The sequence below is a fragment of the Anarhichas minor genome, unplaced genomic scaffold (assembly GCF_050575085.1).
Source record: "Anarhichas minor isolate MPS153535 unplaced genomic scaffold, ASM5057508v1 ptg000033l, whole genome shotgun sequence".
NCBI lineage: Eukaryota > Metazoa > Chordata > Actinopteri > Perciformes > Anarhichadidae > Anarhichas > Anarhichas minor.
Window position 1 is genome coordinate 2,464,056 of NW_027466479.1, and position 113,185 is coordinate 2,577,240.

At 41.8% G+C, this 113,185-nt stretch overlaps 7 protein-coding genes, 1 long non-coding RNA gene and 4 other non-coding genes across 17 annotated transcripts; 9 read left to right on the top strand and 3 right to left on the bottom strand.

Annotated features, from left to right (window-relative positions):
• Positions 1–11,919: 11,919 nt before the first annotated feature.
• On the top strand, positions 11,920–23,622 carry ilf2 (interleukin enhancer binding factor 2). Its single transcript, XM_076106058.1, has 15 exons — positions 11,920–12,079; positions 12,598–12,657; positions 14,252–14,294; positions 17,361–17,465; positions 17,560–17,637; positions 18,002–18,104; positions 18,767–18,832; positions 19,122–19,238; positions 20,003–20,081; positions 20,197–20,284; positions 20,459–20,520; positions 20,614–20,728; positions 20,826–20,916; positions 21,528–21,688; positions 23,400–23,622. Exons 1-14 carry the CDS (start codon positions 12,075–12,077, stop codon positions 21,677–21,679), a joined length of 1,164 nt encoding a protein of 387 aa, XP_075962173.1. The 5' UTR covers positions 11,920–12,074; the 3' UTR covers positions 21,680–21,688; positions 23,400–23,622.
• pex11b (peroxisomal biogenesis factor 11 beta) lies at positions 22,592–28,557 on the bottom strand. Its single transcript, XM_076106059.1, has 4 exons — positions 28,215–28,557; positions 27,469–27,584; positions 27,187–27,388; positions 22,592–26,807 (listed from the first exon to the last, which is right to left on the bottom strand). The coding sequence occupies exons 1-4, from the start codon at positions 28,268–28,270 to the stop codon at positions 26,420–26,422; spliced, it is 762 nt and encodes a 253-aa protein (XP_075962174.1). The 5' UTR covers positions 28,271–28,557; the 3' UTR covers positions 22,592–26,419.
• A 2,983-nt stretch (positions 28,558–31,540) lies between these two features.
• smad10a (SMAD family member 10a) lies at positions 31,541–64,670 on the bottom strand. 4 transcript variants are annotated; one of them, XM_076106053.1, is made up of 14 exons: positions 64,249–64,670; positions 59,963–60,038; positions 59,162–59,212; positions 56,367–56,607; positions 49,992–50,166; positions 49,803–49,826; positions 47,210–47,419; positions 46,057–46,314; positions 45,052–45,135; positions 44,595–44,648; positions 44,058–44,241; positions 41,735–41,903; positions 41,371–41,509; positions 31,541–39,442 (listed from the first exon to the last, which is right to left on the bottom strand). In XM_076106053.1, the coding sequence occupies exons 1-14, from the start codon at positions 64,250–64,252 to the stop codon at positions 39,231–39,233; spliced, it is 1,881 nt and encodes a 626-aa protein (XP_075962168.1). In that variant the 5' UTR covers positions 64,253–64,670; the 3' UTR covers positions 31,541–39,230. The 4 variants fall into 4 exon arrangements, with proteins under 4 accessions (XP_075962168.1, XP_075962167.1, XP_075962172.1 ...); XM_076106052.1 differs by having other exon boundaries at positions 47,210–47,422; positions 64,249–64,669; XM_076106057.1 differs by lacking the exon at positions 59,162–59,212 and having other exon boundaries at positions 47,210–47,422; positions 64,249–64,669.
• A 3,932-nt stretch (positions 64,671–68,602) lies between these two features.
• On the bottom strand, positions 68,603–71,769 carry snapin (SNAP associated protein). Of its 2 annotated transcripts, XM_076105481.1 has the most exons (5): positions 71,610–71,769; positions 71,148–71,194; positions 70,910–71,028; positions 69,996–70,080; positions 68,603–69,641 (listed from the first exon to the last, which is right to left on the bottom strand). In XM_076105481.1, the coding sequence occupies exons 1-4, from the start codon at positions 71,723–71,725 to the stop codon at positions 70,045–70,047; spliced, it is 318 nt and encodes a 105-aa protein (XP_075961596.1). In that variant the 5' UTR covers positions 71,726–71,769; the 3' UTR covers positions 68,603–69,641; positions 69,996–70,044. The 2 variants fall into 2 exon arrangements, with proteins under 2 accessions (XP_075961596.1, XP_075961595.1); XM_076105480.1 differs by lacking the exon at positions 69,996–70,080 and having other exon boundaries at positions 71,610–71,768.
• Positions 71,770–71,797: 28 nt separating this feature from the next.
• chtopa (chromatin target of PRMT1a) lies at positions 71,798–78,042 on the top strand. Its single transcript, XM_076105479.1, has 6 exons — positions 71,798–72,086; positions 72,870–72,959; positions 74,026–74,176; positions 76,509–76,683; positions 76,765–76,926; positions 77,051–78,042. The coding sequence occupies exons 2-6, from the start codon at positions 72,895–72,897 to the stop codon at positions 77,260–77,262; spliced, it is 765 nt and encodes a 254-aa protein (XP_075961594.1). The 5' UTR covers positions 71,798–72,086; positions 72,870–72,894; the 3' UTR covers positions 77,263–78,042.
• A 2,281-nt stretch (positions 78,043–80,323) lies between these two features.
• Positions 80,324–85,891, top strand: LOC142965481 (uncharacterized). Its single transcript, XR_012957678.1, has 9 exons — positions 80,324–80,426; positions 81,576–81,649; positions 82,123–82,147; positions 82,321–82,359; positions 83,180–83,242; positions 84,358–84,395; positions 84,943–84,997; positions 85,425–85,478; positions 85,757–85,891. It is a non-coding gene; the product is annotated as an uncharacterized LOC142965481 (long non-coding RNA).
• On the top strand, positions 82,530–82,669 carry LOC142965540 (small nucleolar RNA SNORA8). The gene has a single exon (XR_012957692.1). It is a non-coding gene; the product is annotated as a small nucleolar RNA SNORA8 (small nucleolar RNA).
• On the top strand, positions 83,289–83,422 carry LOC142965545 (small nucleolar RNA SNORA18). Its single transcript, XR_012957697.1, has one exon. It is a non-coding gene; the product is annotated as a small nucleolar RNA SNORA18 (small nucleolar RNA).
• On the top strand, positions 84,460–84,597 carry LOC142965539 (small nucleolar RNA SNORA8). The gene has a single exon (XR_012957691.1). It is a non-coding gene; the product is annotated as a small nucleolar RNA SNORA8 (small nucleolar RNA).
• On the top strand, positions 85,046–85,179 carry LOC142965544 (small nucleolar RNA SNORA18). Its single transcript, XR_012957696.1, has one exon. It is a non-coding gene; the product is annotated as a small nucleolar RNA SNORA18 (small nucleolar RNA).
• Positions 85,892–91,377: 5,486 nt separating the features above from the next.
• On the top strand, positions 91,378–94,348 carry txnipa (thioredoxin interacting protein a). Its single transcript, XM_076106426.1, has 6 exons — positions 91,378–91,733; positions 92,018–92,093; positions 92,203–92,350; positions 92,431–92,790; positions 92,897–93,199; positions 93,310–94,348. The coding sequence occupies exons 1-6, from the start codon at positions 91,478–91,480 to the stop codon at positions 93,355–93,357; spliced, it is 1,191 nt and encodes a 396-aa protein (XP_075962541.1). The 5' UTR covers positions 91,378–91,477; the 3' UTR covers positions 93,358–94,348.
• Positions 94,349–94,402: 54 nt separating this feature from the next.
• LOC142965480 (uncharacterized) lies at positions 94,403–107,638 on the top strand. 2 transcript variants are annotated; one of them, XM_076106427.1, is made up of 3 exons: positions 94,403–94,534; positions 101,611–104,506; positions 106,842–107,638. In XM_076106427.1, the coding sequence occupies exons 2-3, from the start codon at positions 103,474–103,476 to the stop codon at positions 106,958–106,960; spliced, it is 1,152 nt and encodes a 383-aa protein (XP_075962542.1). In that variant the 5' UTR covers positions 94,403–94,534; positions 101,611–103,473; the 3' UTR covers positions 106,961–107,638. The 2 variants fall into 2 exon arrangements, with proteins under 2 accessions (XP_075962542.1, XP_075962543.1); XM_076106428.1 differs by having other exon boundaries at positions 107,135–107,638.
• The last annotated feature ends 5,547 nt before the right edge of the window (positions 107,639–113,185 follow it).

Consider the following 113,185-nt stretch of genomic DNA (forward strand, 5'->3'; position numbering starts at 1 on the left):
TTGCGCACACAGCTGTTATTATTTATATACAGTGGGTACGGAAAGTATTCAGACCCAGAAATTTTTGCAAATTTATTAAAAAAGAAAAACTGAAATATCACATGGTCATAAGTATTCAGACCCTTTGCTGTGACACTCATATTTAACTCACATGCTGTCCATTTCTTCTGATCCTCCTTGAGATGGTTCTACTCCTTCATTGGAGTCCAGCTGTGTTTAATTAAACTGATTGGACTTGATTAGGAAAGGCACACACCTGTCTATATAAGACCTTACAGCTCACAGTGCATGTCAGCGCAAATGAGAATCATGAGGTCGAAGGAACTGCCCAAGGAGCTCAGAGACAGAATTGTGGCAAGGCACAGATCTGGCCATGGTTACAAAAGAATTTCTGCAGCACTCAAGGTTCCTAAGAGCACAGTGGCCTCCATAATCCTTAAATGGAAGAAGTTTGGGACGACCAAAACTCTTCCTAGACCTGGCCATCCAGCCAAACTGAGCAATCGTGGAAGAAGAGCCTTGGTGAGAGAGGTAAAGAAGAACCCAAAGATCACTGTGGCTGAGCTCCAGAGATGCAGTAGGGAGATGGGAGAAAGTTCCACAAAGTCAACTATCACTGCAGCCCTCCACCAGTCGGGGCTTTATGGCAGAGTGGCCCGACGGAAGCCTCTCCTCAGTGCAAGACATATGAAAGCCCGCATAGAGTTTGCCAAAAAACACATGAAGGACTCCCAGACTATGAGAAATAAGATTCTCTGGTCTGATGAGACCAAGATTGAACTTTTTGGCGTTAATTCTAAGCGGTATGTGTGGAGAAAACCAGGCACTGCTCATCACCTGCCCAATACAATCCCAACAGTGAAACATGGTGGTGGCAGCATCATGCTATGGGGGTGTTTTTCAGCTGCAGGGACAGGACGACTGGTTGCAATTGAAGGAAAGATGAATGCGGCCAAGTACAGAGATATCCTGGAAGAAAACCTCTTCCAGAGTGCTCTGGACCTCAGACTGGGCCGAAGGTTCACCTTCCAACAAGACAATGACCCTAAGCACACAGCTAAAATAACAAAGGAGTGGCTTCGGAACAACTCTGTGACCATTCTTGACTGGCCCAGCCAGAGCCCTGACCTAAACCCAATTGAGCATCTCTGGAGAGACCTGAAAATGGCTGTCCACCAACGTTCACCATCCAACCTGACGGAACTGGAGAGGATCTGCAAGGAAGAATGGCAGAGGATCCCCGAATCCAGGTGTGAAAAACTTGTTGCATCATTCCCAAGAAGACTCATGGCTGTACTAGCTCAAAAGGGTGATTCTACTCAATACTGAGCAAAGGGTCTGAATACTTATGACCATGTGATATTTCAGTTTTTCTTTTTTAATAAATTTGCAAATATTTCTACATTGCTGTTTTTTCTGTCAAGATGGGGTGCTGAGTGTACATTAATAAGAAATAAAATGAACTTTTTTGATTTTAGCAAATGGCTGCAATGAAACAGAGTGAAAAATTTAAAGGGGTCTGAATACTTTCCGTACCCACTGTATATACCTGTGTCTTGCTCTGTTTGTAAATGCATGTCTGCTACTATTACTTACCACAAAAATATTAGTCAAGACACTAAACATAGAAAAGATATGTTTAATTAATACCTAATGAAGTTGACAATAAAATGAAAGTTATTATTTTTCTTAATAAGACAAGCATACTGTATGTACTATGTAGAGCAGGGTCGTCCTTCAATCAGAGGATCGGCGGTTCGATCCCCGGCTCCATGTGTCCTTGGGCAAGACACTTAACCCCTGCTCCGAGCTGTGCCTGTGGTGTATGGATGTTTTATCAATGTTAGATAGTTCTGATGGGCAGCTGTCATCAGGGTGTGAATGGGTGAATGATGACATGTAGTGTTAAAGCTTTGAGTGGTCGGAAGACTAGAAAGGAACTATAAAGTACATCCGATTACTACTAAAATCACTCTGGTGCTACTAACTACACGTGTCAAGGTGCTGAACAGCAAAATACAAGTTAAATATAACTTTGCATGTCTTTGTCTTTGTACTCCTCTTTTGTCTGTAGTACTGTTGTTGATCATTTAAAATCCCCCCAAAAATAATCAAATAATCAACTCAAATCAAATAAAAATGCATTCAGTGTGTTAGAACAGTGGCGATTTTGAGTGCTAAAGCACAAGCCTTTAGTTATTAAAATATTAGTAACTTTATGTCGTAAATATATATATATATGTATACATATTAAAGAAGACCTATTATACTTTGATTGGTAAGCACTTCCATGTGAGCCTGTAATTCGATCCCTCTCGGAGCAGCTCTATAGGGGCAGTACATTCAACACCGAGCATGAGGAGCACTTTTACCGTGAATAATACCCTCATTCAAAGTTTAACGATCAACAACTAAACACAATACACGGTCCAGCAAAAATCTGAATTGGAGAGGAATGAACAACATCTGCAACCAAGATGGCAGCTTTCCTTGTCACTTTTGCTCTGGTAAATAATGCTGTCTCTCTCAGTCACCGTATCTTAGTATTAATGTTATGCATAAACTCAGCGAACCATAAACATATCTCTGTTTGTCTTTACAGGTACATTTGTGAGAAATGATAGATAGAGCCCAGAGAAGAAGAAAGCTTCCGATGCATTGTAAATAGAATGACTATCAGTGTGCAGGTGAAAAATAAATGTGTCTTGATTATTTCTGGTAAAAACACACTTGAGCATTTGGAAAAAAAAGTTACATTTCTTTGATAATAAATTTACAAAAAACATAAATTAGATGTTGGTTGTTCTGCCTGCAATTTTTCCCTCAACCTTACCTTACAGACCACCAACAGTCTGTTTCAAGAGAGAGGAGGGATGTCCTCCCCCTCCATTGTCTCTCATCAAGAGATTTGTGCTGAAATGTTGAGTTTATTCTTATCCATTCATTTATTATGCATATAAGTACACATATACTGTATATCTACCTATCTCTGTGTCATAACGAGGTATATCTATGTTTTGTAATTGTTGAGTTCATTTGAATTCAACTGATCAGATTTGTTCATTTTTTGACATCAGACTGTTTGGTACCGTTCTGATTAAGCTGAGATAGCCCAGCTTTCAAATATGGAAGAATTAATTAGACTTTGTGAATTAATTAGTATTAGTTCAGGAAAAAAAGGTTAAATGAAAGAATTATGTTTTTTTTAGATGGGAGTGTTTTGCTGTTTGCGCCAACTAAACACTGCGACCCCTTTCTCAGAAGATAATAGCAAGATGTAGTCACAAGAAAGCTTATTTGACTGATTTATTGGTGTATTTAACAAATACTACATTACTGTACACCTTGACAATAACTCTGTAGCAACCCTAAGATTAAGAGTAAATTGATAAATATTACATTTTAGAGTATTTCCTCTTTTTCCAAAATTGTTTGGAAAATCTAAAAGGAACAAGCCATGCCTTGGGCCAGATACTGTCTGTAAAATGAGAGAAGTGACTGTACATTCTTGATACAATTCCAATACAGGACTTTCAATGATACCCCAAAAATGTACATAGAATGAATCAGAAGCCCATCAGAGCCTGAAGGTTTCGCTGTTTTCATTGAGTGAATTGCTTCTGATATTTCAAGTTTTGTGATGGATTGTTCACAGTAAAATCTTTCACAATCACGGACCTGAGTATTTGACTTATATAACTATAAAATGAACCAACATATTTTGAAAGAGGTTGGAAATAATGTTATCGTTTATCATTATTAAGGGTCGTAATATTATTCTTTTTTTCGTTTTCTTTTCTCCAAGGAAAAAAAGCAGCTGAAGTCATAATGATCCAATGATCGTGTGCACTTCCTTGTAGTTATTTTTAAGTGCTTCTACCTTAATACAAAGTTGTGTAAACATAATATTTACCTTAGTTGTGTTATTATGGCAAAACAAATTACAAACTATAAAAAAAGCATTATCCAATTTGAAATCCATCCTCCCTCATCTGAAGTGAACAACTCAACATCGTCTCATTGAAACTTATTAAGCAGGACGGCGACCCCTCCTGATTGTTGAGAGGTATGACATGAATAGCATTGGTCACCCAATTGCATCTTCTAAAACTCTAAAAATCTCTTATCAGCCGGTTCAGTCTCTTGTAAAAATATCAAGTCTGCATTTTTTGTCTAGAGAACATTAAAATTAAAGTTCTAGAGAGCATTCCTCAGACCACTTCCGCTCTCGTTTTTCAGTACCTGAATTCAGACCTGTGAGTGAGATGCGTGCATGTGGTCTCTGTTCTCGAGAACATTACTATTGATAGTTAATTCAGATTGTAAGTGAACTTTGTGTAGTACATTAAATATTGTTATAATTTTGAACCAGACCCAGCCCATTTTTCTGCTGCGCTTGCGCAGTAAGAAGTTCGCAGCAGAAAAGTACCTGCGGCCTGCAGCCTCTCATCCTTTGTTTTTAAACCTCAACACACCCCCCTCATTGGACTCATCTCTGGTGGGGATGAGTCCGCTTACAGGTGGGAGATTGACCATCTGGTGACCTGGTGTGGACTTAACAACTTGGTGCTCAACGCTCTAAAGACAGTGGAGATGGTTGTGGATTTCAGGAAGAACGTATCCCCACCTGCCCCTATCACCCTGTGTGACTCCCCCGTCGACGCTGTGGAGTCCTTCCGTTTCCTGGGCTCCATCATATCCCAGGACCTCAAGTGGGAGCTGAACATCAGCTCCATCACTGATAAGGCTCAGCAGAGGCTGTACTTCCTGAGGCAGCTGAAGAAATTCAACCTGCCAAAGACAATGATGGTGCACTTCTACAGAGCCATCATTGAGTCCATCCTCTGCTCCTTCATCAGCATCTGGTACACTGCAGCCACTGCCAAGGACAAGGGCAGACTGCAGCGCATCATTCGCTCTGCCGAGAGGGTGATTGGCTGCAATTTGCCGTCCCTCCAGGACTTGTTCGCTTCAAAGACCCTGAGGCGAGCAAGAAAGATTGTAGCCGACCCCTCTCACCCTGGACATGAACTGTTCGAGTCCTTTCCCTCTGCGGCTGCGGTCCATCAGGACCAAGACCTCACGCCACATGAACAGTCGGGCTCATTAACAAAGCCCGGGACCCCCACTGACTCCGACTCTTACACCCCCAGGACAATATCCTACCGTTACACTCCCTTGTACATCCTTTCTATGTTTCTATCTTTAAATACAATTGCCACTTTTACAATATACTTGTTTTAAAGTACTGTTATCTGTTTGTTTGTGTACCATATTTTATTGTATATTTTAATGTTTCTATTTTTAAATTATGTCCTGATTATTGCACTGTGTTCATTGTTTATTGTTATGCACCATTCACCAATTCAAATTCCTTGTATGTGTAACGTACTTGGCAATAAACGGTTCTGATTCTGATTCAATGCCTTGAAATGTCCAGAGTTGGGGGAAGAGCAGGAGAGTACAGAATATCATTAGCAGGATGAGATTAGGTCATAGATTCAATTCTTCATTGCAACTCGTCGGGAAACTCAAACTGGGAAATGCGATGTCTGTTTCAAACCAGAGACGATAGACAATGTATTTTGTTTTTGTCCGGTATATGCAAGAGAGCATATTAAAGAATGTATTGGAACAAAAAGGCATTGTGGATTTAATATCAAATTTCCTTAAGAAGCACTGGGAATGACGTTTTAAACACATTATCCCTTGTCTAAAAGATACTGGACTGATGGGAAGAATATAAATTAAGGACTCCTAATGCAACAGTATCGAGGAAAATCTAATCTGCAAAATGTGCGACATTTAAATCGGGAAAGAGCAACTTCTTTGGAGACAGTTGAGCACGACTGCTCTGTGAATGGATCAGACATAGGCAGTTGGGCAGAAATGGATTGTTGTCATGGGAGTGAAGAAGAGAATGAGAATGAGTTAAGGGGGCGAAAAAATGAAAATCGAGGCAATCGTGTGAATACTAATAAACGAACAAGAACTGACAATAATGAGAGTTCGGAAAGTGAGAGAGAAGGATATGAGCAAGGGTAGAGACAAAGACCTGATAAATGTACTGTCATATAGTAAGGTTCCATGAAAAGGCTCAAGAGAACATGAAGAAAATCAGTCCGTTTGTGCTAACAACAGCTCTGGCAAGTAAGATAGGGTAGATCATCTATGCAAAGGTCCTAAATGATGGCAACCTACTGGTGAGGTGTGCAAATGAAGAACAACTTGAGAAAGCACTCAATCTAAAGGAAATAGGAAAAATTAAGGTGTTGAACACAAGGAGGGGGGGAGCACAAAATGGTGGATGTAAAGGAGTTATCACAGGGGTGCCAGTGAGTGTTGGTATGGAGGAACTAAAGAGGAATTTCAAAGGAGGAACATTAGTGAATGCTCAAAGACTAAAAATAACAAGAGAAGGAGTAAAAAAAGACAGTGAATCAGTGCTGATTGAGTTTGAAGAAAAGAATGTGCCAAAGAAGGCGTTCCTGGGTTATCTGCATTACCCAGTGAGCGTGTATGTGCCAAAGCCACTGAGGTGCTTTAATTGCCAGAGGTTTGGGCACACAGCCAAAAACTGTAAAGAGAAGAGGAGATGTGCTAGATGTAGTGGCGACCACGAGTATGGAAAGTGTGGAACAGGGACACAACCAAAATGTAACTGTGGAGGAGCCCATAAAAAAGTAAGAGTGGAAAGAAGGATCACTTAAGCAGAAGCTGTAAGAGAAACAAAAGTAAGGAACAATGTTACCAGGATTCAAGCAACAATGGGGGATCAAGAGCTACAAAAGACAAATGACAGGATATACGGGATTAGTGGGACTGACATTGGAAGAAGTGAGGGAGAACCTCACTAATCAGTCAAGCCACGAAGCACCATGGGTTTGTTAACACTAATAATGGTAATACTTTTACAATGGAATGCCAGAAGCCTACTGGACAATGGCCAGGAATTCAATCATTTCATTAAAGAAATGGATGTAAAACCAGATGTACCAGATGTATGTATGGGGATCTGCAAACAGATTCAAATGGAAGGGTAATTGAAGGTTTGATGGATGATAGGGATTTTATCTGTATGAATGATGGTAGAGGAACAAGGATAAACATAACTACAGGTACATAGTCAGCATTAGATATCACATTAGTGTCTAATGCATTGGCTGGAGTAAGTAAATGGGATGATTGGACAGCTACAACAGTAGGCAGTGATCATTACCCAGTATCATGTTTGATAGGAGAACGAGTGGATGTCAGACCAGGAGGTGGAATCCCAACGTGGATCTTTCACAAAACAAACTGGGATGAGTTCCAAAAGTTAAGTGAGAGAACAATGACAAAGATCACCTTCGCTGGAGATATAGATGACATAAACAAGCAGGTAACTTCAGCTATTATTATGGCAGCCAATGGATCTATACACAGGAGTAAAAATAGGATAAATAAGAAACGTGTTCCATGGTGGACAGAGGAGTGCTGCCAGGCTGTTAAAAACAGGAACAAAGCATTCAGACAAGTCAGAAGAACCCATAACATGCAGCATTTGATTCAATATAAAAAGGCACAAGCAGTGGTGAGAAGAACAGTACGATAAGCTAAGAGAGCTAGTTGGAGACATTTTTGCAATAAAATAGGAAGAACTACTCCTGTGGGAGAGGTATAGGGAATGATAAAGAGGATGGGAGGAGATAGAAGATAATGGGATTGCGTTTTGACATCTGACGAGGAAACAGCGGTCTCCAATAGGGAAAAGGCAGAGATAATGGCCAAGGCATTTGTGAAGATTCATGGTTCAGATAAGTTGTCGGAAGAAGAAAGAAGGAGAAGGGAAAGAAGAATGAATCAGCATCCAAATGTGTTAGACAGGAGGGAGAAAACACATGATAAAATTGATGAACCTTTTACTTTGGCAGAGATGGTGAGAGCAATAAATGGATCAAGACCCACAGCACCCGGGGACAATCAGGTATGCTACGTCATGCTAACAAGACCCACATCACCCGGGGACAATCAGGTATGCTACGTCATGCTAACAAGACCCACATCACCAGGGGACGATCAGGTATGCTACGTCATGCTAAGGCATTTGGGAAAGGGAGCACTCTTGAAGCTGCTGTGCCTTTATAACAGAGTGTTGGAGGAAGGAAAGTTACCGAGCGCATGGAAAGAGGCAGTAGTGATTCCGATCAGAAAACCTGGCAAAGATCCATCTAAACCCACCAGCTACAGACCAATAACATTAACATCTAGTATGTGTAAGATAATGGAAAGGATGATAACAGAAAGATTTTCATATGAGCTTGAGAAGAGAGGAATGCTGGCAAGTTTTCAGAGTGGTTTTAGGAAGGGAAGGAACACCATGGACTGTGATAAGGCCAGAGACTGAAATAAGAAAGGCCCAGGCAAATAAAGAGTCAGTCATTGCAGTGTTTTTGACATAGAAAAGGCCTATGACATGATGTGGAAGGAAGGTTTGCTAATTAAGCTGCTCAAATGGGAATTGGTGGGAGAGTTTATAACTGGGTAAAGGATTTTCTGTTTGGAAGAAAAATTTAAGTACGGATTGGGTCAGACATTTTCAAATCAATACATAGTTGATAATGGTACGCCTCAAGGTAGTGTGATTAGCCCACTACTCTTCATCATTATGATTAATGACATATTCTCAAAGGTACCAGTAGATATAGGTAGGTCTCTGTTTGCTGATGATGGGGAATTGTGGAAGAAAGGAAGGAACATGGAACATGCAGTCAGAAAAGTACAAGAAGCAATAGATGAGGTGGTGGACTGGGGGTTGGGGGTTCAGATCTCAGTTGAAAAAACACAAACAGTCTTTTTCACCAGGAAAAGAATCAAGGATGGGATGAAGCTAAGGATGAATGGGAAATACTTAGAAAGGGATGGAACATTTACATTTCTGGGAGTTCTTTTTGATTCACGGTTAACATGGACAGACCAGGAAAATAGAGGAAAAATGCAAAAAAATAATAAATGTGATGAGATGTGTGACTGGTAGGGAATGTGGAGCTAGTTGTTCATCATTAAAAACCATATATGTGGCCTTGATAAGATCTGTGATGGATTACGGCAGGATAGTATACGGATCAGCAGCCAAATCTCTAATTGGTAAATTAGATGTGGTTCAGGCACAGGCATTAAGAGTATGCAGTGGAGCATTTAAAACATCGCCAATACCTGCCCTGCAGGTAGAAATGGGAGAAATGCCGCTGGATTTAAGGAGAAAGCAACTAATGGCAAACTGGGCTAATTTACAGGGACACGATGATTCTCACCCTGCAAAAGGAGTGTTGCAAGTGGTCTGGGAGAATGGGAGGAGTCAGAGAGATCACTTTGGTCAGGTAGGACAATGACAAAGTGTTGGAATGTTTGATCTGAGGATAAGCCCCTCTGTGGGTGATGGCTCCATGGACACTCGTGTGGCCTGATATAGACGGTTGGTATTTGTTAGATGTCAAAAGAAAAGAAAAAGGTATAGTTGATTTGGTAAGTGCATTTGAATATCATGTAATGAAAGAATACAGTGATTATACACCGATTTATACGGAGGGTGCTAAGAAACCTGAGACAGGAGTGACAGGATTTGGGGTGGCAACACCAGCTAAAGGAATTAGAATCAATTGAAGAACAACTGATGATCTAGGGCAGGGGTCGGCAACCATTTCTATCCAAAGAGCCATTTTGCCCTATTTTCCACCAAATAAAATTTGTCTGGAGCAGCAAAAGCTATTTGATATCACAGCTTATAAAGTTGTATATATAGTTATATTATATATACAACAACTATAGTTTGTTGTATTTATGAAAATATAGAACAAGAATAAAGACAATTCTTGACATTTTTTTGCAATTTTACCTGATATAACAATATCAAACTCTTATGAAGAGGAGAGTTTGCTGCTGCAGTTGAGAAATCATCTCCAGCGCGACACTTTGCAGCATATGCTGTGTGCTTGTTCTGGAAGTGACTTTCAACATTACATTTTTTGCTCTTTGCAAATTTCTCGCCACATATCAAGCATACAGGTAAGCCAGCATCGTTGGCAGTGAAAGCAAATGAAGACGTCCACGCAGAGTTAAACTCTCTATTTTCCTCCGTGACTTTTCTTTTTTTGGATTTATCCATTGATAGATAACAGAGGGCGGGGGTCTGAAAATCATGATTAGCCACCTGCAGGGAAAAGCGCTTGACAGGGGTAGAGGATTTAACTGCCTGTGGGAATAATTAACATATAAGATTCTGTTCATTCTTGCTTATAAATTATATTCTCTCTGAACACGTTTCTCTTTTTGGAGAGAGTCATGTGAGATAACTTCTTCGATTAGCGCAATTTCCCTGCTCTTCTTTCTATTTCCTCGTCTCAGCCCCGTGTGTCACGGTGTGTGTAAACCTCGCTGGAATCAGGAAACTTGTCAGAATACCCATATTTGATTGGCTGAGCTGCATCACGTGATGTGATTTGCAATGCATTGGTCGGTGTGTTTCCTGCACCGCCGAACAACTGCCGTAACGGCTGAATAAGTGGCACCGGTTAAAGTTTAAACTCGATGCCCAATATGTATAATTCCGAATTATCTATCGGATTTTAGTTCCTGGGTCCGGATCCGGTGCGCCAGTTGGGGACCTCAGGGAGCCGCAACAGAGAGGCTAAAGAGCCGCAGGTTGCCGACCCCTGATCTAGGGGTTTACACAGTGGAGATGGTGGCAGTGCTGGTTGCACCACGATGGGTGGAAAAAGCGAGACAGGAAAAGGTGTTGATATGCTCCGACTCATCTTCAGTCCTAGCAAGCTTTAGATATTTTCATTCGAACAGCCGTCAAGACATACTGTATGAAGTCCTTCAGTCAGCCACAAGGATAAATAAACAGGGAGGTCCGGTTAAATTCCTGTGGGTTCCAGCACATGTAGGGTGAGTGGGAATGAGAGGGCGGATGAGTTGGCAAAGAGGGCTTTAAAGAAAGGAAACATAGAAATGAAGAACTCAGCTCTTCAAGAAGGCCTACCCTTAGCCTTCCACTTAGCACTTATATAGCATCTATTGTATTCATATTAGTTTGTGGCACTTATTGTATTTGTTTGTTTCTGCACTGTACGTTGGCTCTGGTTTATGCTCTTAGATGCTTGTTTGAAGAAAGGAGATGCACTTATGACTCCTGGTGACTAGTTGTTCTCTCGAAAACCGATGTTGAATACACTTATTGTAAGTCGCTTTGGATAAAAGCGTCTGCTAAATGACTGTAATGTAATGTAATGTAAGATTAGTATCAGTAAGGCAGAGGTCAAATGTATTATCTGGGAAAATATCAAACAAATAAGAGAGATAAGAAATAAGATAGAGAGGAGAAAGGGAGACATTTAATCAAAAGAGTGTCAAAGTTACCAGGGTAGGAAGTTGGAATAGGAGAGAAGAAACGGTGTTGACAAGGTTAAGGTTGGGCCATAGTGCACTAAACAAAACACTGAAAATGAGAGGAAACACCAGACAGGGTTGTGTGAAGAATGTGGAGAAGAGGAGTCATTTGAGCACGTAGTGGTGAGTTGTAGGGAGTATGAGATGCAGAGAGAGATGATGAGGAATAATGTGAGGGAATTAAGGGTGCATGAATGCATACTGAAAGGAGTACTGAGCATGGGTGAGAGAGCACAGGTTAGGGTACTGTTAGCTTTCCTAAAGAACACAGGGTTTTTATAGGGTATGATTGAAATGCAGGGATAAGGTATGGTTAGAGTGCTTATTTGTTTGTTTTGTTTGTTGTTGTTGTTTTTTTATTTCATTATTTGTTTTGTTTGATTTGTTTTATATTGGGGTAAATAGTGTAAGTTTATTGTCTGATCCACACTCCGGAGCAAAGGGTGGCGGTAATGCTCCATCTGGTTGTAATTCGCTATTGACACCGAAGAAGAAGAAGAAGAAGAAGAAGAAGAAGAAGAAGCTGCAGCAGCAGCAGCAGCAGCAGCAGAATCAGTTGTAGCCTCCGCAGCAGTAGCATCACAGAGAGCCGGTCCATAGTTCTCCTAGGATTTCCGCATTATATTATCAAAACGTCGTACGCAATGAGGTAATTATATTTCCATTTTTAACATTAAATTCCGTTTAGTTTTATTCTTTTACAACCAAAGTGTTGACCGTAGTCGTCAGCTAATCCTTACCCATGCTAACTTGAAGCTAGCGGCGTGCATTGTTTGCACGCTGGTACTAATACTAGCTAACGTGTTGAAGAGGTGAGTTAGCCAAGTTATTAGCGTTATTTATTACTATGTGCCATCACCGTGAAGCGTATATATGGTTTCATTCCTTTATTGTGACAGAGGTTAACATAACTTCAGTGACTTCACAGTAGGCTGACGTTAGCTAAAATTGCGTAGCGAAGAAGCTACATGAATGAATGAATGGCATATATTGGATAGGAAAGAAGCAGTCGATGCGTTAGTTTAGCGAGATAACAGCCATTTACGCCATGGGATTACGTAGTGCCCTAATGAGTTTCCACGGAACCATTACTCTTAACGTTAGCTTTGATTTGTAAATGTAAATGAGCAGATCCGAGCTATCTTTGTGTTTTGTGATCGTGTGCAGAGGGGACCGCGGCCGTGGCCGGGGAGGCCGCTTCGGCTCCCGTGGAGGTCTGGTCCAGGGGTAAGTTCGCTGTCATTTACTAACTTCTTACAGGCGTCATAGAATTCAGTTTTAAACATATAGTTAACGCAGCTAACTAAGCACACCTTCAGGATCGTTGTCCCGTTCGCAGCCCTGCATAGACATCGTTTATCTCGTGTGCCATGAATGTGATTGTGAAAACAAATTTCCTTCCTGGAGCAATAAAGACTATCTAACATGATAACATGATAAACTCTGCCATATGCCAAAGACATTTTATTTCCCTCAAGTCATTTAATACAGACTTCACTGCAAATTCCATTCCATAACTTCTGTTAGGCTTTAAGCCTACCTAAACATCATCAAGTATGTTTGACTGCTGAACTATGAATATATAGTCGACTAACACTCCCTGATTCTGTTGCCTAGTTGATCATTTGATTTAATTGGGTCAGTAAAACAGTTTAAAAGTATCACTTTAAACCTTGTGTTTACCAGAGATGTGCTCAGAAATAAGTCATTCATTAATAAAGCATTTAAAAACTACGACCCGACCAAAGAGATCTTACTCGACTAAGACTAACACAGTTGGTAGACCACTCGACTAAAGGGATCAGGCCTAATAATGATAATATTTAGTTTGATATAATTGTCTCTACAAATGTTTGAGCAAAACAAGATTTAATACCACCAGCAGCACTTCAGAGGTAATTTCCACCTGCAGAATGTGTGCAAAGCAACATGTTTTTAATCACTAAAATATCTCTGTGTACACAAGTCTGTGTGTCAGGAAAGACAACATGTGACATATCTGGAACACACCAACAAAGAGTCTATAATGGGTCGGGTTCTATATAGCTGATACAGATGAGATTATATCGCAGATCGCAATAAAAAACATTCACAAAATTGATGGTGATGAATTTCCATTATTGGGACAATCGTAAATATTGTCACGAGTAAGTTGAAAAGCTGTCTAGCTCGCTGTCATGGTAGAGAATGTATTTATGCAGCCTTGTCATTCAAAGTGGCTCCGTCCATCCTTATCATCTACAACTTATAGTTACCCTGTTTAAGATGTTTTTAATAAAAAAGGATGTCTCACGCAAAAAATATTTTGTTTAAAAAATCTAATGTCACGTGATTGTTGTATGTTTTAGTTCCATTTTAAGAGTTTTAAGCATATTTTGATGATTATCAGGATAAAATCGTTAAGCGAAAATATTTTGGCAACATGATCGTTCATAAATAGAATATAAATGTTCATATCATCCCATGTCTTATCTATTTAGTCCATCAAAACCCATATGAAAGAAGGTCACACCAAGCAATGTTTCAAATGAATTCTTAGATGTCTTCAGTCCTGATTTATTTTCAGCCAGACTTTGTCAGAAGTATTATGAACATATTGAAACTTGAGCATTCGGAATGAAACAGAATCGTATTGATATGTTGTGACAGTGATGACGACAACTTTTATCAATATCACCTACCACTACTTTGGTGTGAAATAATACCATCCATTCAACTTCATGTCCCAAATTATTTCCATCAGATATTCTTTTTATGGCCACTGATTGAAGTTATTATAACGAAACTACAAACTGTTGATCTTTTCTACATTCCTGTTTAGGTACCGTCCATTTGTCCCACACATCCCATTTGATTTCTATGTGGTGAGTAAAAAACCCTGGATGGGGGGGGCTCAACATGTGACTGACATATGCTTTAAAGAGCAACCTTCCATCAGGCTAGAAAGCAGTGTTTCACTGCATTCGCTGGTGGAAAGCTTCACCTCTGACTGCAGCCAGCATCACTTTGAGAAGTGTGCTCTGTTGCACCTGTAATCGCATCCAGCAGTGATGTCACAGGGTCCTGGAGTACACCTGTACATCATTACAGGAAGATGGGATGTTTTTCAGAAGGTGTTGAAGGTACAGTGTGTAATCCCTAGCCACATGCTCCAAAGAAATAGGATACAGTATTTTACCCCGACTACTGGGTCCATACAATCTACATCTCTGAGCTGCCCTCCACCAAAGACATTCTTAGTCGACTTAACACTCTTCCGATTTTGTCGACTAATCAGTTAGTTGAATTAATTTCCAGATCTGTAAAACTGAGACAAAGGCTTACACACCACCACAACCTGTTTCCACACGTCTTTACTATTCCGCTATGAAGATCAGTCACTGTTGTGTTTATTCATACAAACATCCAACACCCGAGGTGCAACAACATCAACTGCAAATGTATCACGTGGCTCACACAGGCAGGCTACAGGCTAGGCTACCCTTCCACCTGTGTCTTGGCCTCTCATTGACTGTAGCTGCTTGACAGAGCCAGATATTTAGAATGCTAGAGATCTGGAATGCGCCTGCGAGGCACCAGCAAGACTCTCGGCTCGCGTCTTTGGAGTCACAGATGGCGCTCAAACGTCTGTGCGATTTGCCTCCTCTCTGAACCACTGTCCTGTAGTTCAGAAAACTGTCTGCCAGCGTAAAATCAGGACTGAAGTTGTGTGGTGTGAACTAGGCATTAGGTTACTAATCGACTAAGAGGCGCATCTTCAGATGATCAGACCATGTGTGTGTTGTTGACGAGCCCTCGGGGACACAGACTGGACGCTCCAGTGACTCTACACAATACATGGATGTCTTTCCCCTCACGTGAACACTGTAACCTCTCAACATTCTGATGACGATGTTTATTCATATTTTGAATGTTTTAAACGGAAAATCTGGCCAGATCTTCCACATTGTACCTTTTTAAAGTTATGTCCTTACGTCTGTGATTACTGCAAAGAACTAAAGAACTATGCTGTGTTTTTATCAGGAAAACACTATTTTCAATGTTGCAATGTCAGCAACAAAGTTCTTGTTATTGCTAGTGGTATTATTAAGTACTCATATCGGTACTGTAAGTAAAATCTCGGTCTTGAAAAGGTGATATTGGTGCATCGCTACAGTTTGGTTTTCTGATTATCAGAACGCTAACTAACAAGGTTGTCCATCATTTCACTTTTTTTTTTCAAGATAATACAAATAAAAATACGGTGATTTTTATGTCTTGTCACCGTCAACGGGCAATGTCGGAGGCATAATGTTCTCGGGTTGTCTGTCCGGTCCATTCTCGTCAGCACAATATGTCACTTGGGGGTCATTTCTTCAAATTTGGCAGAAAACCTCCACCTGGACTCTGAGATGAAGTGATTAGATTGTTGGTGGTCTGTCTTATTCTCGTGATATCTCAGGAATGCCGTAAACATCCACCTGGACTCAATGATGAACTGATAGGAAGGTCAAGGTCACTGAGAATTCATATGCTAATTATGCTAATTTCACACACGTCTAATAGGATAAAGTGATGACATTTTGGACAGACATCAAGTTTATAATAGCCGATCACAGATATTTCCTTATCGGTTTAGCTATGATATGAATGGTTTGTTTATTATAGAACATAATACGGTAAAAGCTGCTTGAGGCGGCATACTGTAATCTAGCTGAGTGCACTCTGATTGTAAATATTACAGTAGGAGAGACCAGTGTGAACCCTGCAGCATCCAACACAGGGAGCAAGTCATCAATGACTCACAAAAACAAGCATTACCCAAAGCAACATTTTCATTTTGTAACATAATACTAGAAATGTAACAAACTACTATAACAGGGTGACAGTGTAGAGCAGGTCATCCTTCAATCAGAGGATCGGCGGTTCGCTCCCCAACTCCACTAGTCATCACTAGATTCTCCTGCAGGCTGTTCCAGCAGCGTATCAGTGTTAGAGTCCTGGTGGTCAGGTGGGACCTTGCATGGCAGCCCCTGCCCTCAGTGTGCAAATGTATGAGTTGACATGTCGTGTCAAGTGCTTTGAGTGGTCGGAAGACTATGAAGGCGCTCAATCCTCCTGGGTCAGGTACTGTATTTTGGTAGTTCAGAGGCGTGAGGAGATATTAACAACAAGTGTATTAGATTTGAATCACAGACGCCGCCTTTAAATAGGCCTACGTCTACTCCAATATTGAAATGATGGCTGATAATAGATGGTATCGGGATTTTTACAACCGTCCCACCCAGAGAAGTACAACAGCTGCAAAGCCTTCCAGAACCTATGCCTCTACTTGAAGACTTCAGTGGAGTAAGTTTGAAAAATATTAGTTTATTTTTCGACTAAATTTGTGTGTTTGAGTAAATCAAGCCAGATTATAGAGGAAGATCTTAATTACTAAGCCCAGCCTTCTATTATTAAAGAGTACTATAATACTATGTTGTATTCTCTGTAACTAAACAGCCAATCAACGTCCGGTTTCCTGTGTGCCCAGTGCCGTTTATTGTCATGTGATAGTCGTTTTCAGGCGTGTTAGTATGGACTGAAGCCTAAAGCAGCACACTACAGAGATTCAGGCACAAAGTTCTGTGGCAGCAAACATTTAGTGAAGCCCTGTACTGTCCTCTGCTTTTTTGCTAATTAAATGTAAGGCCAACATTTTAGATATGTATATATTTTCCATCAAACTTGAAATTGTGGATAACCTTGTTAGTTGGAGAACCATACTGATGTTTATTTTTAAAGAAGATATCTGTGTCTTAGGGTGGGATGGGCATTCAATATGGGTCAACTGTGAGGGCCCCTGGAGGGTTAGACCCTCTCACACATGGGGACGGTCAGAAAGGGATTGACTTGTAACAGAAGGTCCCAGTGGGGTCCCAGTACTGAAGGAGGATGTTGTTTATTGCAAGTGTGAGATGGCCTTCCCCAGAGTGAAGCCGGCACCGGATGAGACTGCTTTCAGCGAGTGTCTGCTGAAAAGAAACCAGGACCTGAGCCCCACACCTGCAGAACAGGTGAGTCCACCAACCTGCCGCACCTGCTTCTGTTCGTGCAGTGTGTTGCTTACGTTCACTGACGGACTGCGTATCGCTCTCTTCCTGCCTTTAGTCCTCCATCTTGTCTCTGGTTACAAAGATCAACAATGTCATCGACAACCTGATTGTTGCACCGGGCAACTTTGAAGTGGTGAGTGTTTCTCCTTCACTGCACCATGTGAGAATGAGTCTGTGATGAGCACAGTGCTGGAGGTCAGATCACTGCACCGTGTCGCTCATACAGAAGCTTTCAATGAACATATCCGCTCAGAGCTCAACAATGTGAACTAAATTCCAAACTATACAGCATTATATGACTAAACATTGAATGTGACGTTAAGTATATCAAGATAACGTAGTTCAGTGCAAGTATGTTCAGATGTGACTGTTGATCTTCTGTTTGGATAAATCTGACGTTTTCAAAGTGAGTAAATAGATGTGGAGCCCACAAATACTATGAACGCAGCACTAATGCGAGCACACATTGCATGTTAATGATGTTGTGCTTGTCACAGCAAATTGAAGAGGTGCGTCAGGTGGGCTCTTACAAGAAGGGCACCATGACGACGGGACACAATGTGGCTGACCTGGTTGTTATCCTCAAGATCCTCCCGACATGTGAGTGACTAGTAGACTTCATGACCCAAAGACGGTTTAACAGAAGTCTGCTGCTACTGTACTGATTGGTTTATAACGTTTGATGATATCATGTGGAGGGTTAGCAGACAGTGAGGGGACTGTTCATAGAATCTGTGTTCAGAGCCTCGGATTCACGCTCCATAAGACCAGCTGCATCATTTTGAGACCTGGATTGTAAAGTCTAGTGTGGTGTTTTTCTGCTAGGACCATGTCCCCATTGACTAACGTGTAGTGGCATGCCGATCCCTTACGAGGACTGGGTACAGTTTAAGCTTTGTCAGTACTAGTGCTGATACAATACCTGACTTTAAGTACTGGTACCAAAATGCCTTATTTTGAGAAATGCAGTATGAACATGTTTTTCTACGGAGCTTTTTGTCCATTTAACAAAAGAAGTGAAAGATCATAAATGATAAAAGCAGCAAAGTAACTGTGCTGAAGAGTTAACTCTTATTCTCTGATTAAACAATGAATCTGACCAGACATTTGATTCCAGCTTTGGGGATTTGACAGTTTTAGTTTAGATTTGTAGGACAAAGCGTGAGTTGGTCACTGGATGCCGACAGCCTTTGGATCAGCCATCCTGATGACAGCGGGGCTTCAGTCAGAGCCACTTGTGATGAAGACTTTTTCTTTTACAGTGGAGGCAGTTGCTGCTCTCGGCAACAAAGTAGTGGAGACCCTTCGCACACAGGACCCTACTGAAGGTAAGTCACCAATGGACTGTTTGGATAAACAGATGTGCGCTTTAAAGTTTCTAAATTGAGTGCATCTAGTGCCGACGTGAGCCGAAGGCTAGCAGCTAACAGTGCTAACAAGGGCAACTGAGCTAACAGTGTTAACCTGAGGGAGAACCGGAGGGTGGGCTCCACACTTGTTGTTGTTCAATGCGGGACTCTGACAGTGTACTTAACTGTGAGGCTGAGTTTAGTTGCAGGCTGTTCTGTGAAACTAACCCAAGCCAGCTCATGTGCTGTGTGTATCTGCTGCTTTCAGTGCTGTCCATGCTGACCAATGAGACGGGCTTTGAGATCAGTTCAGCTGATGCCACCGTCAAGATCCTCATCACCACCGTCCCTCCCAACCTGCGCAAGCTGGACCCTGAGCTGCACTGTAAGAGCCTACACACACACACAGCATTTAACCCCCCGTTAACACACCCACCATGAGCTGCAATGCTTTCACATCTCTGGTCTAGTTGGGGCCCTCATTTACCGTCTTCTCTCTGCACTCTGTGAAAAGGTACAGAGATGCCTTTTAAAAGATGATATTTCAAAAGAAAGAAGTTTTTGTTTGTTCTTTGTATTGGACCTTTCATTTTGGATCATTGTGTGCTATTTAAATGGGAAACAAAGTCTGCTTTCTCGCAGTGATGGTTGACCCCATCAGCTGCAGGTTTCTTTCCATGTCAGTGTGTCACTATGGTACAAGTACTGAAGGTACTGTTGCCCTCTGTGGTTTACTGCATTCAGTCAATGCCTTTCTGCCCTACAAGTAGCTTCTGAACAGAAACCACATCATCAGATCTCATTGTGTTCTATAACAGGTCATTTTACAATAACTTATGAACATAGTTCAAGGATTACTCATCCTCAGTCTCTCTACAAAACCTTTAACATTTTTGTGTGATTTAATCCTCACCAAATTTCATACATGGTTTGGGCCCAAAGTTTTTCCTCTTTCTTTTAATTCTGATTCCATGTTGCCACAATATATAATAGAATTTGTGAGGATAGGGCCTACTCCGTCTGTCACTCACTCTCACACACACAGTTTGAGGTATCATAACCCAATTGATGCTCACTATGAGCTATCAGGTGCCTGGTTCAACTCCGGATGGTGATCCTCGGGTTAATTCTTTTTGTTTTTTCCTTCAGTGGACATCAAGGTGCTGCAGAGTGCTCTTGCTGCCATCCGCCATGCCCGCTGGTTTGAGGAGAACGCCTCTCAGTCAACGTGAGGAAGTCTCCTTCAGCTCCCGTCAGGCCTGCTGTTCTCTATTATGCGTAGGCATGACCACACAATACACTCGCATGCATTTATTGGATTATTCCATGTTTATAATCTTCAGGGTCAAAGTGCTGATTCGCCTGCTGAAGGACCTGAGGCTGCGCTTCCCTGGTTTTGAACCCCTCACTCCCTGGATCCTGGACCTGCTGGTAAGACTACAAGTCTGCTGCTTAACACCCGGGTCCAGACGTTTGACCCGACAACACTGCCAGATTTTAAAACAAAGAACAAAAGCATGTAATTGCATGTCCAGCTCAAGCCTTGAATGCTGTTCTGGGTCTGTGTTGTCCCAGAGATGAGGTCATGTGTCCATTGTGTTCCAGGGCCACTCTGCGGTGATGAACAACCCGTCCAGGCAGCCCCTGTCCCTGAACGTGGCCTATAGGTTGGTTTCTTCTCACTTCAGCGTTCACCTGGACACAGTCACTTTAGATAGCGCATTGTTTTCACATTTGTGTTGGACTCGTGTGTTTTGAAGGCGCTGCCTGCAGATGCTAGCTGCTGGTCTCTTTCTGCCCGGCTCTGTGGGCATCACTGACCCGTGTGAGAGTGGAAACTTCAGAGTGCACACAGTCATGACTCTGGAACAACAGGTAGGTCATCAACTCCTTAAGATGTTGGAGAGCTTCGTCTATTTTAATAATCAAAGTGTTGCATGAACAGTGTGTGTGTGTGTGTGTGTGTGTGTAGGACATGGTGTGCTTCACAGCTCAGACTCTGGTGAGGGTGCTCTCTCACGGAGGTTACAGGAAGGTCCTTGGCCTCGAGGGAGACGCCAGCTGTAAGATCATTTCCTTCTCTTCCTGTTTACAAACTCATCACCACCATGTCACGTTAAAGTGCTTGTATTTCCAAAACCTTTTTTTACCACACACCATAACACTAACCCAGACTCCACAAACTTAGTTCTACAAGTAGAGAGAATACAACATGGCAGCACAGGATAAAAGCACAGAAGAAAGTAACGGTAGAAACAACACAAAAGTTCTGTTTGGATGCATTTTCCATCCAAAGCCATCAGCTGTCAGTGAGTGGCATTGATCAGTCCCCTGGTTAGCCACACGGTACCAGGGGCCCATACACAACACATGCATACCCCTTTGCCATTTTTAAAATGCTGGCACCTTACGCAGACTTCAGACCAACATGTTGGTTTAATTTTACTTCATACTGGTGTGAAATGATTCCTTTCAAGCAATCTATTCATCTATTGCTAATATGAGACTTCAGCAGTCTGAGTTAGCAATTCAAGTGGGGAAATAAAAATGAATATGGCCTTTTTTTCTGTGTATTTCTGTTTCTACATCCGTTTGCATGTTCTCTAAACGGGTCTGTGATTCTACAAATTGTGCCTGCATTCACAGTAAAATAATAAATGTGTCTCTGTTGCAGACTTGGCAACTGAGATGTCCACATGGGACGGTGTGATTGTCACACCGTCAGAGAAGGCCTATGAGAAACCTCCAGAGAGAAAGGAGGAGGAAGACGAAGCTCTGGAGGAGGGAGGAGATGCAGAGGATGAGAGTATGGAGACCCAGGAATGATGGCTTCAGGTGAGCATCTCTACATTCTACCACCAACATCACACCGCTTTAGCAATCCACATATTTTCAGCCATGCAAACTCATCACCTTTGGGCTTAATTCAAGCAGAGCCGATGAGTTTTTCAAATAGCTTTTGGATAATATACACTGGTCGATTGGCCTGTGACCTTCCGATCTGTCTCAAACAGGGTAGGAAATTTACATATTTTTTTAGGGGGCAATTTTTGCCCCCACTGACAAAAAAAAATTTGGGGCACTTTTTGAAACTTGTGAAATAACATTCAACCTTTGTTCAAAATAATAAATATACTTATTTAGGCTTACAATATACGAGCAATTGTCATCAAATGGCAATAATAAGACTATTAGGCAGTAGTCTACAGATTCAAAGTGTTTTCTTAGATTTTGTAAACAAAAAACAAACATAACTCAGACAATCATATTCAATTTTACTCTTATTTCTTTGTGGTTATTTATTGTTATTAAATGTTTTAAACAACTATTAACAATTATTAAGTCAACGATGCCTTGATTACATATACATCAGTCATTGTATGGAATTATTGAGAAAGATATTTTTGTAGCACCTTAAATATTGTGATATTGTCCTGAACTTATGCATTAGTCATTGTATGGAATTTTTGAGAAAAACATTTTTATAGCACCTTAAAAATTTAAAAAATGTGCCATTTGAAGGTCGAGCCCACCTTATCAAGATTTTTACTGACTAATGTCCCTCAGCATTCCAAATAACACCCCTGACGGCTTTCAATGGACTATTCCGGACCCAACGACGTGTCATATACCTAAATCGGCCAATCACAGGCCTTACAAATCCCACATACACACTGAGTCAGAGCAGGTTTTTTTCATGAATGACACATATGACATCTGGAAATAACTGAACATGGCTGAAAATTATTGCAAACTGCTTTATTATGATGTATTGAACACTCTTAGTGATAAAGCAAGTGAATATATAGTTAATATGTAGTTATATAGTATATAAAATGAGTATACAGCAATGCAACAGCTGGTTCCGAAAATCATAATTTTGATTTTTATGACCATTTATGCTGGCCTTTCTTCACTCAATCGAAGTAAAATATGTTGTGGGGACATGTAACACGTGTTGTTCTATGACTGGTGTGGTTTTAGGCCAAGCCAGGCATTATTTAAAAAAATAAATAAAAATGTTCAATAAAAGTGCTTTTTTTCAGGCGAACCTGGAACTTTTTAAATTTCAGCTGTGCCATAAGTGTATTAGTTATTAACCAGTAACATATACACAATATTTACACAATTCAACACATCTCACAAGTGTTACCTGTATCCTAGCCTCAAAATTATTAAAATAGACCTTGTAGTTAGAGCTGAGGACTCTCTTGAGTATGGGTATGCAATTTTCGAGCAGAGGGCTAAAAATAGGGCTAGGGCTATAGAGGTTAAATTATTATTAGAGGAAATTATGGGGGCATATTTTGCCCCTCTCCTAGTGATATCGGGGGCAAAATTATATTTCTTAGGGGCAGTTTTGCCCTTTGCCCTCGTGTATTTCCGACGCTGGTCTCAAATCTCATACATTATGCCGATCAAATTCAAATGAACGTAGGCCTATCAGACCTGAGCAGTGCAGGTTTTGAGATCAACCACAATACAGCGGTTCATGTAAATATACCATAGCCGCTTCACTAACCCACTTGCTCTGCTCTTTCCACAGTCGGTAAGCTTACTACCAACAAGCCAAGTTGAAGAAATCCTCCCAGCTGGTGTGTACCTGAACACAAACACCAGCAGGGAACACGTTCCACCGAAGGTCCCTGGTCCCGACTGGCCTCATTTATCGGCAGTTTTTATTGTTTTTACTTTCCCTTTATTTGGTTTTTACTTCCTCGTTGCAATAGTAACATCCTGAATTAAATGTTGTTTTTGTTTTTTATTTAGCTCGAGTCTTGTTCTTTGAGCCGAAATGAAAGTAAATCAAACTGTCCCGCCGCACAAATGCTGTCAGCAGCAATAATCCACAAAATGAAAGGATTGCAGCACACACACCTGTAGATGAGTGTAAATGTTGACCGCTACCGTCCGACATAATCGGGTCAAGGTCCCCAGATGACGACATACGGACATGTTTACTGATGAACAGTGACATGGCTGACAGGAATGTTTTACTTGTTAAACTGTTGTTGGGTCCAGTCTGCATGGTAACTTAATACAGGCCGTGATGGATGAACTATAAATCCCAACTGTTACAGCATTGATAAGTGAGCAAAACATTTTACAACTTAGAATCTGAAATAGAACCTCACCTACAGACTAAACAGGTGTCCTCTCTCTTCACACCAGCACTCCCTACCTTGATGTAAGTATTGTCTCCTTAAACGTGCTCCCAGCTCACTGTAATCTCAAACAGGATGTCCACTCTGGCTCATAGTCCTGCTTGCACTTCAATGAGCTGTGGAGAGAGTGCTTTGCTGCCACTGAGTGGCCAAATGCTCGCTTGCTGCTCTGACTGGGTGAGCTGTGACGTCAGGAGGAAAACAAATGGATGCTTATTATTATTATTATTATTATTATGACGGGCCAGACGCAAATGAGTTTTTTCTATGATGGCCAAGGCATCACCCGCCTTAACCTTATTGGTTTGTACTCCTTTGGGCTACACAATTAAAAACATTTTATTGCAAATATTTTGACTGATATTGCAATTTGGTGTCATATTCATTGAAAAACGACGACTGGTGTTTTGTGGGGTCTGTAGAATATGACAACAGGAAGGCATCTCTACAGCACGACGATGTCTAATTGTAAATGGTATTTTGAAACAAATATTGAGCCTCATGCGGTTTAAAAAAAGCAGTGGGCCATATTGTGATTTTGATCAAATGTGATTGTGCAGCCTTGTTGGGTTTGGTTCGTCTAGGCATGAGGAGGGTAAGAATATCAGGGTTAGCCAATCAAAGGCAGAGTAAGGCGGGTCATGCATTTGCCATCCGACGAAAAACTAATTTGAGTACCAGACACGATGACGGTGCATTCTGCCAGCAGCAGCCGGACATCCAGGGCCCACTCCATGAAGAGAGCTACGTGTGGCTCAAAGAACACATCAGGCAGGAGAGCTGCCATCAAAGCCCATCAAGGTCACTAACTCAGACTGACTCGTTAGGCTCAAGTAGTCGAGATAATGCCGTCTAAGCACTGTGATCGGCTTATAGAAACCCTATATGTATATATTGACATATATACAGTATTTACATATATAAATATGTATGTAAATATATAATATATATATGTATATAAATATGCATATATGCAAATATAAATATGCATTATATTTTTTGCAATTGTAGTTATTATTCTATTGGGCAATAAAGATAGACTTATGTAGCACACCACCGCTGATGAAATTATGATTGGTTGTTGAAATCAATCATTTTGGAAGCATTCAGCCTGATTGCTGTAAAGGTAGCGCTGCATGATGGATGCACTGGCAATGTTGGCACTGGATTACAGGAATGGAACAATTAGGAGGGAATGAGTATTCGGGGACCACATCACAAACAAGCACCTTGCTTTTCTTTCCTCTTGCTAGATGTGATTCACCGTAAAGAATCATTGAGCACATGCATCAACACCACCAGGTGCTTTGCATTGATTATGATTGAATGTGGCTGCATAGAGGTCGGGGTAAGAGGTCGATCCAGCTGTGCACATTTACGAGATGATTAGGGATTTATAAAAGGAAATTGCGCACTGGCAAGTTTTATAAATTAGAATATTTTTGGCGTACGTACATTATCCTATCCTCTACGTACACAAACATTTAGTGTGGAGCCCACGCACTGTTCTATAAATGAGAGCTTCCACCCTTTACAGAGCAGTGCAGCAATGCTTTCCTCTAGTGTGGACTTCATCATGTTACTGCATCTCTATCTCACAGGACGGTAGGTGATAGCCAGGAACTGTTTTTAATGTGTGATGAACCACACATGATAACCTTCAATCCTGATGTATTTTGGTTTAGTTCCTTTCAGCACATATCTGGTTACCTAAATGAACCAACGCCAACTCAGTGCACGGTAGACTACATGAAGAGCACAAAGCTGGACCAGAAACCCGTCGAGTGAGTCGTCGCTGCGGGGAACGAGTGGAGCAGCTGCACAAAGCCATTTGAGCTCTATGGGGTTCAGATAGAGCCCCACATCACCACGGTACTCTGTGTATGGTGGCATGTTACAGACTTCACTGGAAGGAAACCGTATGTCAGGGTTTATCAAGTTTTATTAATTAGTTTTATTTTACACCCGCCTGATGTGCTTTGTTCCCACCTTGTATGCCTCTGAGAAGACATCGGATGAGTTGTTATTTTCAAAATCCTTCCTGTAAATACTTGTGTGAGATCTCAGGGGAGAGGACGATGCAGGACTGTGATGTGTAGAATTCTATCATGGATGAGGGCTGGCTTTATGCATGCACTGCTGGGTCACAACTTTTCTTCCATCTGAAGCCGTAACTTTGATCAGTTCAAACATGCAGATCAGTAATCAGCTGCGAGCTGATAATTAGTGTAAGCAGTATGTGATGCAGAGTGGAAAAAGCTGTTTGAGGATTTTAATGCCCTGCCACTATTCCAAGTCGTGTTCACAGTGCACTAGCAGCTGCTGTCTTTACAGCATAATCTGTGTGCTAGATTCTCAACTCTGTCCGCCTTGTGGTTCTATCCCCACTTTGGATCTGGGTTCATGGCTTGAGTTTGAGCCAGGGGTGGACCATGGTGAGGATGGAGAGGACAGAGGAGGCCAGGCCACAGGCCCCGACAAAGCCGGGCCCTGTGGGGTAAATCCCTAGCCGGTCTAAGGGGATGAAGATATCACAACTGTTCTTCACCAGGTCCAACAGCAGCGGCGGGTTGCTGTACAGCACCGTCACCAGCAGGTGGAGCTGTCTGCGAATCCATGCTGAAGTGGCAGGTGTGGAGGGGGAGGACAAGTGGTCCGCTGACAGGGTGGTGCTGGGGTTGGGTGAGTGTGGGGCTTTGGAGGCTCTGTAAGGCCCTTCACACTCGATAAGTAGGCGGAGCTCGTACACATCTCGAGTCAGGTTGAGGATCAGAGCAAAGAGGTAGTACCTGCAGATGCAACAACACACCTTTACATACAGTCGTTTAGAAATGAGAAAGACACGACGGTGTTTTAAACTCTGATTTGATTTCTTTAAATGCTTTAAAATCCATTTTATTGATTAAATCCATTTCAATCAAACATTTAAGAGTCTGCTATTTTAAATAACAAAATCACATGGTCTCTTAATCCCAGATCAGCTCAGATCACTTTATTAAATTCTGTATTTTCAGCAAATATGATCTCATAAAGATATTGTGTAATTCCATTTAAAAAGTGTTGAATGCACTAAAACACAAAGATGGTTACTGATTATTTATATGTATTTGAAAAATTGTTATAGATACATTTGTCATTAAAGCATACACAAAAAAGAAGGCGACTCACCTGAAAGATCTCTGACTCCATTTATGTTGGTCCAGTTTGGAGATGAGGCCTGTTTTTCCAGCCCACAGGACGTTGTCACAGACAAAATACATGGCTCTGTTGAGGTGGCTGATGGTCAGGCAGAGCCTCAGCATGCTGTCAGAAAGGTGTATCGCCCTCTTGGCAGCCTCCAGCGCCTCAACAGAGTTCCCCAGACGCAGCACTGTGGGACACATATGCACATTACCCACAATCCTTCAGCTTTGGTTCCGGGAAAACAACTCGACTGGCTACTTCACTCACACTTTCTTGTCATGCTCATGTGTGCTTCCAGCTGACTGACAGTCTTGTGAAGTTCAGCCGTGGCTCCGCCCTTCTGTAGAGTGTAGCCCAGCAGAGTGCAGGCATACTGGGCAGCCCTGTGAGTCACCATACAGATAAAGATTAATAAGCCATGCCAGTACATCTGCTGGTATCAGCTTGCTACCAATATTTTATGTATTGGTGTTGGTACAGAAATAGCAAACTAAGTTTGGTTTAATTTAGAAACAGTGTACATACAGTGTAGATACAGAGGTAGTTATTTGGTTCTGTATCCTTTGAAAGATGCCTGTGTCTTTGTCTGGTGTCAGACTAATATGGTTGTATGTGTGTCAGTAAATGACAGATATCAAGCAGCAGAGTGCCCTCAGGACCAGGCTAGTGGAGGCTAGCTTTCTATGCTAATTTCCCTCTCAAGGATTTAGTTGAGCCAAAGTTGAAGTAAAGGGGACAAGAGCTTTCCCCACACCGCACTCAATCATAGAGCCACTGGCGACAGAAATAAACTTTCAAATTAAATATATAAACCAAGTCAGAACAACTCAATTTCATTCTTTAATATCTGCATTGTAGCAATGACAACAAACTAGCCACTGTCTGATCATTATGCTAGCAGCGATGTAGTGTTAGCTAACAAGCGAACTACAACGACTACTTAAAGTTCACATTAACGTTTGTAGCTTACTTAAAGTGCGATTCAAAAGTTATCGTTAAAGTTGTAACATTACCTGATGACTCTCTCCTTGGCTTGGCTCTGGGCGTTAAACCTCACCCATGAGTCCATGCTGGCTGGTTGTTCTCGGCCTGTCAACCTGCTAACGTTACCTGCTGATGTCAGAAACTCTTGAGCTAACTACTAGTTAGCAGCTAGCTAGATTATCTTAGTACTGTCAAAAGCAATATTTTGAGGAGAGCTTTTATCACAGAAGAGCTTAACTCTCTATTTACAGTCTCGCTTTCCTTGGACACAGATATAACAATATAATGTGTGTGACTGATGTATAAAGTGAACCCTGTTTATTTCTATGAAAGTTGCTCAATGGCGAGTGGCGCATGAAACAAAATAAATTCCACTTCCGAGTATAGAACTACGGAAGCCCTTCTTCTTCTTCTTCTTTCAGTTTATTGGCGGACTACAAACCAACGTTTAAGGTGCATGCCACCACCTACTGTACCGGAGTGTGTAACATGACTGTCATTGAAACACAATAATAATAATGTTATTATTTATTCTAAAAATAAAAAAGATTAAAAAAATAACGTCATATAGAAGTTATATTCTGGATATTAAACCCGTTCCATTCATAAATGTAAATAAAGCCCTTTTAAGCTGAACTTGTTTGTCCCCTGTCTCTAACAGTCCTTTGATGCTCCACTCTCTTCCTGTATCCACCATTGTTAACACCCTGGCCAAATCCCAACGTCCCCCCTAAATCCTCAAACCCTGAACCCTCAAGGACTTACTGACTTCACCTGGTTAGTGGGTGAGTGTGAGAGACTGTGAGGGCTTGAAATGGTGCAACATATCACGTTACCATGAAAACGACAAAAAATAAGATGTATAATTGTGTGTATATATTTTATACTTTGTACTCCCTGATGTGAATGTCTTCAGGCTCTTTCCTCACACGATGAGAGGTAACTTCATATAATCTATTTACTCGTTTTTGTCAAAACAGCTTCAATGACAAAATCAAATGTTTGATGAATAAATAAATAAATATCCTCTGATTTCATGTTTATTTTTTGTTCCATCTTTAACCCTTAATGTTTCTGAGTAAATGTAATATTCCAGGCTGAACACACGTGATCCGTCCTCTTTGTTTACCTTTTCTTTACGTCTCCATGCGTCCACTGGTTATCCCGTGTTTAACGTCACATTGCAATGATTTGTGGGTAATTCCCTTAGGCTAAATTAGCATCCTATGCTGACTTACGGAAAGGGTTCATAAAGGGCTCAAATGTCTGCCAGAGACTCAAACACTCGATGATCTGACAGTGGGACAGAACTAAACCCTCACGGACTTCGCGGGAGCGCGCCTCAAAGTCCGTGAGTCCGTAAGGGGGGAGATTGGGATTTGGCCCCTATTTTGAAATCCTGATTTAGTCACACAGAGTCACTTGCATATCCTTCCGCTAAAGAGAAAACGAGTTTTTGTTTCTTGTGATTACGTGTTAATTATTGTTTTTTTCCCTAGATAACGATGTGCTCGGCCTGACAGAACTTTTTGGGCACACCTTGCGTAAAGCTAGAGAGCAAGTGCAGAAGAGATTTTACCGCACATGTTGTTCCCCAATAGTATGACACGTGACAACCCCTCTTTTAACTCTCCATGATTCCCTAAGGCCCATACAGGCGGCAACCTCTGATTCTGAAGAGTGAAGCCAACGCGGATTGTCCTGCATTTGCATTCATTTAAATGTCCATCAGGGTTGCAAAACAAGTCAGGTTGTATGAGAAAATGACTCTACTTCTCTCTTGATTTATTACCTCAGTAAACATTGTAAACATGAGTTTATGGTCTCAATCTCTAGTTTCAAGTCTTCTTCAATACAGCATGATGTTCATTTAGTACATTATGGTCCATTTAGAGTCAAACAGACCATAAAGCAGGGGATGCTTTAGGGCAGGGCTACACAGTGATTGACAGGTCGCTACCAGAGCCTTAAACTGTGTCTCTACGTCACTCCTCCACAGTTCAAATATGGTCACTTATGTTCACTGGTGGTAAAAAGTCAACATGGCATTTTTTTGTTTCCCTTCCCCGTTTTTTTTTTCCTTTCTTCTCTCACTGGTCTCATTAGGGAATGTGGGAGCATTCTATTTGTGGGGTATAATATGTATCTATCTGTGCATGTACATATCTGTCACCCTCTACTGTTATTTTCATTTTTTGTTTCTGCTGAGAAACAGTCAGTAACGCCCAACAACAAAACATGCCATTGATATCTTTATTTGAAATATCTCCAAGTGCCTATGTGTACCTTCTGATGTGCCTTGTTCTGTCTTGTGTTTGTGTTTTGTGGAAAAGACAATAAAAAAACATTTGTCAAAAAGTCAACATGGCAACGACCACTTCTTATATCCATTCTATGGGCCCATAGAGCTCTTTAAACCCCCCCCCCCCCCCGCCACATGAACTGAGGAAGGAAAATAACTCTGGATTCGGCTATTAATTTACGTTTTGGACCGAATAAATAAAAAAATAATAAATTCATGAATTACAGACACTTGATAAGAGTTTCAGAAATCTCGTTCCCAATGTATGTCTATGGGAAAAAGTGTATTTGGGCCCCATGGCATCACAAGGCATCACATGGTGGACACTGTTTGGCCACTATGTAAAGTTTTAAAGTCCGGACAGTCTTCCTGGGTTTGGGGGTATGATCCTAATCCAATTCCTAATCCTAATTCGTTTCAATTTCTTCTTCGTATTTACTGGCAGATAAAAGCACACACTACCTCCCCCTCCTGGACTGGATCAGAGGCTTGGCAGTAAAGCAGCATCCCTTCCCGTTGATGCTGTGTGTTCACTGGTGTCTACTGTGTCCCTTGGTGAAGTGTTCCCACAACCACCACGTGATGATGTCATACACCACTCCAGCCTACCTGTCTTTAGGGTGGACCAGCAGAGATGTTAAGATGTAGAATTGTTTGTGATGCCTCCCTCTATTAACCTCTACACTCAGTGACATGTTCTTCTGTGTGTGGCCTGCTCTACTTCACCCCTGCACCTAATCTGGTCTTCATATTAAACATTGACTATTATGTATTGACTGACTCATCAACTTGAGTTTATTAGCAAAGCTATTGATTATTGATGGATTACAGAATGTATTCAAAGCAATAGGCTACCATAAGATCCAGGATCGTTTGTGATAACTAATGACGACATTAACAGCTAAATATCTGTGTGTCCTGTATCTACTTCTAGCATACAATATGTTTCAATATTTCTAGTTGAATACATATGTTCTTTTCATTATGAGTGATAAGTGTGCAGTCATACAGTATGTGTGGAGGTAAGTGAGAGGATAGTCAGTGAAGCATGTGAAGGCTGTATGACATTGTTCATTTATTAAAGTAGCAATACTTTATCAATAAAGTTTGTATAATTATGACAATGCCATTTGTTTATCGTATTTTAATATACAGTCAACATTACGGAGCAGCACATTTTTACAATAAAATAATTACAAAATTAAAAGAACAATATTCTAACAAAGTCAAATTTAATTCTTTAGTACATATATTGTTTAAGTGTCATAATAAACATGTTTAATGTTTATGAAGGGGATGATTTATTTATTTTTCTCAGTTTGTCTTCTCAACATTAATAAATGGATGATGATGGATCTTCAGTGGTTTTGGGATGAAATCTGATTTGATCCAGAAATGTTTCTGCTCATTTTTATCTGAGATATGAACAATCAATTCAATATATAAATCTTTAACCTGTTCTGAAAGTTGTTGGTCCATTTTTTTTCTTCAATCTGTAAAATAGGATTTGACATTCTCCAACACACCCTGCAGGCATTCTTACATTTGTGTCATAATGATGAATCTAGTTTGATCATATTCACGGGTGAAGAAGTGGCTTATTTCCATATCTTAATTAAGTCTGCATGAACAAACTCCACCACTGTTGAGATGTGGCTGACAGCCTGAGAGCTAGACAGTGAGTTCTTTCAGAGCATTTCAACACGTCTCAACCAGCTTTTGTTTCTGTAACGATTTAAGACACTTCCACTGTACACCGTCCCCATCACATACATGAAGGGTGCTGTTGGTCTTATGAGTAAACAGACTGTGTCAAATAATGAGGGAGGACAATAAATCATCTTACATAATGAGAAATGTCTTATATGACTACACAGAAGACACATATTGATGCATTAACTTTGGTCTGTTCAAAAAGATGACATGTCATAATGCAGCTGCACCTGTCTGACAAGGCTCACAACAATGTGTGTCAGTGGTGGGCCATCAGGGCCAGCACTGACACACGCTGAATGCCACTAAATGCATTTCATGACATATTGTAATTGATTTGCTAAGTAATAACTGAGAAAATTAGCTGTTTGCTGTGTGTTTGCAGGCTAAACATCGGCACCACCACATTAAAATGATTGCATTTATCCGTCAGTGTTTTTTTATTTTCAACTGTTTCTATCATATTGTGGTTTCATGCTGATACACAGTTTACTGTATTCATACTATCAAACCAAAGATGTGACAACCAATCATATTCATCAACCACTGTGGGAAGCAGTTGGCTTTCACATTTTGTGTGGACTCCATTTAAGAAGCTGAGAATGCTGTCTTTGAACCCTGAAGAGAGTACCCTTGAACTGTGAATTATAATTTCCGAGGCGTTTCCTGGAGACAATTATTTATTTTGGTTGTAATTATTCTTAAAAAGAAGAGAAAACTTGAAGGTTGGTACACTTCTAATTAAATCATTCCAATTAATTGCTGGTGTATTCAGATGAACATGCAACAATATGGCCCACGTCTGTAGACAAGCTGCTCTCCCTTTAGTATCAAATAAAACCGAACTTTCTAAGAAACGTCCTTGGAAACAATTAGGAAATTGCAGAGCCATAAAATGAAGCTTACAAAAAATCATAATGTAAACCTGAGAATGTAATTCCACAATAGCACTATCATTTTCCACATGTGCAAAAACGTGAATGAAAATGCAATAATCCAATTAATTTTCACAGACACTGGGTGTTCTACGGCCATATTCAAATTCAAATAAAATAGCGGTCTGACATTCAATTTTCAAAGTCGTCCCACAATGTACAGTTTAGAATAAGATATAATAAATGTAACTTGATTTTTCCATTCATACAAGCAATACAAGCAATTCATACAAAGGCTCACAACAATGTGTGTCAGTGGTGGGCCATCAGGGCCAGCACTGACACACGCTGAATGCCACTAAATGCATTTCATGACATATTGTAATTGATTTGCTAAGTAATAACTGAGAAAATTAGCATTTAGTCCAAATGAGAATAAAAATGCAATTTTCTAACAATTTGAAAATGAAAACGGCATTTGTCATTTGATTTGCAAAGACATCATCTGCCGTGCAGTGGACAACATTCAGTCTATTGCATCTGGGCTTACATGTCACCACGCTCTCGTGTCAAAAGGAAAATGTCAGTCCTCTGATTGATAGTCAGTCACTTCCTCTTTCACCTACCGACTCGCCATCACCCAGTGACTGCTAAAGTCAGGTTACAGTAGGTAGCCGACGTAGTCCCGCCTCCAGAGAATGATTGACGTCCTAACTGAAGACCCGCCTTAATAAGAGGATTGACAGATTGCATTTCCATTTTGGCTTGCATAAAAAAAAATAAAAAATCTGGATATATTGTTTATATTGCATTTAAATTTTCAAAATGTATAGTGGGGTCCGACTTAAATGACAAAAAGCTTTTTCATTTTCATATGGTCATAGAACGTATAGAAAATGCATATTGGATTATTGCATTTAAATTTTTACTCATATAACACATATGTGGAAAGTTATAATGCTATTGTGGTATTTCATTTCCACTTTCAAGTTGACATAATCAGCTGTCTTGCTGACACACTGGATGCTGCCAACTCAAGCTGAAGAGCAGCAGTGAGAGGATGAAGGTGAAGCTTGGCTTTAGTTCTTTAGACATCGGTACATCAATAGAGATGCACGAATAGACGAGTGCAAAGCATTTCTGGACACATCATGGAGGTGATGTGATTGGAGAGAGATGAGGATAAACCTCTGATGATGATGCTAACGATGATGATGATGATGATGATGATGAGTTTGCTCGTTATCTGCGAAAGCCTACTTGAACACTTGTACCTCCCTGAATATGTGCAGAAGAGAACAGATACATATGACATCTATTTGGGTTGTCCATGCTAATATTAAAAGCGTACTCATTCATATTTTACACTCACAAAAGACTAAGGCAATAAATAATACTACTCAGGTATGATGAGTGCTTTGTCAATAGTTTTTCTATGAACCAGTTTGACACATTGTGATATCTTCAAAGAACTACACAGATACCTGAGGGAGCCACAGAATACCATCAAAAGATTTTGAACAGCGGAAAACCAAATCACAATGTGTAACATCGATCTTCATGTGTAGCAAGACAAACTTGTGTCTGTCTGTCCTTCCAGTGTTGGTGCATCTACGGTCGATAACAAAAGGCACAAATCACAAATATGCATATGGCTGATCTTTGTTAAGCAGCTGAATCAGATGACAAATATCGACAACCTTTTTCTCTTGTGTAGCACAGTTGGATTCGTCCAAAGATGGGACCTTTTGACATGAGTTACTCTGTACCCTATTATTGGGTCAAATGTGGTGTCCAGCACATCTCTTTCTACACAGTGCACTACGTTCTATCAAAGACCCGCTTCACTACGGGCCTGGTTGCTTTCTCTGAACTCTGGTGTGTATCCTCCTCCAATGTGAATCACTGGCCAACTAAAAGCTTGTACACGTTCGATATACCGTGATATGTACGTCCGAGGTGTGCAGTCCGTGCTGGGTTTTGGCTTTAAGATACATTCTTATTTTTTCATGTCTATCTTTATAAAGTACGCATTTGCCATATGTGCTGTACTGTTTATTGATTATCTCTTCTCCTCTGCATACTGGCTGTGATTCCCTCCAAACACAAATACTTACTGATGTAACATACCCACAGTCCATTTTCTGTGCAAAGAGTCATTCAAGTTCAGCTGAAGATAATTAGAGGTTTCACCAGAGTTAGACAAATCCATGTATAAAACTTAACCCTCCATTACATCCCAGAGAACTCAAAGAGGGAGTTTAGTTTTAATCCAAACACTCACTTTTGAAGATATCCTCTTTTGATTTGACTAACTCAGACAGCTGAAGCCTCAGATTAGCTTGGACTGCATTTTCACACAGAACGAAGACTGTGGACCCCTAACCCTACAAAAGCATTATTTCATAGCCAATAATGCGCAGCGGGAATGCTCACAGCAACTCTCTTCTCTGTTTGTATGTATATGAGGCAGCTGAGGATTGGCTGAAAGGGACCGTGTGTAGGGTTTGGTGGCCTCTAGCTGTGTGGTTGCAGTTTGCAACCAACTGAACACCCCTCCGCTCATTCCTCCCGTTCCTAACGTGAGCCGCCGAGTGCAAAACTGGTTTTGTTTGCTTCACTCAGAGGCCATCCATAATCATACTTTATGAGCAACGGAAGTCAAACGGCCACTGGCGTAACCGTGGTTTGAAACTGTGCGGCTCACGTCACAAACGTGTCTGAGAACTCCAGCGTCCTTCAGGCAGTGGTGGGCCGTCAGGGCCTGCAAGGCCTTCTCTGCTGGCCTAAACAGAATCACAAAGCTATATCTATTTTATAATTTTATAATTTTTCTTAAATACACTACATGTATTATAATTTATAAAATTATTTTCCCCATTATCTTATTTTCTCATTGCACAGCTACTGTCTTCCTCAGTTGCTCTGCTTCCAGTGCAGCTTGTTTTAAGTAGAGCTTTTATCCAATCAGATCTCACCTCTGTGTCTCTAGGTAAGAACAGAGGCCCGAGGCCTGCAGACTCACAAGTGAATCCATGTGCACTTTAAGTGAATGGGGACGATATTGTTGATTGTCATATTCTTCAACCAATCAGATCTTTAGTTTGACATGTTGGGCGTATTCTTTGGTGTCAGAGCCTGCGAGCCGGCCTATAATGACGTCAGCATTACATGCCGCTCAGTGTCCATGTGCAGCTCTGCCGCGAGGTGCAGAGTGTGCTGTGATTGGTCAGTGGGCGAGCACGTGACTATCGTGAAACTCAGCAGAGGCTGAGTCGGGTAGTGAATCACATCACGTGATGCAGCTCAGCCAATCAAATATGGGCATTCTGACCCGAGTGAGATGTAGCACACACCGTGACACAGGGGGCTGAGACGAGGAAAGACATTGCAGAGCAGTACGTTCAACGTTGAAGTTGTGAAAGTAAAATCCTATGATAATCTCTTTGGGTCACGGCTTGTCATTAAGGAATGATGGCGGATCCCACAGCCAGACCAGCTGAGCACATTATACTTTCCTGAATTTAGGCTTTTGCATTTTCTAAATGCTCAAGCATTATTCAAACGACTCGTACCGAACAGTTTAATACGAAGATGTACATAGTTACAGCCTTAAAAATGAATAATAGCTGTGGTGCCATCATGTGGTTATAAGGTGGTGTTTCAGCTGCAGGACAGCAGTGAAGGCCCAGATATAAAATGCACGGCCTGCCACTGCCTTCAGGTAACATCAGAAGCTTGTGTTTGGTTAGTCCATTCTGGGTACTGAAGAGACTTGGACTCCATGAAGAGGACCCGCCCACTATGTAGACATGGAGGGCTCACTCTAAGCTAAGGAAGACACTACCATTCTTACTTTCAGGTGCTTATACACTAATGAAAACATAATTATGAATATCATATTCCATTCCTGCTAATAGATCCTCGAAATGCTGCACACTGGCCCTTTAAGATAGACTTGAAAAATGAAAACTATATTCACTGCTAATGTTCAACAGGGAGGTATAAAATAGTAGATGTGACATGTTCAAATGACTTGCACTTCCACGAACCATATGGCGCCATCTTACCTGGGTCCAGTTTCAAACCTGTTGTAAATGGAACCTGAAACACGCTTCGATTGTCTTTTTATTGTATTTTTCTACCAACACACCAATACTGTTTTTATTCAAGATACTGAGCGAACGACAACCGTGTCTGTCTAGAATGAACCAACGTGACTCCTCCGCCTCTAATTATGTCGGCTGATGTTTGTCTTGAGATATTATGAAATGGGATTACAAGCACTTCTCTTTGTAATGAACATGTTATATGTTTACTTTACACTTGATTGGCATGGAGGTGCTTCAATGTTAGTGTAATATTAATAACTTTCTTTTCACGTTAGCGTTACTAGATGTTACTTTTGAGCTCGGTTAGCGTAGCTAACATTAAAGCAATGTCTGCTGGCTATAATTTATCTGTTTAGCGAACAGATTAATCCGGTTGAGAGCTAGCAATCAGCAACAACTTTGACTTCAAACTGCTGGTGTGTTACTCGCTAGCTGACTTTAAAGTTCACTAACTTTTTTGTAGTTTTAGTTGACTCAAACATGAAATGTGTCATCTCCTGGCGTCTGGGACGTGCTGCCAGCCTCCCTGGTCTCTGTGGTCCTTCTGGTAAAGTCAGTTAGTGCTGCACAGCAGACAGCCAGCTGCTGTCCATTGGTGGCGATTGAAACAATACCCAGGTAAGATGACGGTTATTCTAATAGTTATAGACCTAATGTCACATCTACTGTTTTACACCTGTGCAACACACCTACCTCATGTAACTGGAACCATATGAGCACTCAACCAATCATATCACTGCTGTTTATGGTTTTAACTCTCTACTCATTTTGCCTTTATTTCAAAATAAGAGCACATTGTTACTTAATATAAATTCATCCAGGATGAAGAAATCAATCCTCAAACCTCTTCCAAATGAATTAGTTTGATAAGAATAAACAGCCTTATTTTAGCCTGATGACAGCAGTTACAGTGTGAATTGGTTGAGCCACATTTAAAGAAGCCAACCCAGAGTTCAGTGAAGCCACTGTAAGGGATGATATGCTCAGAGAACAGACCAGAGGACAGACTCAGGCTTCTATCTCTGGAGCTGCTGATGGTTGTTTTCCATCAATCGTTACAACTTCTTTCTGCTGTGACATGTAGAGTATAGCTAATGTTCCACAGAAACACGTATCAGTCAACTTATCTAGTACTGCTACTGCACATCACAGCACGGGACATTATAGAGCTCAATAAATACAAAGCTTAGGGAGTGTTGTAGTCAGAATCCTATCAGAGGGCTCCATTGATTGACTTCAGCCTGTCAGTGATGAACAAAGTGTGTGCGCTTTAGGCGTAAAACGAATGTGACTTTGCACTGTAGTTATGAGGTATTTTGGCTTCGGTGATTTACACCAACCATTTGGTTACATACAGGGTAGCACTGTTTCATTACAAAGTACAACAACACTACTTTAAAGCTAAATGTTTTTGGCTTTTTAGCCTTTTGGTACAAAAATAATATAGCTTGAGCTGAGCATAATAAGAGGGCTAAACAGCTATCAATGCTAACAGTTTAGATCAACATACAGTGAAGAGCGCAGCACAAGCACAGAGATGACATAATACGGGTTGTCTTACTCCTCTACATCAGCTCTGTTGTTGAGAAGATGTAAAGAGAACTGTAATGTTGTTTGTGTTCAGTGTGAGTTTACTGACAGCATCTCCAGAGGTATGCAGTTCTCTTTCTGTGGTTTCCCTCCTGGATAACTTTCTATACATCTGTGTGTTCATTCCATGAATGAATGTGTCTCCTACTATTAAAAGACATCCAAATTGCATATAGAGGAGCTGGATTTCTGAAACACATCCCTGGATTTCTACAGTGCATATGAATGTCTTCAGGACAGACAAGTTGGTCAGAATCAGAATCTTTACCTTCAGAGCTCCACCTCCCTTGTGTTTGACTTCAGATTATGGAGTAAAGCATTGGAAAAACCATCAACACCAGCTTTTCCATTGATTTGCTTTGTGGATCAATTAGATAGCATATTTGGCAACATGTGTGCCTGTGTGTGCACATTCATAGAATCCAGATTGGAATTTGAACACGGTCATGGTCCTCAGTTAGCAGGCCCTGGGTCTGCCAACGGCATGGTGTGCAACACCTCATCCAGAAGCTGCAGAGCGCGGTGCAGGTGGACCTCCACCCAGCAGGGCGTGTGTTTGATGCTCTGCCGAGGGTAGTCGGGCCCCCAGCCCTTCACGAAGCTGAGCCGCAGGATACACAGGCGCCTCAGGTCATCCACACCGATCCCCGCTGCTGCAGCCAGACCTGTCGGTGAACAAGAGTGACATCACTAAGGATATCTGATTGGTACTCACTATAAGGGCACTGGTGCACCACACTGCCATCCAGTCATCCCGTTAAATCACACTGTGATTGATTGACAACTGATCATTTCTACACTAATAATACAATTCACCTGCCACGTGTTCATTAGATGTGGAACACCGATTACGTACATGATTGTTCTCGTTGCTGTTCATTGGAGGCCTATCTCTTTAATGGTAATACCCTTCTTGTGTATGCATCAATAACAAGCTACGCCGTGCCTCTGGCATACAGCCTCAACAACCTCCACCAACAAGGCAGAGCAGCGAATCCCTGCTGCTGCTGGTAAAGTTGCACGGTGATCCAACACTGTGATCAGAGCTTCGCACTACCACGTCTTTTAGTGAATGAATCAAACTGGAAGTGTAAAAGTGAGGTGGACATGGCCACTATAGCAGCAGCACATGTTACATATCAGCCATAAGCCCTTTTTCCACTGGACAAAAAACCACAAACACCCACTGACATCTGGCTCTTGCCTTCAGAGGGAAAGGTTATAATCCACATTCATTTCCGGGACAAATGACTCTGCAGTAGTCACAGGTGTTTGTCGGCTCCGGCTCCGATCCTCAGTTATGGGAACATGACACCCTGGTGGACGTGCTAATTGTCGGCCCTTTTACGCGATTCTGTGTGATACGCGTTGAAGTGAATACATCATAAATAAAATGAACAGGGATTTGAACAATTCATATTTAACGTACAAAACATACAACTAATATACTCTCCAGTCAGACAACACTAGTTTCACCTCACTGATCATTGAGGGACAATTCATGAAATACAACTCATTAACAACCATGTTGGTAAGTCTTTCCAGTGTTGAAATAAAACTTAATCCACAAAGATAGATGTGAAAAGAAACTGACAGCTCCATTGAGAGCAACAATAATGCATTCGCGGCACATTGTAAAACACATCGAAATAACTGAATCTGGATCAATGACTACCTAAGGCCTGCCTACATATCTGATCCCAACATCAAACTAGTGATAAAGTAAAAGTAATAAATAGTAGGGCTGGTCAATGGCAGAATAAAGCAGCTAATAAAAGGTGATTGGAGAAAGTGTGAGTCACCGCAACCACAACAGCTCCTTGAGAATGCAGTTATAACTGGCCACTCGAAATATTGTGCAGTCTGCTGCAGTAGAAGCGAGATTAGCCATGGACAGACACAGAGGTACACACTCACGAATGCATGCACATGCACACACACACACACACGCACACACACACACACACACACACACACACACACACACACACACACACACACACACACACACACACACACACACACACACACACACACACACACACACACACACACACACACACACACACACACACACACACACACACACAAAGGACTGCATGATTCTCCTGGCAGAGATAAAAATAATAACCACCATAAAACTACTACTAACCTTGTTTTCCAGCACACACACCCCTAGAAAAGCTACTCATCTACTGGCAGTGGGAAGGGAGTCTGCATTCATTTTGGTGGACATAGAAATCCAAAACATACAATGCAGACTTCAAATAAAGAGAAATTATGCAATGTATCCAAAAGCTGCTCAAAGCTGCATTGAGCTGCAGAGTGGGCTCAAATACCGACATCTTATCATGACATATGATTCAATTATTATATCATTTTTTACTGATAATGTTGCAATTTCTTTTCAGTAACCAGTCTCTCTTCATGGATCAGCTGCTTCTTATTGTGTATTCTGTTCCTGCTGTCGTTCCCCTGGGCTGTACTCAACTCGGTGCAGAGGATTGTAGAGTAAATTCCACTTCACTGTACATGTTGCATTTCCACCATGTGTTGTTAAATGTAAAATTGTCGTGAAAGTGTTCACACTTACTAACTGCAGGTGCAATGCCTCCGACGCTGCCTGGACCGGGAATGTTTCCTGCCACGGCGGCTGCCTGTGCAGCAGCTGCAGCCTGAGCCGTCGCTGCCTGCTGCTGCATCTGTCTGTGGCACTGCCGCAGGTCAAACACCTGACCAACACACAACATCCGTTCAGTCTGGAAGAACGTTTCAAACAGTTCATTCACTTCCACATGCAGCTAAACAGGGCTCGTTTGAAAAGGATGTACAACTTATTTATTTGAGTCATGCTACGTAGAAGCTCAATGCTACTCACTGGTGTTCTCAAATCAACAAAATAGTTGAACAGTTTAAAAATAGAGGATCTGATTTCTTCGTGTGAGCTGGATTCAGACCTTGATGTAGGCTCCGGGGTAGATCTTGTGCACAGCGTCACCTGGTGCTCGGCCTGCCTCCCTGTCGAGGTAGTAGCTCTGAACAAACACAGCGTGGTCGCTCATACAGCGCATCCACACATCGCCCTCCCCACGACACTCCAGCTGCACGCCTTTACCTATGTGCAACCTGAAACACACGGGAAGAAAAGGATGTGGAACCGCCCTGTATTTCTTGAAAAAATAAATAAAAATAAGACTATTATTATACTTGTCAGTTTCGTCTTTTGTTGACAGTGAGTGAGTGAGTGAGTGAGTGAGTGAGTGAGTGAGTGAGTGAGTGAGAGAAAATATGACAGGAAGCAAAGGTCCCACAGCTGGAATCAAACCGCGGACGTTGCAGTTTTAAAGTATGTGCTGTAATGAGCTCCGAGGCTCTGGCATTGTCTGTTTGAAAATAAATGAAACGTTAGAAGACTATTTTAAAAGCCTGCAGTAGAAGATGACTGCTGTTCTCTCGTGACATTACTGTGGGACCACAACAGAGAAGACCTTTCTTCAGATGTGCTGCTCAGGTGGGTTAAGAAGAGGAGGAGGACTGTTCTTCTTTGTACCCTGTTGTTGCTCACTGCAGTCAAATGAATGTAATGTAAAGTACTTTTGCACAACTTATTTTTACATTTGTGGTGACTTTACTCAAAAGCTAAAAATGATTTTTTTCTTCTACGATCTACTTTACAAAAGAAAAGTAAGCATTGAGAAGTGAGCCATTAATGCAGTTGAAGCTCTCTTTCTTCATTGCTCACACAAATACTTTCATGGAAACAACTTTACTTTATCACACGAATGCCTTTGCGGAGAGACGGCCCAAAGCTACCCACCTTTCTGTTACTTGTTGAGTGGACAAACAGGGCGCGGTGGAGAGAGATGAGGGAGGCAGTAGGATGCAGCCAGGAGGAGTGTGGCAAATATGGCCATTAATATTACAGAATTCAGGCCATACAGAACTACTCATGTTTCAAACAGCCATATATTAGCCGACATTTAAACAGCAATACAACTAAAACACAAATGCTATGATGCAAGTTCCAACAACAACAGCAGGAGAATGAAACCGTCACAAGACATTCAAATGTTAAATCAACATTGAATGCTGCGCAGCTTCGTGTTTTGCATCTCAAGATCAGGCTACACTAATATTATTAGTATTTTACTGTTTGGAGAATCAGAATCCAGTGGTGGCTGGATGAATTGTTCCAGACCTGTGAAATCCAAACGTTTTCAATAACCAGAGCGCTGTGACGTCCAAAAGTCACAATGTATTGAAAAAGAAAGACGGTCTCTGTGAGCGAGGAGCAAGAGTTCTCCGCTCACATGCGCTGCACTGGAAGACAGCAACTATGCTGACAATCTGTCCCAGCTTTGCCCAGTGGCAAGAGATTTCCCTATGTGTGGGAATTCAACCCGCCGTACCCACACAGTGCTGTCCGCACTGCATCTCGCCAAGCATCCGATTAGACTACTTATATTTCCCAACGGACATTTTGGCTGGACAACTTCAAGTGATACCGGCAAAGAGCCAACATATGCCAACGTAAACCCCACATGATGTGTGTGGGATGTCAGAGCAGCTCCAAACACGTCATGCTACCTAATTGGATTGCCAAAAGTCTGTCGTACTAACACATTGAGAATGAAAACTCAATCCTCAAAGCTTTTGAAGTGATACTGTATTACATTGCATTAAAGTGTTGTGTTTATTTTGCTTGTCCCCTGTATTTACAGGCGGGACACACACCATTCCAGCAGCAGAGAGGTGTATTCTCTGTATTCATTATCATGCCATCTCACACACTGCAGCCCAACGACAACTTGGGGACAGATAGAAGGCTAACAGCGAGTGAGTCAGTAAGTGAATGAAACAGAGCAGGGGTATTCAATTCAAATTCCAAAAGGTCCAGATTGACAAAATCTCCTCGTGCAAAGGTCCGGAACATTACCATAATATCTAACTTGCACTATACATCTCACTCGAGTCAGGAAACTTGTCAGAATACTCATATGTGATTGGCTGAGCTGCATCACGTGATGTGATTTACACCGCATTGGTCGGTGTGTTTCCTGCACCGCTGAACGAGTAAATGCTGAAAAAGCTGCGGCGGTTAAAATAGAAGCGCTCCGTCAAAATGTAATAATTCTCAATTATCTATCGGTTTTAGGTCCTGGGTCCGGATACAACGGTCCGCGGTCCGCCTATTAGTGACCCCTGAAATAGAGGATGAAAGTGTTCTAAGGTGTTTCATATAGTAAGACATGCTACTAAGAATCTATTTAAGAGACGCACCTGGCTCTTTCACTTGCATCTGTGCGGTGGACGTTACTCAGCTGTCCGAGGCAGAAGCGATCGCCTCCTGACGGGTCAACATAACCGTCCACGGTTACTATGGGGCAGCTGGAGGGCACCTTGAACATCTCACCCACCTGAACGTCCATTTCAAAGTAGGAGATAGAGCACCAAAACTCTGGTCCTGCAATGAAAACAGAGTGAGTGTGTGACAAAACTGTGGGTCAAATTTCCGGCCACCTTTTATTCTGCTCCAAACACATGCAGAGCTGCCGGGGTGAACGTCTCCTCCATCATCAATAAATGCACATTCATCCTAAGCCTGGCAACAGGCGCACAAACTCTACCATCGCCATTTTTACAGAAATGAAATATTATTTCTGCACCAACTGTCAACGTAGACAACCACAATGTAGACAGGGATGACATATATGATAAACAAGACATGAGCCCTGTGCAGCACCACATTTCTTATAACAGTAGGCAATAGTTCAATGGCAGTCTAAAACCCATAGTGACGGCATAGTCATCTCTAACCTGGATGGTTGGACACAGAAGGAGGGAAAGAGGCTGAGCCATGATGCTGAGACCCTGAAAGCAGAGGGAGGAGTAAATCAGTCTGAAGCAGAAAAACACAAAGCTGTACCCAACTCTCACTGGTCCACGCTGAACCTGACTGTCAGGCTGTGACTTGATGGGGTGGCTGTGAAATGAAGTGAAGCCTCTACGTGTAGGACTTGAAAAGTCTCTTCATGGTAGTGTGATATATACCTCATGGTACTAATGGGCTGTGTGGGTAGTGTTACTGTACTCTTCAGCCATTGTACAGTATACATAATATAAGTTATTTGATGATAACATATAAAGATCAAATAAGAAACATCACATACGGTGTTCAATATAAAAAGCACCTAGAAAGGAGCAGTGGGAGTCAGTGGATGTGCAGGATTAAAGTGAACATCATGTGGAATTCTTGTTTTGCAGCATATCTTACAATGGTGGTTTGGATGATGACCACGCCCGTTCTGCTGGGGTCCTATGGGAGTGTAGGAGGCTGTGCTGCTGCCTGTCCAAACCGCTGAATTACAGGGAAGTACAGAAGGATCAGTGTGACCATGAAAGATGATTGGATTTTGATGTTAAAATATGAAAAATAATTGTAATTTTGTGTTTGCATACGTTGTAACAGGTGCACAACATTACCGAGAATTTGATCTAAAAGGTTTAAAAATGCATTTCCATTTCATCTGGACTATAAATATGTTCATGTCTCTCATACAGCTTGACACATTTACACTATTCAGTTACTTAAGTTTGAAGATGTATTTCCCCAGTGTAGGAGAAATAAATACATATACTTGCTGCAGCTCTGCAAGAAACGGCTGCTTTCATGAAGATTCATCATAATATTATGATCACTTCTATTTGACACTGTTTCACTGTGTTGATTTCAGTCTGATTAAAAATGTTTATACTTATATGTGTTATCTATCATTTTCATTATAAATGATTTTGTTGTTATCTGAAGTTATCATTCTCTAAGATGTGTAGGGATGAGGAAGGGTTGGAAGGGTGAACGTGAGGCAATTGTTGAAGTGATATCTGATTGACAACGGGAGGATGTTTGGGCTGATCATAATAGATAACATAATATAATATACTTATAGATTCCTAATAATTATGAGTTGCATATATGATAAATACTAAGTTCATTGTTAGGATCATATAAGTGTGTTCTTCTTCCAACTTTGACATTTATTTATATTGTTTATGATAATGTTTCTATATAAGGAGTTTGCTATGTGTATTCTGTACATTCTTTTTGTTTCTTTGTTTTAGTTTTATACGTATTTGTTACATCGAAATAAATAGATAAATAAATAACATTATTCTACATTATTAGGCAATTGATTATGTTTCCCCTGGAAAGCAAAACAAAATATTGGTGTTAAAGAATATCCATGTATATATGTCTGTATTTGTGTATGTGAGAACTCACTGTGGAAGGCAGCCTGGCTCTGAGAGTGTTTATTGCTGCTGTAACCGTTCTGTCCATGCGCGTGAGAGGGAGGTAGGGAGGGTTGTTGTGGGTGGGGGGGCTGTGAGGGTTGCTGGGCAGCCTGTTGCTGAGGAGGGGCCTGGGTTGGGGTCTGGGGTCGTGGTGCCGAGGTCATGACTTGAGCCTGTGGGGAAGCGGTTTGGAGACGGCCGTCACCGTGTCCTCCCTGCAGCGGTAGCATGGAGCCGGAGCCAGAGCCTGGAGGGAGGACAGAGGAACGAGTCAGACCTATGTCCTATATCTCTCTTTCCCACTCTCTCTCCGTCTCTCTCTCTCTCTCTCTCTTTCAATTCAATTAATTTCAACTAAGCTCTATTGGCATGAATGTTCAGGTTAGATTATTGCAAAACCCAAAATGACATATTGTTGAATAATTCATTTTTACACAATAAAAGTAAATAGATAATAAGATGACAAACACACTTTAAACACACACTCTTACAGATGTAATCCATCAGAAACATTTACTGCAGGGCTTGTATCATCTCTTACGGTATGATAACAGTCAACATAGTTTGCAGTTAATATGGCAGATTGTTTTTTTCTCACCACATCACTACGGCATTCTGCAATCTGAATGTTTCTTTTGATGTCATTAAAAGCCCTTCCTGCCTTCTCCTTCAGCTCATTCACGGCCATGCCGAAGTGCCCAGTGGAACAGATGTTCACCTTTAAACATGTGTTACTTCTCAGACAGCTGGCTCGTTTTTGGGCCATTGGTAAGTAACAGTGCAGTCATTTGGAAACAGCTGTACTGTATTTTGAAACACTCAATACAATTCAGAAAATCGCTAAATTGTCCATTTCATTGCTTTTTATAAATGTAAATATACAAATGTCAAAAGGATGTTAATCTGCATGATAAATTAAGAAATGGAAAAACAATTTGGTTATAATAATCATCCACTTACAGTGATCAATTTGAGTCGGACAGACGTGATCACTATAAGTGGTTTCCTACTGTACTGTATATATGAATGTGTGAGCAGCTCCTCCCAGCTATTTATCTGCTGCCTGCCCAAAATAATAAAATAAGATAATCCTTAGTAAACCATTCACACTGAATACAGATATCAGATAATGAAGGGCTGACCTTTAGGTGAGACAGGCAGGTTGGTGTATCTGGTGACAGGGGGGGGTCCATGAGGTTCAGAGGACAGCTGCGGGGGATGCAAGGGCTGGCCATAGAGGTCTGGAGGAGGAAGCTTCATGGCCGCTTGGTGGTCAGACAGAGGCATGCCTGGTGGGAGGTCCATCTGTATACAGTCATGGATGTATTCCTCTTTGATCAGGCTGCCTGGTGCTGCTGCAGTGAGACAGAGCTTTATTAGGCCATGTCCCTGAACGTCAATCATAAAATATCATCGGTGCTTAGGTAATTAACATTCCACCTGAAAAAGGAAAATGAAAAAGGCCATTTCTAGTAATTAAGTCAAGTCGTTATATCTGCCATTGTGTCTATGTTTAGCACATTTTAAAATGCTCTCACCCACATGCATGGTATCCATTTTTTCAGCACAAACTCAGTACAAGGTTCAAACTGTTACTTTTTCTTTTTCTTTACACACAAATATAGCAGAAAAATATCAGCACTTTAAACTGGTTTATTCAGCTGATATAAAAACATGATGTTACTATAAAGAGAACCTGCTTCATGTGTTCACTGATGAATATCAACTCCAGAACAGTGCAGCGTTGTCAGTGGTGAAACAACATGTCAAACTAAAGATCTGATTGGTTGAACACTATGACAATCAACAATATCGTCCCCATTCACTTAAACTGCACTGGCTGCAGGTGAGAGTCTGCAGGCCTCGGGCCTCTCTTCTTACCTAGAGACACAGAGGTGAGATCTGATTGGATAAAAGCTCTACTTAAAACAAGCTGCACTGGAAGCAGAGCAACTGAGGAAGACAGTAGCTGTGCAATGAGAAAATAAGATAATGGGGGAAATAATTAGAATACATGTAGAATATTTATGAAAAATGATTAAATGATAAAATAGCTATAACTTTGTGATTCTGTCAGGGCCAGCAGAGAAGGCCTTGCAGGCCCTGACGGCCCACCACTGCAGAAAAACAAACAGCACATTTTCTCCGTTATTACTTAGCAAATCAATTACAATAAGTCATGAAATGCATTCTCTCAAATGCTCTGAACGCAACAATCTCTCCATCAAAGATTTACCATTTCTCTCAGCGATAATAAAAAAAACATAACTGCTACAAGAATAGTCATTGCCACGACTTTGGAAGCTTGGTTTGAAAACCAATAAGATCACCAATCACATACAACCACCATGTAAATTCACCCCGATTTGGAACAACCCAGACTTTGTAATGAAGCAACGCACCTTCTCCTTTAAGTCATGGGAAAACAAAGCAATGACTCACTTAGGAAAACATCCACGTATTAACGCTCCATGAATGAACCCAGGAGTCTGATTTCACTTAAGAACATTTTCAACAATATCCACAACTCAAAAACACAAGCAGACAAAAGAACTGATACCACACATAATAGCTTGCTCATTAACCAAATGACAGCTCGTTCTGTATGAGAACCTACACATATCATACACAGAACACACAGAACTCAACACAGAAGGCACTGTAATTGGCAAACACAAAACTTCTGGAACAACATATTAACTATCATCTCACAAGCCCTGGGTCCCTCCTGTGTCACTGCCTCTTCGGAGACATTACACCAGTCACCTACACAAATACAACAAAGTCATACTTACCACCTTTACCATTGCAAAAAAGGACAATATTGCTCAACTGGAAATACAGACTCAAATTAACGTCACAATGGCTTGATTTGTTGACAGAACACCTCTCAATGGAACAAGTCACTGCATTTAACACAAACACAAAGCTCAGCTTTGTGAGACCTGGGCGCTCCTTTTGGAGATCTCTGAATCCACCAGAGATTTAAAACCTCTGAATTTGTGTTTTTGCTGTTTTTTGTAATGTCTTTTCTTTCCTGGAGTGGTGACACCTTATTTGTAAATGCAAACATTTAAATTTAAAAAATAGAAAGGTAGTAAAAACAACAAAGTTATTGGCCGAGACACATGTGACTATCGCTTAGCTGTTTAAGAATAATGGGCCGCGCTGTTAGCTGTGTGAAAGTGTCTATGTGTAGATCAACGTGGCGACAGACAGTTTCTTATATTTGATATTTCTTTTAACTGTTTAACTGATAGCATTATTCAGTCAAAATTCATATTGTTGGTTAACGGCTAAACAGTTCATTATTAACATCCCAAGTTATGACAGCATTCAGCTTAGACTTGACTCCAATGCTTATTCACATACGAGGCCGTCACATTTATGTAACGAGGTGCATGTGTGACAGAAGCATTTTGTAGTGTTTAGAAACTATACTATAAGACATGGTTAAACGTGCTACTTGCTCCTTTAACCATGTTCTCTAGGACAGGATTTCAATCATACATCGGGTGTGATAGCTCTTAATAGCAATGACAGCATCTAAACTTTGCCTTTGATCACGAGAAAACAGCCTAACTGTGACAAATGCTATGACAGCATTCAAACAGTCGGATTCATACAGTTCATGGCGTAACTGCTGTACAGGGAAGTCAACATGTCCCACGGTTTGATCACATAGTAAACAAGGAATCCTTTAATCATGATGTGGTGCAGTAGAATGGAACTCACCTGTATTTTGAAGGCTGAGACCAACTGAGAGAAGACAAGAAGAATATGAGATCAACACTTGACTAACCACATCACACAGAAAATGAAGCATCAGCAGCAAAGATTTCAAAAGTTTGTCGAACTACATTTACAAATATTTATCAGTGATTAAAATGAAACTGAAACGCGTGAAGTATGAAGCTGACCTACCGATGCCTGGTGACACCACCCTCTCATAATGGTAGGGGTTGACACATACATTGTCGTACTTCAGGTCAAAGGCGTATTGGCAGAACTTGACATGCTTGAGTTCATTTTTGTGGAGGTCAGGCCAGCGCCACAGCCGTGCATAAATGACATGAGGAAAACCTTTCCTCCCTGCCACCTGAGGAGAGAGCACAGCATCATTATAGTCTTTGTGTCATGCTCACTGAATCTAATTATTTTTATAGCTACTATATCCAAGATCCATGTGTGTTCTCAGCACTCCATATGTTACACTATGATTGGGCCACACAGTGATCCCTATGCCAGCCTTCAAAACTTGATGTTTTTCCTATTATCCAGCAGTAGATTGTATCTTTAAATATGCTATTGGCAGGTTTGCCGAAGGTTCAAGAAGTGAATAGAGAGTTGGAGAGAGTGCAAATGTTTTATGTTAGCTTACCCCATGTTGTTGAAGAAAATCATCATATAATTTAGGATTGAACTGAACACATTTGGTTCATAAAAACATTCTTCGGAAGAGATTAAGGCACGCCAGACAAATTGTAATCTATCACTCCAATGTGTGTCCAAACATTTCCCGTACACGAATTGTGTGTTCTGCGAAAAGGTTGTGTTCCGCCAAAAGGTTATCTTGACCCAAACGAGGACAGGAGAGCATGACATAGTGAAGAGACCAGAAGATGTGTTTTGTTTGTGGTTCAACCCGCTGGTTTGATTGGTGGAAACTGTGGAGAATTTCAGTATTAAATGCATTATTAGTAGGATTTAATAACACCCCTAGTGGTGAGTAGAAGTGTCACAATAATAAATATGTTAGTCACAATATGTTTCCATATGGAATGTATTATGTTTACAAATATTCTCACTTATAGAGGATATTATATGTTACAGTATATTAACTCATTGAATGTATTAGATTATAGAAGTATAGTCACTGTAGGTATTAAAACACTGTAAGACTTAAGGGTCAGATAGGGATTCTGAGTGAGGTTTCACAGACATGCAGCAGCAAATGGAGGCGACCTCATCGATGGAGGATGGGGCCAGTGGGACGGTCAAATGCCAAACTGACCAGCAGGACAGAGAGGAGGAGTTCAAGATGTTTTGCGAGGAGCCAAGATGTTTTGCTAAGGGATCGATAATGGGAGGGGACAGAATTCAAATGAAGCCAATCACTAATCGCCACGGAGGGTCATTCACATGTTTTATGACAGTATCGGACACTTTCCGACTCTCAGGGGATACAAAAGAGAATGTTTTAGGGAGTTTACCTCAGATCTCTGCAGCTCTCATTTTCAGCTAACTGGCTGCGCCGGACTGTGAGGAGATGCGTGTATGTGGTCTCTGCTCTCGAGAACATTACTATTGATAGTTAATTCAGTTTGTAAGTGAACTTTGTGTAGTACATTAAATATTGTTTTAATTTTGGACCGGATCCAGCTCATTCTTCTGATGCGCGTGCGCAGTAAGAAGCTCGCAGCAGAAGAGTACCTGCGGCCTGCAGGCTCCTTCATCCTTTGTTCTTAAAAACCTAACAAAACTGACTTAAAAGGGAGGTGAAGTTTGACTATAAAAGTAATCTGTGAAAAGTAATACATCAGATTTGTTTGGATTTGCTTAACTCGTTGTATGTTGGCGTGTGCTTATTAAAACACTTCCCGCTGGGTTGCCACTTCAATTCGCCGTCTCTTCTCGTCATTTTGCCAGAACAATGTTCGGCCCAGTTACTTAATAACAGAGATAAACCGAGAACAATGGCTCATTACTTGACAAGTTCATTGCACAACCAGCACATTTCATGGACGCATGGAGTTTCCAGATTCATATAACGTAATTAACAGTAATCATGGGGATATGGCTCGTTTAAGGTACGTTTAGCTTGTCACTGAAGGGGTGGTGTAACGTTACTGCAGGGTATACCCACGTATTCCTACTCATAGTTCCAAATATCTTCTGACGCTCATCTTCATTATAACTTACAACGTTACATTGAGGGAACTATAACTTTAGGTACGTTAACTGGATGCAACAGTCACTAATGCTAACGTAGTTTCTCAGAGCTAACGTAGTTTCTCAGAGCTTGAAGCTGGTATTTTTCTCCTTTGACAATCGAACCCGGGACAACACATTTGCTGAGCTTGTAAGGACCATGGCTGTCGGTAGGTGTTGTCTTTTTTGTTTAAATATGGCGAAATAAAATGTTATGGGTTATCTTTGTTTGGATAAATTAAGCAGAAATAGCTACGATGTGCTCACATCACTTCTCCCTTGTTGCCACGGTAAATATTCACATATTCTGTAGCCTGATAGAGATCAGTCAGACACCAGTGTCGCTGAGCACTTGGGATTGGTAACGTTACCCGAGTCAAACTCAGCCATTTATAACTGGCGACGATTCCATGTGATACCATCGTCATTGTACTTTTGGCTCACTAGCCTTGTCATAAGTGGCAAAGGTCAGATATCTTCAATAGACATAAACAAAACATTCATATGGGCCCAACAGCATCTTTAAAAGGATAAATTCTCCAAAATAATATTTTTTTAGGAAAAGCTTTCATAAAGTTCTGCCGCTGTATTCTTTTTTGAATTATTTGTCTACATCAATATAACTGTTAAAGACAATTGTGATTGTCTCTGACTGCTCCCTGAATGACAGAAGGACTTCGTATGCTGTCCATCACACTGATCATGTCACTGTTAATAAAACCACTCTGCTGTTTTCTCTATATGAGGGCTACTTGAATATTGGTGTGTGAAGCACAGGTGGGAGGGAGACGGATGCAGGTTTGTGGACTGACAAATGGAGACAATCTTTGTGTAACAATGGACCATAGCCTTTCGTGAAACGCACTTTGTTTTTAGTATCCCCAAACAACACAATATCTGATGGGCCAACTTTAAGATTCTGTGAAAGTTACTGTCCCATTGAAGGTTTTCAGAGATTAAAGTGCCACGAAATTGAAAAACAAATTTTTCCAACTGCTTTCCTGGCAGTTTCACTCTCCTGAACTCTCTTATCATCCCTTTAGCTGTTCCCATGTTAAGCTGAAGGGTAAATGGTCTTTGCATCAGCTCACAGGCTTAGACACCTCCCTCCTATATTTATTGATCTTGTTACTAATCCAACCACTGTAGTATTGTCACCGAATAAATTAAGTGTAATAAATTAGAAAATGTATGTTGTAACTTCCCTTCGCTGAAGCACTGAGCATCTGTCACGTGTTGGAAGAGACAGATTTGGCTTTTTTTAGCCTAACATTTATTGGGTTTATGTTTGTACACACAATTGAAAGTCTTGTGTATGTTAACTAACAAACAGAAAGATAGAGATAAAAAACAAATAAAAAATAAAAAAAACAGAGGCAAAACAGTTTTGGTTCAAATTGTCCATATCAGAGGACGTAAACAAATTCATCTCACTAGAAATGTATCAGACTCTTCCACTGTGTCATTTACGAACAAAAACATTTTCTCTCACTCCAAGTTGAAATGTTATTATTCAATAGTATAAATCTATGAAAATATTTTCAGACCATTGCTCTATATATTCAGTCGTATACCAATGTATTGTTATCAATAATATCTTGTTTCAATATCTATCATTATACGTGACATAATCATTTATATTTCCGAGGGACATAACTTTGCATCGCATATACCAGAATACCTTTAGTTGTAACATGCACATTTTCCCTAAATTACAGTAATGTATGACATTCACAAAAAGTGCGTGGGGTTTGCCTCTCTATTGCCACATTACTGCGAGCATGACTGTTGGGAACCAGGTGGTTTACTCTTGATTTTAGGTTCCATCGTTCTCCCTCCATGTCATAGGATTTGTGTTGTGCTTCACAAATGCTGAGCCATTCTTCTGTTGTAATGTCCAGTTCCCCTCCCATCTAGCCCCAGTGTACAAAGCAGAGGACGCAGTAGAGTCTCTCACATTTTGAATCTCCCCGATATTACCTTGTATGTCTGCATCATTACAAACAGCAGTCCATTTAAGGTTTTTGAGGTTTGTAATTCCTATATAAAATAATCCCTCAACTGCAAAAAATCATCTTTTTCTAATCCATGTGCTATTAACTGTGCTATTAATCCTGTAATGCCTTTACAAGTTGAATATTACCAATCAGGGACTGGACTGTAGTGTCTGCTACAGCCATCTCCTTATCTTTGTCCATCTCTGTCCTTTAATATTAATTCTAGTGCTGGGCAAGTTAACGCGTTAATTTCGCGTTAACGCATTCATCAATTAACGCCGACAATTATTTTATCGCGTGTTAACGCATTTCTTTAATTTATTATAATTTATTTTTACATTTTTTATTGAAAGACAAGAGACAATACATATACATAACAACAAGAGGATGACAAGAACAGTGGGATAAAAGCGAGCAAACATCCTATAGTCAGTTGTGTGTGTGTGTGTGTGTGTGTGTGAACGTGTGTGTGCGAACGTGTGTGTGTGTGTGTGTGTGTCCTTGAGCCTTTTTTAAGATGGGGAAAAAAATAATAATAATAATAATAATTAAAAAACAACAACAAAAAAAACAGGTAAGTATTTTTAATTTATTATTATTGTAACAGACTGTCTCATGTTTATGGTTTTGTATTGGAGATATGATGTCCCTTCAGGGTTGCCGTAGAGAAAAGGCGACTTCCGCTTCTGGTCGAGGGGGGGGGCAGAAATAAAGAGAGAAGCTGCACCAGCTGTTGCTGTCCCTGGAGACTACTGGACATCGCTGCGGTAAAGTCAGCAGACACTCAGATCTCCGTGGTCAACTCAGCAGACACTTACATGTTAGTGCACCTATATGCTGAAATTCACGGTAAACGCATTTAAACGGCACAGATCGGGAGCGAGCGAAGGACTTTGAAAGTTAGCGGAAAGATTAACGTGAGACAATATCCGGTTTCTTCAGACGAACATCCGGTTTTCAGAATAAGATGCCAACAAAGTATGAATTATATTCACATTAAGTATAAAACATGCTACCTGCATCTCGTGAACCAAATGTTATTGCCCCTTTGTTCATATAGCAGTACTTTTAAAATAAAAGTGCGCAATACACTACTTTTACTCTCTGGGCTGCACGGTTGTGTGGTGGCTAGCACAGTCGCCTCACAGAAAGAGGGCCTGGGTTTGATCCCATAGCAAGACATCCCACAGCTCAACATGAGTTTGAATGTTATTTTGTTCTGAGTCCTGTTCTCATAGTAACAGGTTGTTGATATTTTTGTTGCCAAACTCCACTTCTTTCTGGAGCTTGCATGTTCTCCCTGTGTCAGCGTGGGTTTTCTCCGGGTTCCTCCCACAGTCCGAAGACATGCAGCTTAGGTTAATTGATGACTCTAAAGTGAGCGTGAATGTTTGATACACTGCCATTGCTCCAAAACATCTCCATGGAGGAGGAATGTCATCTGGACCAACCTTTTCACTCTTCATCCTCTTTTTTTAGCTTCTCTATAGCTCTCCTCACTTCATCCTTGCTATTCATTGCATTTCTGATTCACAATCCCCACATCATCCAACCTTCTCTCTCTCATTTTCTTCATTCACCAGCCCCTCAAAGTATTCTTACCATCTTTCAAAAACCCTCCCCTCACTTGTCAGCCCATTTCCATCTCTATCCTTAATTGACCAAACCTGCTGCACATCCTTCCCAGATTGGTCCCTCTGTCTAGCCAACCGGTACAAGTCCTTTCCTCCTTCCTTAGTGTCCACACCTCTCATACAACTCTCCTTAGCCTTCACACCCTCTCTCTTCACCTTAAGCCGCATCTCCTTGAGCTTCTATCTACTTTTTTCATGTCTCTGACTATCCCACTTTTCTTTGCCAACCTCTTCCTCAGTACTTTCCTGTACTTCCACATTCCATCATCAAGTCTCCTTGTCTTCCTTTCTCTGTCCAGATGACACACCAAGTACCTTCCTAGCTGTCTTCCTCACCACTTCTGCAGTAATTACCCAGCCATTCAGTAACTCTTCCCTACCACACAGCGCCACCCCTCCCTAGGTTTCTATTTTATTTAATTAATATTCAGAATATATGAAACACGCAAGATGTATTAAGATCAGACTGAATTCATGTAAAAAAGACACTTTAGATGTTTGAATTCATTGTGCATTGATTCTGAATATTAAATTTGAATGGAAAAGTGATCATAACAATACAAATCAAACCGTGAGATAAATTCCTAACTGTAAAATCTGAAAGCAAGGGATATATTCAATATTTAAGAGACATTAAAGAGAAATCCTCGTGCCAATGCACAGATGTGATAAGAAGGTGGACCTAGAAGTTGTGCAAGTGCAGTGAAAGTTAAGTGGACTGTTAGAGGTGCACTGACCTGCAGCCGTCCGTCCAGTGTCCTCTGGATGGTGACACACTTGCTGGGATGGACACCATTGGTGGTGATGGCGGTGATGAGCGAGTCCAGCTCGTCTTTCTTCTCCTTCAGCTTCTTCACCAGGCTCTCAATGGCCCGCTTAGCAAAGCCCTCGTTCTCTCCGCCCTGCCGGTGGCACATGAGGCTGTGGACGATGCTGAGGCAGGCGTCATTACTGCTTGGAGGGTTCACTGACATGATGCTGCTGCCACAAGACACAGAAGGAGGGTTTGTTATGTTTAGAAAAGAGGTCATATTAATCCCATATTAGCGTCTCTGCACTGGCTCTCTGTAAATCAAGAAAAAAAAATTTAAATCCACCTTTCCACCTACAAAACCCTAAATGGTCAGGCACCATCATATTTTGAGGAGCCCACAGTAAATTCTCCCTAAATTCAGGATTACTTGTGGTTCCTATAGAGCAGTGGTCACCAACCTTTTTAAACCCAAGATCCCCGACCTCTGCCTTGGTGACAGGCAAGATCTACCTATTGAGGCATTGAGAGAAAAAGACTGTCCAGACCAGGGGCGTTTCTAGGATTCAAAGAAAGGGGGGGCTTAGCCCCAAGGGGAGCGGCAATTTTTTTGGGGGCCTATTTGGGGCCGCGAAAATCCATTGTTTCAGACAGTTCATAGATTGGTTCAATCAGAAAGAGTGTGATTTTGCTCTGTAGTTTTGCTTGCATTCAGTATATGATAACACAAGAGTCAGAATTTCAGGGTCATAGTGAAATTTGACAACACAAATATGAACTTTTCTCAAATAAAGAGAGAAATAATTTTTATGCTTGTAAAGGAAAGACGGATAAACTAGCTTTCATATCCGCGTCACTCCCAAATCCTAATTCTTAAAGGGGCCGCACACAATGGATGGAGAATGGACCGGACAGTGTCAACTGTTGAGTTGTTTACTTGTTTTATTATGAGCAGAAGGGAATAAGATGTTGATCAACATTTACATCTATTTTGTTGTCCGTGTAGTTTTTACATACCAGTGATATTTTATGCTAATTTGGACACTATCACTGAGATAAAGATGAACTAGTTCAGTGTTAAATATACGATTCAATGGGAAAAAAACAAAACATGAATAACAAAAATAAAAGAACACATTTCAAGTACATCTTAATTATCGAATGATAAATATTGTATGATGGGCTGAAATGGAAGGCACCCAATGCATTCACTATAATCAAGTCAAACTAGGATTACAATGTACAGAGAAAAACACTATAGGACTAGATCCGGACAGGACTTTCCGCTTTGACATGATTTTAATCAGTCTGAAGTTGCCTGTGGAGTCTGTCGATTGTGCACACGTCTCTTCAGTTGCATGCCCTTATAAGGAGTTGGCGGGGAGTTTCTGTATGCAAATCCAGGTGCAGGAGAACGCGCGTTCAATTTAAGAATCCTCATTCGGGGGAGCACAGCTGAGAACACTTCGGCTGTGTAAGAACCCATTTTCAGGCGTTCATGAATCAGGCGGAGATCTTTTCTGACGTTGGTCTTCCGAAGTCCGTAAGAAAACATTTCAGAAGACACTTCAGAAAATGTTCGAGATGAGGCCCAATGTGTTTCTGAATTTATTTTTATTTTATTTTGGAGAGCGACAGGGAAAGTCTCCAAGATCGACTCTATAGCAGATCGACTCTATAGCAGATCGACAACCCGTCGATCGTGATCGACGGGTTGGCGACTGTTGTCTGAGCCACAGAGCGGGTCGTCTTTTAATCAGAAGGATCCCCGGCTCCTCCAGTTGTTGAAGTTTCTAAGGGCAAGATACCCTAAATTGCTCCAGAAGGTTGTGCCATCGGTGTGTGAGTGTGCGTGAATGTGCATTGGTTTAGGTCCTGATGGGCAGGTGGCACCTTGCATGACATCAGTGAGTGAATGTTTGAGCATTGATATGTAGTGCCCTTTGACTGGTCGGAAGACGGGAAAAAAGTTATATAAATGCAAGTTAATTTACTAAGTCTATCCACTACATCATTCACCCATTCACACACACATTCATAGACTGATGGCAAAGGCTACCATGCATCGGGGTTTTGCCCATGGACGCTTTCACATGCTGACTGGAGAAGCAAGGGATCACCGCCAATCCTCTGATTAGTGGAAGACTCGCTCTACCTCCTAAGCCACAGACGCCCATAAAACATAACAGATCAGAGAAACTCATATATTTACTGAGGGAAATCCCCAAATGTCAGCAAAAGCTTCGTTTGGGATAGGCCACAGTCCTCACACAGTCCGATTGACTTGAAATTTGACACACATATCCAGCTCAATGTGCTCTACAAAAAAGCCTCTTGGGCCATAAAGTTTGCCATTTTCCCCCATTTTGAATTTTTGAAACTGTAGGTCTGACGGCCACCTTACTACTTATCAGTACTTATCAAAAGTTATCAAAAGCATGTTGATATTGTATTTGTTTTCCAAGATATTGACCGATGAACTTCAAATGGGCATGCTCAGCACATTAACGGACCTAACGCCAACAAACTGAAATATACCGTGACAGTTCCACACATGAGCAATGGCCTGATGCAAATTTGGCAATAATTTGATGACAGTTTGTCCAAACATCACCAAACTTGCTGGATATTTTTAATTAAGCTGTCGAAACATTTCCCCAAATGCCAAGAAATAGGACTGATGGTACACTGATTCAATTACTAAAAGGCTGCATACATTTTCATGATGAACAACTCCTTAGACAGAATTAAACCAGCTGAAATGACTTTGGTCGTACAAACCCCGCTTGCTGCTGCCTGCTGCTTTGATTTGGGCAATTGAGCTGCTTCCTTCTGTTGAGCAAAGAAAAGGGCTTGTACCCGGAACGGCCGCTTGGAGCTATATTTGTGTTATTATCATTCTGTAAAGACTTTAATTATTGGATCATTTTGAATAATTCCTTGCCCTTAGAACTACTGACACTGTGTGATTGAGGGTCTAATGTAGGAGCTAAATACACAAACACCTGTACAGGTACTGATACACACATACACATACACACATATCAACACAGACACACACAAAAAAGCAAGGGTTCATTGTTTCTGCTATTTTCTTGATTTAGTGAATCTTTTTAATCTCATTACTTCACGCTTTGGACAATTATTTTAAAGAATCTCCCTAGAAAAAGTCCATATTTGCATATGGACTAGGCAGCCTTGGCAATCTTGGCGAGGAACCAAGACAGCAGAAGGCTCAGAATATAGGAAATATGGAGCTACGAGCTACAATCTACAATCTGGGGTATGGGGTGAGACTGGACTCCATCAATCTATCTGCCAACATAGTATCATTTCTGCTGCTTCCTGTATCTTGATGAATATCAGTTCACAGACAATCAGTTATACCTTATAGTAATTCTCTAATTACACTATAGTTATTTCACAGTTTCTAACTACAGTCAAGCAGCTCAAGTAAATTCATCCATTCAGAACGCTCAAGGTGTAAAAGGCATATCAGCTAATAGCTACCCTGCTATTAGTTTTGGTCAATTGATGGTATTACTTGGTATTGCTGTCATACATGTTTGCTGTCCTCCTTACCTGGTATTAAGTTGGTCAGCCAATGAGTGACCAGAAAGTTCACTGGCATCATGATGGCCCAGCTCTGAATCAGACCCTGTTAGTAGAGTGGGGAGACCGGGAATTAGTGGATGTCAGTTAAGTGTGAAAATCCAACAGTTATTAAAGATTGTCAGTTGTATTAAAATCATTTACTATATTCAAAGTTGCAATACCACATACAACAATGGTCACATTATTTTAGTCCCTGGTACGGGTAAAGCTCTAATAACACGGACTCTTACGATTTCCCATATTGCAAAGTTATGAAAGTATTAGTTTAGACCCTCCTTGCTGAGTTCTGTTATAAATTAGTGGTCTCCAAATCCAAACAGAGACATCAAACCTCGATGACCTCACTCAGGCTTTTTCAGACAACCAGAATATATAATACTATAATACTGTTTTGTTCATCATCCAAAGTAATGGTACTTGCTATTCTAAATGACCCTTAAACATGCACGGCTATGTACATCTGATCCAATCAGCCATGATGTTTCTGTAACTGTGTGCGGCAGACTCTTTTAAGGAAACTCGACAAAGCTCAGTGCAATGGGGCATTAGTGCGTGAGTTCTTTAGAGGCCGATGGCGAGTCATTTCACTTTGATGAAGTGCTAAGTCAAATGGAAGAGGAGACACTGAGGCATTGTTCAGACTGCCAGCCCAAATACATTATTTTGGAATATCCAGATTGATTCTAGAAAATCTGGACAAGAAAAGTCAAAAAAGCCAAATCGCATCCAAACAACATTTGGAGGTGGTTTGAAATGCGATTCCAATCAGATTTCTACAGATGCGCCTCAGTCCAGCCATGTTGCTCTTACAACATGTAAGAGAACAACTGCCTGTGGACAGACACTGAAATAAATGGTCTGCTGGCCCTTTGGGGGAAGGGCTTCAGTACAGGCAAGACGTAAAGGAGCCTACCGGAACACACAAAACTATTTTTGAAGGATATCTGACGGCATGGAACACAAGAGATTCCAAGGGTGCCAAAGAAAATGTTTAAAATGTGAACTAAATACAAGGAAATTAAAGATGGCACTAAAACAAACGGCAGCTCTTATCAGCAACACAGTTTTTGATTTACTGGACAACATACTCTGAAGACAACACCTGTCAACAGGCCACCTATCTTCATCAAAAGGTCCCGAGGACTACATGTCCCCACCAGATGGAACCAATTACATTTTCAATTCAATTCAGTTCATTTTGAATAGCCCAAAATCACAAATCACAAATTCTCCTCAGAGGGCTTTACAATCTATACACATACTACATCCTCTGTCCTTTGACCCTCACATCGGAACAGGAAAAACTCCCCCAAAAAACCCTTTAACAGGGAGAAAAGAGGAGGAGACCTAAGAGAGAGCAGGTCTCTTGCTTCGCAGTGATGCCTGCCATGACTGCAACATGGAACATCACAACATACAGCTTCCTGTGCTCCTCAGCTGCTTTCTTGTTGTTGTGTGATGGAGTGTGATTGCAGAGCAATTGTTTGGAGGGCTAAATGATTAATTTTTATTTCTCATGTTTCACCGTGGAAAGTCACCAGCGTAGGTAGGTAGTTACTGACGCCTACATCGTTACCACAGAATGCAGATCCATGCAGATAGCTGGGGGATGTCAGGACACACAAATACGATCTAATGACTTTCAAATAACAGTGCCAACAGTCTGTCTTAAAGATCGGATTTGAGAAACAAATCGTAGGTGCCTTCAATCTGACCAGAACCTAAGAACAGAGATGGAAAGGCGTCATATGTTAGCAAAGTGATTGTGAATCGTGGGACCTGTTGATATTTATAAAGTTATCCAACATGGCCCTTCCACGGTGCTACTTTTTGAGTTGACTTTGAGCCTGACTTTAATTATTTAACCGGCAGTATGTGATGTAGGGTCTAATGTAGGAGCTAAATACACAACCCCCCAGACCCTCCACTGTCCAGGTACTGATACACACACACACACACACACACACACACACAAGCCAGCAACAACAACACATACGCACAAACACGGCAACTTTTTTGCATATGTGACTCAGATGTGTTTTTTTCATAACCGCGTTAACAGCACAAATCACATGGACTCTGATCTGTTCAATTCTGATTTGGGCCACTTATGTTCTCCTGTGATCCTAAACCAGATACAGGTCGGATCTCTTTATAATGCGACCTCAGTCTGAACAGTTATAATGAAATTCATGCAACTTTTACGTCACATGGTCTCACAGAAATACGTGACATGACCACGACCTCTTGACATTACTGCTGAAACGTAATTTTAACACATTACATGTCCTGGTTGAAAGCAAGGCCTCACGAAGAGCGCCGGGTTTTGACACGAATATTACAAAGTGGCCAAACGATGGAATTACAATTTTCGGGTCAGAAAGACTTTTTCCCATAAACTTACATTGGGGAAAGAGACATCTCTGTAACTCTATGGAGCCAAATCCAGGCCAAAAGTTTTGATCATTTGAAAAAAAAAATTTGAAATTGAAAGTTTCAATTTTGGTCTTGAACTTTGAAAAATACAACAATGTTGGAGTTATTTTCCTTAATTTTTATATTTAATTTTATACTCGGAAATCAAACCTGTTTTAGCTTCATGCACCAGTGAGCAACTTTCATAAGAACGAGCAGAGCCCGGCTCCAGTGCTGTATCCAGTTCTCTTTGTGAACCCATGGTTGACGGTCCCGTTTGTTTGTTTACCTCCCTTCTGCCCACTGGAAAGAGTCTTTTTCACTGTTAATACTATGCCACTAGCTCTGGTCGTTGCATATTCACGTAAATGCGTTTCATTTGTGTCCATCACGAAAAAGGATCCTAATTGATTACGTGCCACCAACACGTAATTCCCCGTCAACAGGTCGTGGTCACTTCACGTATTCTGTGACACCAGGTTGCATTCATCACAATTCTACATTGGCGGGAGTCACTCTGTGAATACCAACATGGAAGACAGCTGCATTGGAGGTAGCCGGTGAAGTGTTAGACCTCATAAGTATTAAGGGGTCGTATTGTGACCTGCACATAAGCCCTATGTTTACGCTGACTGCATGTCTTTGCTATTGTCTTTTCCACCTGTGGGTCAGTTGAGGACCGTGACCAGTTCACACTGTGATCTGAAATAGATTACATTCATTTAAAAGATAATGTGGACAGCCAAAAGTATCTGAGCAATACATCCAAATTGAGCACTAAGGCTTGCGGTGTGCATGTAGTCTTGACTCCATGATAGTTAACACAACATCTCTCGGAACTTGTGAAGAGCATTTCTTTTACTATTTTCTGATATTCTAAAGACTAAAATATGTATCAAATTGAATTATAATTCTTAAAATGAATTGAATAAGAACAATTGTATCATTGGAAAAACTTAAGTCATGTACAGTAGGCTACAGTATGTGAATATGTACGTAGTGACTTCACAGCCTACCATACGTATCACGTACATGTACCTCATTTGAACATGGAATCTTGTTTCAATACTGTAAATAATAGATACAATATTTAATTTACAACCAAACATACTGTACAGGGCGATCAGTTATTTCCTGCAACATGGTCATTTTATTGTAGCTTAATAACTGATACAGCAAACCGCCTTATGCTGACAGTCACAGGTAACTGTTGCTACATATATTCACACACACACACACACACACACACACACACACACACACACACACACACACACACACACACACACACACACGCTCCTCTTAAACATACTGTTTATCATGCGGGCCCTGACGTCTAAAACCCATCTGATACCCGGAGGGCCTCATGCTTCAAATGAAAATTCCAACAAGGTGATTGGTCTGGAGATGCGATCATATGTGCCTCACACAACCTGAGCAGTGTCCAGGCCGTGCATTCACTTCACTGACATCCCAGACCGGTTGACATGCGTACCGGAGAACCCGAACCCTTTCTCGACAGGATCGAGACCCAGCTAATCTGACAAATAAATACATTTAAGACACAACTTCTGTTTGTACGAGGACTCATCTGTGTGACTGCTTGAAGTTTAACAAAGAAGGTAATCAGATAAAGAGCAGATGTATGAGCGGTATCATTAGAAGACTGAGGTAGCGGAACCGAACATTTGTTGCGAATAAAAGCAGGTTACAGTAAGCAACAATTTAGCAAGCTAATGTGACCGACTTCCCCCTCATATTCTCGGTCAGGCTATCCTGGCTGCAACGCTGGAGAGGGCAGGAGAAGGACGAGATGGAGATACATAGTTTGTACTTACACATCAGCCAGAGTTGAGAGAAGAAGTTGGACAAAAAGATCGCTGTTGTACTCTAGATAGCTGTACGTGTTGTGTGTTGACCAGAGCTGCTATCTGTGTTCATACTCTTTGCATCAGACCTGGGTGCTGCTCTGCGTTCCAGGGCTCGTTGTTCTAAAGCCCTGTAATGGACCGAGCTAATGTTTATTCCTCGTACGTTGCACTGTGCTAGCTTGATGTTTCTCGGTTGTTTTAGCCTTTTATCAGCCCTACTGTCTCCTCGTGCATCCTGTCTGTTCCCCTCGCGCACGCCACAATAACAATAGACGGGAGACGTCGTGCGCGTCAGTGTCTCGACATGCTGCAACCAATAGGCGGTCAGGTCTCACTGGGAATCCGCTTTCGGCCAATAACGTAGTAGTTTTCACAACAGGGCCGCGAGCCAGGGTCTGTCTGGTTCGTCTAGATTGACAGGTCCGCGAGACTGTTTTTTTAAGGTGGCGCCGCTGAGATTAGCCCCCACCCCCACCCCAACACACACACACGAACTGCAACTGTTACTTGAGCAGTCCACTCTTCAATGGTCAGAGTTAACATGCTTAAGAAAATACGCCATATTCTGTGATAATGGTAGAAATGTATTAGTTCAGTCTTGCAAAATGTACAATTGTATGACAGACAATGCGTTTTGCATTACAGCTTCCTCAGGCTCAATAATAGCACAGACTGTGATTCAAAGTGATTTTATTTCAAGAACATGACAGAAGCTCTACAGGGATTGGATAGCCTACTGATGCCGGTATTTGAGAAGTATTTATGATTTATTTTTTTTATGACGTCATGACGCCATGTGGAGTCCTCTCTGAGTCGACCAGACTGATAAAATATAGTAGGCTATGGATGCTTGCTTTCCTATACTGCAGCTGTCTAGGAAATCCATGTCCCAATTAAAATGATCTCTTTCTACTTGAATATGGCCTTTCTTCCAGTGCTATCATCCAGACAGCGTTGGTTGTAAGGTGCTAAGAACGAGAAATCATCTGTTATAAATTCTGTCCAATACTTTCATGTTGTGGGATGCAATGAACATTCCAGACTTTGCCTTATTTTCATAAGATTGTTGACAAATGAGTAATGTAAGAAACCGTTTTGCACAAACTCAAAAAGTTGACAATAATGTTTATCTTAGAAACAGCAAATAATATCACACAAAACCTAAAAAGCACAAGCAATATGTGGGCATTATTATGTTAAACTTTTACACACTTTTCATTACCTAATATCAAACCAGATTAATATCATTCGTCATTCTTTGTGTTGCTTTGCTACGACACATTTATGTCAGCAGAGCTTTCCAGAGAATGCAGTGGCTCCCATAAACAGAGCTTTGAAACACAGAGGAGTGGAACATGTCTGTATTTTTCAATGGAAGGGGCACTGAGACCCTGCAGACACGGTTTAAATGAAGTTTAACTTAAACCAGGGGTGGTTCTAGAGGGGGCAGAGGAGGTCAGTGTGCCTACGTTAGCACTGAATGAGTATTATTGCATTTATAGTTATGTGTCTTGTTAGTCTTTTAACAACCAAACCTATGGGGGTGGTATTTGGACTGCAGTTCTATAGCACCTTTCTGGTCTTAGGAACCACTCAAAGCACTTTTCAACACAAGCCAGCATTAACCCATTCATTAACACTGGTGGAAGAGTCTAAGGTACCACCTGTTCCTCAGGAGCAACAAACATTCACATGCACACTCACAGCTAAAGGACACTTTGACATGTGGATTGCAGGGGCCAGGTGGAGGACCTTGATTTTGAGGCAGGAGTTGGCCATTAACTTTCTTGTATAACTTTCAGGATAAGTCCCAACGTGTCAAATCTATCTCAACATTGGCCTTGCAAGGTTCAGGGCTGATTTAAAACAGTAGATGGCGTGTTGAGTCATGGTACAGTACTATCATTTAGTTTACAGTTAAAAAAACGTGCCTATAAATCCAGATTGCCATGACATGTGATTCCCCAAGGGACCATAGGCCGCTATTGTTCAACCCGTGTATGATCCCGACACAACCAGTTGCAACTCCAACTCTTCTCCTCCCCTCTGGTAGGACCTACAGGGCACTGTACGCCAAAACCACCAGACACAGTAACAGCTTCTTTCCACTGGCCATCACTCTGATGAACAATTAATCAGACATACTGCACTATTACCTCCATTTGCATACACAACATATCCTCATACAATGGTTCATATGGTATCCTACAAGAAGTTACTCCTCATTTTTCATGTGTTTTCCTACAAAAGCCTACAACACGTGTCAATTTCCGCTTGTTTCTTTTCAATAAACTTCCTTCTTCACAGGAAACTCAGTTAGGTTTAGGCAACAAAACTACTTCAGGAAAAGGTCGTAAAATACTTAGTTAGGTTTAGGGAATGAAAACACTTAGATAGGTTTAGGAAAACCCGTCGTCCGGGTTAAAATAACAACGGAAGTGGCGTAACTGAAGCACAGAGTTACGTGAAAAAAACATCAACGTTGACTTCTCGTTTCACATGGGGAACAAACAGCGGCCTCATGGCCGAAAGATCACTGTTTGTTGGACCCATTGACCTCCCCTCCCGCCCACCCTGTGTGTGCTTTAGCGGTCTTTATACGTCTTCATTCAGGATTTCGTGGATAACATAATTTGTCGAATATTCTACTAATTACTGCGCATTGTTTTTCGTAGTTTTTGCTACGAATCCTGGATGAGACCAGCCAGAACAATGATGTTGCTTCTCACAGCTACGCAGACGACACTCACATTTACCTAGTTCTCTGACCAAATGACTATGGTCCCCTGGGCTCCAATCAGACTGCAGGCAAATCAGATCTGTTTCTCAAATCAGATCTTTAAGACAGACACTCCGCACTGTTATTAACAAGTGATCCGATTGGATGTGTGTGTCCAGACATTACCGACCTGCATGGATTGATGTGGTAACAACGACGCTGTCAGTAACGTATTAGCTACCCTAGTGTCACAGCTTTCTAACAAGGAAGCATTCGCCATCGAAACAATCACACTGTCGAGTCTTGGTGTAGAACTCCTCCGTCGCACCAGAACAACAGAGAAGGCTGTTAAATACTGAGAGGGGAAGCAGCAGAAAGCGAAAAAGGAGTGAAAGTGAAAGTTCTGGCAGACAATTATTTCAGCGTCTGTCCACACATTGTTGGTCCTCTTTTGGCTACCATAGCACTCTGCTAGTAGCAAGACAAAAATAAGTTAGTTCGTTTTTTAATAGACTCAGATCTGAACAAATCAGAATTTTATTATCTCAAGCATAGCAAGAATTACAGGTCTCATGTCCAAACTCATTCATGCCTTCATTTCAAGCAGGTTACTCCTGTTCTTAAATCTTTACACTACGTGTATATGCTGGTGCTAGGTAATAAATCACTCAATAATCTCGAGCCAAAATATGTTTCTGCAGGGCCCGGATCTTTAAGAAGCAGTCAACTGGTAGAACATCAAATCAGAACCAAACAGGTTGAAGCAGCTTTTAGCTGCTGCACGCACATGGCACCAACTCCCTGCTGATCTCAAATGTACCAGAACCCTTGCCACCTCCAAATCTAAATGAAAAATGCTGTTCCCCTGAGGCCTTTGATTGACGGGTTCAGGCTTTACTGCACTTCAATGTGTTAAACTAAAACACAACTGTAGTTCTGTATTGTATCGTATTTCATTCTTTCATTTCTGATGCCAGGCACAGGGTTATTGTTAGTAATTGTCTGACAAACGACCAGTTGTTAATTAATGCACAAGTCCAGAGCTTGCAAGAGGACAATATTGCTAAATAACACTATCAAATGTGCAAGTAGCTATGTTCTGTCAAGACGAGATTTTCAGATTGGAAAAAACTATAATCAGTCCCAATTATATTTTGGAAAATGTGCAATTAAATTATAGTTACATGGAGTACTTGATTACATTCTACTTTAAAATATTGAAATTCTAAAATTGTGAAACTTTCTTGATTAAAACCAATGCTATTAACTAATGAAAAGTAATTTTATATCAAAGTAAGCTATGTCTCCATGGACAGACCCAGATCTGGCTTCGCTTCCGCCTTCAACCTGCAGTTGGAAGCTCCGGTGAGAGGAGAGCTCCTGCAGGCAGCAGCAAGGCTTCGCTGCTCCGGCAGTCCTCGCGGCAGCAAATACCAACGCCGTGCTGCTGGATACGGACTGGGAGGCAATGGAGAACCAGAACCAGGACAGAGCAGGGCATAATTTTGGACCCTTTTGTAGTAAACCAAGGTTTTCTTAAGGGATTCTGGTGCTCGGAAACACCACTTTCATCCTGGAACAGCAAAAATCTACACAAAGAAGTTCCTGATTGTAGCTTTAATGAATATTTGTTTTTTAATGTTGATTTATGGATGTAGTTTTTATTCATTTTAATTTACATTAAAAATGGAAGATGAACCTTTTGAGTTAGTGTTCCTAACACTAGCGTTTCAAGAGTTAAGTCCTCCATGTTACTTACATTTTTTACAAAATCAGCAACAACTTACACAAAAGAAACAGCATCCCACATGTTGCAAAATACAAACAATACAACTGTAGTTTGTCTTATTTGATTTGAACAATTGTAAATTATGAAAATGCAAAATGTGCATCAGAAATGTTGTGAGATGTTTAAACTACAAACAATTTTGCAGAATTCAATTGTTGTGGCTGTGTCAATTGTTTTTAGTACAAAGGTACAACATTTTCAAGGTTCACATTAGATTGTGTAATGTATTGAGGTCTCGGTTCAATTTGAAATGAATCCCAGTGGCCAGACCAGTGCATTATAGTACATGTAGTCATCTGAATACATCCATGAGAGGGCCACATGATGTTGGTGTTGCTGTGATCTTGCATTTAAATCCCTGCCAGTTACGGTTTAGCTGAACTTTAAAAAAACAAACCTTCCAGCAGCAAAACAAGGATCTGATATTTTGGTGCCCAACATTACCCCAGGCTAAGTGTTAGTTTATCTTGCTCGTTGGTTTAAGTAGTTATTGATTCTGTAGAGTAAATGTGTTATCTGGTGAAATGTAAAGCGGATTCTGTTGTATTTTGTCATTTTACAGCTGCCTAACGCAGAACAGATAGCAGCCAGGATGTTTATTTTGATTACAACATAAGACAAAGCATTGCAGGCCAGCATGTCACTGGACAAACAGCTAACCAAACGTCAAAGGAAGACTCATGCTCCTCCTGTTGCAGTCTCCAGTAATGATGTGTCAGGACAGTTCACAGAGCAGGAGGAGGTTCAGGGTTTACTGGGGGAGCGGGAGGTGAACACTCCTGAAGCCTCCAGCATGGTCTTTCGCCGAGCGGTCTCCTTGGCCACATTGTGGTTGAGTCGTCTCAGACGTTCCTGGGGAAAGAATGTTTAGGTTATGTGGTCGTTTCATATACTGTCTTACCGTTTGTGTGCCTTTTTCTGTTAAACATTGAGGGGTGATAGTAATAGTTATTAGCAGTAGTTGTACAGTAGTACATTATTTAAAAAAAAATTATCTTAAAATTAATTGAATTAATTACATTATTTTAACGACGGGAAAGCCTGTTAAAAAAAGACAATATACTCCTTTCCAATTGCCAGTAGACAAGGATGCATTTCTGTTTTTTTCCGAATGAGTCACATTAGACATCACACACGTGCTGGAAAACAGGGTTAGAACACAGTGGAAAGCAGCTTAGAGGCCAGTGAAAATGTTACAGTGCTTACTTCTTCAGCCTTTCTTTGGAACTCAGTGGTGACTAATTTGGAACAATGTTCAGGCGCTTCTTGGATGGAGGCAGACAATTTGTGGCTGAGATGACAAAGAGTCACGAGTTGCAGCAGAAAAGGGGTGAAAATTAGCGTTTCCACCCGGGTGTCATGTTTACATCACTGCCAATCGGAGCTGGGACCAATAAATACCTGTGACTACTGCAGAGTCACTTGTCCTGGGAATGAATACCGATGGTAACCTTTCCCACTAAACACAAAAGCCAGATACTAGAGGGTGTTTGTGATTTTGTCTAATGGAAAAGGGGCTTAAGTGGTGGTAGTAATATAATACTAGTCATACTTTAGCAAAAGTTGTTATAGTAGTAGCAGCAGTTGTAGTACTACTACAACTAATAATTTCAAGTGTTAGTTTTAGTGGGACAGGTATTAGCAATGGTTGCAGTAGTGGCTGTTTCAGCAGTAACTGTATTAACGGTGGAACCGGCCAGGCGAACATTTGGAGTCTTTGTGTCCATCTGTTGAATGTAGGTCAAACTCTTTTTCCTCTGTTTTGGTCTCCACCACCCACTGAGGGAAATACCTGTCTCTTTAGCTGCTAAATGCTCCACCGTGTTCACCAGCTAGTCTCTAACAGTCTGTCTGCTGTTTTCTACTGGGCAGGTAGTGTACAGTTTGCTTTTAGAGATTTTTCTCTGCCACTAGAAACCAGGGTGATGAGAGCACAGATTGAAGGCCAGAAAACCCAAACAAGTTGAAGTTGCTAAAAAGCCTTGTAGAGCTGAGGGGAACTACAGAGTCAGTAATAATTCTCAGTGGGTTTGTCAATGTGACACCTTTTGCATAAAAAAAAAAGTAATCGTAAAAAAATATATTGATAAGTGCAGCTTTAAAAGTCCCACAGCACTGACCTGAGCATTCTGCAGGATGTTGTTCACCAGCACTACTCTACGTCTTGCATTCAGCAGCTTCTTTACATAAGGGTCCAGGTCTAGAGCCACCTTCTGATGTTCATTTATCCGGCACAACTCTGCAAAGAATGTACATTAGGAGACACACATGACCTGGTTAGTAAACAAGTTATTTAATGTACTTCATAAATGTATCTTTAAAAAATGTTATGTTTGATATATATATCCAATAAATTACCTGTGGCCAGATTGTCTATATGTTCTCTTAATTCTACCTGGCTTTCTCTGTGAAGAAGAAAAGAATCCCATTAATCCAGAGGAAGGACAGATTACACAAAGAAACAAATGCACCGTTTACATCGGTTCAAGTGTAGAATAGTTGTGCAGTTCCACGTTCTCTTCATCATTTGTAAACACAACAAACATCCATCACAATAAGCACACACAGAAGCTGGAAACAGAATGGGAGATGTGACACATCAAAGCTCAAACAATACAGGCTTATGAAACCTGAGGGAGACATGACTAACAGATGTATAGAAAGTAACGCTAACATTTAAATAATAAACAGCACCGGATTGACACATTCTGGAAAGTCACGAGACAGTCAAGGGGCTGCTAGCACGGACGACAGCCGGGATGTGATCCAGGAGACGTTTAAATAACGTCAGTTCACCATTCAACAAGGAGCCGCGTCTACCTGACTGAGTGTACATGCACGTCGAGCTGCTGGATAGCTGGTCTCAGGAGGTCGAGCAGCCCCTCCGCTACAACATCTTTGCCGGAGGAAGTCACGACTACAGCCGCTGTCGCCATTTTAGTAACCCAACAACACTGGCAGACAGACCGGAAGCTACGTCACGTCCTCGTGACGTTGCAGACATCTCCATTTTCTTCCAGTGGTCGGTAAATGAAGCTAGCAGCACCATTTTAGTGAGACTCGCTGTAGAACCTGTTCCAGCATTTTGCGAATAGTCTGAGAAAGACCCGAATTCAACTAGAGTTTGCTCATTTCTTACAGCGCTTAGCTAGGAAGGTAGCATATTCTATGTTGTATTTTAACACAAGACTATAAGGACAACCACCCGGCCACACTGCGCCGGTAACGTTACCTGCTAGCTGCTAAAGCTAACCCTAGCTGGCCGCAAGGCTCTTCTCGACCGACGCATCAGTCACTGTAAGTAAAACATGCTGGAAATGATTATTATAGGCACTTGAATTGTAATTGAGCTACTTAATTCATCTTGGGTTGACACATTGGGCTGCTGATGTAACGTTAGTGGCTATCAGAAGTCTGACTATACTTGTTTTTGTTAGCTAAATTAAACTAGTTTCTTGGGATCAAGAGTAAGCACATATAGAAAGCGTACTCTGTGTTCTTGACTCTAAACCACATTAGTGAATGACGGTATCACACTTCCTTGTAATACCTAGCGGATTAAAGTGTCTCTGAGCATCGAGACATTCAGTCCAACAACCACAGAGCACTTTATCAAACGTTCTGCTTCATTTAGACCGCAGGGGTACAGGGAAAGTGGCACTAAAGTCACTCGGTGGTTGGAATCCAAAATGCATGCTCTCATCACTTCATGGCACACGTTGTGCTGCTTATGGTTGTCCATCTGTGAAGACCAGCAGCTGTTGAAACATTTCACCTGGTCCACCCATTACTGTGTTAGGGATTATTGCACAGAGGCCACCATCTTGTGATTGGGTTCAGATGACTTGTTTGGTAGTTTTAACATGTTTACTCCAAAGGGAAGTTACATTCATGACTAGCATACAGTGTTTAAATCACCCTGGCAGAGAGAAATAATACTATGTATAGGTTCAGTAATTATCTCAAATATAGCAATTGTGCTTGCAGCATAGAGCCAGGTTCAATAGTGTTGAATCTGAATCCCTTCCCTTCTCATGACTACCAGTTGACTGTTTTATTTTCTGTCCCGTCTGTTTCCAGGAGCCTGCAAGCGAAGTCTGCCAAAATGAGTGCAGCCTCCTCCCAAAAAGTCGTGCTGAAAAGTACCACCAAAGTGTCCTTGAACGAGCGGTGAGGCGCCACGCACCCTGTCAGCAGTTAGACACCGGAGGCCAGGGCCAGCCTTGTGAAGGTTCTAGTGCTCCCTACGGAAGGCCACTGTTGGGGGACCGGATCCGACATGGATGCTATTCTGGCTGTCCCCAGTGTGTGCACTGCTCACTCAACTTTGTTGGTTCCGTCAACATTCTTTGATGCACCTGCAGAGTTAAATGTGAGAAGAAGGGGCTGGCCCGGGCCAAATATCTTGTGTGAGCAGTGCACACATATGGACAAGGGGAGAGGGTAGTGGTCGTTCTGGGTAAGCCTTGGTTAGCCTATGCTGGACCAGACCACTGTCCTACAAATGCCCTGGCACTCCTGCACCCTGTTACTTAAACAGCACAGTATACATCAAGTATACACCTATAAAGGGGAGACGAAGGCTTAAACTAAACCAAAAAGATGGGGCACCTCTTGATCCTGTCTGCCTCTCTCAAACCAGTGAAAGTGATGCACATTCTCCTTTTCACCCTCCTGTTCTCTCATTCTTTCTCTTCTCTGCTCAAAGTCTATAAAAGACCAGATACTCAGTCCTAGCTTGGACGTGACAAAGAGCTCCCCTTCCCTTCTGAGTCTCTCCGTGGTCTAACCACAAGTCACGGTCCATGCTGTAAGTGGCTGGGTACTAGGCACTCCTCCAGTCCAGGGCCTCTGCTGCTGCAGCAGGACGACACCGCGGCCAGTCAGCTGGGGGCCTGTAAGTGGCAAATTGCGCTCTTCTGTCCCCTTCTTTCTGCTTCTGTCCCTCAGTCTGTCTTTACTGTGAGTTTCTCTTAGTTGGCCTTTCTTCTTGTGCTTGTTTGAAAACTCATGCTAAATTCAAGTATAATCATTCTGGATGGTCGTGTCATTGAGAGAGAAAATGAGTGCCAACGAGTGGAACCTAAGTCTTGCATAACCAAAGAGCCACCAGTCTGTGTGGCTTCATCCATTCTATGAGAAATTGACTTGATGTGGAACCCTGCTTCCTCCTCCTCTGTATATCCCCCGTCCCCCTCTTTTACTTCCTCCCTCTTTTTCCCTCCCAACTCCAAAGCTTCACTAACATGCTGAAGAACAAGCAGCCTGCTGCAGTAAGCATTCGAGCCACTATGCAACAGCAGCATTTGGCCAGTGCCCGCAATCGCCGGCTGGCCCAGCAGATGGAGAACCGGCCCTCGGTGCAAGCGGCTCTGAATCACAAGCAGGTGAGGGCAAAGATCAGACGAGCTGAGGGTCACTGACCCTGTTCCCACATAGAGCCATGTTTTAAACTGTAGACTGACCTGCACAGATGCTATATTTTTGTAAAGATTTACTTGATTGTCTGAGAAAAGACTTCTCAGTAATGTTATGATACGGGATGGGAATTTGGTTCCATTTGATTACCCTTTGAATTAAACTACTTACTAAAATCTCAGCTCAGCAAAGCCTCATGTGTGGATGATGGTTCATAGCGTCACCACTTGAACAAACATCACCACAGATCTGCATGAAGACAGACGGAGGATTATTTTCCACCAGGTAGTTACTGATTTAAAAAAATAAAGCATTTCTATGATTTTTATGTGACGATTCAGACTGACACTATTTTAGCAATAATTCTAATATATCTCACCTTGTACATGGTCACACAGTTAAGTAATGTAACACAAAAACATTTGCACTTCTGTGTTTCAAGGACGTAACATGAGACGCTACTTTTGTACGTAGTCCATGTCTGGAACTGGCCTTGTTCAACGGAGAAGAGAGATTTTTCCGTTTTGTAGCCTTCTGTGAACTGTTGCCTTTTGGGAGAGTGTTTGTTGAGTGTGCGTACGGTGTAATACTGGTGTGTTTGGAATGTTCTTATTTTTATAATGAAAACGGTTTAACAAAACTCTACCTCCGTCCCCAGCAGGGCGACTCTGTCCGTCTTTGACACGAGACGTATTCGTAAAGAGGGACCAGTCACATTAGTTAATATGAAAAACACAAATAGTAACTTTTTTCTTTACTGACAGCCTTTAAAGTTGATGAAGATAATATTTACAGCTACAGCTGTTTTTATTCTAAAATACAGCTGGTAGGTAAAATAAGTATACGTTCTTTGTTTAGTAAGGAGAGAAATAGTATATCTGCTCAAGTGAGATGTTTTACTTTCTTTTCCTGCATAAAGGTAATAAGTCCTTTTCTAGGGATAGAAATCATGACCAGAATGCACCAAATTGCACCATTAAAAGAAAATCTTCACTGCCCAACATGGACACAGTGAAAATACTTTTCTTTAAGCAGCACCCATGTGTCTCCTGGGTTTGAAAGCAGCCAACTGTATGCTAACATGTTAGTTACCCAGGGATATGGAACTGCTATGTTTTTCTGCTACTGAGTCACCAAACATTGATTAATGCAACTTTAAACCAAAAATGTCAGTTTGACATTTCCTACCATAACAATTGGTTAGTTAGCAGTTCCTAGTAGAGAATCTGCTCTTTGATTGTGTGCTTAGATAATGTGGAATTCTGCACACTGGCTTTAGTTAAATTGTAAATAGGTTGTCATTAAATTGACATAAGCGTTACAATGTGGCTGAAACATGTCCAGCATGCGAGTACTCTACAAGAGGACAGAATCCTGGCCTGTGTGGACCGCATAGACGGGTCTAATGAGCTGGTGGAGTATTGATATGCAAACAATTGCCATGAATGGATGTTGAAACGCACTTGAACAAACTGTGGGAGTGGAAATGAGGCTTGTGCACCCAGTTTTACGATGATTGAGATTTATAACAGAATCAGGTGTGATGCAGCTTCATAAATCTGATCACGTCTGCATACAAGTGTTAATGCGTACTACCAGTTTTAATCATGAATCTACATAGGCAAGTTTATTTGTATCTCACATTTCAACAACAAGGTAATTCAAAGTGCTTCACATAAAACCATTAAAAACATCAAAACATAAGGCAAAATAAAAGGAGATTTAAAAACAATTAAGAACATTGATTGAAACATTAAAAGCAGTTTAAAACACTAAAAAGCAGTGTAAGAAATAAAATACAGTAGTAAAATGCAGAAATTGATTAATATCCTTGAATCTGGTTCAATTAAAGGCAGCAGCAAACAGTCTTGATTTAAAGGAGCTGAGGGTCTCAGCAGACCTGCAGCTTTCTGGGACTTTGTTCCAGATATGTGGAGCAGAAGAACTGAACTTCTCCATGTTTAGTTCTGACTCTGGGAACAGAAAGTAGACCGGTCCCAGACGACCTAAGGGGTCGGGATGGTTCATAAGGTAGCAGCACATCAGAGATATATTTTGGCCCTAAACCATACAGTGCTTTATAAACCAACAGCAGGATTTTCTTTCTTGGTCTTAGTGAGGACTCGAGCTAGAGTTCTATGCATCGGTCCTCTTTGTCTTTACGCCGGGCTACTGTCTCTTGAACGTGGCCTTGATTGAGCGCCTGTAACCATCACCTGTAGCATGACATTTCCTCACAGTTGCCCACCTTGTTTGGCTGATTTCATTTTGTCATAATAAAATCTGTGGATAAATTGTCAGAGCCTGAAGCAGCGCCTGGGGAAGAGCAACATCCAGGCCAGGCTGGGCCGGCCTGTCGGGACTCTGATGCGTGGAGGAGCTGCTGGAGGTAGAGGGGGAATGCGAGGGATGATCAGGGGCGGCCTCCGAGGACGAGCCAGAGGGGGAGTGATGAGGGGAGCCCTGTCCCTGAGAGGTAGAATCTGATCCCAACTCTTTGTGGTTACTGTTTGTCCTGGGTTTGCATTGAGTGACCATATGTCTTTGTGTTGCACAGGCAAGCGAGTGTCTTCTACAGGTGGCCCCATGCGAGGTCGTGGCTCTGCTGGCCGTCTGGCAATGCGTAGAGGAGGCCGCCACCGTGGAGGAGCTCCTGGAAGAGGAGGAGGAGCTCTGTCCAGAGGAGCAGCACGAGGACTAGCACGAGGAGTAGCCCGAGGTCAGGGGATGACTGTTTTACTTTTCTCTTATTGAAGTGTGGAAAAGTTGTAACAGAATGATCTTAAATAGACTGAGTTTAATGGCTGACTATTGATCACTATGCTGTGTGCGTTGGTGGACAGGCCGTGGGGCAACAAGCCGTGGGGGACTGCGTGGCCGTGGTGGTTTTGCTGGTCGAGGTGGTCGCGGACGAGGGCGAGGTGTTGGCCAACAAGCTATGACCCGTGAGCAACTAGACAACCAGCTGGACGCCTACATGTCAAAGACCAAAGGCCACCTGGATGCTGAGCTGGACGCCTACATGGCCCAGGCAGACCCAGACAGTATGGAGTGACGCTGAAGGACTCTGAAGCAGACACGTCTAGAGTCACTGCAGAACTGTACAGCTGAACTCGCACATACATTGTAGTTTTTCACCAGATTAATGGGCTCCCAATTGATCATCTTTGTAATTTAGACGAGTGGTGACGGTCCAGGACTCTTAGCTTTGGAACAGCAAGAAATCAAGGTTTCCCTTGATTGTGCTTCGACCACTACTCAATTCTGCATCAACCTGCTCGTGCAAACTCTCTTTTAAATCTGGAATAAATGTGTGTGGGACCTTTTTAAACATTAACAAACTCTGCTGTCTGTAGACATCATTTTTTATAATCATTATTACTTTTTTTTTTTAATATATGACCTTAAAAACACTTCAATCGTTTGGGACAGATGTCTATAATGGTCAATGGTCTAGTTGATGTGTTTGAACTTCTGTTGAAACCAATTTTGAATTACACCGGTTTGTTTTTTAAACTTTTATTTTACATGTGATTTTAGCACTAGCGTGCTCAGACCTTTTTAAGGATTCATTTATTGGCCTGTCTTGGCAACATTTGCAATGCAACCTTTTCTAAAATATTTGTTAAAAGAATGTAAGCAAAGAGTTTCCATTTGCCATTGTTTTGTATTTAAAGATGTAGTACTTTGAAGTCTTTTGTTCCTCTGTATCTTCCACCTGTCAGCGTGCTTCAGTGGGCTGCTGACGTTCTCAACTTGTACTTGAGAGCATTTGTATAACATTATCCAAAGCAAGTGAAATAGGTTTTAATTAAAATGGATAGGATTTCCCTAAGTGTGTCAATTGAATGAATTAATCGCCTTGAGTAAAAATGGAGTGAGTTGATATGTTGTGTATCAATAATTCAATTAGCCAGTAATGGCAAAGTCCAAAAACATGCACTCGCATGAGATCCTTCCCCAGTGTAGATGGGTAGATGATGTTAACCTTACTGACCCCAGAGGTGATGGTTGTCTGTGTAACCCATCAGTTGCATGAGACAAGCACAAGGTTAATAAATTGTCATTGTGCAACAGGGTTGTACGAAATGCAGTGTGTAGTCCCATCATGCTGCATGAGAAAATACGCACTAAAAAACCCAAACTATACTACTCTTCCCAGACAGCAGCGGGGTGAACAGGCTCGCTGGGTTTAGTCTTTTAATATCCTTTGGGCTCACAGTATCATTGATGCTCAGTAGACGGTACCAGTGATGTTCTGGTCAGCTTTAATCCCCCGCTGTAGAGCCTCCTGTCCTGGTGTACACATCCCATGAGAGTTTTTTAATGTTTCAGTCACGATGCTTTCTATTGCTCCTCTGGAGAAGTTAAGAACCTGGCATGGGAATTGTGCTTTGTTACGTTTCCCTAAGAAATACAGCCGTTAAAGACCTTTCTTCACCAGGTGGAGATGTGATGACTGGGATGTTGGTGTTAATGTGATGGGGAGCAAAGCTCTTCCGTCAGAATCGGAACTGTTTATTGCCATATTATGATGAACATACAAGGAATTTGACATGACGGGAGATGCATAACATTTAACAACAATCAACAGTGCAAAGTAGAAACATTAAAATTTACAGTAAAATATAAAATAAAGTGCACAAACGAACAGATAATGGGGCTGAGTGTCATTTAGACTGGACACTGCAGATGTTTCAGGTACAGGAACGATGAAGCAGGTGTGAACTCTCTCCTGTGACAGATATATGATGAAAATATCAGTGATGACATCAGTTAGCTGGTTGGTACATGTTAGTACACGACCAGGGATGTTATCAGGCGCAGCAGCTTTTCTCATTGTCCCTTTCGTCAGGGATTTTCTCACATCTGTTGTGGATGAGGGGTGAAGAGTGAGTTGTGTCTTTTTCCTTCTGTATTACAATAATAATGGGGAAACAAATCAATGAATTCACAAGCCACAAAAAAAAAGGGTTTTAGGCACGTGTAGAAAAAACCCATTCATTAGTGTAAATGATTTGTCTGCTTTACAATCTTGATTTAAAAAGCATGCGACTTCAGGCTTCCAGACCCCCAGTTTGGGTCAGCAAAGTAACAAAGCCCTCTCCCTCTGCTGATCGTTAAAGACTGAGCCACAGGATCAGTGGGATAGTTTGTCCAAGAGTTTGTTCCTAACTTCCAAGCTCACCTCGATTTGCCCTCACCGTTAAACACTTTATTTAGTTACAACTGTTAGAACAGTTATATATATATATATATATATATGTATATATATATATATATGTATATATATATATGTGTATATATATGTATATATATATGTGTATATATATATATATATATATATATATGTATATATATATATATGTATATATATGTGTGTATATATATATATATATATATATATATATGTATATATATATGTGTATATATATGTATATATATATATATATGTATGTGTATGTATATATATATATATATATATATATGTATATATATATATATATATATGTATGTGTATGTATATATATATATATATATATATACATATATGTGTATGTATATATATATATATATATGTGTGTGTGTTGAAAGAATGTCTGCTGATAAAGTGGTGAACTCGTCATTGGTCAACCACTACTACCACTTTTATTATTACTATTATTATTATTAGCAAATAGAGGAAATGCAAGACTGCACCACAAAAACTACGATGATAACAACGTGGATGGGCAAAGCTGGCCCCTAGGAGCCCAAAAAGGCTCTAGTTTACTGTTTTACTGTTTGTTTGTGGCACTTCGATTCATTGTAACTTTGTTTAGGAATATTCACCACGAAACACAACATCGACTGACATAAAAAGGTAGATAATATTCCCCCAGGGCTCCAAAAAGGAGTATGCCAGAAAAGCATTTAAAGCCCAGACTGCAGACTACAGACTACCTTTCATTTTAAAGGTAGTCTGTTTCAGGCATGCAGGAACGAGTATTTAGAAAAGTCCTCTGACTTTAATATGAGGTCAGCAGATCGATGTCGAACACATTTGATATTCATCACGACTAAGCTAGTCGGATTTCCGAGCTGCCCTGAACGTATGACTGGTTGTCGAAAAGTGGTTTCAACTGACGTAATTCATCCTATAAAAGCGTTTGCGTCACGTCCTACGATCCTCTTTCCTCCGTTCTCTGTCTGGAGTCGACGCAGGACGAGTGCATGCAGGTAAACATGAATGATGAAGTGTTTAACCGAACAGACTCGACACAAAGATATACATGTGGCCGCTGTTGATAAAGAACCTTAAGTTAAGTTTTGTGTGATTTTTAAGGAGTCGTTTGAAACGTGACGTCCTCATATTTTGCGCACCACGTTGTACTTAACGCTAGTAACCGTCAAATAGCTAGCTGGCAGCTAGCGTGATGCTAAAGTACCTAACGGCTGACTTATTATGTAATATATATATATATATATTTCATACTCTATGTTGAGTGCATGGGGTTATGGTTTATCTTGTTTTGAGTGTACCGTTGAACGACCGTGCACATATAACTGGTATACCACGGTGGCTCAGCGCCAAACACCGATCCCCGGTGTGCCATGCGCTCCTGCTCCTACGGCATGTACCGCCTCCTAACGGCGGTGACTGTTGAAAGAGGAAGTATTTTGTCAGAAAGGCACAGCAGTCCCGCTGCTTGATGCAAATTACTTTATTCACGATAATCACTCCATTTTATCGTCTATTTTGTTGTTGGGATATATGCAAGGCTTTAGAAATAAACTGAAAAAAGAGCTAACGTTAGCTGTAGCCGAGAAGGCTTCTGTTAGCTTAGCCACAGTAGCCAGTCTGACTAATCGGTAACATAACTTTTTAGGCAACCAATCAAATAATATAGTGTTTAATAGTTGAACACTACTAGTAAGTCGTAATCAAATTACAAATGCGACTAATGGAAACCCATTCACCCCAAACGCAACAAAGAATAGTACGAGGGGCATCGACAAGTCTCACATGAGCAAAGTATTGAGTTCTTCGACATTTAAATGAGGTGTAGCAGTTGGAAATGCTTTTCAGTGATGACCACACATCTGATCACTCCCTGCTAGTCGAGTTGTCCTATGCCACAGTGACTTTGTCAGTGGGATTGTCCTGTGCAGTGGGCTGATCCCAGGACAGCTGTGGCTATATAACTGCAGGTTTTGCTTTCACTTCTGCACTCTTGGTTGCTGAACCGTGACAATGAGGCCTGGCACAGTCACACACTATTGGCTGGTTAAGAGATGCATGGAATACACAACACGTAATAAAATTACAAGCTGCTCTACATGTAGGGATTGAAACTTGTCGACATTGAAACCCACCTCTCTCTGCAGGATATGACCTCACTGCTGCACGTGATGGGGGGGGAGGTTATCCTACAAGTTGTGCTGCCCTTCTGGAACATGAGGTATGTTTTTGTGCTTTGTAAACTGTTACTGTTGTAGGGGTGTTATGATTCCCCAAGAGCTGATTTGACTTATTATTTTCAGCACTGACTGCTATGCCATTGTTAGGCGATGGAGTCTTGATTCATTTAGAACTACAGATTGTTGGTTTCATAACAACGGTCATTTATATTTTCACATTAAAAGAAACAAAGAAGCTATATGCTAAAATGTTTTTTTGTCGTCCACAAAGGGATCAGTGTAAATGATGGCGACGAAGTTGTTTGTAGTCCCTGTTGGCACAGTGTGAGCTCTGGTCCTGTCAGGTGGGCCGTAGAGCTCATCCAGTGCATAGAGCAATTATTTCTCTTGCAACCCACTGCTGCTCCCTCTGTAGCAGTGTTACTTATGAGAACTGACAGCTGTTCATTTATCTATTTTTAAAGTTCATGTTCATCAATGGTCGTACATGTAAACGGGTTGTTCTCTTTGTCAGGTGCTGTGGACCTCAGGCCAGCTCGGTAAGTTGTTTTATAGAATAAGTGTTCTCTTTACAAGTGTCATGATGATTGGCTTATGTTCAACTGCTCTGAAGTGTGAGTGACAGCTGCCTCTCTGAACAACATGCCGCCCTGCTGATTAAGTACATGGGTGGTTGTGGAACATATTGTCACCTTCGTTGTGCTTCCTGTAGGTTTCCTCACTGGCCTGGGCTTAGGTGCAGATTCAACATGTAAGTACAGAGGCCATGATGCCATCCCCCTCAACACCAGAGTGGTTAAACTTACAAACGGGACAGATATGACTCCAGGAGGAAACATCCCGTCATATAACCGGCCAGAATCGGCAATGATCTGTATGATGTATAGGACAGTTAATGGATGATTTACAGAACATAACCAAAGCACTGTGTGGTATCTGCAGCCAGTTGGTTCATCAGCTGGTTTGTTCAAAAGTCAGTGCTAGACCAACTCAACATCTGGCATCGTTGGTCTCCATACGTCCTGTGTTTGGAGTCCTGGTATGTTTGTTGAAACACGCTACTTGGAAAGCAATGTCTGTGCTTTATTCTTAGCACACAGGACTATTCAATGGAGCGCCATTAGGCAGTGACTTCCATATAGCTGTAGTGTTGACTGAGAACTGGGTGTGCACACAGATCCCACTTCTCCTCTGCTGATCCAGTACCTAAACTGGGATGATACTGAGAACCGTATGGAAGTGTTTTTCCTGTCAAAAATCTGTACTTCATATGTATGGTAATGTGAGGCTGCAATAAGTAGTTTCCTCTACAAGTTAAACATGTGTTTCTTATATTATGTATTTATTTCCCTGTCAAGGTTATCTTATTGTCAATGGACAACATGGTTGCGCAACAAAATGCAGATTGCCGTCCCATTTAGCTACACAATAAAAAGACTTCTGTGGAGGCTTAATTGTAAACCAAATATTCTTATGAAGGCTACTGCATTGTTTGTCCTCGCATATCATCAAACAAAAAATGTCTGCAAAATCCTCCCATTTCTCACTGTGTCCTGCCCGACTTGTTCCAGGTTTCTGCTGCATCAAAGGATTGCCTCCTTGTCCCGGACCTCAGCAGGGATTCAGACTCAAAGGTGACTGTTGAGCTCAAAGTTGTTGGAGATTGGATGAGTGGTGTGAGCTGAGGCCTATCCCGACAGACCCTTTACTGTAGGGCCATGTCGTTGGAAATGCCTCGCACAGTAAATCTGTGGTTTCGCTTTACCCACATGTTCACTGCCATGAGCATTGTGTGATATTACTGCAGGACATGTGGAGCGTTTCAGTAGTAGCATACCTGCTATCTGTTTGACTAATGGTGATCTGAACGAACGGGTTGAAAAAATACTGAGACCGTCCCAAGTGTGTGTGTTAGAGAGAAACTGATCTGCTGAGATTCACTTTCATTTACATTTGTGTTTTGTTTAAGAGGAGACGGCACATTTAAAACATGAGTAAAATATCTGCTAACTTTTCCCAATTTTAAATATAATTTAGATATGATTTTATGGCATTTGATGATTAACCTTTTGATAACTTAATCATTAGAGCCTCCTGATTAACCGTCTGATTAACTATCAAACCCCTTTGTCCAATTCAGCCTAATACTTTACAGATAAAAACGACTTGTTTGTTCAAATGTGATATCTGTTTAGACATTTTTCTGCAGTTGCTAGTCCAAAGGATACTGACTGTGTAGTTACCAATGACCATGTGTTCACTTGATTTGAACACTGGTGTAGCTTTTAGTTCTCCACGAACTTAAACACTCCTTCATTAATTGACCAATTAATGTTTGAAATGCTGAGGATGAGCTGCTCCCCGTCTGAGCAACTGGTTCTCCTCGTCAGTCCTTCAATAACTTGTTAAAGGTCAAAACTAGTTGCATGTTTTAGCTGTCTTTCCTATTTATAGTAACATTAAATGATGGTATTACAATCCTCAAGAAGGGTCTTCAACTAAACGCATTTCTTTCAACCAATGGCCTGTATTCATGTATAGGAAGTCTGTATTTTAGTCGTATAGAAGATGTTGCAGTTGTTGACTTTTAGAATTGTCGCTTTAAATGTTTATCTAATAACTCAATTGGTTTAGCCTGAGAGATGCACAGCTTTAGCTAACCAGATATCAGACCAGGAGGTTGAACTCGGCTGTTTTGGTTTTTAATAGATGTGTTTGTTTTAACTGAACGTTGTCTTTTTGTCGTTAGTCCACTGTGATGGCAGAAGGTGGAGACTCGTGACAGCAGTAAGTGTATTTTCTTCTTCTGTGCTTTCCTGTATCTGGCCAATGATTGGATGAACTTAATCTCTGCACTGTGTGGTATCTGCAGCCAGTTGGTTCATCAGCTGGTTTGTTCAAAAGTCAGTGCTAGACCAACTCAACATCTGGCATCGTTGGTCTCCATACGTCCTGTGTTTGGAGTCCTGGTATGTTTGTTGAAACACTCTTAAATGCAGCATTTGGAACGCTCCTCAAGCATTTCCATGTGGCTTTAGTACAGGCCACAGTGAGCACAGCTGCTCGACATTTAGACTGAAGGCTGCCCTCTGACTGAGCAGCTACAGATGCTCAGTCACTGTTCTAATGCAGCCTAGACCTCATCACACATTTCTGTCAACTGAACGAGGAACAAAGGATTCTTATTCTATCTAATGTAATGTTGGTTCTAAAGGACATCTACTCCCCTTTTTTCTGTCTGATGACTGTCGTGATAGGTGTGTGTGTGTCCACATGGCGCTGTGTGCTCCACTTCATTCATACAGTCAATCATTCCTCGTGTTTCTTCCTCCAGGTTTCTGTGGCAACAAAGCATAGCGTCCGGCCTCCAGAAGGATTCAACGGCCAAGGTGTGTTGAATTATCTAGAGGAGACATGCGTGGTGCTAGCCACTGTGAGCTGAGGCCTATCCCGACAGACCCTTTACTGTAGGGCCATGTCGTTGGAAATGCCTCGCACAGTAAATCTGTGGTTTCGCTTTACCCACATGTTCACTGCCATGAGCATTGTGTGATATTACTGCAGGACACATGCTGGATTTGTATAATTATCAAATAATAACCAGAGTGAATCGGTTTCTTTTTTTTAAACTCGATCCAATTTGTCCACATTCTATACAGACACTCGTTGACATGTCTTCCTCTTCTGTACATTGCATTTCTGTGTTTGTGTATATATTCACCATCACAGGTTGGGCATGTTGAACCATGAAGTAATGAATTGATAAAGTTGGGTAAATGGGATGAAATGGACTTGATGGAATTCATTTATTTTCAGAATAGTGGGGGCGTCCTGGAGACTCGGCATGAAGGATGTGGCCGGCCTCTGTCTGTAAGTATGCGTGCTGTGCTTCCAGTGTGTGGTCATATACCAAGGCTCTCAGGACTCTCCATTCCTGACTTGCTGTGGAATTGACCAGAAACTAAAAACCATCCCACTGGGCTTCTACAGCATCCTGCTGAGATGACCTGGTGGGAACATCTTCTGCCACATCTGTAAATGTGCTGTGTGTATCATTGTAAAGTCAAACTGATGATGACTTGGTAGACTGTAGCACCAGGGACATGACTACTGTTGAGCCTAACAGCTGGACCGGTTCTTGTTTTCAGGTTGATGGTGAGCCGTTGGTGACGGGCCGCCAGCACTCTGCTGAATGACCTCTCCTACCCAGATGACTAGTTCATAAAGGCAGCTGTGTCTGTCTACTGTGTACTCTGTAACAAATAAAATATCAAAGACTATAACTCTCTACTTTTCCTTTAGTCTCTATGAAAATATGAGCTTTCTTAATGGCATGTAACATGTAGTTAGCTGGCTATTTTATCCAAGGTGGCTTAATATACGCTAAGTCACCATGCAGACATACTCAAGAATCATGTAACTACATCAACTTCGTCAAATATTCTGACTGGTTTATATGGCTCATTTCTGACAAACTGACTTCACAAGTTGCTGTAGTATCTCAGTTTTAATTATGTTGACTTTGCTTTATGAAACTGAATCAACATAATGAGCCAGACTAACTGAATTAGCCTGGTCTAATTAGGTGAACCAGCTCCTTGTTGCAGTCTCTCAATACTACTGTTTGGGTTGAAGACCATCCAAGCTGCTGAGGTTGGGTGTGACGTGCTGGCACAGCAGCCAGGAGGGAGCTGCAGTTGTCTGGCATGAAATGACAGGAGGCTGGACCAGAAGCTGTCTCCTGATGGAGAATTCATCTAAAGAAGCAGGTTGTTGCGTGATGTTGGCAGGGAAGGACAGCTGGTCATCTTGTATTCCACCTGCCTTACTCTTAAATGTTGGTGTAGTTTATTTCCATTTCCTGAAGTGGTGAGATTCTAGCATCATTTGTTGACCCCAATACTGCAGAGACTTGGTGACCTCTGCCTGAGGTGTCCCTCTGTGATAGAGTTCATCGCTGCTTAAGAAATGAGGCCTTTTTCGATATCGAGCCATGTCAGAATATAACCTCAGAGTTTATGATTGTGTAGGACTGAACAACTGGTCACTTTACGATTGCTCACTTATTGGAATTGTCATCAGCATTTTGCAAGAGAAACTCATAATTTGGAGTTAATCCAAATTTTTTGAAGATGTCTAAGCTGAGAAATAAATGGTTCTGAATGATCTCAAACTATGATGCATTCCAAGTCTTTTATTAGATCGGCTTGAAGTGCCCCAGACCCTTGGAAGAGTGCTGGTCCATCACAGATCCAAGCTTCCAGCTGTAGCAGCACATTCCCTCCACTAGTGAGCAGTATATTTACACCAGCAGAATGACTGTGGCCCTGCTGGGTTCAGGTTTCATTAAGTCTCCCCATGCCCCAATATGTTCTACCTCAGAGGCTGACAAACCTGCACATTCACTGGTCTGGTTTTGATTGGCTCACAAGCACATCACTCAAATGGTTCCTCCCTCTATCAACAAAACATCACATAAGGCAGCTGGCTATTGTCACCCAATTACACAAGCTTCTCTTTACACTTCACACTCGAATCATATGCTCTGTTCTGAAGTCAGGAAGTGCACGAGTGAGTTTATCCTGAGCTGAATAACAGCCTTCATTCTCAGTGACGGAAGAAGCCACCGACCTCCGACCACCTTTCACTTCTTTCCTCTCTTCAGGACGGGCCTGGGCGGATTATGAGACAAGGGGCCTCTGGGCACACACATGGAATGGGTCCCCCACCTCTCCCACTTAGGAGCAAGATCCCCAGACTGAAATGAGGCAGCCATGTTTGTAATTGCTTGACGTCTGTGGTCATTTTGCGTCTCTTATTTTACAATGCACACAAAAATCGAAAAACAATAAAATAGGTATTACAAATACTGTAAACAGAATCCACACATAAAACATATGAAAAGAATCGTAAATGTATTTCTGATGAGCACATTTAATAAGGGAATATTTCATCTATTTTATTTTTTGAGATATCTACATAATTTCGACTGGTCATAATTCCAGTTCAAGATATCTAAATTCAAAAGTTTGAACTAGTGAAGATGACGTAGATATCTTGAACTGGAGTTAGGAATAGTCATAATTTAGTTGTAGATATCCATCAAGTTATAGATATCTTTCAATTCATTTTGATTAGGGGTATCTCAATTGGAGATATATTTAACTTTTATTCTGGCTAGTCAAAATCTGATTACAGATATCTTGAATCAGTTTTGATTAGGCGAAATGGCATTGCAGACAGCTGTTAAAGACACAAACAAATTATTTTTTTTTTATTTAAAAAAATGTCATATCTTTAATTTTATTAATTAAAAGACAATACCAACCCCAGCCAGAATCTGTTCACCTGCTACCGTCTGGAGAGAGATACAGAAGTATCAGCTGCTGAACCAGCAGATTTCAGATCAGCTCTGTCTGTCTGTGAGACTCCTGAACTCTTCCTCATGTATAATAGAGTTTAGTGTTTTTCTATTGGTACACTGGTACGGCACTACAGACCGGATGGTTTTTCCTCCATGTCAGGGCAGTCGTGAGGCCCAAGTTCACCTTTCTGACTGGGCTTTAACACTGCAGCCCGTGCACGACAGGACCTGTCAGCAATAAATGTAGAGGACTTACTTTCTGCGACAAGACAACTTCTATTTCATTGCAACTGGCACTTCCTCTGCTAACACTGCTCAAATGTTTTGCATGAGCAACGTCGACAACAATGCGGACTAATCGTGATGTTTAACACATCTGCGACTGTTATTTCAGATAGTCAAACTGAATTACAGATATGGATAACTGTCCCTTTGACTAGTCCGAATGATGTAATAGCTGTTATGTAGACTGGTGTGTATGTCTTGGCAGTCAAAGACCAATAGAGGGCTCTAGTGCTGTTCTATTGGATAAAGAGTTGTGTGCTCAGTGTTCAGACCTTCATGGGTTCATGTGTCCCAAACCCAACCCTAACCCAGGATGGGCATGTTGTAACATTGAGTAGTGTTACAATAAAGTCAGCACAACTGAAGATCAAGTCTCTGCATCTAATAATTTATATCCCAATAGGTATCTTTGATACAACTTTTGACTAGTCACAATGTCAAAATGCTGTTATTGAGACCTCTCATTGTAATTCTGGATAGTCGAGCTTGGCTATTAAATGTTAAATGTTGAATGTTGCTTGTCTCCTGGAAACACTTCAGACAGCTAGCCTCTGGCAAAGGAGCTAAAACATCACGTGGGCAGAGAAGTCTGTAAGGATCCCAAAACAATCCAAACAGCAGTACCAGAACTGGACTACACCCACCATGTTGAAGGACACACCACCATCCGGCTAACAAGCATACAGCTATGCTAACATTAGCCAACAAGCTGAGCTACTGTCAATCACATTTTCGTTTGGGTTTCAGTCAAAGTTGACTGTAGCAGCACTATAGCATCGTGGCAAACTAACAGTGTTTCAACATGAGCCGGGGCACAAGTCACAGGGCAGGACTACGTCTCCCTGTAAAAGGTGAACGCTGTGTTCACTTGTACAATAAGTAGGTGAAGGTTCACAGAAGGGAACAATGTGATCTCATCAGATCACAAACAGCTTCTAGACCACGCCCCCAGCAACAACACTGGGCGGTGCAGACACACACACACACACACACACGCACACACAGTCTGAAAACAGTCTGTTGTTGGTGTGCCAGAGGGAGCCGTCGAGGAACTGATGTTAAAAGTTGTCTCGACCGAGAACTTCCTCTGGAATGATTGAGGACATAGCATAATGTTGGAACATAGCTTCATTGCACCATCAGAGCTTCAAAATAGTTTGTATTTGTTGTGCTTGTAAAATTCAGCTGCAATCCCTCAATCCTCATAGACAAGGGGTGGACAAAATAACAGAAATGCTTGTCTAGAATACATCCCGATAAAACAGCCCGTCAGTGAATACTAGGTGAAGGTATAAAAAAGGTGTAATATGTATTTATTGTATTTATAGGAATTTATAAAATCTTCAGCTCACACATGATACAACATATACACACTTAAAGCTATCACCTAAAGTCATTGCTACTTTGTGTGTGGTTGCAGGCTCAGTGTAGAGCGGGTCGTCCTTCAATCAGAGGATTGGCGGTTCGATCCCCGGCTCCACTAGTCCATGTTGATGTGTCCTTGAGCAAGACACTTAACCCCAGATTGCTCCTGTAGCTGTGCCTATGCTGTGTGAATGTAGTATGAATGTTAGTTTGTCCTAGCCCTTCGTTCCATCATCTCTAAACACAAACATTGTGACTGTGGCTCAGTGGTAGTACAGGGTCGTCCCCCGGCTCCACTAGTCCATGTTGACGTGTCCTTGGGCAAGACACTTAACCCCAAATTGCCCCCAGGCTGTTCCTGCGGTGTATGAATGGGTATAAATGTTAGTTAGTCCTGATGGGCAGGTGGTACCTTGCATGGTAGCTCCTGTCATCAGTGTGTGAATGGGTGAATGATGACATGTAGTGTTACAGAGCTTTGAGTGGTCGGAAGACTAGAAAATACCTATACAAGTACATCCATTTACCATTTGTATACTATATGTGTTTACACATATCTTTTTACTTCGTCTTTTGTACTTCAAACTCAAATATTTAGTTGCTGATTCATCCATTCACTCTATTTATTTCTTGGGATGGTTTGAGGTAAACATGTGCTGCTAGGTCCCTAATAACATTAACACCCCGTTCCTGCCACTCTCTGCAGTGTGGACAGATGTTCTATGCCTGGCCCAGACTAGCTGTGTGTAAGATAAACCCTTATCATGCCAGCTGTTATTGTGCTTCAGGAGTGCATATTCACAGAGAAATGTACAGGTGACAAACAGTGAGCCTGCAGCTCTTCGGGCTCCTAGAGTTCACATCTCTGCCTCGGTATACTCGATATGCTAAGGTGGACTGTGGTACAGTCTAAAGCTCCAGAACAGGTCAGGAAATGGAGATTGATTCATCAACTGCTGTTTCCAAGGTCATGAATCAACTGCAAGCTTGACACTTTTGTCACTGAACCAAATCCTTCACAACTATGTTCTTAACCAAATAGATATGGATGGACTACACAGCATACACATTAGTTGTCTTGTGTGGTTATTGGGAGTGCCCAAATGAAACATGTTGGCAGTGAATGATTTCCAGGACCAAACTATGGCTGCATATGACCAAACTTCTCGGGGATAAACCTGGCTAGTGTTCATTGTGACAAAGTCAACAAACATGATAACTTGTACACATAATAAATCATTTGTAAAATGTGTGTAGCCGTTTACAAATGCATTATCTTGGTATTGTATGCCTAATATATTTCCATCTCGCTCCCCTCTACTCCTGTCATCTCACTCTAGTCAAATCCTTAATAACAATGGCCGTTATGATTTAGTGTATCATATTCATACTGGACACTTCACCAGCCTCATGTTCCTACAGTTCCTCCAGGCTGTATTTGATATATAGGCTGTTGTTGCTATGTATTCTTGGATGTATACAGTATCAGAGTGTGATGATAACACTATGGTCTCAGGTCTGTTTACTACAAATGTACTGCTCCCTGTGTCTGCCTTCAACTTCCTGTGCACACATCTGCTGAGCACGCTCTACAGTCTCGCAGCCACGCGGTGTCCACGCGTCGGCTTCGGGCGCTCATTGGCTAGAGCTGACACAAACAAAGGTTTTCCACCAATGGGAGCAGTGTGCACGCGCTGAGCCACGCTGTACATACTGGCCACTCATGCCCGGGTGAGGCTGGTCCCATAAAACCAGCAGCGCTCTCTTTGTTGACAGCAGAGTGGAGGGAAGCTGTTGCTTCACAGCTACAAGACGTTCTTCTTATCTCCGTGTTGGATATCACTAATACGCAGTCATGGTGGCTATGGCAAAGAGAATTAAATGCTTTCAAATTGTCTTTTCGGACCCGAGCAAGACTTTTTACTGCGGCGGGGACAAGGTGTCTGGCCGGGTGGAGGTGGAAGTGAACGAGGTGACGCGCGTGTCCGCGTTGAAGATCGTGGGTCTGGGCTGCGCCAAGGTGGAGTACGCTAAAGGCAAGCAGCGGTGTCGACAGGAGGCCGAGTACCTCCGACATGAAGAGCTACTGCTGCTGGACGACCACCCCACAGGTACACGCGGGCTCATATTACCACGGTCCAACTCTCTTGTCTTTCGTCACAATGTACCAAGTAACACCACTTAGTGGCGTGGTCTGTGTGTGCACAACCACAATAGAGGAGATGCACTTCTGACTTCTGGTGACTAGTAGTTCTCTTGAATACCGATGTTGAATACACTTACTGTAAGTCGCTTTGGATAAAAGCGTCTGCTCAATGACTGTGATGTAATGTAGTGTAGAATCCCAGTGAAGCCCAGTCCAGACCACCTCTTTAATCATGTGTTCTCTTTCCAGACTCTGATGGATCAGTCGTCTTGAGGCCCGGCAACAAATACCAGTACATGTTTGGATTTGAGCTCCCCCAGCAAGGGTGAGACGGTGTTTCTTCCTCTCAACACTATCATCATGGTTGGACGTCATTGTGTTGTACTTCACAGAATACCTGAGGCTTTAATTTTCCTTCACACATGTTCTCACAGGCAGCTTGTGTCGTCATACAAGGGGAAGTTTGGCTTTGTCCAGTACTACGTGAAGGCCCTGATGGAGAGGCCACAGCAGCCCACTCTCCAGTGTAAGAAACCCTTTGAGGTGGAGGAGCCTCTGGATGTCAATACCCCAGACCTGCTGGTGAGTTCACTGACACTGCTGTTGTATAATGATGATGAAGTGCTGCATGAGCTGAGTCTTACCTCTCTGTATCTCCTCAGTCTCCCACAGGTGGCATGAAGGAGAAGAAAGTCACCTGCATGTTCATCCCTGATGGCCAGGTGTCACTAAATGCAAAAATCGACCGCCGCGGCTTCTGTGAAGGCGAAGACATCTGCATCAACGCAAAGTTTGAGAACACATGCTCCCGCATTGTGGTGCCCAAGGCTGCCATCATTGCCAAACACACCTATCAGGCCAACGGCCGCACCAAGGTCTTCCGTCAGAAGCTGTCTTCAGTGCGCGGCAACCACATCATCTCCGGCATGTGTGACGCGTGGCAGGGGAAGACCATCAGGGTGCCAAAGATAAAGCCATCTATGCTGGGCTGCAACATCATCCGTGTGGAGTACGCTCTCATGGTAAGCTTTCACTTGCTGCATGTAGCCACTAGCCAGACAATTTTCAGTTGTTCGATTTTAAGAATTGAAAAGCAATGTTAACACGTGTTCATGATCCTTTTGCTAGATTTACATCCACATCCCTGGTAGTGAGAAGCTGATCCTGGAGCTGCCTCTGGTCATTGGTACTTCTGGTCTGGGCAGCCGCAGCAGCAGTGTGAGCAGCCATGAGGGTTCGGTCAGCAACGCCTCCCAGAGCTGGGTGTCCCTCAGGATGCCCTCTGATCCTCCCAGCTACTGTGACGTCACCCGCGACTGCCGCCTGGACCAGCCCCTCACGCCGCTCCTGGACGACTTCGACGGTGACGAAAGCCCCATCTTCATGAGCGCCCCGGCCTTCCAGTTCCCACCACTTCCAGCATACACTGAGGTATGTGTCTGACCAGGTTGTTTCAATAAGTGAGCATAACCCTCACTGTTAAACTGATAAGAAATGACTTTGGCTGATAGTCTATCTAATAAAAGTAAATCTCTTTCCAGGCTGAGGAGGAGTACAAGGGCAACGCTCGCATGTTGCCGGTCTGCTGAAGTCCAGCAGGGAGTCTAGAACTGTGGTCCAGCTCTCAGGGCCTGTTCATCTTAAGCAATTGAAAGGGAGCTGAAAGTCCAAACTCCAGAGACGTGTTGGGTGGAGACGTAAAGCCAGGACTGTGGAAAGAGGCTCTCCTGCTCTGTCAGCAGTCTTCACCGCGCTGCATCACCTACGCTGATCTCAAGTCTTCCGCGTGGTGCTCTTCAGGTCTGGGACCTGGAGGTGGAGCTACATTTCTGAATAAGCTGTCCCTTCCACAGACTCAAAACTTTCAGGGTCTCCCTTCACTTCCCAGCCACTTTATGACTCCGCTGTATGAGTCGACCCCCAGCCTGCTGCGACATCTTTGCATTTCGGGGGTTTGTCTTTTCCTCATGATGCTTTGACATTCCTGTGTTTTAGGGGATTTCACTCCAGGAATGAGTCGGTGTAAAGAATTTGTCAGGAATATTGTTGCCTTTGAGAATTACAGCATGCAGAATAATCTTCCTTGGCTGCTAATAGAACGTAATGCAGCATTCATATTTTCTTATGTACCGGTGTTTGAAATGTTATTCCTGTATTTTATTGCACTTTTTGATTGATGCATTTTGCTCTTCTACTGCCTACAAGACTTCCATATGTTATTGTGTGTTTGATGGATGTTTGTGATGTGGAGTTTCTGTAGGTAAAACTCTCAACCTTTTGGAACCTCTCATTTCCAAATCCCAGCCAAACATGATCCATACAACACACACGCTCCTACATTGTGGGAGGCACCTTATGTGAGGATAATCATTGGATCCTATAAACCGTTGTCAAAGACAACGTTAAACTGAGAGATCTCCACGGGGGGCAACTCCTGTTCCTTCAGTGCGCAAAGAAAATCACTGTTAAAGACTGATTTGTGAGAAAGTATGTTTGCAATGGATTCTTTATACTTATAACGAGTATGTTTTGTATAAAACCCTGTGGGTTAGTTTTTTATTAAAGAAATGTTGAAAGATCTCCAGTGTGTCTGCTCTTCACTGGGTGATCATCAGTGGTCCGTCCATCACGGTGTTCAGTCCTCTTCATGGTGGGAAACATTGTTCTATTGTAGCCGTGATCGGTGTTTTCATCCAGCTGACGGCTACAGAAGCTTAAACATGCTGCACTAGACTGCCAGGTCCCACACGAGAGAACACATCACAGGTAAATATCACTTAATTTGCTCCCCAGAGTGGATTTAAAAAGCTTGTAGCGGATTAGCTCCACAATATATAGCTACCCTCCCGACCTCATACGAGCCTGAATGCATCCGAGATCCTGTGGTAGGTCCCTCCTGGCCATTCCTCAATCAATCCTTACAATTAAGGGGAGCGCTCCTTTTCAGTTCGGCCCCTCAGTTGTTTTTTAAATCACTTTAAAACAAAGAAACACAATTTCAGACTTGCTTTTTAAGTATTTTATGGTTGTTTTGTCATATTTAGTTTAATATTTTTAATAAGTGCAGATGTTGCCGGGTGCCACCACTACCCCGCCCAAGATGAGCAGGAAATGGATGCTCAGGAGAAGCTCTATCACCAAACATTGCGTTGTGAATAAAAGTCTAGCAGTAAACTATTATATACATTAGAAATGTATCAATTCGATTTTATTTTTTTGTGCACCTGTCTACGAACTGTCATCATTAAAAGACTATTAGAAAGACTTTATTAATTCCCTTGTTATTTTGCACACACACACAGCACCCAGAGACATGTCCCATTGTTAAGATGTAATAGTGGATGCATGCTGTAGAATAGTTCCAGCCAGTGTTCCTGCTGTGGGCCGTGCAGCGCAGGGTTGGTTTTTCCTGTTCAAAGTATGTTCTCTGCTCTGTGCTGCTGACGTCTGGTAACTGCTGAGAGCAACAGATAAGGACCCTGTTTATCTGAGAGTCAGGAGGCTGCTGCTCCAGGCCTGTAGGGTGCTGGAGGCTGGAGTGCTGCTTCACAGCTTAAGAATGGGCATGAGGAAAGTTAGGATGGTAGTTTACAAGGGAAGTTAGTGAACTTATGCTACACTGAACTATTTTTTGCCTATAATTGACTTTAAGAGAGAAGGGTATGCCAGCTCTGTTGCCTCACAGCAAGAGGAGCCTGGGTTCGTATCCCGGGCTGAACGGCCCTTCTGGAGTTTGCATATTCTCCACGTGGCAGCGTGTGATCTCTCCGGGTTCCTCCCACAGTCCAAAGACATGCAGCTTAGGTTAATTGAATACTCTCAATTGCCCATAGGTGTGAATGTGTGTGGATGTTTGTCTGTCTCTGTGTGTTGGCCCTGTGATAGTCTGGAGACCTGTCTCCGCCCAGTGTCAGCTGGGATCGGCTCCAGCCCCCCCACTACCCTGAACAGGATAAGCTGTTAAAGATAATGGATGGATGGATGGAGAAGGGTATTCCATGCAACAAAGGTCCCAAGGCTGGAATGGAATCATGGACCATATGGTACTTTGGCATGCACTGTAACCACTCGGCTACGAAGACGCGCTACAATAGAATTTCTGAAATCCAGTTATGGCCTTTGGTTTTGGTGTGCCACCCCATCACAAAATCCTCTGGGTGCCACTGGCATACTCTCCCTTTGTGGAGTTCATTCTGGAATGTTTCTTCCAGGTAACGTAACGTTTGTTTAATGTCATTCTACAACACAGGGTTGCACGACAAAATGCGAGTTGTATTCCCTTTCTGCTAAAACAGAAAAAAATAAATGATGATGGAGTACGGAGGATGAGTTGAGGAGTCTCATAACCTGAGCATAGAAGCTGCTGTAGTCTGTACCCACAATGCATATTCACATGTCTGCATTGCTTCCTGGCCTTGTTGTGTGTCTATACAATCAGCAGTGATACTAGCAAGGGGAAGCCAGTGAGGAGTCTTGTCCTTGTTGCTTAACACTGTCGGTGCATTGCTGTGGACCACAATGTGTGACACTTTCAGCAGGAGTGTAAAGTTACTATAGCCATGTAGAACCAACATTTATTTTCAACTGTGAGTGTCCACCGGCAGCAAAACTTAATATTTCCCCTTACATGTATACATAATAATAGAATATACACACGAACAACAACAGGTGTAGACATCTGGGATAAAGCAACATGTGATTGTGTGGATGGGTGGGTGAGGGGGCGGGTGCAGTCACATATAGAGCAAGTGTCAACGACTGAAACGCCCAGTGTCTGTTTGACTGTACATGGAACATGTCCACCATCTGATTTCCAAGAAAGAATAACATGGAGGAGAATCTGATCCTCAGTTTTCCATTACCACGGATGAATGGCTTTTTTATTAGAGCAAAACAACACTACATAACAGATGCAATAGGACATTTTAATTGTTGAAAATGATTGAATCATTTTAGATTTTTTAATCATCTCTGTTTTTGTCCTCCCAGTGTGTTTGTCTTGCGATACAAAAAGTATTTTTTGTTAACAATTGATGCATGGAGTGTGAATGAGGCGTCTCTACTGAGACCATTCTATTAGATTATTTAACAGCTTGTCATTGTCTTTGAGAAAAAGACAGCGTTCACTCTGACAGTCTGAATGGAGTTCAATGAGCCACACTCACCGTCCTGCTGCCCCAAACACTCACCAAATGTGGATTAATCCGCTGCTGCAAATTGTCCCCAACAGACTGATAAAACATTACAGTGACCAGCTGTTTTAGGTACTGAGCCCTGAACTTGAACTTGTCATCTGTCTGTAGGTCAGGTCGAAGGACTATCTGGCTTTAAATGAAGCATCACTTTCTCCCTTCACACAGCAGTTGAAGATGGGTAGCATATTGATAGAGTACAGTTTTTGGTTAGAAGGGGTTCCTATTTTTCTGTTTGTTTTGTTCCTTTACTTTAGGCCACAGGTCGCTGTGTATAATGTTGTTATAATACACCTTGTACTTTCTTTGTTCTGAGCTTCTAACCTGACACAACATGCTTTTATGTTTAAGGTGTGGGTGTGTGTGTGTGAAAGTTACAACATCATTACCATCATGTCATGATAGCAGAATGCTGCATGCCCCGCTATGTCCTCAGCCACGGCCTGTTATTGGCTGAGGAGCGGAGAGCACTCGCCTCCTCTTTGGCCAAAGCAGTTCTTCATGAGGGTGCATTCGACAGCCGCATGTTAACACACACACACACACACACACACACACACACACACGCGCTACCAGCCTAAACTGTACCCTTAACTTAACCTAAATCTAACCACCCAACCTAACACGCACTGTAAAATATGTCTTCATCCTAAAATGTAATGACTTACATTATGGAGATGTGCACTTCCCCATTTTGTCCTTACAAGAAAGGCAAAGGCAATGTGACAGTGTATTCAGATTTATGGTTTCATCTATGTCCTCATTCCTCACCCTCCCTCTTCTCGTTTCCTCACAGTGATTCATGAGTTTGTTGTGCTTACACAGCAAGTTTGGTCATGAGCCTGCCGTTAACGATAATACCAGGCTTCTGATCAACACACAGAGAGTGACCTGAGGGGGCACGCATAGCACAAGCAGAAAAGAATGTCTTTATACTCTGTAATATCTTTAACACCTCCCTGATATTATACTTTATATTTATTGTATTCTGTGATGTTGTTTAGTGAGATTAAGTAGCTCAAAGGAATACAAACATTTCTCAGAGTCATCTCCAAAGTTATGAGATCAAGACACAATCATCACAGTTTAATGAATGCCTTAAAAACATAATTAACTTACAGGCATATTTCCCAGCATGCATCATTTTTAGCTTGATCTTTCATTTTTTTGAATTGTCTGAATAAAGTTACATGTGACTGGAAAGCAATTAGATTAGTCATTTACTATTGCACTTAGAGATGGGGGACTCACAAGAGACATCCTGACCTTTAGTCCAGGTCAAGCTCAGGAAACACTACACTTGACATAATGCAGCGAGATACTGTTTTTACCTGCGCTGCCGGGTTAATGGCCACATGTGAGGCCACAGCTCCAGCCTTCACCAGAGGCTGCCGGCCCAAGCTGAGATAACCCCGATGACATATCATGTGATGACTCCTCAGCTGAGTAGCACTCTCCATGACTAGTCCACTCATTAGCTCGTCATTTTAGGATGGGTTACAATGATGATGAATTCTAAATCCTTGCGCAGCGCTCATTTAAAGTGCCTGTTGAGAACGGGCCAATAGCTCGGCCTGTGGTGTTGCTGCTTGCAGTTTTCTTGTGAACCACCATACACACAAGTTCCCACTCGACACTGCGCTTCGTTGGGTCCTCAGCAATGCACCTGCCATCAAATTGCAGCTGCTCGCAGTCAGAAATAACAGTGTAGTCGGCCTTCAGTCTCATTGACGGGCAGACTTTACTCAATGCCTATGGGCCAAAAGAAAAGGAATTATTACGATGTTTATATATGAAAAGCATATATAGAATATATTTTACCTCAGAAAAAAAGTTGGGTAAATAAAATAAAAAACTGTTAATATGTCACTTACGTTTTAGAATGTATGTATGTGAGAAAGTAACCATTTCCAAAAAATAATAATAATAATAACCAAAACCATGAACAATGCCAGCATAGCCGTTAACTGCACATCTGTGGTCAAATGAGCTGACGGACGCTAAAGTTGTAGTGCACCCAGAATATTGTGGCTCAGCTGTTTTCTCTGATGTCTCACCTCTCTCACTCCTCTCCCAATATTCTCACTCCGAACAGAGAGACTTTTGGGGTTTATTTTGATCAAACCAGAGTTGATGATTGTTGAAACAGTGTAAAGATGAACCAAGGCGGTTTTGGAGAGTTTTATTTTGTTTTCGTTGATTAAATGTCTTCACTATTAAAAGCAGCATGTGTGTGTCCATTCAGTATAGCTTCAGTAGCTCGTGAGAAATGAAGTAATGATGTGGTGTATCGTAGTCACGAGTCCTGACTATCACTATTACACAACGTTTCGCCATGAATAGCTCCAAATCCACAAACCTGGCCTAAAAAAGAAGAAAATCTGAATTGATCGCAACCTGTTCAGAGCTGGATGATGCTATGCCATGATTGGCCAGTCTCGATTTAGGGGTGGGACTTAGCTAAGGGTCAATTGTGTTTCACTTTACAGACACAGTAGTACGCCATGTAACCATGAGCTGCATATAAGAAGTGGATGTAGTCGTCCTGCCGTTTTGATGCCTCGAGTTTGACGTTTTGGCCGTCGCCATCTTGGTTTACGGCTATCGCATTTTGGTTTTTAGTTTTTTCCACCTGTGAACGGAGGTGACCATATTAGGACTGAGGCAGTGAAGTAGAGACGCTGTATACGACATTTGCAAAGCGGAGGTAGAGATGCATGCTCACAAGAAAAGTCCACATTTCTGGTCGGAAGGAGAAAAACACCTAGGCTACTTTTAAGTATTAAGAAGCAGCTGGATATCAACAGGTTTTTGGATATGCACAAATACGTCGACCTTCTCAAGAATGTGCTTGAAGGAATGAAAGAGGGTCCAACAAGTCCTCCACCGCTGCAACACTTTGAAAAACGTATTTTACTGCAAAGAAGCAAAATGGCACAAGCAGCTCCTGCTGTTTCCCTTTTACTTTGATGTGATCAAGGACATGTTCGGGCATCGACCTGTCAAACACAGCCGGGAATGGTGATGGCTCGGCATTCACTGGCTCCGGTGATGAGGATGGGGTCGAATATTTGGTGGTGTAAACGTAGTCACTGCTGGCCAGGCTGTTTTTTTGTTACTTTTGACACTCGTAGTGTGAACACAGCACAACTCTAACTTTATGGTGACATGAACATGAAATGAGGCAAAGCATGTCCGCGTTCCGAGAGGAAGTGTGTTTTTTTTATTGTGCTGCTGCTATAATGAGTTGGCTTCAAACAGGAGGGACTTTCTGCTCACTGTGACATTACTTTCACTTCTGGAATTTCGGTGTGATTTCTGTAAAAGGCACTATGTCCTTATCTGGTTCTGCTACACATCCGTCTCTAAAGAACTACATATGTTGCTGCCCCCTTAAACTCAATCATGTGTCAATGAACCATCCATCTCTTAAAATATATGTTAATAAAGCAGTGGTGGGCCGTGCATGTTATACCTGGGCCTTCACTGCTGTCCTGCAGCTGAAACACAGCTAGGGTTATTATTTGTTTTGTGTAAAAATGAAGCCAACACCTGTAGATACACTAACTGCCGAGAGTGCGTCTCCTCTCTGCTCTGACTGCAGCGCGAGGCTTCTGTGGGCGGCGGCGGAGGGGCTCACGGCAGCACCCGCTGCTCGTTCACGACAGTGCAGAACGTACGTGCTTTAACGTCAAAGCACCAGAAAAGTCTCCAACAACACCAGAACAAGTCACTAGATTTGTCGCTAGTAGCTTTTGACATAAAAAAGTAGCCATGAGGGTTTTGAAAGTCGCCAGATTTAGCGAGAAAGTCGCCAAGTTGCCAACACTGGCAACACTGGCATATGTCCCCAGAGCAACATAGGACGTAACAATGGTTCCTATCACATATAAAACCAAACAAAAATCCATCTTCATAAAAACAAGTTGTACAAATAATAATATATAAACAAGCATATTAAAGCTACTGCAGATGTAAAAACAAACGCATTTAACTTACCAGAGCTGCTGTTCACTATTTAAAGACAAAGTGCATCCTGCTTTCTTTGTTAACAAAGAGTTTAATCTCACGGTAGTTCAGTACATCCGTGCGTTTTAGTTCCAGTAAGAAGTCCTTCTGGATTCACGGACGCCAGTGAAGACAGTCGAGCCTCCCCAGTTGTATTTCTTGAATACGTTTTAATGCGTTTGATCCTGAAAATGTCGCTCAACAGAGGCAGCAGATATTGGGATTGTCACCGCCCAACATGTCACGCTAGCCCACCGACCAATCACGTACTTGTAGGCCAGCTAGCAGGCTCTGACATGTCAAAGAATACACCCAACATGTCAAACTAAAGATCTGATTGGTTGAACACTATGACAATCAACAATATCGTCCCCATTCACTTAAACTGCTCATGGATTCACGTGTGAGTCTGCAGGCCTCAGGCCTCTCTTCTTACCTAGAGACACAGAGGTGAGATCTGATTGGATAAAAGCTCTACTTAAAACAAGCTGCACTGGAAGCAGAGCAACTGAGGAAGACAGTAGCTGTGCAATGAGAACATAAGATAATGGGAAAAATATTTTTATAAATTATAATACATGTAGTGTATTTAACAAAAATTATTAAATTATAAAATAGCTATAACTTTGTGATTCTGTTTAGGCCAGCAGAGAAGGCCTTGCAGGCCCTGACAGCCCACTACTGTAATAAAGAGAGGCACCAGATTGGACCGTGATCGATAAATACGCTGCTGGGGAGACCTGGTGTGGTGCGAGGGCCCTCTGACACCCCGCTTGACAAACCACGGGGCTGACGTGGATGCCGCATCCGGGAACTGAGGGGAGAAACGGCAAACTATCGGGTGGTGAGGACCTGCACAGCTGAGCGGATCGGCAGGCCAGCAAAGTGACTTGTGTGGGTGTGTTTCCAGACTGGGGTCTTAAAAGTAACCTGGCAGTGTCTGCTTCTTTGACATAAGCACAACATGTACTGAAATAAGGGTTAGATCAGGCAACTCCGGGACTGAAAAGTGAAGCCAAAGCGTCATGTCCTAAAGCCGCATTCTCTCTAGTGTCCACCAGGGGGCGACTCCTCTGGTTGTATGGAAGTCTATGAGAAAATGACTCTACTTCTCTCTTGATTTATTACCTCAGTAAACATTGTAAACATGAGTTCATGGTCTCAATCGCTAGTTCTTCAATGTTCATTTTGTAAATTAAGGTCCCATTTAGAGTAAAATAAACAATAAATAGAATGCGTTCGGATGTGGCTAACTTGTGATTGGTGTGACATGGCTACCACAGTGTTGTCCGGTTTGGGAGTTGTCCCCATTTTAATCTAAAAAGGTTGACCCGTCCACAATGTGTTTTCAGTTTACAAAAGTGAAAACATTTTTATCACCTAAAAATGTATTGTTCAGCGTTCAGATGAACTTAGCTCCACCCTTAGTATCACTTCTGGTTGGAAAAAAACCAAGATGGCGACGGCCTATGTGCCACTTCTTGTACACACTGTACGGGACTCCTCTGCCACACAGGGTCACAAGATTACTTAATAATGCAGGGGACACATTATGATGTCCTTTAGAGTCTACAGTATTAACAAACACATTTGGAAATGAATAAATCACCACAAGCTGATGGCCGCACAGTGAGCCTGGAGCCTTTGGGCCCCTGAAGCACTGGGGCCTGTAGTCCCCCCCCCCTGCAGAGAGGTTCAAGATGGCAAACAATGACTTATCCAACACAATGCTTAATAAGACCGTCCTGACAGTCTCAGGCTGAAGTGGACCACAGAGTTTATATTGTTTATATAGCCTAATGTCACAAATGACAAATATGCGTGAATGGGCTTTATGCAACTACCAAGGGAGCTCCACTCCACCTCCACACACACAGCAAACAGAGCTTGGTGGAACATGTATCACAGACTTGTTGTTTTGAAAAGACAAATCTAGGTGAGACATGAACCAACCTGCAGTTGTGTGTGTGTGTGTGTGTGTGTGCGTGTGCGTGTGTGTGCGTGCGTGTGTGTGTGTGTGTGGAAGGACCTGAGAGAGAGAGAGAGAGAGAGAGAGAGGAAGAGGTAAACAGGCGGAATTCTGTCCCATTAGACAGTGCGTTGTATGTGTCGTTGCTGAAAAAGTGAGTGCTTATCTACAAATTAAAATAAAATAAAAGAAGTAGAGTGTGTCACTCTGCTCTCAGCGCCCGGCTGGGCCACTGTTAGCTGCTATGGCTCCACGCGCAGTCGTTCCTCAATACTCCTCAAAGTTTGGGCAGTTTTGGGTCCGTCTGAAATACACTGGTGACGGTGATCCGCCCAGCCGTGATCACGTCGGTGAAACTTTTTGATTCCTGCTGGATCGATACATCAGAAGTCTATTCATACATTGCTCTACCAAGCAAAAGAGACTTTGAGCTGTGCTTCTTTCAGGAAGCTCCTCTTAGACGCTTCCTTGAAATCCAACGATCAAAAGATCTCGAATCCATATGGAAAGACTGGACAATTGAATCCTCAATTCAAATGGACATAACCACTATAATAGTGAAGTTATGGACAGGTAGAATACCTGATGATGACATTGAGTTATACCTGCGCAGGTACTGCGATATTTTGCACACTAATAAGCCGGTAGATAAGTTTGGTATCTGGTATGGAGTGAGGAGATACAAGATGAAACTCCGTAAAGATACCGACGGACATCTTGTATCCATCCCCAACTCCATCTCCCTTGGTCCCTACAACGGGCGCATCATATACCCCGGTCAGTCAGTCACCTGCTTCATCTGTCACTCTGCTGACCATCAGGTGAAGCAGTGTACCTTCGTCAAATGTTGGAGATGTGGCAGTTTGGGCCACAAGGCCAAAGAGTGTCCCGCAGAGACTCAGTGCAGCCTGTGTGGAGAAAAAGGAAACACCTTTTTCGGCTGCCCTGCCTCATACTCCAACAGGGTGAGATATCAACACCAGTCTGCCCCCCCTACCGTCCTGCAGCAGCCTGTCCCTCCACCCTCCTCCCGGCAGCGGACTAATCCTCCACCCCCCCTGCCTCAACCGGACCCTCCTCCAGCCCTCCAGCTTCCTGTTGACCCTCCTCCAGCCCTTCAGCTTCCTGATGACCCTCCTCCGGCCCTTCAGCTTCCTGATGACCCTCCTCCAGCCCTCCAGCTTCCTGATGACCCTCCTCCGGCCCTTCAGCTTCCTGATGACCCTCCTCCGGCCCTTCAGCTGCCTGACGACCCTCCTCCGGCCCTTCAGCTTCCTGATGACCCTCCTCCGGCCCTTCAGCTGCCTGATGACCCTCCTCCGGCCCTTCAGCTGCCTGACGACCCTCCTCCGGCCCTTCAACTGCCTGATGAACATCCGGATATCCACCAGCTTCGGTCCATATTCCATCCCTCAGCCCTGAGGCCGGGACCTGCACCTCCTCTGACCCAACAGCCCTTTGCAGATCCTTTCGCTCCTCCACTACGTCCTCCTCAGCGAGTTCAACCTGCCACAGCCGAGTCTCAACCTCCAGCTCCTCCTCCTGAAGATGATGGTTCCTCTCTATCAGGTGAGGGGAGATCAATTGTTATAAGTCAATCAGAGAGTGAGTAGTAGTGATGAAAATGATTATGAAAGTGCCAGTGAGAGTCCCAGCTCAGACTTCAGCTCGACAAGTCTGACAGCTGGCCAGAGAGCCAGCAGCCCCCCTCTCCACCCCCCGACGGGTGCAGAATCAGACTCTTTCTCTCCCACTCCTGAGTTCCCTCCCCCCACAATTAGTGAACCACAGAGCGATGTACCATTCCAGTTGGTCACCAAGAAAAGGAAGAATAGGCGAGCTCACTCCACCCCCCATAAAAACGAGAAGCGCTTGAATGATAACCGGTCTCCTTCACTCCATCATGAGCCTTCTTAAAATCGCCACCTGGAACGTTCGTGGTGTTCAATCGAGTGTTTATCGTCAAAAAATTTTTTAGTATTTATTGGACACTGACTTTGATATTGTATGTACTCAGGAACTCAGACTGAACACAAATAACGACGTTGATAATGTCTGCGCCATGTGGCCTAAGGGTAAAAGTGTAATATCTATAGGTGAGAGCAAGGCTGATGGTGTCGGTATCTTCTTTAAGACTCATGATGTTGTTGTTATTAGAAGAAGGGACATTATTCCAGGCAGGCTTTTAATGATAGTTTGCCTTTTTAGAGGAGAAAAACACCGAATAATAAATGCCTATACTTCTCCAGACAAATCCCATAAAATTGGTCTTTTTAAAAAACTTAGAGAATTATTGTCAGTAGGTTATACAATTATATTATGTGGTGATTTTAACACAGTTACTGAAGACAAAGACAGATGTAGTACAAAGCCCTTCAAACTGAGTCCAGAGGGCAAATTTTTAAAACAAGTATGTGAAGAAACTAAATTAATATATGTATGTAGATTTGTAAACCCTTCAGGGCATGAATTCACCAGAATTGACTCAAAAACCAAAACCCGTATAGACAGAATTTATTTATTCATAAATTTATGTACACTTCAAAGCAATAAACTATAGAACCTTATTAAATGACTTCTTGGATCACCTCTTAGTAAAAACAACGGTGTCTTCTGGGACCTCAGCTAGTAGAGGCTTCTGGAAACTAAATACTCAATGCCTAAAAAATACAGATTTATCAAAGGAACTAAAACAGGAAATACAAAAAATAACACAATTAAAAGTTTTAACCAAATCAAATATTAAATTATGGGAAATATTAAAATATAGCGTGAAAGATTTCTTCAAATTCAAATGCAGAGAATTAAATGAAGCAAAAAATATATATTATGATGAATTAATGAAGCAATACATTAGTCTGAAACAGAAGAAACAAAAAACTACAGTGGACGAGGAAACCATGACAAGTATTAAGGAACAAATAAACAACTTCAATCATGAGTTATTATATAATGTCTATAAACAGTCAGACTCGGATAGCAGAGGGAATCTAATTCATGCTCTGAAATCAAGTCAAAAACAAATTCAAGATAGATTTATTAAATGTATAAAAAACCATGAAGGTGATACTTTTTACTGTGAAAAGGAAAAAAGGGAAGTAATCAGAAATCTATGTGTCAATGCATATAAGAGAATAGACATGTAGGCTGTGTCAACACTATGTTGGAAACAATGCCCTCATACAACGAATCAGACTTCACTCATCTTAGTGGAGACATAAGAAGAGAGGAAGTGATGGAGGCTATCCAACAACTTAGCATCAGTAAAAGTCCTGGTCCTGACGGTCTGCCCACTGAGTTTTATCAATTATATAATGAAGATGTTTTAAACCTCCTCACTGCTGTGTACAATGAAGGTATAAACAGCGGCTGTATGGGAGACTCCTTTTATCAAGGTGTTTTATGTTTATTGTTTAAAAAAGGTGATGACACTGATTTGGATAACTACAGACATCTAATTATTATGAATACAGACTATAAGATTCTTGCTAAAATAATTGTAAACAGGCGGAGGGAGGCTGGAATGTCTGACTCCACCTTCAGCAAACCAAATGCAAAACAAGTTTCACCACGAGGACAGGAGGACCTCTGTTCAGTTATAGTTTATGTAACTTTTTTATTCTGAATACGCATTCTCACTACAGCATATTACAGTACACAAAGACTTTAAATGAGATGAACAAACTGTATTATACTGTAAACAAAATACAGTATATTGTAGTCCTTTTAACTCTCTTTAAAATTGGCCTACATTGTTGTGCACACCAAAGAGCAACACCACATGGCTTCACTTTCACTCTGCAAGGTTCTCTGCTGCAGCAGCAGCAGCAGCAGGCTAAACAGGGTCCAAACATCCAGCAAACTATAAGGGTATCAATTAATATAATGTGTTGTTCAACACCAGCAGAGCACGGAGCAGAAGGAGAGCTCATAGAGCTGATAGGGGTCCAACGGGCCCCTCCACTCCTTTGGGACCCGGTATCGACAACGGACCGCTGCACAGCTCCTTCAGGGCTGCTATAACAAGAGGACCCTCCTCCTCTGCCTCCCACCACCACTTTCCTGCCTGTCCTCAGAATTTTAATAATGGAGCAAAATTTTCCAAGAAGAAAAAACATTTGATATGATACTGAGATTTGGTTTATTTCAACCAATTACTCTTAATTTTATATTTTGATCCATCTCTTGTCTCTCAAGAAATAGAAGAGGAGCAACCTCCTCTATGAAGCAGTCTCCTCTGAGGCGGGCGGCCTAAGACAGCACCCACCTGTCCTTAAAGCATAACTTGAGGATAACACTTAAGCCTGAATACAATCAAAATGGGGTGAGTGAAATTAATATTCTACCCTGTACAGGTAGAATATTCGTGAACAAGGATATTAGCTATAGAAAAAGTTGGGCATTTTAAGGTGTACTTATTCTAAACCCATGTTTAATTCTTGCTCAAAGATAACTGGGGTTTGGATTTCTTTTTGAACATTATTGAATCCTGAATCTCAGTCCCTTGATTGCATTTTTTGTGTGGCTGTGTGGCAGATTCAGTTGGTCTTACTGAAAGGGAGCTTTTGCATCTCTTATCCAACTTCAACCTCAAATGTTCTTGGCTGGAGAAAAAAATCGATAAACGTATGGTTTATGTGTTGACTTAGTTTCCATCTTATCATTGAATTTACATGTTTCCAATAAAAAATACTTCATCAATGTCGTGGCTCTCACTGCAACCATCTCTTCACTGCTGTTTGGAATGTTTTACAGTTACATAAATAAGTGAACAATCAATACGTGCACTTCTTGCACCATTGCTCTGCTGATCTAAACCATCGGGATACAACATTTTAGTCAGTGAGCTGTAGTTTTAGCTTTTTATTTTTATTTAGAAAACTTTGAACAGAGCCAGACTAGCTGCTTCTTCCTGCTTCAGGTCTTTCTGCTAAAATAGGCTAACCCCATCCTGACTCTAGCTTAACACACAAAGAAAAGATCCATATCCATCCAAACATCTCACTCTCAGAGAGAAAGAGAATGTGTGGATGTCCCAAGATGTTGAAGTAGGTTGGTTAACAGGTTGGGGGGGGGGCGGTGGCTCACTAACGCTGCAGCCTCAGTAGACGTAATGCTGTTGTGTACATTTCATTCAGGGAAGTGGAAGGTCACATTGAAGTTATATCACACTGCTACAACCTTTGCTTCAGTGGCCTTTCTGTAGACGAGTCTCCTGTGGTTATCTGTGCTCATTGCAGCATGAATGTCATTTGATTGCCTTGTTGTGTAGCATACACCTTTCTAAACGTCTTCCAGCTGCTGTGTGGCTGTCCTTGAGACAGGCATGTGGGTAAACAGTCAAAGGACTCCACGTTCCACACGTTCAACAGAGTGCAGGCCCCGCCCACCGTCCCACATTGTCCTGAGGTAACACCGTCCTCCTCACGCATGCTGTTTACAGTGATGAGCACATCCTACTGCACACACAGGCAGACGGAAGTGCAGCTGTTTTGAAGATCCTCAACATGTTTAAACTGGAAAGACAAAGAACCAACACACTGGAAAGAACTGCATCAGGGACAATTCTGTCAAACTGCAAATCAAGAAGTTAGCCTGTTTATTGGGCAGCGAGTATCCCACCTCCTCAATCAATTATGCACTTCAGTGACCCCATGCAGTTCAGTGCCTCATGGCCGAAATGGGAATTACAACAACAAATATTTCAACTCAATGATCTTGACAAAAATAATTCACCTGCCAAAACTTTTTGTTGTCACAGATGGGAAAAGAAATAACTTGAACAATTATCCTGTGATTTTCTTTCACCTGTTCCAAGTCATTAAGCCAGCAGAGAAAACGAGTTGGATCAGACTCATAAAATGGATCAACAGAATTCATTTCCTCACTTGTCCCTCATGGCTTCCGCAACAGACAGAAACAATGTTAAAAACCAGGAGACCACAGCAAAGTACAGCCGATCACAAATACCTTACTGTCCTTGAAAACAGTTCATGTTTTTCCGTTTCTCTGATATGAAACCTGCGATGTTCCTTGATAAGCGACACCAGGCCTCAGCTGTGCAGGAGTGTGTTTAAGTCAACAGCAGATGTTCAGTAGATTATTGATACAAAGTGATCGCATCCAGATAACCAGGAAATCTAGGATTCTAACATGTTAAATGACTTTCTCTCTTGTTTTAACTTCAGCTTAATATGAGAATTATCATTAAGGAGACACAGCCAAGGGTTATGAATGTAGACAATTCTCATGAGATCAGTTAATGGTTAACATCTTTTAACAACCTCGAACCAGCCCTGGAGACAGGTGGAGCTGAGATAGTCATGTAAAATGTGTGCTCTATGAATATCTTAAATGTGACGTTTTATGAAGATTCAACCATGAATTATCACAATCAGGTTCTTTATTGAAAACTTGTAACTCAGTTTCTTAAATATATAATCAGAGGAGTCACGGGAAGCACATTCTTTAATAAGTCTTAATAAGTTGGTTTTATTAATGGTTATTCAATGATAAACGAATGCTTTAAAGGTCACTTGTAAATTATATGTGTATACATATATATATATATACAGTTGTGTGAAAAAGTTCCTGACTTCTTATTTTTTGCATGTTTGTCACACTTAAATGTTTCAGATCATCAAACAAATTTAAATATTAGACAAAGATAACACAAGTAAACACAAAATGCAGTTTTTAAATGAAGGTTTTTATTATTAAGGGAAAAAAAAAAATCCAAACCTACATGGCCCTGTGTGAAAAAGTGATTGCCCCCCCCTGTTAAAACATAAATTAACTGTGGTTTATCACATCTTTGGAAAGCTGAGTTCAATTTCTCTAGCCACACCCAGGCCTGATTACTGCCACACCTGTTCTCAATCAAGAAATCACTTAAATAGGACCTGCCTGACAAAGTGAGGTAGACCAAAAGATCCTCAAAAGCTAGACATCATGCTGCGATCCAAAGAAATTCAGGAACAAATGAGAAACAAAGTAATTGAGATCTATCAGTCTGGAAAAGGTTACAAAGCCATTTCTAAAGCTTTGGGACTCCAGCGAACCACAGTGAGAGCCATTATCCACAAATGGCGAAAACATGGAACAATGGTGAACCTTCCCAGGAGTGGCCGGCCGACCAAAATTACCCCAAGAGCGCAGCGACGACTCATCCAAGAGGTCACAAAAGACCCCAGAACAACATCCAAAGAACTGCAGGCCTCACTTGCCTCAATTAAGGTCAGTGTTCATGACTCCACCATAAGAAAGAGACTGGGCAAAAATGGCCTGCATGGCAGAGTTCCAAGACGAAAACCACTGCTGAGCAAAAAGAACAAAGGCTCGTCTCAGTTTTGCCAGAAAACATCTTGATGATCCCCAAGACTTTTGGGAAAATACTCTGTGGACTGACGAGACAAAAGTTGAACTTTTTGGAAGGTGTATGTCCCATTACATCTGGCGTAAAAGTAACACGGCATTTCAGAAAAGGAACATCATACCAACAGTAAAATATGGTGGTGGTAGTGTGATGGTCTGGGGCTGTTTTGCTGCTTCAGGACCTGGAAGACTTGCTGTGGTAAATGGAACCATGAATTCTGCTGTCTACCAAAAAATCCTGAAGGAGAATGTCCGGCCATCTGTTCGTGACCTCAAGCTGAAGCGCACTTGGGTTCTGCAGCAGGACAATGATCCAAAACACACCAGCAAGTCCACCTCTGAATGGCTTAAGAAAAACAAAATGAAGACTTTGGAGTGGCCTAGTCAAAGTCCCGACCTGAATCCGATTGAGATGCTGTGGCATGACCTTAAAAAGGCGGTTCATGCTCGAAAACCCTCCAATGCGGCTGAATTACAACAATTCTGCAAAGATGAGTGGGCCAAAATTCCTCTACAGCGCTGTAAAAGACTCATTGCCAGTTATCGCAAACGCTTGATTGCAGTTGTTGCTGCTAAGGGTGGCCCAACCAGTTATTAGGTTTAGGGGGCAATCACTTGCTCTTAGGAACCTTGAGTGCTGCAGAAATTCTTTTGTAACCTTGGCCAGATCTGTGCCTTGCCACAATTCTGTCTCTGAGCTCCTTGGGCAGTTCCTTCGACCTCATGATTCTCATTTGCTCTGACATGCACCGTGAGCTGTAAGGTCTTATATAGACAGGTGTGTGCCTTTCCTAATCAAGTCCAATCAGTTTAATTAAACACAGTTGGACTCCAATGAAGGAGTAGAACCATCTCAAGGAGGATCAGAAGAAATGGACAGCATGTGAGTTAAATATGAGTGTCACAGCAAAGGGTCTGAATACTTATGACCATGTGATATTTCAGTTTTTCTTTTTAATAAATTTGCAAAGATTTCTACATTTCTGTTTTTTTCTGTCAAGATGGGGTGCTAAGAAATAAAATGAACTTTTTTGATTTTAGCAAATGGCTGCAATGAAACAAAGAGTGAAAAATGTAAAGGGGTCTGAATACTTTCCGTACCCACTGTATATATATATATATATACTTCTCAGAATGAAGAACTTTTAGTTGCAAGGCTGCAACACAAACCTCTGATGGAAATCTGAACAAATCCCCAGAGACTCTTGGATAAACTTGTGACTAGATTGCTAAAAGGACTTGTTGGAAGCCATCTTTGTATCTAATCTAATCCTACTGCAGGTCATTGTCTGTCACTGTGTTTTGATACAGTAAGAAAGTAAGTGAGCTTTCACCTCTTTTGTGCCCAGATGATATCAGCGTTGTTTGTGTGTGTGGGAGCCGCTTGAGGGTTGCTGAGGCATCAATGGCATTTACAAAATTCAAATTGCACTACAGCAGTGCAGTGTTTAGTGCTGTTCGCCTCAAAGCGGCTGAGTTGAACAGCTGGGCCTTTCTGTGTGGAGTTTGCATGTGTCTTTAAGTGTCCCACAGACCTGCAGGTTAGCTTAGCCAGAGCTAACGAGGCTGTACATGTGAGAGTGAGTGGTTGTCTGTCTCTATGTGACTGACCTGTACAGGTGTTCCCTGCCCCAGTGAATGCTGGGATAGGTTCCAGCCCCCATGACCACGACATTTCAGTTTATAACTCTCCATTGATTGTCTTTTTCCCAATATTGCACATGGAAAGAAATATCATAACTAACATCAATGTCATATTTCTAGCAAAACATTGACTATGGTTTTGTAGTGGGACAGCTTTTCACTGCTGTGTGTGTGGCGCTGACATGTTGGGGACAGATGCTAAACTACAATCTGAATGAGGGGGGCTGTAGAAGGTCATGTAAAGCAGAAGTCATGACAACATACACGACTAGGATGCAAAATTGTATACATAAAAACATAAAATACATTATTATACTTATAGCAGTCATCTTCATATTTGGGGGGGGGGCTATTAATCCTTTCCTTGGTTTATGTTGAAATGTGTTGGTCTTACTGTGTATTACGGGTTTCAGTGTCTCATGTTATGTTCCTTCACTCCTTCAGAAAGTTGTGTGAGTCAAACTCCTTCCATCTGCCTGCTTAACCCTGACCCCTAGTGGTTCAAGTAGGAGCCTTGAAGTGAAGTCGTTTTGTCAACCACTGTTACCAAGTAGAATGAACTTGGGTGACTGTGGCTCAGTGGTAGAGCGGGTCGTCCTTCAATCAGAGGAACAGAGGTTCGATCCCCGGCTCCACTAGTCCATGTCCATGTCCATGTGTCCTTGGGCAAGACATTTAACCGCAAACTCCTGCAGGCTGTTCCTGTGGTGCATGAATGTTAGTCAGTCCTGATGTGCAGGTGATACCTTACATGGTAGCTCATGTCATCAGGGTGTGAATGGGTGAATGATGAGATGTAGCGTTAAAACTTTGAGTGGTCGGAAGACTAGAAAAGAACTAGACGAGTACATCCATTTACTTGGAAACTTTGAAGTTGTTGAAGGGTTACATATGAAAGCCCATCTCCGCCGGGATAATAACAATATCCCCATGGTAAGTCATAATTATGAGCTGAAAATGATGAGATCAAAAGTTTAAATCTCTTGCAGGGTTCCCACGTGTTCTGGAAAACTTGAAAAACAGTTGACCAATTGTCCCATCATTGAAAACAGATTATCAATATGTCAATATTATCATATTAAGTTATATCATCATCTTATCGGGCAACTGTGGCTCCGCTAGTTGCATGTCGATGTGTCCATGAGCAACACACTTAACCCCAAAAATGTCTCCCGCAGCTGTGCCTACGGTGTATGAATGTGATAGAATCTGAATTGTAAGTCGCTTTGG

Excerpts from the sequence above, each read along its gene's own strand:
- ilf2 (XM_076106058.1), top strand. Across the intron at positions 12,658-14,251 it reads CGTGGAGGTCTGGTCCAGGG|GTACCGTCCATTTGTCCCAC; the intron begins GTAAGTTCGCTG and ends ATTCCTGTTTAG. Across the intron at positions 18,833-19,121 it reads CACACAGGACCCTACTGAAG|TGCTGTCCATGCTGACCAAT; the intron begins GTAAGTCACCAA and ends TGCTGCTTTCAG.
- pex11b (XM_076106059.1), bottom strand. The coding sequence starts at position 28,270 with ATGGACTCATGGGTGAGGTTTAACGCCCAGAGCCAAGCCAAGGAGAGA. Across the intron at positions 27,585-28,214 it reads GCCAAGGAGAGAGTCATCAG|GGCTGCCCAGTATGCCTGCA; the intron begins GTAATGTTACAA and ends GGTGACTCACAG. Across the intron at positions 27,389-27,468 it reads CATGAGCATGACAAGAAAGT|TGCTGCGTCTGGGGAACTCT; the intron begins GTGAGTGAAGTA and ends TGTGTCCCACAG.
- smad10a (XM_076106052.1), bottom strand. Across the intron at positions 49,827-49,991 it reads GGTGGTGTCACCAGGCATCG|TTGGTCTCAGCCTTCAAAAT; the intron begins GTAGGTCAGCTT and ends GTCTTCTCTCAG. Across the intron at positions 45,136-46,056 it reads GAGCCAGGCTGCCTTCCACA|CGGTTTGGACAGGCAGCAGC; the intron begins GTGAGTTCTCAC and ends CCTGTAATTCAG.
- snapin (XM_076105480.1), bottom strand. The coding sequence starts at position 71,725 with ATGGCGACAGCGGCTGTAGTCGTGACTTCCTCCGGCAAAGATGTTGTA. Across the intron at positions 71,195-71,609 it reads GTGCATGTACACTCAGTCAG|AGAAAGCCAGGTAGAATTAA; the intron begins GTAGACGCGGCT and ends TCTTCTTCACAG. Across the intron at positions 69,642-70,909 it reads ACATCCTGCAGAATGCTCAG|GAACGTCTGAGACGACTCAA; the intron begins GTCAGTGCTGTG and ends TTCTTTCCCCAG.
- chtopa (XM_076105479.1), top strand. The coding sequence starts at position 72,895 with ATGAGTGCAGCCTCCTCCCAAAAAGTCGTGCTGAAAAGTACCACCAAA. Across the intron at positions 74,177-76,508 it reads CGGCTCTGAATCACAAGCAG|AGCCTGAAGCAGCGCCTGGG; the intron begins GTGAGGGCAAAG and ends ATAAATTGTCAG. Across the intron at positions 76,927-77,050 it reads AGCACGAGGAGTAGCCCGAG|GCCGTGGGGCAACAAGCCGT; the intron begins GTCAGGGGATGA and ends GTTGGTGGACAG.
- txnipa (XM_076106426.1), top strand. The coding sequence starts at position 91,478 with ATGGTGGCTATGGCAAAGAGAATTAAATGCTTTCAAATTGTCTTTTCG. Across the intron at positions 92,791-92,896 it reads GTGTGGAGTACGCTCTCATG|ATTTACATCCACATCCCTGG; the intron begins GTAAGCTTTCAC and ends TCCTTTTGCTAG. Across the intron at positions 93,200-93,309 it reads CACTTCCAGCATACACTGAG|GCTGAGGAGGAGTACAAGGG; the intron begins GTATGTGTCTGA and ends ATCTCTTTCCAG.
- LOC142965480 (XM_076106427.1), top strand. The coding sequence starts at position 103,474 with ATGGACATAACCACTATAATAGTGAAGTTATGGACAGGTAGAATACCT. Across the intron at positions 104,507-106,841 it reads TGATGGTTCCTCTCTATCAG|CAGAGCACGGAGCAGAAGGA; the intron begins GTGAGGGGAGAT and ends GTTCAACACCAG.